Source organism: Oncorhynchus tshawytscha, linkage group LG05, assembly GCF_018296145.1.
Source record: "Oncorhynchus tshawytscha isolate Ot180627B linkage group LG05, Otsh_v2.0, whole genome shotgun sequence".
Taxonomy (NCBI): Eukaryota; Metazoa; Chordata; class Actinopteri; order Salmoniformes; family Salmonidae; genus Oncorhynchus; species Oncorhynchus tshawytscha.
In genome coordinates, this window is record NC_056433.1 from 65,555,465 (window position 1) to 65,694,749 (window position 139,285).

The following is a 139,285-nucleotide window of genomic DNA, read 5'->3' on the forward strand; positions in this document are numbered from 1 at the left end:
CACAGAGAAAAGAGTCAGCCCAAGAATTGAACTCTGTGGCACCCCCATAGAGACTGCCAGAGGTCTGGACAACAGGCCCTCCGATTTGACACACTGAACTCTGTCTGAGAAGTAGTTGGTGAACCAGACGAGGCAGTCACTAGACAAACCAAGGCCGTTGAGTCAACCTATAAGAATGCGGTGATTGACAGAGTTGAAAGCCTTGGCCAGGCCGATGAAGACGGCTGCACAGTACTGTCTTTTATCGATGGCGGTTATGATATCGTTTAGGACCTTGAGCGTGGCTGAGGTGCACCCGTGACCAGCTCAGAAACTGGATTGCATAGCGGAAAAGGTATGGTGGGAATCGAAATAGTGTGTGATCTGTTTGTTAACTTGGCTTTCGAAGACATTAGAAAAGGTAGGGCAGGATGGATATTGGTCTGTAACAGTTTGTGGCTAGAGTGTCTCCCCCTTTGAAGAGGGGGATGACCACGCCAGCTTTCCAATCTTTAGGAATCTCAAATGACACGAAAGAGACGTTGAACAGACTAGTAATAGGGGTTGCAACAATGGTGGCAGATAATTTTAGCAAGAGAGGGACCAGATTGTCTAGCCAAGCTGATTTGTAGGGATCCAGATTTTGCAGCTTTTTCAGAACATCAGCTGTCTGGATTTGGGTAAAGGAGAAGCTGGGGGGCTTGGGCCAGTTGCTGCAGGGGGTGCAGAGCTGTCGGCCAGAGTTGGGGTAGTGTCGTGTTGTGTCTTTGGCTATGCCGGATTAAGTGAAATGACATGCATTCCTATAAAATAATTTATGTAATTAATATTACCTGATTAAGCTAACCAGATAATGTAATTAACTAGAAAGTCGGGGCACCACAAAATAATGTTTATAGAGCTGTTATCTTCTAAATAAACTCTTAAAGACCTGGTAATATTTTACGTCAGTAGCAATCATTATTTAATCCTCACCTGATTTAGTCTCATCTGAAAGTTGTTAAATTCTTCACAAACCCTGGTTAACAAGTTGAATCAGCAATACAACATTTGCTTTAATTATTTATTTACTAAATACCTAACTAATCACACAGAATTACATATACAAGGAATTAAGCATACATGGATTACAAATTATGTCATAAAGAAAACGGCCCTGGTGGATGGAAAAGCTACGATGGCTGGTTACACAAAGAGAGGGGGTTGGGCTTGAATGAAAGAGCAGGAAGACTAAGTAACAAAGGGAGAAGCTATGCTACCGTAAATACAGAATCTTATGCATTCTAAATTACCGGCCATTTGGAAAAGGAAAATGCAATAAATATTTAGTCTGAGCTGCGCTTCAATAGGTTGGTTGTAGATGGAAGGCCTTGTTGCCCAACCGAGATCGTCCTTGTCCTTTGAAGAGTGTCTCTGGTGGTATACTGGATGAGTTGTAGTATCGTTGTTGTGTGGTAGACTGGATACATCTTCCGTCCTTTCCTAGCCCACGTTTACAGAGGCCGCTGCTAACTTAACAGCTAGAAGGTATCACTTCTGGAATGAATAAGAGTGCAAAGTTCATACCAAGTTGCCATACTTTTAAGCTCATGCTATATTCTGGCTGGTATAGTCGAAATTCATCCTTCCGGGGTGTAGGTCGTCACCTTCACATTGAAAATCGATGTGAATTTCGTTAGATTCTTGCTGAGGTTGGCTTAGTTCTGTAGGTGGTCTTTGTCCTTTCAACGTGGGTACCTCAAGTCCACACATCCTTGGAACAGCTTACTATCTGAACCCTTTTAACATAGGACTGTCTCCCTAATGTTCTCGGAACAGAAAGTTACATTTTCGTCAAGGGCTTTATATAGGAGGGGAGAGAAGGGTGTGTTTCATAGCTTATAACCAATGTCTGTTCATTTGAACATCTTGGCCATGTTCTGTTATAATCTCCACCCGGCACAGCCAGAAGAGGACTGGCCACCCCACATAGCCTTGTTCCTCTCTAGGTTTCTTCCTAGGTTTTGGCCTTTCTAGGGAGTTTTTCCTAGCCACCGTGCTTCTACACCTGCATTGCTTGCTGTTTGGGGTTTTAGGCTGGGTTTCTGTACAGCACTTTGAGATATCAGCTGATGTACGAAGGGCTATATAAATCAATTTGATTTGATTTGTTCACATGGGCAGAGCCACTGAGTTGAGCATTGTTTACTCTATGACAAACCGTTCTCTCATTAAGAAGCTAAATTACATTTAATCTTTTCACAAATAGTTTCATATTTAAACATTTAAATTGCACAACAATTCCATGTGAATCTGATAACTACAATGTGTAGACTTTCCAAGATTACAGTTTATGTCATCCTATCATCCGTAATACTGTCTCAGACACCAACTAATCTGGCATCATATTCATTTAGTACCAACGCATATTTTCAGCTGGTGGGATTACCGAAAAGTGGCTCCTTTCCCCCCACCTTTTGTTCCCAGACTCTCTATGTTTAACAAAGGCTTTTCAAGAGTCCTTCTGTAGAGTCAAGAGAGAGGAAAGGGAGAAAGGTATTTATGGGGGTCATAAACTTCCCCCACTCAGGTCAACGTCATGACAGTACCCAGATGGAAAGCATGGCCAGCCGTGGAGAAATGCATGGCCAGCCGTGAAGCAAGGACTATATCTGTTCTTAGTTCTACATCTTTTGAAAAGGGGCATTGTATTTGTATTTATTATGGATCCCCATTAGATGACTCTTCTTGTGGTCCACCAAAATTAAGGCAGTTTATGCAATCTTAACATTACAATACATGCACAGATTTCACAACATACTGTGTGCTCTCAGGCCCCTACTCCACCACATATCTACAATACAAAATCTGTGCGTGCGTGTGTGTATAGTACAAATGTTATTGTACGTGTGTGCATGCATGTGTCTGTGCCTACGTTTATGTTGCTTCACAGTCTTGCTTAGCAGGACAGGAAATGGTCCAATTCACACACTTATCAAGAGAACATCCCTGGTCATTCCTAATGATTCTGATCTGGCAGACTCACTAAACACAAATGCTTTGTTTGTAAATTATATCGGAATGTGCCCCTGGCGATCTGTAAAAAAATATATTAAAAAAATAAAAGGATTGTGCCGTCTGGTTTGCTTAATATAAGGAATCTTTATTATTCATACATTTACTTTTTATACTTAAGTATATTTAAGACCAAATGCTTATACTTTTTCTCTAGTAGTATTTTACTGGATGACTTTCACTTCATTTTCTATTAAGGTATCTTTACTTTTACTCAAGTATGACTATTGGGTACTTTTTAAACCACTGACCAACAAACACATTTGCAGCTTTTCTTTGAGTATTTTACCAAACTATAGACATTACCGGCATTCTGACAATCACAGACCGACAGACAAACACACACACACGGGTTCACAGACATGCATGTACACTATAAAATGCACACCAGTTCCTCACAGGACCAGAGTAAGGCATGTACAGTAGATGTGTGTTCTCCATTAAAACAGCAGAGGTACAGAGGCATCTATAGTCAATGAGTGGAACTGCATACAGTTGCCTTAAACCCATAAAAAGGAACTACTAGATCCTGCAGAATTACGGCTCAGAGTTCCGACTAACGGACGGATGAGAGTTTTGATGCTGTATATTTACTCCACAGTAGTTTGTGTGGAAGTGGAAAACGAGCTCTTAAGCTGCAAAACATTTCCTCCGGTATGCTATAATTAAAACAGAGTGCGGTTGTTGATTGAGGACAAATATTAATTCAAGAACACTTACACCTACACTCCTAGGGAAGCACCTCTATCCTCTTTAAAAGATCCACGGTCACCAGCAGCTCTGACTGCTGTGGTAGTGAGAATGCACTGTTACAGAAGTGTGTGTGCAATTACATGCTCCGAGATGTCCTCAAGGTTATGCAGCGATTCTGTTCTTTGAACTCATCTTAATGGTGGGTTGTAATAAATAGTCAGAACATTTTCGGCTTTACTTCTTGGCACATTGTGGGTCAGAGGTAAAATAAACCTCAGATACTAGTAAAGATGCTCACTCACAACAAATAACTGAACACAAAACAGTTACAAACATGGGCACATTTAGTATCAAGGCTCCAAAGTAGGAACTCCAAAGTAATACAGGTATTATATCTGCATGAATTAAGATGTTCTTTACATTTCCCTCACCATTCTGAGCTGTGCCAGCAGAATACACATGCAGAATAGCCAAGGCTGGGAACGTATTGTCATCTCAGGATAAATTTGACAGACAGTACACGAAAGCACATACTGTCACACCCTGACCATAGTTTGCTTTGTATGTTCTATGTTTTGTTTGGTCAGGGTGTGATCTGAGTGGGCATTCTATGTTGGATGTCTTGTTTGTCTGTTTCTGTGTTTGGGCCTGATATGGTTCTCAATCAGAGGCAGGTGTTAGTCATTGTCTCTGATTGGGAGCCATATTTAGGTAGCCTGTTTTGTGTGTGATTGTCTGTGTTTGTTACACCAGATAGGGCTGTTTTCGGTTTTTCACATGTCTTGTATATTGTTCATTTATCATCTTCATTAAAGATGTATCACAATAACCACGCTGCGTTTTGGTCCGCCTCTCCTTCAACAGAAGAAAGCCGTTACATTTACAAGTTTATTAAAGTTGATATTGGTTTCAATAAAATAAGCTAATAACTATTACAAATGCAAAAATGATTGTAATGAAACTGTACAATTGAGAGGCAAGAACAATCTACAAAAATGGATGAAACCACATGATGTAGACTGGCTTCGTCCAATAAGACACAATTGACAAAAGGAAAGAACATTTGCTCATTCAATTGTCCCAAATTCGAGTTGCCATTTCCTGCAATAGAGGAAGTGGGCGGATTGCTTCTCAGGAAGTGGGTGTGGCCCTGTGGCTAGGTTCCACTGATCTTCTGTTTAAACATGATCGCATTCCAAAGGCTCGCTAAAAACAGTGGTCTTTACAAACATGAATTAGCACATATGAAAAAAAGCACCATGTCTCCGAAAGAGGTGTGAGTTAAATAGCGGTACAATCGTCCCGATGCCTCTATTTGAAGGCGTCGTAATGACCAGTAGAAGATGGACGTACAGAACACACACACACACCAACATAGCAAGATAGTGCAATCCACTTCTACTCGTCCTAACACTAGTGTTTGTCCTCATGCTGCCACTGAAGGTTATGAAAAAGAGGCAGGAATTGGGGATCTGGACCCCAAATGATGACCCCACGGTGTGAAGTGCCAGTTTATGACCTGTGGGTTTAGGCTCCAGCGTGGGTGGAGCGCCTACTTTGTGCGGATAGAAGAGAGAGTTGTCTCTGTGTCCCAGGGCCATAGAGAGGGTTTTCTACAGCCTGTATCATTCCCATTGAATATATTACATTTATCTCTTGTGAAAATACTCCAACAGAATAAACAATTCAATATATAAGGCACTTTCACATGTGATGAGATTGTTCCTGATGGTCATCCGAGGGTCCTGCCTAAGGTGAGGGTAAAGACAGAAAACTGTACAAAATCAGGCTCAAGGAGAGAGGTATATTTTGTGGGCATTCAGGGGAACAGTGCCAGTGATAGAGGCCATTAGGGAATAAAAACAGGGCGGACACTGTGGCGCACCTTAACACTGAACTTGTCTGCAGTTTTGGGCGGCAGTGGCTTCTTCTGGATGCTCCTCTTCATGATCATCTCCACATTAGCATATATGGGGGTGTCAGTGGCATCTGAATGGTAGCCTGACTGGTACCCACTCATCTGATTGGACGACTCAGAGGCCAGGGACTCCTTACTCTTACATTGCCGGATGTAGCTGGGGGAGGACATGAGGAATCTACAACCCAATAAAAAAATATAGTAACCACCAAATATACCAATGCCATAAGAGTCCAGAGTATCACATAACACCATTAGGGTTGGGGGTTATGGTCCTGTGAACTCACCTGAGGTTAGGCGTGCGGTGAGGCTGATGGTCCAGACTATTCATCTCCTCTTGCTCATACAGACGTAGTCGGGATCTTTGTAGACGTCTCTGGCCAGACCAAAGTCACAGATCTTTACAATATTGTTCTCTGAGAGCAGGATGTTCCTAGCTGCCAGGTCCCGATGGTTGCACTTGCGAGAGGAGAGGAATTCCCTGCCCTTGGCTACCTGGAAACTGTAGCTGAGCAGTTCCTCCACGGTCAGGTGCTCCTCCCACTCACAACTTTGCGCATGGGGTTAAATTGAGAATTTTGTAAAATCATACATATCATAACAAATACAGTGGTTAGTTTACATCACACTTTATACATTTTGAAGCGCAGTGGTGGATATACAGTTGAAGTCGGAAGTTTACATACACCTTAGCCATATACATTTAAACTCAGTTTCACAATTTCTGACATTTAATCCCAGTAAAAATGCACTGTTTTAGGATCACCACTTTATTTTAAGAATGTGAAATGTCAGAGTAATAGTAGAGAGAATGACTTATTTCAGCTTTTATTTCTTTCATCACATTCCCAGTGGGTCAGAAGTTTACATAAACAATTAGTATTTGGTAGCATTGCCTTTAAATTGTTTAACTCAGGTCAAATGTTTCTGGTAGCCTTCCACAAGCTTCCCACAATAAGTTGGGTGAATTTTGGCCCCTTCCTCCTGACAGAAGTGGTATTATTAAGCATTGGGTTACCCCCTTACCTGAGCCCTCCACCAATTTTTGGTTGTGTTTGGTCCACGTCACTGTCGGGGTGGGTGTCCCGGTCACCTCACATATTAGCATGGTCGTGGCACTGACATTCACTCTGGTCTGTCAAATTGTTCAGGATCCTCACTGCCTCGAGTGCTACAAAAACAAGTAGAAAATACTAAAGATTCTCCCAAACACTAGACTAGATCTGGATATATGTGGTGCCCATGAAATAACTTTGGTTAAGGACCTGTTAGAGTGGTCCAAGTAATTGTGGAGGATTTGATTGATAAATATGGTCCAGGTACAGATTCGTACCTCTGAGGGTGAGGTGTCGGTGGAGGCAGGTCCTCTCCCCAGTCTTGATGTTCTCCACCTGGCAGGCGTATACCCCCTGATCCCCCCGAGACACGGTTAGGGGCAGCTCAAGTGTGACGTTGGTGCCCTGCAGGCCAGACAGGACAGCCTGGGATAGGGGCCTCTGGGACAGGAACAGTGCCTGACAGCGCTGCATGGCTGGGACCTGCTCTCGGTCAGACACATTCCCCACACGGAACCAGGCTAGCTTTCCATAGATCAGCTGCCTTATACCTCAGAATAACCTGGTCCTGCTCAATGGGCTACTGGGACGGAGACACACTCAGCTAAACACCAACTGTAGAGTCAATAATCACATGCACAAGCGCATACACAATCATGTGTTCTAATGCACGATCAGGCACATGCACAGATAGAGGTCTAAGGGTTCTGAGCACCTGCCCTTTTGCCCTAATTTGAGAAAAGTGCACCTTCAGATTGGAGGTGTTTTTTATTATTACATTTTTAATTCACTTTTAGTATGTTCTCTCTGGTTATTTAAATGAATTGCCCATCAAACTAGCTCATTAAGATTGTTCCAAAAGCAGTGTGATTTTGCAGAAAATAAAGGCCTATGCTAATATATATGCATAAATGTGGGTACAGGGCAATTTGATTATTGGGGGGTCACTTTGAGCACCTGCCCCTCCAAAAGAACAGAAGACACAAAAGGAAGCTTACGTATCAAATGGAAAAGGATGATTCGTGAATCTTGTCCCGCTTTGTTAGAAGTCAGGCATCTGTAGAGGGCGTGGATCTTGGCTTTCTGGATCTTTAGAGAACACAGTCTGCAGATAAACATGAGCTATACTGTTATTTTAATGATTCATTGATATCACAAATGACTGAGATCACTTAGAGGAAGGAATGGTGTTGACCTTGTGAAAGTGATCTGTGTTCACGCTAATTCCATCGATAGGATTCTTCTGCCCTGTGTTATTCCTGATGTCCCTCCATTTGATACAGCCCTCCAGCTTGACCCCAGAGTTGCAGGACAAAACCAAGATGAAAAAAACCACCTGCAGGACAAAACCAAGATCACTCAACTGACACACTGCTATAATCAGACACAGAAGATCCATATAAGCACATCCCTGTACATAAACATTTACACACAAATGTAAAAAGATGACAAGGATCTTTATAAATACATGTACAATATGTAGGTCGCTGGTCTATTGGTCCCTTTTCTCAGATTATTATTTCAGGAGAGTTATGTCGTTTATTTAAAGACTGGAGTGGGTAGGAACGTCAACAAACACATACCACTACAGTAGAGACCAGAACGCAAACAAAGGAGCAGGAGAAAAGAGTAGCATAGAAATTGACAGAGAGAGAGAAAGAGCTGAACATGTAAATGATCTGTAAAACAGGGAGCCAGAGATGATTGTTGTGATGGTGGTAGGGATGATGGAGGAAGAAGCCTTTAGACAGAGTAGTGCACTGGGAACAGGAAACCCTGACCAGGACTGACGAAGTGCTTGGATGTGCAGGCTGAAGATAAGGCCTTACTGATGGTATGTGCTGTGGACTGGACCATACACTGCAACCACTATCAACAATCCTCACGTTACTGCATACCTGAGGGGCCCATTCACTAATCACAACCCATTCTTAAGCTCCAGCTCTACCCAATCACAATCTTCCCAAGATACTCAATCACCAAAGTTCTCTTGAATACAAGGCTAAGCATAAGCCACGCAGAGTACTGGGATCATATGGAAAACACATACATCATACAAACACTCCTGAGTGGTGCAGCGGTCTAAAGCACTGAATCTCAGTGCTAGAGGCACCACTACAGATCCTGGTTCGATTCCAGGCTGTATCACAACCGGCCGTGATTGGGAGTGGGCGTCGCACAATTGGCTCAGCGTCATTTGGCTGGGGTAGGCAGTCATTGTAAATAAGAATTGGTTCTTAACTGACTTTCCTGGTTAAATAAAGGTAAGTCAAATAAAAAACAAAGATAAGCTTGGTCTTCATGTATTTCTCAGTCTAACTCACCCTGGTGTTAAACTATGCATGCAACTTATTGTGAGAAGTATGAATCATATCCACTTATCTGGTGCAGGTCAGAGGGCACATTCATTGTCTCTGTTAAAACTTCTTATGGCTTGAATCCCGCTAACGGGATCGATATAACAGCCAGTGAAAGTGCAGGGCGCCAAATTCAAACAGAAATCTCATATTTACAATTCCTCAAACATAGAAGTATTTTACACCATTTTAAAGATACACTTGTTAATCCCACCACAGTGTGCGATTTCAAAAAGGCTTTACAGCGAAAGCACACCAAACCATTATGTTAGGTCTGCACCTAGTCAGAGAAAAACAGCAATTTTTCCAGCTAAAGAGAGGGGTCACAAAAAGCAGAAAGAGATCAAATTAATCACTAACCTTTGATGATCTTCATCAGATGACACTCATAGGACTTCATGTTACACAATACATGTATGTTTTGTTTGATAAAGTTCATATTTATATACAAAAATCGGAGAAGACATTGGCGCGTTACGTTCAGTAGTTCCAAATCATCCTGTGATTTTGCAGAGAGCCACATCAATTTACAGAAATACTCATAACATTGATAAAAGATACAACTATTATGCATGGAATTATATATACACTTCTCCTTAAAAACCTCTTGAAGCTAGGGGGCACTATTTTTATGTTTGGAAAAATAACGTTCCCAAAGTAAACAGCCTATTTCTCAGGACCAGATGCTAGAATATGCATATAATTGATAGATTAGGATAGAAAACTCTAAAGTTTCCAAAACGGTCAAATATTGTCTGTGAGTATAACAGAACTGATATTGCAGGCGAAACTCTGAGAAAAAAAAAATCTAACCAGCAAGTGGAAACTCCATGTTCATTAGCCTCCCATTGCTCCATTAAAAGGGATATCAACCAGATTCCTTTTCCTATCGCTTCCTCAAAGTGTCAGTCTTCAGACAGTTTGAAGCTTTTATTTTGAAAAATGAGCCAGAACGATAACATCGCGTCAAGTGGACATGAGTTTTGTTCCCGCAACAGAATTTGGACAGCTATTGTTTTTCCCTCTCCTACTGTGAAAGACATTTGCGGTTGATATATTATCGATTATATATTTTAAAAACCTGAGGATTGATTATAAAAAACGTTTGACATGTTTGTGGACATTATGGAAACTATTTGGAATTTGTCTGCCCTTTCCTGTGGATTTCTCAACATAACGCGCCAAACAAATCGAGGTATTTTGGATATAATCTTCATGGAACAAAAGGAACATTTGTTGTGTAACTGGGAGTCTCGTGAGTGAAAACATCCGAAGATCAAAGGTAAACTATTAATTTGATTGCTTTTCTGATTTGTGACCGAGCTACCTGATGCTAAGTGTACTTAATGTTTTGTCGTGCGATCGATAAACTTAAACGCTTGGATTGCTTTCGCTGTAAAGCATAATTTCAAAATCTGAGACAACAGGTGGATTAACAAAGGGCTAAGCTGTGTTTTGCAATATTGCACTTGTGATTTCATGAATATGAATATTTTTTGTAATATTATTTGACTGAGGCGCTATGCTATTCAGCGGTTGCTGATGACAATTATCCCGCTTAAGGGATGGGTAGCATCAAGAAGTTAATCCAACCGCTGTGTCAGATTTAAAATAAGCTTTACCGAAAAAGCACACCATTAAATAATCTGAGTACAGCGCTCAGACAACAAATCAAGCCATACAGATATCTGCCTTGTGGAATCAACAGAAATCAGAAATAGCATTATAAATATTCACTTACCTTTTGATGATCTTCATCAGAATGCACTCCCAGGAATCCCAGTTCCACAATAAATGTTTGATTTGTTCGATAAAGTCTATGTCCAAATACCTCCTTTTTGTTTGCGCGTTTAGCTCAGTAATCCAAATGCTCAATGCGCGATCGCTTAGTTCAGACGAAAAATCCCAAAAGTTATATTACAGTTCGTAGAAACATGTCAAACGATGTATAGAAGCAATCTTTAGGATGTTATCATACATCTTCAATAATGTTCCAACCGGAGAATTCCTTTGTCTTCAGAAATGCAATGGCACTCAAGCAACCTCTCACATGAACTCGGGTGGTCAGCTCATGCCACTCTGCCAGACCTCTGACTCATTCCCTCCTCCTTCACAGTAGAAGCATCAAACAAGGTTCTAAAGACTGTTGACATCTCGTGGAAGCCTTGGAAAGTGCAAGTTGACCCCTTAAAAAACTACAAACCTCAAATTTCCCACTTCCTGGTTGGATTTTTTCTCAGGTTTTTGCCTGCCATATGAGTTCTGTTACACTCACAGACATCATTCAAACAGTTTTAGAAACTTCAGAGTGTTTTCAATCCAATAGTATTATATATAATACTATGCATATATTAGCAACTGGGCCTGAGTAGTAGGCAGTTTACTCTAGGCACCTGATTCATCCAAGCTACTCAATACTGCCCCCAGCCAAAACAAGTTAATGTTCCATGCTCTCTGCGCTTTTAACGGACCTCTGAGACTATCACAGTGCAGGTGCATTTATACGGAGACTTGATTACACACAGGTGGATTGTATTTATCATCATTAGTCATTTAGGTCAACATTGGATCATTCAGAGATACTCACTGAACTTCTGGAGAGAGTTTGCTGTACTGAAAGTAAAGGGGCTGAATAATTTTGCACGCCCAATTTTTCAGTTTTTGATTTGTTAAAAAAGTTTGAAATATCCAATAAATGTCATTCCACTTCATGATTGTGTCCCACTTGTTGTTGATTCTTCACAAAAAAATACAGTTTTATATCTTTATGTTTGAAGCCTGAAATGTGGCAAAAGGTCGCAAAGTTCAAGGGGGCCGAATACTTTCGCAAGGCACTGTATATCCTTATGGAATACATGTATCACTAGCCACTTTAACTATGCCACTTTGTTTACATACTCATCTCATATGTATATACTGTACTCGATACCATCTACTGTATCTTGCCTATGCTGCTCTGTACCATCACTCATTCATATATCCTTATGTACATATTCTTTATCCCCTTACACTGTGTATAAGACAGTAGTTTTGGAATTGTTAGTTAGATTACTTGTTGGTTATTACTGCATTGTCGGAACTAGAAGCACAAGCATTTCGCTACACTCGCATTAACATCTGCTAACCATGTGTATGTGACAAATAAAATTTGATTTGATTTATATATATATATATATATATATATATATTTTTTTTTAAAATTCATAATACAAAATGATCAACAACTTACATCGCTACATCAAACATGTATAATAAAACAAAACACAGGTATAAACAAGAAAATACTAAAAAATATATCAATGTATAAAACTTTTCTTTTAAAGAACGACAATTCTAATGCAATTGTAAACACTCAGATGATTAAATTCAATCAAAAATATTTGTAATTTTGGTATAGAATTCTGGAACTTTTGTTTGTGTATAAAAAACATGGGTAAGTGTTCAAAACGGTAAATATGTATTCTGCAAGGTTTTCCCAAAACTCTATCACAGATTTACATTCATAGAACGAGTGAGTCAGATTTTCACTTTTTTTTGCAGAAAACGCAGATATCATCAATAGCTACAAATTTGGACAACGTAGAATTACATGGATATATCTTATGTAGATTCTTAAAGTGCACTTCCTTAAATTTGTTTGGTATACAATATTTGTAAGGCATCAACCAAGCTTTTTTCCAGACAATGTCAGGAATAAGCATGTTCCAGAAAAATTTTCCTCTAGGCGTTAGTTGGTTCCGTGAATGGAAAATGTGTCTTATGTATTTATTACAACAAGATTTTCAAGTAAGCCCACGCCTTCCAAACTGAGTTCTGGATACGCTTTGTGATCATCACCAAAGCTAAGATGAGTTTATTAGTGTAGTTAGACCACTGGAAATGGCTTCGATCACAGAAATAAACTCTCTGAAAGGTATTGGAAACTCATTCAATGTTATAAATTGTTCATATGAAGGAATATTAACCCTGTTGTCGAAAACATCAAAAACAATGTCAATAATCCTCACATGCCAGCTAGGGTAGAACAATGACTTCTTTCTTAAAGTTATGTCTGAAATAATGTGCAGGAAACATATTTTCCAGGACATTAAAGCTTGTTGGTGAAACCTAGACAATTTAGTGGGTAATCTTTCAGGAATATAATTACATTTCAGTAAAAATGGAAGACCTCCCAATTTATTAAACACATTGTTTGGAATGAAATGCCAAATTGATTCTGTATCGACCAAACATCTTTTCAACCGATTGATCTTGAAAGTGTTACTTATGTAAACAAAATCCAACACTTCCAGACCTCCTTCAGCTGATATATTTGAGAGGACTGACTTTTTTCCGTTTGTAAGATGTATTTTTCCAGATGAAGTCAAGAAAGTTCTTGATGATCTCTATACAGGTAGAGGGATTTACAAATACAGATAATGAGAAGTACACAACGCGTGACAGTCCCTCTGCCTTGGACAGAAGCACTATCCCATGCATAAACAGATCCCAATGATTAAATATATGTTTTCTTAATTTCGAATGTTGTCTGACTAACATGGGTTTGCAAGCATCTCTAGTGACGTTTTCCATGACATCTAAAAATTGAACGTTGAAATAGCCAATGACAGTACTGCAGAGTAGGTACGTAGGGACATTACATACACGCCCTCCTTTCAGCGATCCAATCACATAAGTGGTTTGTGTACTTGTCTTTCAGGTAAAAACTTCACATACCGTATGAGTTTGATCAGTCAGTGAGGGACAGATTGCCTTTACTAGCTAGCTATGTAGTTAGGCCGTTTACAGCTAATTATACCGAGTAATTCATGCAGTCAGGGGGCAGTAATTTTTATAATTTAACACATAGCTACGCTACTACAAATTGCCCGTATTGTCAGCATTTTAACACAATCTGCACGCTTCGCTGAAATGCTTCTCCTGGCCGGCGTAAGGGATGGAAGGGCTAACAGAAGTGTGATATGCGTCCTGCTGCCCATGGCTGTCGCGGTGTTGCTGTCGGTCGGAGTTGATGGGATCCAGGAGGAGAACAAACATGTCCAAGAACAAACGCCACAAGAGGTAGTTAGCTAGCAATCATTAATCAAATGCAATACACCGATGTTTCGCATGTATGCTAACGGTAGCATACTAGCTAACTGGTTAGCAACTCGAAAGCGTTCCACATAGATAGCTAATGCTAACTAGCTAGCCAAAGCAACGTCACCGCCACCAGTATATATTCCCCTAGTCACTGACCTCCTTTCGAGGTTCACGTTTTAGGGTCGACATAGCTAACGTTAGCTGGCTGTTCCTTTCTAGCTCGTGTGGTGTTCAGTTCCGCGTTATGTCCATGTCACGAGCCCAAGTCAGGAAGTTGAACTGGCAATGAGTGAAGTAATAGATTGTCATAGCTAACAAGTATTATTGTGCCCCTCCCTCTACGTGACTTGACTACCCGCTTCAATTAGACAGCCTTTACACATTCCAAGATACAGTATGTGGACATACAAATCATAACATGGTTTTCATGGCCAACCTGTTCTGGACCTCAAGTGACATTTGTTTCCCCCTTCAACAGAAAGCACCTACTGCTCATGCCATTGGCCCCGAGGTCAGTGGAAATGACTCCAGCAAATCCGAGAACCTGGGCTTCATCCATGCCTTTGTAGCTGCCATCTCTGTCATCATTGTCTCTGAGCTGGGAGACAAGACGTTCTTCATCGCTGCCATCATGGCAATGCGCTACAACCGCCTCACCGTGCTGTTGGGGGCAATGCTAGCCCTTGGCTTTATGACCTGCATCTCGGGTTAGTGGCTGAGATGGGGGGGTGTTTGGTTCAAAATGGGGTATACAGTTGAAGTCGGGAGTTTACGTACACTTAGGTTGGAGTCATTAAAACTCGTTTTCCAACCACTCCACACATTTCTTGTTAACAAACTATAGTTTTGGCAAGTCGGTTAGGACATCAGCTTTGTGCATGACACAAGTCATTTTTCCAACAATTGTTTACAGACAGATTATTTCACTTATCATTCACTATCACAATTCCAGTGGGTCAGATGTTTACATACACTAAGTTGACTGTGCCTTTAAACAGCTTGGGAAATTCCAGAAAATGATGTCATGGCTTTAGAAGCTTCTGATAGGCTAATTGACATCATTTGAGTCAATTGGAGGTGTACCTGTGGATGTATTTCAAGTCCTACCTTCAAATTCAGTGCCTCTTTGCTTGACATCATGGGAAAATCTAAAGAAATCAGCCAAGACCTCAGAAAAAAATTGAAGACCTCAACAAGTCTGGTTCACCCTTGGGAGCAATTTACAAATGCCTGAAGGTACCACGTTCATCTGTACAAACAATAGTACGCAAGTATAAACACCATGGGACCACGCAGCCGTCATACCGCTCAGGAAGGAGACACGTTCTGTCTCCTAGAGATGAACGGACTTGGTGCGAAAAGTGCAAATCAATCACAGAACAACAGCAAAGGACCGTGTGAAGTTGCTGGAGGACACGGGTACAAAAGTATCTACATCCACAGTAAAACGAGTGCCACATCGACATAACGTGAAAGGCCGCTCAGCAAGGAAGAAGCCACTGCTCCAAAACCACCTTTAAAAAAGCCAGACTACAGTTTGCAACTGCACATGGGGACAAAGATCGTACCTTTTGGAGAAATGTCCTCTGGTCTGATGAAACAAAAATAGAACTGTTTGGCCATAATGACCATTGTTATGTTTGTCGAAGAACACCATCCCAACCGTGACGCACGGAGGTAGCAGCATCATGTTGTGGGGTTGCTTTGCTGCAGGAGGGACTGGTGCACAAAATAGATGGCATCATGAGGGAGGAAAATTATGTGGACATATTGAAGCAACTTCTCAAGACATTAGTCAGGAAGTTAAAGCTTGGTCGCAAATGGGTCTTCCAAATGGACAATGACCCCAAGCATTCTTCAAAAGTTGTGGCAAAATGGCTTAAGGACAACAAAGTCAAGGTATTGGAGTGGCCATCACAAACCCTGACTGCAATCATATAGAACATTTGTGGGCAGAACTGGAAAAGTGTGTAAGAGCAAGGAGACCTACAAACCTGACTCAGTTACACCAGCTCTGTCAGGAGGAATGGGGCAACATTCACCCAACTTATTGTGGGAAGCTTGTGGAAGGCTACCTGAAACATTTGACCCAAGTTAAACAATTTAAAGGCAATGCTACCCAATACTATTTGAGTGTATATAAACTTCTGACCCACTGGGTATGTGATGAAATAAATAAATGCTGAAATAAATAATTCTCTTTCTCCTATGATTCTGACATTTCATATTCTTAAAATAAAGTGGTGATCCTAACTGACCTAAGACAGGGAATTTTTACTAGGATTAAATGTCAGGAATTGTGAAAAACTAAGTATAAATGTGTTAGGCTGTATGTAAAACTTCCGACTTCAACTGTAAGTGGTGGGCATGGCCATGGCCGATGGTGTAGTAGGTGACCAAACATTTTAGAGGCCTTCCTGTTTTCTGCAGTGATCCAATGTTGCTGTTTTAAAGCTAATTTTATGCAATTCTACACATTTTGCCATGTGGCGGAGATACAATGTTGAAGTTTGCTAATTTCCTGTAATTATACATATTTTGCTTTTGAGGCTGAGAGAAAGAAATTCAGTTTTATAGCAAATTTCCTGAAATTCTACACAATTTGCCATGTCTTACTCTATCTGAATGACTCAAACTTAACATCAATGAGGGGCCTCATGCCATGACCAAAATACTCTTGAATGCCTAGCTTTTATTTTGGTGATTGTTAGTTATCAAATATGATCTTTTATTTAAAAATATCTAGGTCCATTATCTTTTCTACATACTTTATTTCGTTTGCAAAGTTTGAGTTGTTTAAGTTTACACGGAAAGCTTTACAATCCCAACAATTATTTTCATTTAAAAAATATTTGTTTTAATGTTTGGACATGGGCGGCCTGAAAAAAACACTTTTCTATGCAGAAAGCCCCCTGTGATTAGAATGGATGTGACATGGCTTCTAAGTTCATTAATGTATCCCAATTAGTGGAGGTACCACTGATGAATCCTGGATTTGTCCGAATGTTTGTCTGAATATTTGGATCTGCACAGACTACAGGGCCGTCACCTTGCCTGTTCTTTGTCTTTGTGTTTTTATCAGTGATGTTTGGTTATGCCACCACCATCATCCCCAGGATCTACACATACTACGTGTCTACGGCTCTGTTCGCCATCTTTGGTGTGCGCATGCTGAGAGAGGGGCTGAAGATGAGTCCAGACGAGGGTCAGGAGGAGCTGGAGGAGGTGCAGGCTGATATTAAAAAGAAGGATGAGGAGGTCTGTACACACACACACGGCCCATACCTACATTTGCATATTGTTATGCATTTTCATATTACCCTGCAGTATCTTGTTCTAGGGATTCAATGTTTGTCTTGTATTCCTATATCCTATAGCTGCAGATGTCTAAGCTGTTAAATGGGGCTGCAGATGTGGAGTCGGGCTCAGGATCAAGCCATCCTCAGAGGAAGTGGCACAGCTTCATCTCGCCTGTGTTCATCCAGGCCTTTACCCTCACCTTCCTGGCAGAGTGGGGAGACCGCTCTCAGCTCACCACCATCATCCTGGGTGCCCAGGAGGTGAGTCCTGACAGAGCCACTGTCGAGTCTGTCTGCTTGCCTAGTCAAAATGGTACACTCTGGCAAATGTTAAACTGACTTCAAACCAAGGCTATAATGCTTAGGTGTGGCAGTGGATACAAAGTCAGTTAATGATTATGGTCAGGATGAAGAGTTACTGTTGCTGTGTATACTCAAAAGGAATTATATTGTTAGGGAATTATTGTTGTGTGTTTTTTCTACTGTACTGTCATGCTTTTTGGTTCTGTGAGAATGTTAAAGATGTCATAAACCAATGCTCTGTCTCAGGATCCTTTTGGAGTGGCGGTGGGTGGTACTCTGGGGCACTGTCTGTGCACAGGACTGGCTGTGGTTGGAGGAAGGATGATTGCACAGAAGATTTCTGTCAGAACTGGTAATGTTTTATTTTCTTCCTTTCAGTGTTCCTGGTCAAGTGGTCATCATAGCCTATACTGTAATACGTGTAGTAGTCATCAGAATTGTGTTATGGACTGTTTTTCTCTCCTCAGTTACAATCATTGGTGGGATCATGTTCCTGGCCTTTGCCTTCTCTGCCCTCTTCATCAAACCGGATGCTGGATTCTAATTGGAGGGAAGACTTTCAGGCAAATTTTGTACATATCTGAAAAGCTCAACTATGTTTATTTAGTGTGTGTGTGGTTGAGAGGGAGAAATATGGAGAATATTCTCTAATGGGACTGAGCGAGTGTGTGTGATTTCTGTTCTCTTGTCTTACTAAGTCTGTGATCCCTCACCGGTCTGAGTCCTGAGTCCTACACTAAGAACAAGACTTACCTCTCCCTCACACTCAGGCCCGTCAGTACTGGGCTTGGGTCTGTTTATTCATTAATTCCCCATCCTTATTATTATATTATGCTTTAAAGTCCTACTCCAATCTAATTTTCACCTCATTTAACACCTGATTTACGTAACGGGGGGCGCTTTCCTCTTTTGTTCTCTAATGCACCAGCATTGTTCCTCAAGCAAGCCGGGAAGTCAATGACATCATAGGGCACCATCAGACCAACTCATCAAAAGCCCCCCGCCCCCCAAAAAAACACCTGTGCAAAAAAAAACGTTTTTTTTTTTTTTACCCTTGTGTGTACTTTAATGTATTTATACTTGGGATATTGCTTTTCAATAGGAAAAGTACAACAACAACAAATATGCCGGCTGAACACTGACTCCAGGTCTGTCCCATGGAGTCCAGTGTTATGGCCACTGTGAAGCGATTCAGTCCCTTTGATCTATGGCCAGGCCTCAGGCCAACTCCCATACGTTTTGTTCCCCTCAGAATATCATCTGAGAACAGTAACATTGGGCTGCCTTTGCTTCATAAACCCTATAATTAGTTGATCTACCATTTCTCCAGCTGTATCAGGGATGTGAATCTTTTCACGGTTGTGAGTATTACTGTTCAGCGATTTCCATCTGCTAGACAGGACATGCCAGTTCTAAGCATCATGGGGATCTTGAAGCAGCAGTAACCCATTCAGTGTCCGTATTCTACATTCCAGCTTCAAGGCAACAAAGGGGGGGGACACACCCCACGGCCAGTGTGTCCCAATGGAGGCTGTGGGGGGAGCTATAGGAGGACGGGCTCAATGTCTGGAATAGAACCGTATCAAACCCAGTTTGACTCCGTTCCATTAATTCCATTCCAGCCATTACAATGAGCGCTTCCTCCTATAGCTCCCCCATCAGCCTCCTCTGGTCTGTCTGCCACTCATATTGCTACTAGGGTTTATTAAGAGGTTGTGTCTGATGTCTACTGGCGACGGAATCATGGAACAAAATATTTCTTTGCTTCCTCCTAAATTTCACTGCCGATAAAAAGGACCTAAGCCACTAAGTCTACTGCACCTGTCCTGAGTGGTTGGTTATGGTAGTTATTTACAACTTTGAGGTACAGATGAGGATTTTGTTCTTGTTAAGGTTTGTATTTTTTTGAAGGTACTGTAGAGAAGAATCTTTTTTTTAAGTGCACAGGGTAATGTGACGCCATTGTCAATATTTGACCAGTTGTACCCTGTGACGACCAAACAGGTGTGTACATGTACGTGGTTTGAGACAGATGAACTTTTGATTGTTGTAAATCCTGATCAATGCTTAAATGCTCAATAAAACCTGTCTTGTCTAGACTCTCTTACCTTAACTACTTTTTCAGCCCCTACATTTTATGTACCAAGTTATTCTGGATATTTACATTTGTTATTTAGCAGACGCTCAGTCTTATCCAGAGAGACTTACAGGTGCAATTAGGGTTAAGTGCCTTGCTCAAGGGCACAGATGGATTTTTCACCTTGTCAGTTCATGGATTTGAACTAGCAACCTTTCAGTTACTTGCCAGATATGAGTGATTGCAGCGAATTGCAAGCAGGTTTCTTACCTGACCATTGACACTCGATTTCTGGTTTGGTTTGTCCATCAAATGATTCTTCAACTGAAAACATCAAGTTGTTTTTATTGAATAAGGGGAGAAAACAGCACTGTTTGCTTTAAAATGTTCCATTATGTTTAGTGTATGTAAGATTAGTCTGGCTCTAGAAACTCATTTATAGCAGTACACTCCTTGCAGAATATGTGTCTTAAGGTTTTCACACAACTTCATTTAGCTATGCTGCAGAGCAGGGTTAGCACCATAGATAGAAATAAAATGGGTAGAACAGACTGCACTCTTAAGTTAAAGTCCACACAGGGTTCTAGGAATGAAACTCCAGAATGTGAAATGTCAGAATAATAGTTAAGAATGATTTCAGCTTTTATTTATTTCATCACATTCCCAGTGGGTCAGAAGTTTACACACAATTAGTATTTGGTAGCATTGCCTTTAAATTGTTTAACTTGGGTCAAACATTTCGGGTAGCCTTCCACAAGCTTCCCACAATAAGTTGGGTTAATTTTGGCCCATTCCTCCTGACAGCTGGTGTAACTGAGTCAGGTTTGTAGGCCTCCTTGCTCTCACACGCTTTTTCAGTTCTGCCCACAAATGTTCTATAGGATTGAGGTCAGTGTTTGTGATGGCCACACTTTGTTGTCCTTAAGCCATTTTGCTACAACTTTGGAAGTATGCTTGGGGTCGTTGTCGATTTGGAAGACCCATTTGCGACCAAGCTTTAACTTCCTGACTAATGTCTTGAGATGTTGCTTCAATATATCCACATAATTTTCCTCCCTCGTGATGCCATCTATTTTGTAAAGTGCACCAGGCCCTCCTGCAGCAAAGCACCCCCACAACATGATGCTGCCACCCCCGTGCTTCACGGTTGGGATGGTGTTCTTTGGCTTGCAAGCCTCCCCCCTTTTCCTCCAAATATAATGGTCATTATGGCCAAACAGTTCTATTTTTGTTTGATCAGACCAGAGGACATTTCTCCAAAAAGTACAATCTTTGTCCCCATGTGCAGTTGCAAACCGTAGTCTGGCTTTTTTATGGTGGTTTTGGAGCAGTGGCTTCTTCCTTGCTGAGCGGCCTTTCAGGTTTTGTCGATATAGGACTCATTTTTACTGTGGATATAGATACTTTTGTACCTGTTTCCTCCAGCATCTTCACAAGTTCCTTTGTTGTTCTGGGATTGATTTGCACTTTTCGCACCAATTTTCGTTCATCTCTAGGAGACAGAACGCGTCTCCATCCTGAGGGGTATGACGGCTGTGTGGTCCCATGGTATTTATACTTGCGAACTATTGTTTGTACAGATGAATGTGGTACCTTCAGGCGTTTTGAAATTGCTCTCAATGATGGACCAGACTTGTGGTCTACAATTTTGTTTCTGAGGATTTTGTTAGATTTTCCCATGATGTCAAGTAAAGAGGCACTGAGTTTGAAGTTAGGCCTTGAAATACATCCACAGGTACACCTCCAATTGACTCAAAATGTTAACTAGCCTATCAGAAGCTTCTAAAGCCATGATGTCATTTTCTGGAATTTTCCAAGCTGTTTAAAGGCATAGTCAACTTAGTGTATGTAAACGTCTGACCCACTGGAATTGTGATACAATGACTTATAAGTGAAATAATCTGTCTATAAACAATTGTTGGAAAAATGACTTGTGTCTTGCACAAAGTAGATGTCCTAACCGACTTGCCAAAACTATAGTTTGTTAACAAGAAATGTGTGGAGTGGTTGAAAAACGAGTTTTAATGACTCCAACCTAAGTGTATGTAAACTTCCGACTTCAACTGTATGTTGGTCCGTTCTACTGATTTCTGGGCACCATCAAGGATTAATGTGTTTGAATTTTGTGGTTCAACTAATATGGTGTCACAGAACTATCCAGAAGTTGTGGAATTCTTTACTTGACTAAAATGCTGAGAAATGCATTGAACTACAAACTGTCCATTCTACTTGTTCTAACTCTATAATTAAAAGTATTATGGGTTAGCCCAAGTCAAGAACAGCTGGTGTAAAAAGTGACACATGGCACAATTGAGTCATAGCCAATGGCTAAGAGATATTGAGTATTAAAACAGCATTTTCCAGTTCCAGGTGCTTTCTGCAAAGTGTACTGCACATATTAATTTCATGAGCCAAACAAGTGTTCTGCAAAGAACATCACACATACAAAGATGAAATGATAGAACTTAGAACACTCACTGATAGACATTCAGAACATCTAGTGCGTACAGTACCAGTCAAAAGTTTGGACACACCTACTCTTTCCAGTGTTTCTTCATTTTTACTATTTTCTACATTGAAGAATAAATGAAGACATCAAAACTATGAAATAACACACATGGAATCATGTAGTAACCAAAAAAAGTGTTTTATAAATAAATAAATATAAAATATTTTCATTTGTTTAAAGATTCTTCAAAGTAGCCACCCTCAGCCTTGACAGCTTTGCACACTCTTGGAATTCTCAACCAGCTTCATGAGGTAGTCACCTAGAATGCATTTCAATTAACAGGTGTGCCTTGTTAAAAGTTTGTTTTATTTCTTTTTAATGTGTTTGAGCCAATCAGTTGTATTGTGACAAGGTAGGGTGGTATACAGAAGATAGCCCTATTTGGTACAAACCAAGTCCATATTATGGCAAGAACAGCTCAAATAAGCAAAGAGAAACAACAGTCCATCATTACTTTAAGACATGCAGGTCAGTCAATCTGGAAAAGTGCAAGAACTTCAAGTGCAGTCGCAAAAACCATGAAGCGCTATGATGAAACTGCCTCTCATGAGGACCGCCACAGGAAAGGAAGACCCAGAGTTACCTCTACTGCAGAGGTGACACTGTCAGTGATTTATTTAGAATTCAAGGCACACTTAATCAGCATGGCTACCACAATATTCTGCAGCGACACGCCATCCCATCTGGTTTGCGCTTAGTGGGACGATATGTTTTTCAGGATTATTACACAACACACCTCCATGCTGTGTAAGGGCATCAGATGACCCACCTCCACAATCACCCGACCCCAACCGAATTGGGATGGGTTGGATTGCAGAGTGAAGGAAAAGCCGCTAACAAGTGCTCAGAATATGTGGCAACTCTTTCAACTGTTGGAAAAGCATTCCAGGTGAATCAGTTTGAGAGAATGCCAAGAATGTGCAAAGCTGTCATCAAAGCAAAGTGTGGCTATTTTGAAAATATATTTTGATTTAACACATTTTTTTGGTTACTTACATGATTCAATGTGTTATTTCATAGTTTTGATGTCTTCATTTATTCTACAATGTAGAAAATAGTAAAAATAAAGAATCACCCATGAGTGAGTAGGTGTGTCCAAACTTTTGACTGGTACTGTACATTAGAACATGATTCACCACCTTTTACATTGGGCTTCCCATTTGGGTATTAAAACCAGGTATAACAATTTATTCCCATCTTTCACTTTGGATACAAAACATCAATACCACTCCCTCCATTTTCCCCACCTCACATAGTCTGGGTTGAATTACCTCATTGTAGCCTTTTGAGAAACAACATAGGGGATCCCTACTTTGATACGTCCAATAAACATGTGGATAAGTCTTATAAGGGTCATTTGTTAAAAGGTACCATGAATGTGGTCATCCTAGAGATGATCCAAAATATTCAAATCTAGCATTCCTAATTGTTAAAACTGAATAAAAACAAAAAAATGTATCTAGTATTCCTCATCACATTTTCAGAGAATTTATAACATTCATTGGGAAAAAGAAACCAATTACATGGGGGGATATATGATGTTAAATAGGTATTTCTTTAAATATTTCTGTACACCTTTGCATAACCATGAGCTCATGATGAGTTCTCTTTTGGGTACATTAGATCAACAGTCCTCACGCATGTCACAGTTTGTTTAATTCCTTTCTCATTTGAGGTAACTCATTGGGTAGATTTTTGTTTTGCTTTCTTTTCTACACAATGAACGCAGTATATTACAGTGTATGACGTTATATATCTATCTACTCGCTCAATTCATCGTTTGAGGTCTAGCTTGGCCATAGAAAAATAATCTTAAAATCTGAGGTTTGTTTTCTGTTAAAATACTTTTAACTAAGCCCTCATCGACTATTCATTTATTTATGCATGACCGTCTTCAGACAGCTATGTTAGCGTTTGATATTGAATTACATTCATTCAAGTATTGCACTGCCTGACCCGGTACTGGTAGCTGTAAGGTTTATCATGCCATTGGTGGCACAGGTTTACTTTGTGTCCCAAAAAATATTATAAAATCACAGTGACCAAACAACTTACGTAAGAGTCACGGACAGTTTCTGTACAACGTGTTGAATAAATCTGTGTCGATATGCATTACTGGCAAGACAATAACTTTGTGGTTATAAGAAGTACCAGCTAAGTTCTGCTGTACATGGCAATGCACCACCAATAACCTAGCAGCAGGGACCACCATTTGCACTAACCGTGAATTTCAAAAAGCAGAGACGAGCAGACTGACTTACTGCACTGTAAACACAAGGGCCTGGGACTGTTTTGCCATGAGGTACATGAACATACGGTGCATTTGGAAAGTATTCAGACCCCTTGACTTAATCCACATTTTATTACATTACAGGCTTTTTCTAAAATGTATTACATATTTTTTTCCTTATCAATCTACACACAATACCCCAAAATGACAAAGCGGAAACAGGTTTTTTGACATTTTTGCAAATGTATTAAAAATACAATTATTCAGACCCTTTGCTATGAGACTCGAAATTGAGATCAGGTGCATCCTGTTTCCATTGATCACCCTTGATGTTTCTACAACTTGATTGAAGCGCACCTGTAGTAAATTCAATTGACTGGACATGATTTAGAAAGGCACATACCTGTCCCACAGTTGACAGTGCATGTCAGAGCAAAAACCAAGCCATGAGGTCAAAGGAATTGTCCATAGAGCTCCGAGACAGCATTGTGTCAAGGCATAGATCTGGGGAAGGGTACCAAAACATTTCTGCATCATTGAAAGTCCCCAAGAACACAGTGGCCTCCATCATTCTTAAATGGAAGAAGTTTGGAACCACCAAGACTCTTAGAGCTGGCCGCCTGGCCAAACTGAGCAATCGTGGGAGAAGGGCTTTGGTCAGGGAAGTGACCAAGAACCCGATATCACTGACAGAGCTCCTGAGTTCCTTTGTGGAGATGGGTGAACCTTCCAGAAGAACAACCATCTCTGCAGCACTCCACCAATCAGGCTTTTATGGTAGAGTGGCCAGACAGAAGTCACTCCTCAGTAAAAGACACATGACAGCCCGCTTGGAGTTTGCCAAAAGGCACCTATAGACTCTCAGACCATGAGAAACAAGCTTCTCTGTTCTGATGAAACCAAGATTGAAGTCTTTGGCCTGAATGCCAAGCGTCACATCTGGAGGAAACCTGGCACCATCCCTTCAGTGAAGCATGGTGGTGGCAGCATCATGATGTGGGGAGTTTTTTCAGTGGCAGGGACTGGGAGACTAGTCAGGATCGAGGTAAAGATGAACGGAGAAAAGTACAGAGAACCTTGATGAAAACCTGCTCCAGGGCGCTCAGGACCTCTGACTGGGGTGAAGGTTCACCTTCCAACAGGACAACGACCTTATGCAGACAGCCAAGACGATGCAGGAGTGGCTTCGGGATAAGTCTCTGAGTGGCCCAGCCAGAGCCCGGACCCAATAGAACTCTCTGGAGAGACCTGAAAATAGCTTTGCAGTAACACTTTCCATCCAACCTGACAGAGCTTAAGAGGATCTGCAGAGAAGAACGGGAGAAACTCCCCAAATACAGGTGTGCCAAGCTTGTAGCATCATACCCAAGAAGACTCGAGGCTGTAATCACTGCCAAAGGTACACACAAAGTACTGAGTAAAGGGTTTGAATACTTATGTAAATGTACTATTTTTTTATTTTATACATTTGCTAAAATAAAAAATAAAACGTTTTTGCTTTGTCATTATGGGGTATTGTGTGTAGATTGTGGAAGAAAAAAACTATTTAATCAATTTTAGAATACGGCTGTAACGTATCAGAATTAGAAAAAACGTCTAGGGGTCTGAATACTTTCCCAATGCACTGTAGATTGGAGCAGCCAGCCATGTTAGAGACCGGAGCAGGAAATGACCCCTAGAGGGCCCAGACATTCTACATAGTGTTGTGCTATGATACCAGAGGTTTGATATGTGATTTTCTTCCACCAATAAAAAGTGAAATAATGTAGGTTTCACACAGTCCTCAATAAAAAAAATTGCCATCTATTAAGAAAAGTCCATTGAAATTGAACAGACCACAAAGATAAATGCTACCAATTAAACAATAACTTCTTTCTGACCACATGATTCAGGATTGTCACACTGAAAATCGAGGAATGAGGGAAATGCCCAAGCAAGCATAACTAAATAGTTTGGCAATAGTTTTTTTCTTGAGATGAACATAACTAATCCTGTCCCTTACCGTGACAAGTTAACATTCAATACGACTACTACTAAAGTGCCATTCTACAGAGGCCCCTGACAGGAAATGAGCAGCTTGGAAAACCAGAGGCTCGACCCCCAAGAGCCCCACTCCACAACATTTACAATAGAAACCTGGAAATCCCCTATAGAAGTTAATATGGCAACATACATTACAACCAGTTCATAGGACCCCACTCAACAAACATCGTTTTAAATTTGCCATGGCAAGCGACACCCCATCAGCACGACAATCAAACCATCACCTTATAACACAGTTACATGGGGATAAGTACTGTCTGACAGAAGCGGCAGAGGAGCAGGAGCAGAAAAACTTCAAACATACCACATCTGTTATCCACATGATGAATTGTTTCAATTCATTCTCTTGGCAGGTCCAACTAACACCAGTTTCACTTATTTCAGAGGTAATTTGTGTTCTAGGCCATGGATCAAATAGCCTTAGCATTCTCTCTATTCTTGTCTGGACTGGGCTTAGCCATAGTACACATTAGGAAACATTTTTGTAGTTTCTCTTCTCCCATTCAAACAACTGAGAAGTGGAGAATACTGTCTGTAAGGGGTACTTAGTGTTAGAGAGGTATAAATAAGTGCTATATGTTTACTTTAATGACCCCAGCAGCTCAGATTTGCATCTCTTGGTTAAAACAGTAACCCTCCCCATCCCACCACACACTATAATGCCTCCAGCACTGTCTGACTGGCTTTAGATAAAACAGACAAGCTCACTTTATTAACATATGAAGATGAACTCAGATCACAACAATTGCTAGCGGCATTCTGCCCAAACACTTATTTGATGAGATCCACCATCATTTAATGTTCTAAAGAGGAGAGATATCACTCATTTGTTTGTTCTGACATTGCCAACCCATAAAAAGCTTAATAGGAGATAAACATGCTGTAGTTGCAAGTGACAGGAGAGAGTAGGAACATAAGGGGATGCATTTCATTCATAGAACAGACACTAGATTTCTAACGGCAGAAATAGGATAATGTGCAGAAATATCACTGCGTGAATTGCATTTCTGAGTTTAAGGTAATTTTTGTGACCATTTAAAACGTAATTGAATATATATTTATATGAGAATACTCATTTTTCTACACAAGCCTTTAGTGCTAAAAAAGTACAGTATTGTAAAGCACTAGTATAGTCTGTACCTAGAGGTACTTTGCATGCATCGCTATGAGCGTTACGAGACCACACTAAAACAGTCATAATGCCTCACTCATATTTAAATCAACTAAAGATAAACACTAAGGACTTTTTAAAAGTAAAAACATGTTTATGAATAGCTATGGCAACTGTTATGAGGCATGATGGCAGAGAAAATAATGAGCTCATAAGCTTTCCATAGGATACATTTAAAGTATTTTTGGTCAACTTTGGGTCTTTGCTTTATTTACAATTTAAAATATTGTTCTGAGTAAAATCATGTATCTATTTAGTCCTCAACATGTCGCGTTGGACCACAATGTATATTCTAAAAAAATATTGTAACTTTAAAACATTTCTGTTTTTAATCTCAATAGAGGAGTTTTATTAAAACTATGAAAGTGAGGAAGAGGATGAAACAAACTGTGACATGACCAGCAGCATCAGCTACACAGACACCCACGGTCCCAAAAAGACACACGGCCCCTGGGAAGAAGAAAATCTGTGAAAAGATCAGCCATTAAGCGTGTTTAGGTTCTTTTTTTCATAGAGTACTAGAAAAAAAGGTATATTCAAAGCTACAAATAACAGACTATGCTTTTAATTTCATGCATCATATAAAATATTAGTTCTTTTTCTTTTTTTCCATATATTTACATATTATTTTTTGTTCTGTACAATAAAAGTTCAATCCACATGACATTCTTAAAAATATTTTCTGACCCATAATTACTTTGACATGAAAAACAATATGAGAAAACCAGAAAACAAACGGGGCGTCTGTCTACTCTCTGTAGGACTTCTTTGAAGCCTTGATTGAAGCTCCAGACTGGATCATCCTGCATAAATAAAATCTGTGAGGGTGACGGGAGCACACACTGAACACACAACAAGAGGACAGGGTAGGGGACAAGCACTGGCCCCTGTCACAGTGGTGAGGGGACCTCGACAGAGTGGAGGTCTCTGTGGGAAAGAGTTCTAAGCATGGCCATGAAGCGGAGCGACTCCGTGCTCACTGTGAGCACAGCATTGTTTTCTATCTGACGCGCCAGTGGCTCATGAGATCAGTGCAGGCAGCCAGAGATCCATCTATTGATCCATCCATCACAAACTCTACAGACCAAGTTGAAGCAGGGTAGTCTTAGAGGCATAGTCTCAATACTGCTTTCTCAACCGATCTCTTCACCCCATCACACAGACAAATAGACTTGGTTCAGTCCACATGTCTGATCGGACGTTGCCAGGTTACTGGGGCTGTGTGCTGGAGCGGCCTGACATGCTATCTGCCCTGTGAGAGGCCAGCTGCTGCTCCTGTTGCTGCTGTTGTTGGAGCTGTTGTTGCTGTTGTTGTTGCTGCTGCTGGAGTTGTTGCTGCTGCTGCTGATGTTGCTGTTGTAGCTGCTGCTGCTGCTGGTGTTGTGTGCTGGCGAAGGCTCCTTGCTGCTGCAGTGGGAACGCCGTTTGCAGGATCAACTGGGTAGACTGGTTTCCATGGAGCAGCCGAGGGCCCTAGATAGGAAGAACAGAGAGGTGAGTGGCTGGTCAGAATAGGGACAAGTACCGGATCTACCTTTAGAAACGTTACTCTCTGGTGGTCACCTCACCTGGAGGAACTGTGTTTGTTGCTGGGCCAGCCCTTGCTGTGTGGCTTCGGCCTGAGACTGAGCCTGCTGCTCCTGCTGCTGAGGCTGCTGCTGGGCAATGCTGATGGTCTGAGTCTGGCCCTGCTGAGGAGTGAATGCTGTCACCACCTGGCCCATGAACATGGTTGTAGGGACCATGACCGCTCCACACGCCATCGGCCCAGTCACCAGCTTAGTCAGCAACTGAGAGCCAGCAGGGAACCTGAGAGAGATGAGGGAGGTAATGAATGAGCAACATATTTTTTTTAAACAGACACATGAAAATGTATGCAAATCCTGTGGATAATCAGCATATTTCTCAGTAACATCAGCCACTGAGTGTGGCGCATACCGAGTGAGAGGAGAACATACCCTGTTGGTGGCATCGTGTACCTGATCTGTCCCGAGCGGTCCTGGGCAAAGTTTGCCATGGCAGCTGTGTTGTTGCTGCTGTTCTGGGCCAGGCTGGTAGCGATCTGGACCACATTGGCCTGGTTGGGCTGAGAGATCATCATGGTGTTGTAGAGGGAAGCCGGCAGGGCACTCTGCTGGGGCGGCAGAGAGTGAGTCGACCGCACTGAAGACTGTGAGAGGACAGAGCTAGTTTCTCGTAACAGGTTCTGTTGTTGGGGCTGGGACTGCTGCTGGGGTTGTTGTTGGACCGTATGCTGCTGTGGAGTGCTGCCCTGCAGACTGCCTGCAGACACCACTTGGCCATGCATGGTGAGAGCACCCCCTGGCTGCATGGTGGTCCCGTGTGCCAGCTGCACAGAGCCCAGGCTCAGCCCACTTGTACCCGGCTGGAGAAACATCTGCACCAGAGCAAATACCACAGAGTAAGACGAATCTCCTTTCATAGACAAACACAGGCATAATGACAGATACATGCATCCACGCAAATGTGCAGACCTTTTGGTTCAAGTACTCACACAGTTCTACATAAGAGGGCAGGTGGTTAGTATATGAGGCCCAATAGCACAATTCCCCAGACAGACAGTAGGGGGCAGTGCTCACCTGTAGGCCATGGCCCTGCACCTTGTTGAGCTCTTCCTGGATCTGCCTGAGCTCCTGCTGCTGCCTCTGGATGTTGGCCTCGATCATCCTGGTCCTCTGCTCCAGCTGATCCTTCAGGTGCTGCATTGCATCCAGCTGGGTGGAAAACTGTACCATGGGCTAACAAAGTTACCTGTCTTTCAAAGATAATTCGTAAAAATCCAAATAACTTCATAGATCTTCATTGTAAAGGGTTTAAACACTGTTTCCCATGCTTGTTCAATGAACCATAAACAATTAACGAACATGCACCTGTGGAACGGTCGTTAAGACACTAACAGCTTACAGACGGTAGGCAATTAAGGTCACAGTTATGAAAACCTAGGACACTAAAAGAGGCCTTTCTACTGACTCTGAAAAACACCAAAAGAAAGATGCCCAGGGTCCCTGCTCATCATGCCTTAGGCATGCTACAAGGAGGCATGAGGACTGCAGATGTAGCCAGAGCAATTAATTGCAATGTCCGTACTGTGAGACACCCTAAGACAGTGCTACCGGGAGGCAGGACGGACAGCTGATCATCCTCGCAGTGGCAGAACCACATATAACAACACCTGCACAGGATCGGTACATCCGAACATCACACCTGCGGGACAGGTACAGAATGGCAACAACAACTGCCCGAGTTACACCAGGAACGCACAATCCCTCCATCAGTGCTCAGACTGTTCGCAATAGGCTGAGAGAGGCTGGACTGAGGGCTTGTAGGCCTGTTGTAAGGCAGGTCCTCACCAGAAATCACCGACAACAATGTCGCCTATGGGCACAAACCCACAGTCACTGGCCCAGATAGGTCTGGCAAAAAGTGCTCTTCACTGTCGAGTCGCGGTTTTGTCTCACCAGGGGTGATGGTCGAATTCGTGTTTTTGTTGAAGGAATGAGTGTAACACCGAGGCCTGTACTCTGGAGCGGGATGGATTTGGAGGTGGAGGGTCCGTTGTGGTCTGGGGCACTGTGTCACAGCATCTTCAGACTGAGCTTGTTGTCATTGCAGACATTCTCAACGCTGTGCGTTACAGGGAAGACATCCTCCTCCCTCATGTTTCCTGCAGGCTCATACTGATATGACCCTCCAGCATGACAATGCCACCAACCACACGGCTCATTCTGTGTGTGATTTCCTGCAAGACAGGAATGTCAGTGTTCTGCCATGGCCAGTGAAGAGCCTGGATCTCAATCGTCTGGGACCACGTCTGGGACCTGTTGGATCGGAGGGCGAGGGCTAGGGCCATTCCCCCCAGAAATGTCCGGGAACTTGCAGTTGCCTTGGTGGAAGAGTGGGGTAACATCTCACAGCGAGACCTGGCAAATCTGGTGCTGTCCATGAGGAGGAGATGCACTGCAGTACTTAATGCAGCTGGTGGCCACACCAGATACTGACTGTTACTTTTGACCCCCCCCTTTGTTCAGGGACACATTATTCCATTTTTGTTAGTGACAGTTTATGTCTCAGTTGTTGAATCTTGTTATGTTCATACAAACATTTACACATGTTAAGTTTGCTGAAAATAAACGCAGTTGACAGTGAAAGGACGTTTTTCATTGTTGTTGAGTTTCTGTGTCACTGACTCTAGCAAAAGAAACTGCCAAATTACAATCATGAGGAAGATTTCTCACCTGGACACTGGGCTGGATCTGAAGCTGCTGCTGTTGAGGTGGGGGTTGCTGCTGTTGCAGTTGTTGTTGTTGCTGCTGCTGCGGTTGTTGTTGTGGAACCATGGATGGGGTCATGTTCTGCCCTGTGTTCTGGGTGTGCTGGGAGCTCATCGATTGCTGTTGGATACAAGCACAGGAACTACATTAGGAACCAAATCACTATCAAATATAGAGAGAGGCTTGACCGCAAGCTGAAAGAAACCCACTCTGACCTGACTGCTGATGGATGATCTTCGCTGTGATGTCATCTCAATAGCAGAGACGGACTGGCATCCCGGTGTACCCCTGTCTGTCTTAAGCTTAGGTGCTGAGAAGGAAAAAACAAACACCTTACTCTTAGGATCAAAGAAGCTCTCAGGACAGATGACATCATATTAGACAAGATGGATGTAGTAACGTCATGTGGTCAGCGCTTACAGGCTGGGTTGGAGATGGCAATGTGGGACGAGGACTTGCGGGAGCTGTGTGAGGAGGCCGAGGGCGTCCGGCTGCGGTCAAAGCCCTCTAGGGCCTCCTTCAGACTGGAGGTGTTGAGCTGGTGTTGAGACTCAGAACCAGAGTCCTGAGACTGCTGTGAGATGAGAGAGCAGAGAGAACAGTCAGTAGAGACTCACTACTAGAACTCCCAAGCCTTGTTAGAACACTTGGGAAATACATCCTTCCTTCCTCCCTTGCATGAGGTAATCACTGATCTAACACAGTTGGATTGGTGAAAAGAAGGATCGTACTACTGGGATTGAAGGACGCATTCAAAACCCATAACCCCACTGTTTGCTCACCAAAGATGTTTTAACATCCTCCTTGTTGTCTGAGCACTTAACCATGTCTTACTCCAGTGAGAGTCACAGACAGTGAGACATCGTATCCCTTAAGCTGAACAAGACCTCATTAACCAAACTCAGCCATCTCTGTATTCCTGCTCAGTGATTACTTTTGTTCAGTGGTCATCAAGTTCTCACATTGGTCTTATAAGTGTCTCACCTTATCTACTGCAGAGATCTCTGGCGGTGACTCCTCAACAATCCCCAGCTCTCTGCGCTGTTCAGCCCTCACCTCAGCATAGCTGCTCCACAAGAGAGAGACAGTGTTGAACATCATGCCCAATGGTGGTGTATGTGATAGTGTTTAGGATGTCAATGCAATACTGCTGGTTATATGTAGTATGACTGACACATTGATACTTGTTGCGAGATATGCCAATGAATATCCTTTTTAGTGAGTAGTCGATCTTCACCTGACGACAATGTGCGTGCAGACGATGAACTCGGGCCTGGAGTTCCACTGGTGGTAGGTGATGTAATAATGGGTCTGGAGCCAGATCCACTGTTGACCTTTGGTGAGAAACCTGTAGTAGCACGATTTCCCCTTCCCATACTGCATTACTGCAGAATGCAGCAAGAGAGAGAGAGGAGAGAGATGATGTCACAGATCTGTACATGGGACAGTAAAACACAAACACACTCATAAAATGTGCACTTACAAAATACACAAATGCGACAAAAAAAATGACTCACAGTGTTCGTGGCATTTGGCCAGTGTCTCCAGGTCATCTACGTGGTAGTAGTCATATCCAGATGTACCCAGAACCTCAAACGGCAGGTAACCTATTATGGGCGGAGCCCTGGGGAGATAAACAAGCAATGTTATTAATGTGACAGCATAACCCATTTAAATACAATGATATACAGTTTCTCAGCCTTTTAAGCAGTAATAACACATTAAAACCCCATACAAAGCATTGTATTAACCTCTGGACATAGTGTCTACAAAGGTCCATATAATAGAGGTTTTCAGTAGCAGTGAAACACTAAGTACTCCATCTAGTGCTGTTGCTCCTAAACGGTTGAGACTCAGAGCTGTCTCCTCTAGAGAGCAAGCCGACTGACTGGCCCAGATATAGAACATAGCAGCCAGCTAACAGAGTTAACCCAAACACACTCTCACTGGGACTGTGTTCTGACTGATGTGTTGAGTCTCACACAGCTAGAGGCTAACTCTCTCTTGCATGACATAGGCAAGGAAGCACACACACAGACATGGATATAGACAGCACACATTACCTGTGGTCCAAGAAGAGGAACTTCCATTCTAAGCTGTGTCTAGAGGTGAATTCTTCATTGGGTTCTTCAACAGTGCACATCTCCTGTGGGGTGAATTAAGAAAAACTAGATGTTTACATCTCATACAAAGAAAATAATTTACAGTGCTCCTACTAAGAACACTTTACAGTACAACATTAGACATATTTGGTTACCTAGCTACCGAAATATGCAGTCTGTGATATATAAGTCTCTAGAATTCCAATTGTCTTACCTTGATAAACTGTGGTTTGGCTAATCTCACAGTTGCTATGAAACAGACTCGGTCCTCAAAAGCGGGCCGGAGTGACCGCTGGATCACCCCTTCCAAGCCATTTCGAGTTGAGTTAGGCACTATAGGAGAAAGGGAAAATTAGTCATTGTTGCCTTTTGGTCGATCTAAGTGCATTTATGGGCACAAACCAAATACAGACCAGCTACTTGTGTACTACATTCAAAGTCTAATTTTTCCTCAATCAATATAATGAAAACGTACCATTATTCAGGGACTTGAAGTTTCCGATGAACTTAACATACTCATACACAGGAGGCTCTTTGGGGTCGATCGTCCCTCGGAGCATGTGGCAACAGAATTCTAACTGGTTTTTCGCTGAAAACAAATTAAATCATACAATAAAGCAGAGTACAATTTGATAGACTTGGTTTAAATAAACTCATCTAGTTCTGAAACAAATCATCTACTCATGGCATGCTGTGGCCAAAACTTGACATAGGCCATTTAGACCATGAACATGATAGAAACTACTAGACAATACTGAAACAGCTCCAGTACTTACTCTTGAGATACTCTGGCGTTAGCGTCTCTCCCTCCAGTATGTGAGATGACAGGGCTTTATACACATCTGAATGTTCCCCCAGGGGCAGGAAGTTCAACAGGTTCTGATCCACCAGGTCAGACTGAAACCAACACACACATGTATGTCATCCTTGGTCATGGATGTCAACCTTACATACTGTAGGCATTAACTCATGTATATGTATGGAGTGAATACTTACAGGAAGATGTTCCAGTAGAGATGTAACACTCTCTGAGACATAGATTATGTTCCCATCTGTCATAATTGCTAGGAAGAAGCCGTCTAATGCCTAGCAGATACAAAACAGTGTGTTAAAACACCATCTACTTGCAAAATAGAATGTGAGAAAGTGAACTATGTAGAAAACAGGTACCATTGCGCTCAACCTTGAACTTGAATAGTCCTTGGTGCGTTAAACCAAAAAGGGTGGGGGGGTTTTCTTGCTTACACAGCAGGCAGGGAAAAAAATTCACAGACGTTTCGTTGTCAACCTTCTTCAGTTAACTACAAAAACAGTACAGAATGTTGCTACTGATATCCTTGGACTGACATCCTTTCTTTCAGGATACTTCTTAGTGAAAGGATGTGCAAACTACTGTACTTTAGTGTGTCAAGTGCCACTGACCTCCAGCATCAGCTGTGTGAACTCTTCATTACTAAGAAAAGGAGGTTTCCAGTCCTGTCGGATCTCACTCGACTCTGACTGCGCAGCTATTTCTGACAGAAACACAGATGGGGGAGTAACTGATGTTAAATACTCAGACAGCTTGGTAAAAACACAGAAATATTCCTATTCTTCCAGACATGTTGATTTCAGAGGGCTAGGAGGAGAGGTCTTTACCTTTATGCTTGCGTAGGAAGTCGATGCTCTTCTGTAAGATGGTGGACTTGTCCATCTTTCGGGTGTTGCCTGGCAGCATGGTACCCAGCTCCTTGATGAGGACATTGAACTGGTCTCTGCGCTTCTTCTCAGACTTGTTACGGGACACTCTGGAGGGTTGGACATGAGAAACAAGAATACACATACTAAGATTCTAACAAAAACAACACAATGATTACATGCAACATTCGCACTGAGCAAAAGGGTAGAGCTGCCACTTTCAAGGAGTGGGAAACTAACCCGGAAGCTTATAAGAAATCCTGCTATGCCCTCCGACGAACCATCAAACAGGCAAAGCATCAATACAGGACTAAGATTGAATCGTACTACACTGGCTCAGACGCTCGTCGGATGTGGCAGGGCTTGCAAACTATTACAGACTACAAAGGGAAGCACAGTCGAGAGCTGCCCAGTGACACGAGCCTACCAAACGAGCTAAATAACTTCTTTGCTCGTGTCGAGGCAAGTAACACTGAAACATGCATGAGAGCATCAGCTGTTCTGGACGACTGTGTGATCATGCTCCCCGCAGCCGATGTGAGTAAGACCTTAAAAAAGGTCAACATTCACAAGGCCGCAGGGCCAGGCGGATTACCAGGACGTGTACTCCGAGGATGCGCAGGCCAACTGGCAAGTGTCTACTGATATTTTCAACCTCTCCCTGTCTGAGTCTATAATACCAACATGTTTCAAGCAGACCACCATAGTCCCTTTGCCCAAGAACACTAAGGTAACCTGCCTAAATGACTACCGACCCGTAGTGCTCATGTCTGTAGCCATGAAATGCTTTGAAAGGCTGGTCATGGCTCACATTAACACCATTATCCCAGAAACCCTAGACCCACTCCAATTTGCATATCGCACCAACAGATCCACAGATGATGCAATCTCTATTGCACTCCACACTGCCCTTTCACACCTGGACAAAAGGAACACCTAAGTGAGAATGCTATTCATTGACTACAGCTCAGCGTTCAACACCATAGTGCCCTCAAAGCTCATCACTAAGCTAAGGACCCTTGGACTAAACACCTCCCTCTGCAACTGGATCCTGGTCTTCTTGACGGGCCGCCCCCACATGGTAAGGGTAGGTAACAACACAGCCACCACGCTGATCATCAACACTTGGGCCCCTCAGGGGGTGTGCTAAGCCCCCTCCTGTACTCCCTGTTCACTCATGACTGCATGGTCAGGCAAGACTCCAACACCATCATTAAGTTTGCTGATGAAACAACAGTGGTAGGCCTGATCACCGACAACAATCAGACAGCCTATAGGGAGGAGGTCAGAGACCTGACCGTGTGGTGCAAGGACCACAACCTCTCCCTCAACGTGATCAAGACAAAGGAGATGATTGTGGACTAACGGGAAAAGAAGGATCGAGCACACCCCCATTCTCATCGACGGGGCAGCAGTGGAACAGGTTGAGTGTGTCAAGTTCCTTGGTGTCCACATCACCAACAAACTATCATGGTCCAAACACACTAAAATAGTCATGAAGAGGGCACGACAAAGCCTATTCCCCCTCAGGAGACTGAAAAAAGTTGGCATGGGTCCTCAGATCCTCAAAAGGTTTTATAGCTGCACCATCGAGAGCATCCTGATGGGTTTCATCACTGCCTGGTATGGCAACTGCTTTGCCTCCGGCCGCAAGGCACTACAGAGGGTAGTGCATACGGCCTAGTACGTCACAGAGGCCAAGCTTCCTGCCATCCTGGACTTCTATACCAGGCGGTGTCAGACGAAGGCCCTAAAAATTGTCAAAGACTCCAGCCACCCGTGTCATAGACTGTTCTCTCTGCTACCACACATCTAGGTCCAAGATGCTCCTAAATAGCATCTACCCCCAAGCCGTAAGACTTCTGAACAGCTAATCTAATGGCTACCCATAAAGCTGCTGCTACTCTGTTATTATCTATGCATAGTCACTTTAATAACTCTACCTACATGTACATATTACCTCAAAAGCAGTGCCACCGCAGATTGACATTGTACCGGTACCCCATGTATACAGCCCCGCTACTGTTATATCCCGCTGCTCTTTAATGATTTGTTATTCTTATCTATTGCTTCTTTCTTTAGGTATTTTCTTAAAACTGCATTGATGGTTCAAGGCTTGTAAGTAAGCATTTCACTGTAAGGTCTGCACCTGTTGTATTCGGCGCATGTGACAAATAAAATGTGATTTGATTTGATCAAACTAAGCCTACGCACAGAGTTGTCTTTAATGTAGCGCTTGAGCTCATAAAGACCTCACCGTTTTGCTTTGTCCTTTTCATCTTCTTCCATTAACCCATCAAAGATACTGCTGGCGTCATCCCTGAAAAACAAACAACCAACCATTTTTATTTCGGGCCAAAACGCTGGTGCAGATAGCATTGGTCAGACTGCTACCCCAGCCCGGTCCGTAGAGGGCAGTGCAAAGCATAGTCTAAATTTAGACAGAGCCCATGCTCAATGACTCAGCTGGTATTGAGGCAGAAGGACCAGGAATGCAACTCATTTGCCTTGGAAGGCAGAACCTTTTGCTTACTCAGCAGACTAGGACTGACGTCACTAACATGTAGGTCAGATGGTCATTATTAGAACCTTGACAAGTGGCATAGCTAATGTTCTGCCTGCAGTTAGAAAATAATCATCCTGAAGTAGTGTCAGCATGGATGTGACCTATTGTAGCCTATGGTGTTGTGTACGTGCCAGTATGCATGTAGCTGTGTGTATATAAGTGTGTACACCCAGTAAATGTCAATACACACCTTCAAGAACAAAATTAAAGTGCTCGTCTGTCTGTTTGCATGCGTGGATATTCAGGTGCACTTTCCTCAGGTCCAGGTGAGCGTTCACTGTGCTCCTCAGTCCTTCCAACCAGTTCTACATAGTTGTTATATACACTACATGACCAAAAGCATATGGACACCTGCTTGTCGACCATCTCATTCCAAAATCATGGGCATTAATATAAAGTTGGTCCCCCCTTTGCTGCTATAACAGCCTCCACTCTTATGGTAAGGCTTTCCACTAGATGTTGAAACATTGCGGCAGGGATTTGCTTCCATTCAGCGACAGTAGCATTAGTGAGGTCGGGCACTGATGTTGGATGATTAGGCCTGGCTCGCAGTTGGCGTTCGAAATTCATCCCAAACGTGTTCGATGGGGTTGAGGTCAGGGCTCTTTGCAGGCCAGTCAAGTTCTTACAAACCAATCTCGACAAACCATTTCTTTATGGACCTCTGTTTGTGCATGGGGGCATTGTCATGCTGAAACAGGAAAGGGTCTTCCCCAAACTGTTGCCACAAAGTTGAAAGGTCATAATTGTCTAGAATGTCATTGTATGCTGTAGGGTTAGGATTTCCCTTCATTGGAACTATTTCTCATCCAAACTTTACAGTTGGCCCTATGCTTTGGGGCAGGTAGCGTTCTCCTGGCATCTGCCAAACCCAGATTCGTCTGATGGACTGCCAGATGGTGAAGCGTGATTCATCTTTCCATAGAACGCGATTCCACTGCTCCAGAGTCCAATGACGGCAAGCTTTACACCACTCCAGCTGACGCTTGGCATTGCGCATGGTGATCTTAGGCTTGTGTGCGGCTGCTCGGCCATGGAAATCCATTTCATGAAGCTCCCGACTAACAGTTCTTGTGTGGACATTGCTTCCAGAGGCAATTCGGAACCCGGTAGTGAGTGAAGCAACAGAGGACAGATGATTTTTACACACTATACGTTTCAGCACTTGTTGGTCTCGTTCTGTGAGCTTATGTGGCCTACCACTTCGCGGCTGAGCCGTTGTTGCTCCTAGCTCTAGCAGGGCAGAAATTTGACGAACTGACTTGTTGGAAAGGTGGCATCGTATGAAGGTGCCACATTGAAAGTCACTGGGGCACTTCAGTAAGGACATTTTATTTCCTATGTTTGTCTATGGAGATTGCATGGCTGTGTGCTTCATTTTATACACCGTCAGCAACGGGTGTGACTGAAATAGCTGAATCCACTAATTTGAAGGGGTGCCCACATACTTTCATGTGTGTGTTTGTCAGTTTTTTCATACACTTCAGATTCAAACCACCCATGCTATCCCAATAATAAATTATTTGATTTTTCCATTGTGTCAATGATGGCAGATTGATTGACTTCCAAGTTTTTTCAAGATGAGAAGATAATTGTCCAGCCCATTGCGTATCTCACTACACCCAGTGCTTGACTTGGGATGGAAGAATTGCAGGAGCTGTCTTTTTCCAAGTCGGTACATTATACTATGTTCACCAAAATTCACAAATTGCATTAGGCTATATAGACCTCTATACTTTGAACCATATTTCCATGACTTATTATAGCCTACATGAAAAAGTAAACATTGTTGACACTGGAAAACTTTTGTCTAATCCCATGTAGATATACCAACTTCTGCCATTGATCAAGGCACTTAGCCCCCACATAGAACTGAACTGTTAGTCACATGTTATCAACATCCTCCATCAGGAGAGCTCCTGGGTGTGCAGGCTTGACTTTTTCAACATCACAACCAAATACTTTTGTCTTTATAAAATTATTTCTTCATTCAATAAAATCAGGGATCAAATAGATAAGGTAGGCTACTTCAAAGCAAGATGTCTAAGTAGACTACGGACAGACGGAACGGACAGACCAAAAGCAAAAGTTTGGACACCTACTCATTCAAGTTTTTTTTAAATTTGTAAAATAATAGTAAAGACATCAAAACTATGAAATAACACATGGAATCATGTAGTAACCAAAAAAAAAGTGTATTTGAGATTCTTCAAAGTAGCCACCCTTAGCCTTGATGACAGCTTTGCATTCTCTCAACCAGCTTCATGAGGTCGTCATCTGGAATGCATTTCAATTAACAGGTGTACCTTTGCATTCTCTCAACCTGCTTCATGAGGTCGTCATTTGGAATGCATTTCAATTAACAGGTGTACCTTGTTAAAAGTGAATGTGCAAAATTTCTTTCCTTCTTAATGCGTTTGAGCCAATCAGTTGTGTTGTGAAAAGGTAGGGGTAGTATAGAGAAGATGGTCTTTTACCAAATAGGGCTAAGTCCATATTATGGCAAGAACAGCTCAAATAAGCAAAGAGAAACGACAATCCATCATTACTTTAAGACATGCAGGGCAGTCAATACGGAACATTTCAATAACTTTTAAAGTTTCTTCAAGTGCAGTTTTAAAAACCATCAAGCGCTATGATGAAACTGGCTTTCATGAGTACCGCCACAGGAAAGGAAGACCCAGAGTTACCTCTGCTGCAGAGGATAAGTTCATTAGAGTTACCAGCCTCAGAAATTGCAGCCCAAACAAATGCTTCACAGAGTTCAAGTAATTTCCTTATATGAACTCTAACTCAGTAAAATCTTTAAAATTGCTGCATGTTGTGTTGATATTTTTGTTCAGTATAGTTAGTCTGCAATTATTTTATACCTGCTACTGAAATGACGCACTCTCTCCCCTCGGGCAACGGCCCACTCACACTGGCACACACGCAGCACCAGACATGCACTGAAGGGCCATTCCGATAATGGCTGATATGTGCTTTCATGAATTATATTAACAACAATTATGAAACTAATTTCTATGACTTTTCCTGACTACACAAACCCTTATTTGACCCTCATCTGGCACATTTTTAATCAGTGCAATCTCGAACAGCCTACTGTCACTCAAGGATTCACAGACTAACGGCAAATAAATTGAACAAACAGTAAATCAGGAAATGAATGCCCACTCTCCATTGCTATTCAATGAAGATCCCGCCTTCATTCCACTTTGATCAACCTTTTTTTTGCCAGAGTGTGTGAATCTGGGCCATCAAAAGGCTACTTTATTTTTATAGAGTTGCAGGTATGCAATTCCCCAAAAATTGAAAGTGCCAGTATGGTGTTCCGGACAGCTTTGGCGCAAGTCAAGCACTGAATACACACCCATAGGCACGTCTTAAAATATGCAGGCAGATAGATTAAAAGGACATTTACGCTGTAATACTTCTGACAGTCAACTTTCTAGCGCTGCCCACAACTTCCAGACTTTATAGCATTCCCAGAAAGCATGGATTATGGAGTCATTATTAGTTTTACACTTAAAGACATGACTCTGCAGTTGTGCTGTAGAATTTGTGAATTCTCTCATGTATAATAAATTCCATACATTAGTTTATATTGGATGAAGCCTATATTTTCATAAACTGCCATTTTGTTAGTTATGCTCCAACTTTCCCTCCATCTTGTGCCAACATCAGTTACTTTGTCTTTTTTCCTAAGAGATTGTCAGTTGGATATGCTCTCTGCAAGGTTTCCTATATCTTCCCTGTCATATGAACATACATTTCTGACTCAAATAAGATTCCCTCAAGGTTTCTCCCTCCAAGGTCTATTTCCACTGCACACTTCTCATTGAACAATAATTAATGGACCACTAACCAAGAGTCCTTGGAGTGGTGGTGGTGGTGGTGGGGGGGGTGCTGATCTGAGCGTATGACATTCTGTGGAATGACATATACTGGCATGCTTTTCTGTATGTGTGCATCTGTGCCTAATTTGCCTTCATGCATTTCTGTGCATGCTGTGAGCATGAGAATAATGTGGTGCCTGTGTTTTTTTACCCCAGGGCTACTTCAAACAAATAAGCTCCAATTACACTCACCAATGCTATTTTTAGACAAGCCCATTAAAAAGTCAACAATGCAGAAACACAATAGTTTAATAGCAAACAACAAATACAGTAATGAAGAGTAAACAAGCATTTTACAACAATGTGCTGGGCGATATGGACCAAAAGTCATATAAAATGTAACAATTTTGCTTGATAGAGATATATATCTCAATCGTTGTATTTATCACTAACGTATTTATTTATAGATAATTTTTTTAAATTGACAATTATGCCTACTTTCCATTAGTGGCAGTTTTTTGTTGTTGTGCCAAGACAAGTAACTGAGATGGTATAGCCTATGATAGAAAACGTAAATTATTTCCAGGGAATGCATGATTGATATTTTGATGTGCAACCTGTCAAAATAGGATCCAGAATGATCAGATTTGTTTTGAGGTCTTCAAGAGATGAATTTGCCCACGCCTATTGGCCTCGGCCACAGGTGTCAAATTGATTCCACGGAGGGCTGAGATGTTTGCAGGTTCACACTCCTCCTTTGTACTTGACTGATGAATTATGGTCACTAATTAGTAAGGAACTCCCCACACCTGGTTGTCTAGAGCTTAATTGAAAGGGAAAAACCCAAACTCTGCAGACACTAGGCCCTCCATGGAATGAGTTTGACACCCCTGTTCTAGGTTATATTGTTCACCACATGTGGAAGTGAGAACTCAAAACACTTAGCCATGTAGAGTTAGCAATCTAGCTATCAGTAAATGTAATGTCCAACAAAACTTTCCAGTACTAGGCCTAGGCTACTTGATGTAAGCATATTCAGCGCAAATGGTGCACTCCGCTCCGTGGGCACATCAAAACCATACTCCGGTTGTAAAGTGGTGGCATAAACTCAATATTAAGAAAAAAACAGTAGTAACTTTGAAAACAGTCTGTCCCGCAATTGCATTTGGAGCAATGGTCATATGCTTGTGCTTATCAGAAAGCATCCCTCCCTCCTCTGTGCGCACAGTGGGGAGAGGGAGCGATCAATGTTGGCCAAATAATCGTCTTAGAACAAAAAAATATGTGCAGGAACGGTGTAGAAAAATGTAAAATTACCGACCTAAGCAAACTGCTCCGGTAAGAGGGCAATAGCACACAATAGCACATAGCACACAATTAAATTAGGCCACGTAAAGCTGCCAGTGTTTTAATATGATGCCATGTAAAGCCTGAGGATTGTGTATTTTAGATGGTGGTAATAGTGTTCGTCAGCTCTAACCTCTGCCTTACAGGAGGCAGAGCCACAGAAGACCGGAGGGCTCTATAGGTGTGGCAACAAAACCCTATTCCCCAAGGGACAATGAGCAACAGGCCCTGCTCACACAACACATACTTACACAACTGCCATCAACATACCTTAGACCACGTGTCAAACTCATGGCCCATTTTAATCTTGTTTTTGTAAATTTTCCCCTGAAAAACCATCTCAAATCGACTATGAAATGACAAAAACCATATCGAAACTGTGTGGAAATAATGGACCTACACTTAGTCTCTTCACTCTGTCCAGCTTGCTATTAGTCATTGAAACGAAAGCTAGACAGTCAGGGAACGTAGAAAATTCCAGAAGCGATTGATAGAGGACAATTTTTTGCACGTTTTGACGGCGAGGAAATATCAATATTATGTGCGGCACTCAACCTCAGTGAAGACCAAATGCAGCCCACAGGGCAAATGAGTTTGACACCCCTGCTAAACTATCAACATACCTTACACAAAACTAATAAAGGACTTTTGACAAAGGGTATTTCTATAGCGGTTGTGCAGTTTGTTTTCAATCATCACAAATCATTACCATTGGTTCCTTTAAGTAGCAGCTAATGTGAATAAATAAATGGATTTAAAAATGTTTTAACCTCTATTCAACCCCGTACACTTGCTGGAGTTGTCCTATATGAATAGGGCTAAATTGAAATGTTTCTTACAGAAGAAATATGGAAAATATATGCATAACCATGGCAGCAATTTAAAAAAGGGGAACATTTTGGAGATTATGGGGAAATTATTAGACTAAAAGGTGAGGACAAAACAGTTCATCTGACAAGACTGAATCCAAACATTACACTGTTGATTATATATGCATTTTACATTTGCTGTACTTTCATTTGCATTTGTTGATAACGAAATCTGACAATACTCTGGATACATTCAGTAACATAACATAATATTCATGGCAAATGTGGGGTAGGTGCAAAATAGGACAACAAAAAATGACACGGTTTTGAGTGAGAGGTCTAACTGGTGTCTCCAGAAATGATTCATAACTCTTTACTTTTTTTCTAAATGTTGTTGTGTTACAGCCTGATTTTCAAATTTATTACATTTTGATTTTGTGTCTCTGATATACACACAATAAGCCCATAATGTCAAGTGGAATTGTCTTCATAGAACCTTATCAAAAATATGATAAATTACAAGCGTAAATGTTCAGGAGTAAAAATGTGCTTAAATTCACATAAGATGCATGGACTCATTCTGTGTTCAATAATAGTGGTTAACATGATTTTTGAATGACTAGCCCATCTCTGTACCCCACACATAAAAATAATTGTAAGGTCCCTCAAATCGAGTAGTGAATTTCAAGCACAGATTCAACCAAAGACCAGGGAGGCTTTTCAATGCCTAACAAAGAAGGGCACCGATTGGTAGATGTCAAAAAATAAAATAAAAAGCAGACACTGAAAATCCCTTTGAGCATGGTAAAGTTATTAATTAGGCTTTGGTTGATGTATAAATACAAAGATGCAGACGTCCTTCCTACCTCAGTTGCCAGAGAGGAAGGAAACTGCTCAGGGATTTCACCATGAGGCCAATGGCAATTTTAAAACGGAGTTTAATGATTGTGATATGGGAAAAAAGGAGGATGGATCAACAACATTATAGTTACTCCACAATACTAACCTAAATGACAGTAACTTTTTGTCCTGAATACAAAGCGTTATGTTTGGGGCAAATCCAACAACACATAACTGAGTATCACTATTCATATTTTCAAGCATTGGTGGTGGCTGCATCATGTTATTGGTATGCTCGTCATCGGAAAGGGAGGTTTTTTAGGAAAGAAAGTAACAATACAGCTATGCACAGTCAAAATCCTAGAGGAAAACCTGGTCCAGTCTTCTTTCCATCAGACACTGGGAGACAAATTCACCTTTCAGCAGGACAATAACCTAAAACACATGGCCAAATCTACACTGGAGTTGCTCACCAAGATGACATTGAATGTTCCTGAGTGGGCTAGTTAGTTTTGACTGAAAATCTATGGCAAGACTTGGAAATAGCAATAACCAACTTGACAGAGCTTGAAGAATTTTATATTGTACAATCCAGGTGTGCAAAGCTCTTAAACTTATCCTAAAAGATTCACAGCTGTAGTCACTGCCAAAAGGTATTTCTAACATGTATTGTCTCAAGATAGTGTTTTATTTGTCAAATTTTTTGTTAGAATTATTCTTCCACATTGACAGAGTATTTTGTGTAGATCGTTAGCAAAAATCACAATTAAATGAATTTTAATCCCACTTTAACATGTGGAAAAAGTTGAGGGGTGTGAATACTTTCTGAAGGCACTGTACCTCTCCAAAGTGTGCACGGTTCCTACATAATTCCAATGCACTTTTATGACTCAAAGAAGAGTCTTCAACTATAAAAGTGCTATTTTTTAGCTCTCAGCTGTGCTGTCGAGGAACTAGAGCAAGCAGACTTATTTGTTTTCTTTTGGAACACAGCCCAGCACCCCCACTGTCACACAATTACTGTTGTTTATGCATTCCAAAAATGTTCCATTATTATTCACAATCCGGTCTGGTGGGCATTATTTGAAAGCATGTTCTATGGCCAACATGGATAAGTAGTAAAATATGATCTTACAGTGTTAGGCTTTCACATGGCAAGTGCACATACAGTGCATTCGGAAAATATTCAGACTCCTTGACTTTTTCCACTTTGTTACATTACAGCCTTATTCTTGTTCTTTTTAAATTTCCCCCTCAAACTCCACACAATAACCCATAATGACAAAGCAAAAAACAGGTGTAGAAATTATTTGCAAGTTCATTAAACATAAAAAAAACTGAAATATACATGTACTTAAGTATTCAGACCCTTTACTCAGTAATTTGTTGAAGCACCTTTGGCAGTGATTACAGCATCGAGTCTTCTTGGGTATGATGCTACAAGTTTGGCACACCTGTATTTGGGGAGATGCTCCCATTCTTCTCTGCAGATCCTCTTAAGCTCTGTCATGTTGGGTGGGGAGCATCGCTGGACAGCTATTTCCAGAGCCCGGACTTGAGGAAACCAATCAAGGAAACCAATCTTGGTTTCATCAGACCAGATAATCTTGTTTCTCATGGTCTGAGAGTCATTTAGGTGCCTTTTACTGAGGAGCGGCTTCCGTCTGGCCCCTACCATAAAGGCCTGATTGGTGCAGTGTTGCAGAGATGGGAGAACCTTCCTGAAGGACAACCATCTCCACAGACGATCCTTGTAGCTCTGTCAGAGTGACCATCAGGTTCTTGGTCACCTCCCTGACTAAGTCACTTCTCCCCCTGATTGCTCAGTTTGGCCTGGTGGCCAGCTCTAGGAAGAGTCTTGGTGGTTCCAAACTTCTTCCATTTAAGAATGGAGGCCACTGTGTTCTTGGGGACCTTCAATGCTGCAGAAATGTTTTGGTACCATTCCCCAGATCTGTGCCTTGACACAATCCTGTCTCGGAGCTCTACGGACAATTCCTTCCACCACATGGCTTGGTTTTTGCGCTGACATGCACTGTCAACTGTGGGACCTTGTATAGACAGGTGTGTGCCTTTCCAAATCATGTCCAAACAATTAAAAATTCACCCCAGGTGGATTCCAATCAAGTTGTAGAAACATCAAGGATGATCAATGGAAACAGGATGAACTTGAGCAAAATTTAGAGTCTCATCGAAAACGGTCTGAATACATGTGAATAAGATTGTTTTTTATTTTTAATACATTTGCACAAAAAAATACCTTTTCACTTTGTCATTATGGGGTATTGTGTGTAGGTAGAGGAGGAAAAAATGTAGTCAATACATTTCAGAATAAGGCTGTAACGTAACAAAATGTGGAAAAAGTCAAGGGGTCTGAATATGCACTGTAGAAAAGAGTGACGAGTGCATTCAAATGCGTGTTCCCCGCCAAACGTCTTCACAATATGACAAACATAGGCTCATTCTGTTCAGGACAACCCAGGGTATGACACCACGTCAACTTGTAACTGTACATCAAGCAGAGTGATCATAAACGTTGACACTATGAAATTTGTTTTATGATATGGAAATGTGAAGTGCAGATTTAGGTGTGTTTGGCTCGCTTGTATAACGGGTGTTTGGCTCGCTTATATGACATCAAAGTGGTATTTATTATAATCCTTAACGACTCAATATATTTATGAAACCTCTATTTAGAGCATTTCCCTTCGACAAAAAAAACTGCGGGAGGTGGGGCAACTTCTTGTCACACGCAGTGTTCAAGTTCAGAACGGCTGTCAGTCAAAACCAATACTGAGCTGTAAAGCGGAGACCTTGAGCTGACATCATATAGCATGTTTTTGTACACCCACTGCATTTCAATTTAGGCATTTATCAGCATCCAAATCTGCTATTTTAACTAGAGGTCGACCGATTATGATTTTTCAACGCCGATACCGATTATTGGAGGACCCAAAAAAAAAACGCCGATACCGATTAAAATCGACCAATTTTTTTATTTATTTGTAATAATGACAATTACAACAATACTGAATGAACACTTTTATTTTAACTTAATATAATACGTCAAAATCAATTCAGCCTCAAATAAATCATGAAACATGTTCAATTTGGTTTAAATAATGCAAATAATGTTGGAGAAGAAAGTAAAAGTGCAATATGTGCCATGTAAAAAAGCTAACGTTCAAGTTCCTTGCTCAGAACATGAGAACATATGAAAGCTGGTGGTTTCTTTTAACAAGAGTCTTCAATATTCCCAGGTAAGAAGTTTTAGGTTGTAGTTATAGGACTATTTCTCTCTATACCATTTGTATTTCATATACCTTTGACTATTGGATGTTCTTATAGGCACTTTAGTAATGCCAGTGTAACAGTATAGCATCCGTCCCTCTCCTCGCCCCTACTTGGGCTCGAACCAGGAACACATCGACAACAGCCACCCTCGAAGCATTGTTACCCATCGCTCTTGCAGAGCAAGGGGAACAACTACTTCAAGGTCTCAGAGCGAGTTACGTCACCGATTGAAACGCTATTAGCGAGCACCCTGCTAACTAGCTAGCCATTTCACATCTGTTACACCAGCCTAATCTCAGAGTTGATAGGCTTGAAATCATAAACAGCTCAATGCTTGAAGCACAGGGAAGAGCTACTGGCAAATGCACAAAAGTGCTGTTTGAATGAATGCTTACGAGCCTGCTGCTGCCTACCACCGCTCAGTCAGACTGCTCTATCAAATCAGACTTAATTATGAACATAATAGCACACAGAAATATGAGCCTTATGTCATTAATATGGTCAAATCCAGAAACGATCATTTCGAAAACAAAAAGTTTATTATTTCAGTGAAATACGCAACTGTTCCATATTTTATCTAACGGGTGGCTTCCATAAGTCCAAATATTCCTGGTACATTGCACAACCTTCAATGTTATGTCATAATTACGTAAAATTCTGGCAAATTAGTTCGCAACGAGTGACACAATTTCCCTAGTTTAATATTGCCTGCTAACCTGGATTTACTAAATATGCAGGTTTTAAAAAATATACCTCTGTGTATTGATTTTAAGAAAGGCATTGATGTTTATGGTTAGGAACATTCGTGCAACGATTGTGATTTTTTCGCAAATGCGCTTTTGTTAAATCATCCCCCGTTTGGCGAAGTTGGTCTTCACACAGTTCGTAACGAGCCAGGCGGCCCAAACTGCTGCATATAGCCTGACTGTTGAACAGAACGCAAGAGAAGTGACACAATTTCCCTAGCTAAAAGAAATTCATGTTAGCAGGCAATATTAACTAAATATGCAGGTTTAAAAAATATATACTTGTGTATTGATTTTAAGAAAGGAGTTGATATTCATGGTTAGGTACACATTGGTGCAACGACAGAGCTTTTTTCACAAATGCACTTGTTAAAAAAACGTTTGGTGAAGTAGGCTATGATCCAATGATAAATTAACAGGCACTGCATTGATTATAAGCAACGCAGGACAAGCTAGATAAACTAGTAATATCATCAACCATGTGTAGTTAACTAGTGATTATGTTAAGATTGATTGTTTTTTATAAGATGTGTTTAATGCTAGCTAGCACCTTACCTCCTTGCTGCACTCACATAACAGGCAGTCAGCCTGCCACGCAGTCTCCTCGTGGAGTGCAATATAATCGGCCATGATCGGTGTCAAAAAATGCCAATTGTTATGAAAACTTGAAATCGGCCCTAATTAAAATCGCCCATTCCGATTAATCGGTCGACCTCTAATTTTATGAGTGGGTATGAGTGTAAAGAGTTAACCAGGCAAGTCCATTAAGAACAACTTATTATTTACAATGTCGACCTGGCAAGGTATAGTATATCCCTGCCAGGGGAATGAGTGTACTCTCCATAGTCCATAGGAACCCAACTTCTCCTTCTAGGAAACTATTTGCCTTTGATTGGCCAAATTAAGCCCCTCCTTCAGCATGAGGTCATGTTCCATACTATTTACTGACCACCCACCGCACCCGCCTCCCCTGCTCTAATGACAGTAAAGGGGGAGTTCAGTGGTGCCGACAGAAGCCCCAGGCCCTGGCTGGCCCACCTCTGTTACATGAGACGGCACACACACATCAGGGGAAGAGTAAAAACACCAACCATGGCCTCCCGAGTGGAGCAGTGGTCTAAAGAACTGCATCGCAGTGCTAGCTGTGCCACTAGAGATTCGGGGTTCAAGTCCATGCTCTGTCGCAGCCGGCCGTGACCGGGAGACCCATGGGGCGGTGCACAATTGTCCCAGCGTCGTCCGAGTTGGGGGAGGGTTTGGCCGGCAGGGATGACCTTGTCCCATCCCACACTAGCGTCTCCTGTGGCGGGCTGGGTGCAGTGCATGCTGACACGGTCACCAGATGTACAGTGTTTCCTCCGACACATTGGTGTGGCTGGCTTCCGGGTTAAGTGGCCATTGTGTCAAGAAGCAGTGTACAGCTTGGTTGGGTTGTGTTTCGGAAGATGCACGGCTCTCAACCTTTGCCTCTCCCGAGTCCGTACGGAAGTTGCAGCGATGAGACAATTGGATACCACGAAAAAGGGGTAAATTATTATTTTTTAAATCATAAATATAGATATTTAAATAGATATTTAATAATAAACACCAACCACTCAAAACGGAGCAGGGCTGAGCGGCATGCTAATCCTGGGATGAAGGCGGGAGATCCCGTGCTGGTGGGACATTCCTGCTGTCACTCAGCTACCCCAGCCAGTTAAAACAGGTCCAGAACCACCCATACACACAGGTCAGTCACACACACACCTAAAGATCCACCAAATGTTGCTTGAAATCACCATAACAACTAAATCCAGGCAAAGTAAAGCACAGATTGAGAACATTTAAAAAACGTTTTATTTTATAGATTGTTAGTCACAGATGATTTGACAGACATCTACCAGTTAGATGAGCAGGTAGGGTAGGATATCCATTTCTCTCAAGTGTAGGAGGAGATTGGTAGACTAACTCACCCGCCTATACTGGAAGTCATTTTGTAGCCTGTTCAGGGTCGCAGTTATGGAGAGGGGCCTTTTAATCGTGAGGTAGACATTTGTGAATGAACCTGTCAGAAAAAGCGAGATTAACAGTGAAATTACAATTACAGCCTGAAACTAAAAATAATGTACAGTACCAGTCAAAAGTTTGGACACACCTACTCATTCAAGGGTTTTCCTTTATTTTTACTATTTTCTACATTATAGAATAATAAAGACATCAAAACTATTAAATAACATATGGGATCATGAAGAAACCAATTAAAAGTTCATTTGTGGAATTTCTTTCCTTCTTAAAGCATTTGAGCCAATCAGTTGTGTTGTGACTCCTTCAAGACTGTTGGAAAAGCATTCCTCATGAAATAAAATGTTGGACTCATCAGACCTGGGTCTGCCTTTCCTGTGGCGGTCCACATGACAGCCAGATTCATCATAGCACTTGATGGTTATTGCGACTGCACTTGAAGAAACTTTCAAAGTTGTTGAAATGTTTCGAATTGACTGACCTTCGTGTCTTAAAGTAATGATGGACTGTCATTTCTTCTTGCCATTATATGGTCTTTTACCAAATAGAGCTCACTCTGTATACCACCTCTACCATGTCACAACACAACTGATTGGCTCAAACGCATTAAGGATAGAAATTCAACACATTAACTTTTAACAAGGCACACCTGTTAATTGAAATGCATTCCAGGTGATTACCTCATGCATCTGGTTGAGAGAATGCCAAGAGTGTGCAAAGCTGTCAAGGCTGAGGGTGGCTACTTTGAAGAATCTCAAATATAAAAAATATTTTGGTTTGTTTAACACTTTTGGTTTCGAAATGATTCTATATTTGTTACTTCATAGTTTTGATGTCTTCATTATTATTCTACAATGTAGAAAATAGTAAAAATAAAGAATAACCATGGAATGAGTAGGTATGTCCAAACCTTTGACTGTGTGTGCGTGTGTGATATATACAGTGGGGAGAACAAGTATTTGATACACTGCCGAGTTTGCAGGTTTTCCTACTTACCAAGCATGTAGAGGTCTGTAATTTTTATCATAGGTACACTTCAACTGTGAGAGATGGAATCTAAAACAAAAATCCAGAAAATCACATTGTATGATTTTTAAGTAATTCATTTGCATTTTATTGCATGACATAAGTATTTGATACATCAGAAAAGCAGAACTTAATATTTGGTACAGAAACCTTTGTTTGCAATTACAGAGATCATACGTTTCATGTAGGTTTGCACACACTGCAGCAGGGATTGTGGCCCACTCCCCCATACAGACATTCTCCAGATCCTTCAGGTTTCGGGCTGTCGCTGGGCAATACGGACTTTCAGCTCCCTCCAAAGATTTTCTATTGGGTTCAGGTCTGGAGACTGGCTAGGCCACTCCAGGACCTTGAGATGCTTCTTACGGAGCCACTCCTTAGTCGCCCTGGCTGTGTGTTTCAGGTCATTGTCATGCTGGAAGACCCAGCCACGACCCATCTTCAATGCTCTTACTGAGGGAAGGAGGTTGTTGGCCAAGATCTGGCGATACATGGCCCCATACATCCTCCCCTCAATACGGTGCAGTCGTCTTGTCCCCTTTGCAGAAAAGCATCCCCAAAGAATGATGTTTCCACCTCCATGCTTCATGGTTGGGATGGTGTTTTTGGGGTTGTAGTCATCCTTGTTCTTCCTCCAAACACGGCGAGTGGAGTTTAGACCAAAAAGCTCTATTTTTGTCTCATCAGACCACATGACCTTCTCCCATTCCTCCTCTGGATCATCCAGATGGTCATTGGCAAACTTCAGACGGGCCTGGACATGCGCTGGCTTGAGCAGGGCGACCTTGCGTGCGCTGCAGGATTTTAATCCATGACGGCGTAGTGTGTTACTAATGGTTTTCTTTGAGATTGTGGCCCCAGCTCTCTTCAGGTCATTGACCAGGTCCTGCCGTGTAGTTCTGGGCTGATCCCTCATGATCATTGATGCCCCACTAGGTGAGATCTTGCATGGAGCCCCAGAACGAGGGTGATTGACCGTCATCTTGACCGTCATCATGAATTTTCTAATAATTGCGCCAACAGTTGTTGCCTTCTCACCAAGCTGTTTGCCTATTGTCCTGTAGCCCATCCCAACCTTGTCCAGGTCTACAATTTTATCCCTGATGTCCTTACACAGCTCTCTAGTCTTGGCCATTGTGGAGAGGTTGGAGTCTGTTTGATTGAGTGTGTGGACAGGTGTCTTTTATTCAGGTAACGAGTTCAAATAGGTGCAGTTAATACAGGTAATGAGTGGAGAACAGGGGGGCTTCTTAAAGAAAAACTAACAGATCTGTGAGAACCGGAATTCTTACTGGTTGGTAGGTGATCAAATACTTATGTCATGCAATAAAATGCTAATTAATTACTTAAAAATCATACAATGTGATTTTCTGGATTTTTGCATCTCTCACAGTTGAAGTGTACCTATGATAAAAATGACAGACCTCTACATGCTTTGTAAGTAGGAAAACCTGCAAAATCGGCAGTGTATCAAATACTTGTTCTCCCCACTGTGTGTGTGTGTGTGTGTGTGTGTGTGTGTGTGTGTGTGTGTGTGTGTGTGTGTGTGTGTGTGTGTGTGTGTGTGTATATATATATATATATATATATATGACTCCACAAATTTCTTGTTAACAAAGTCGGTTAAGACAGCTACTGCGTGCATGACAAGTCATTTTTCCAACAATTGTTTACAGGCATATTATTTCACTTATAATTCACTGCATCACAATTCCAGTGGGTCAGAAGATTACATACACTAAGTTGACTGTGCCTTTAAACAGCTTGGAAAATTCCAGAAAAGGACATCACGGCTTTAGAAGCTTCTGATATGCTAATTGACGTCATCTGTGTACCTGTGGATGTATTTCAAGGCCTACCTTCAAACTCAGTTCCTCTTTGCGTGACATCATGGGAAAATCAAAAGAAATCAACCAAGACCTCAGAAAAAACATTGTATACCTCCACAAGTCTGGTCCATCCTTGGGAGCAATTTCCAAACACCTGAAGGTACCACTTTCATCTGTACAAACAATAGTACACAAGTATAAACACCATGGAACCACGCAGCCGTCATACCGCTCTGGAAGGAGATGCATTCTGTCTCCTAGAGATGAACGTACTTTGGTGCGAAAAGTGAAAATCAATCCCAGAACAACAGCAAAGGACCTTGTGAAGATGCTGGACGAAACAGGTACAAAATGATCTATAGCCACAGTAAAACAAGTTCTACATCGACATAACCTGAAAGGCCACTCAGCAAGGAAGAAGCCACTGCTCTAAAACCACCATAAAAAAAGCCAGACTACGGTTTAAAACTGCACATGGAGACAAAGATCATACTTTTTGGAGAAATGCCCTCTGGTCTGATGAAACAAAAATAGAACTGTTTGGCCATAATGAACATCGTTATGTTTGGAGGAAAAGGGGGAGACTTGCAAGCCGAAGAACACCATCCCAACCATGAAGCACAGGGGTGGCAGCAGCATGTTGTGGGGGTTCTTTGCTGCAGGAGGGAGTGTTGCACTTAGCAAAATAGATTGCATCATGAGGGAGGAAAATTGTGTGGATATATTGAAGCAACATCTCAAGACATCAGTCAGGAAGTTAAAGCTTGGTCGCAAATGGGTCTTCCAAAAGGACCATGACCCCAAGCATACTTCCAAAGTTGTGGCAAAATGGGTTAAGGACAACAAAGTCAAGGTATTGGAGTGGCCATCACAAATCCCTGACCTCAATCCTATTGAAAATTTGCGGGCAGAACTGAAAAAGCGTGTACGAGCAATGAGGCCTACAAAGCTGTCTCAGTTACTCCAGCACTGTCAGGAGGAATGGGCCAAAATTCACCCAACTTATTGTGGGAAGCTTGTGGAAGGCTACCTGAAACGTTTGACCCAAGTTAAACAATTTAAAGGCAATGCTACCAAATACTAATTGAGTGTATGTAAACTTCTGATCCACTGGGAATGTGATGAAAGAAATAAAAGCTGAAATAAATCGCTATCTACTATGATTCTGATATTTCACATTCTTAAAATTAAGTGGTGATCCTAACTGACCTAAGACATGGGAATTTTTACTAAGATTAAATGTCAGGAATTGTGAAAAACTGAGTTTAAATGTATTTGGCTGAAGTGTATGTAAACTTCCGACTTCACCTGTGTGTGTGAGAGTGATTTACGTATATCTATCTATCTCACACAGAATAACGAAAACAGCCTCTATTCCTGAAGGGCAGCACCACCCGGCCCAACCTTACCTCCTGTCTAGCAGACTCTGTGGGAGGATGAGGAGTGTGGTGTAGGATGAAGGTCCACCCAATGTGGAGGCACTGTGGGGATGGCAGAGGTCTGTGTCCCCCCCTAGGGGAGGGGGGTAGTTACAAGAGTCACTGGGAGGATCCTTTGTCAAAGGCCAGCCGTTGTCAACGGCTCCTTGCTGAGCTGAGCATTCCGCCGTGCTGGACTGTGGATGTACCACATGACAGCTACATCGGATGCTCTAACTGGTTACAAAACAGAAGACGTTACATGAATTAACCTGTAAAGTGGTCTATTTACTCAATCCCAATTCAACCATAGCCTCTGTACCGTAGGTTCTTGTCTATCTAGAATTAATTTATTCAATAAATGTTATATGGCAGAAATTCCACTTAGCATATCAGTGGTCTAAATAGAGCTATATGTTTAGTACAGAGCAGAGGTGAGAACTTACCAATCACATGGTTCGTCTGGAGCCGCTATGGTACTGGACTAGAAAAGAGATGTTTTCCTTCGGGGATCTAAAATAAGAAAAAAAACACACGACATATACCCTGAAAACGCACACATCCTTAAACCCTGCAACAGACACACAAATAACCTTACATATAGACGTAAACAGAACCTTATATCCTTAGTGATGACATGATGATGGAAAAGATGATTCAACCGATCGCTGCAGCTGTACATAGCCCATCTGTAAATAGCCCACCCAATCTACCTATCTCATCCCCATATTGTTTTTATTTAATTTTCTGCTCTTTTGCACACCAGTATATCTACTTGAGCAGATGATGTGCATCTATCACTCCAGTGTTAATTTGCTAAACTGTAATTACTTCGCTACTATGGCCTATTTATTGCCTTACCTCCTCACATCATTTGCACACACTGTATATAGACTTTCTTTTTTATATATTGTGTTATTGACTGTATGCTTGTTTATTCCATGTGTAACTCTGTTGTTGTTTGTGTCGCACTTCTTTGCTTTATCTTGGCCAGGTCGCAGTTGTAAATGAGAACTTGTTCTCAACTAGCTTACCTAGTTAAATAAAGGTGAAATAAAAAAATAAAGAGCCAGAAAGGTCATGACAGCCACAGCCACAAATACGCAACCAAAAACACAAACTGACATGATGAAATCCTGGTTTAGACACATGCCCTAGTCTCTAAACTAGTTAGGGATCCTAATAATGCCTAATTGTGGCAATGCGAGGCCGTCAACAGTGGAGCTCGACTGACCAATATGTCTCTAATAGTGAGCTTTCCTAAAATGACCAGCATCATGATTAATCCCATTCTGACCCAACAGACTGCAATGCTTTCACACAAACTGGACTAATGCCTGGATAGAACAGACCATTAAAGTGAATGTTTTCCAACATGTTAAACTATGAACATATTTTTGGGAGAGAAAGAGAGTGACCGAGAGAGACAGACACAGAGACAGACATAGGGGTGTGGTGGCTGTGGCGGGGAGTGTCTAGGTGAATGAGGGGAGTGCTGGGAAATCTATAGAGCATCTACAGATGGACTACCCAAATAAAGTGTGACCCCAAGTGCCTGAAAGGAAGGGGGAGGGGCATTGTCACAGCCCATTGACTTTCAGCTATGCCCATTTCTCTGCTCTCTGGACGTGACTTAAATGCAAGTAAAACTAAATGCATGCTATTCAATCGATCACTGCCCGCCCGTCCAGCATCACTACTCTGGACGGCTCTGATTTAGAATACGTGGACAACAACAACAAATACCTAGGTGTCTGGCTAGACTGTAAACTCTCTCAGACTAACATTAAGCATCTCCAATCCAAAATTAAATCTAGAATCGGCTTCCTATATCGCAACAAAGCATCCTTCACTCATGCTGCCAAACATACCCTCGTAAAACTGGCCATCCTACCAATCCTCGACTTCGGCGATGTCATCTATAAAATATCCTCAAACACTCTACTCAACAAACTGGAAAAAGTCTATCACAGTGCCATCTGTTTTGTCACCAAAGCCCCATACACTACCCACCACTGCGAGCTGTATGCTCTCGTTGGCTGGCCCTCCGCTTCATACTCGTCGCCAAACCCACTGGCTACAGGTTATCTACAAGTCTCTGCTAGGTTGTTTTTTTATTTAATTTTTAATTTTACCTTTATTTAACCAGGCAAGTCAGTTAAGAACAAATTCTTATTTTCAATGACGGCCTAGGAACAGTGGGTTAACTGCCTGTTCAGGAGCAGAACGACAGATTTGTACCTTGTCAGCTCGGGGGTTTGAACTTGCAACCTTCCGGTTACTAGTCCAATGCTCTAACCACTAGGCTACCCTAAAGCCCCGCCTTAACTCAGCTTACTGGTCACCATAGCAGCACCCACTCGTAGCACGCGCTCTAGCAGGTATATCTCACTGGTCACTAGAGGTCGACCGATTAATCAGAATGACCGATTAATTAGGGCCGATTTCAAGTTTTCATAACATTCGGAAATCGGTATTTTTGGGTGCCGATTTCCAATTTGATACCTTTATTTAATTAACTAGGCAAGTCAGTTAAGAAAACATTCTTATTTTCAATGACTGCCTAGGAACGGTGGGCCTTTTTCAGGGGCAGAACGACAGATTTTCACCTTGTCAGCTCAGGGGATCCAATTTGCAACCGTACAGTTAACTAGTCCAACGCTCTAACCATTGCACTCCACGAGTAGCCTGCCTGTTACATGAATGCAGTAGAAGCCAAGGTAAATTGCTAGCTAGCATTAAACTTATCTTATAAAAAACAATCATAATCACTAGTTATAACTACTAATCCAGTTTAGCAGGCAATATTAAAACAGGTGAAATTGTGTCATTTCTCTTGTGTTCATTGCACGCAGAGTCAGGGTATATGCAACAGTTTTGGCTGCCTGGCTCATTGCGAACTAATTTGACAGAATTTTACATAATTACGACATAACATTGAAGGTTGTGCAATGTAACAAGAATATTTAGACTTAGGGATGCCACCCGTTAGATAAATTATCGAACAGTTCCGTATTTCACTGAAATAATAAACGTTTTGTTTTCGAAATGATAGTTTCCGGATTCTATCATATTAATGACCAAAGGCTCGTATTTCTGTGTGTTATTATGTTATTATTAAGTCGGATTTGATAGAGCAGTCTGACTGAGCAGCAGCAGGCCCGTAATCATTCATTCAAACAGCACTTTCGTGCGTTTGCCAGCAGCTCTTCGCAAGCACAGCGCTGTTTATGACTTCAAGCCTATCAGCCTAATGGCTGGTGTAACCAATGTGAAATGGCTAGCTAGTTAGCTGGGTGTGCGGTAATACTGTTTCAAACGTCACTCGCTTTTAGATTAGGAGTAGTTATTCCCCTTGCACTGCAAGGGCCGTGGCTTTTGTGGCGCGATGGGTAACGCTGCTTCGAGTGTGGCTGTTGTCGATGTGTTCCTGGTTCGAGCCCAGGTAGGGGCGAGGAGAGGGACGGAAGCTATACTGTTACACTGGCAATACTATAGTGCCTATAAAGACATTCAATAGTCAAAGGTATATGAAATACAAAATGGTAGAGAGAGAAATAGTCCTATAAATACTATATTAACTACAACCTAAAACCTCTTACCTTGTAATATTCTCCTTTTAACCAGTTGGATTTAGGGGGCGCTATTTTAATTTTTGGATGAAAAACATTCCCGTTTTAAACAAGATATTTTGTCACGAAAAGATGCTCGACTATGCATATAATTGACAGCTTTGGAAAGAAGACACTGACGTTTCCAAAACTGCAAAGATATTGTCTGTGAGTGCCACAGAACTGATGTTACAGGCGAAACCCAGATAAAAATCCGCATTTTTTAAAACCGCCTCATGCCAATGACTCCTTATATGGCTGTGAATGAGCTACGAATGAGCTTACGTTTTCCCCAAGGTGTCTCCAGCATTGTGACGTCTTTTTAGGCATTTCCCTTGAAGAATGGCTGTAAGGGACCATATATGGCATGTGGTCACATGGTGTCTCCCGCAGAAAACCTTGCGTAAAATACTGAGGTAGCCATTTTTCCAATCGCTTCTTATGAGAAACCAACTGCCTCGACGGATATATTATCGAATATATTTGTTAAAAACACCTTGAGGATGGATCCTAAACAACGTTTGCCATGTTTCTGTCGATATTATGTAGCTAATTTTGAAAAAAGTTTGGCGTTATAGTTGTAGCATTTTTCGTTCGATTTCTCAGCCAAGCATGGTGAAGAAACGGGAGCTTTTTCGCCTACAAAAATAATCTTTTTGGAAAAAAGGAACATTTGCTATCTAACTGGGAGTCTCCTGAGTGAAAGCTTCCGAAGTTCTTCAAATGTAAATGATTTAATTTGGTTGCTAACTCTTATTTTTGTGAAAATGTTGCCTTCTGCCAGCAGAGCCTAGCATAGCATTATGCCATGATAAACTTACACAAATACTTGTCGTTGGCTGTAACGCATATTTTGAAAATCTGAGATGACAGTGTTGTTAACAAAAGGCTAAGCTTGTGTTTGAATATATTTATTTCATTTCATTTGTGATTTTCATGAATAGGAAAAGTTTCTAGGGGTATTTATGTCCGTTGCGTTATGCTAATGCGTTTGAGGCTATGATTACGCTCCCAGATACGGGTTTGCTCGTCGCAACTGTTTAACATAGTCTCATGTTAAAAGGAACCACCAACTTTCATATATTCTCATGTTCTGAGCAAGGAACTTAAACATTAGCTCTTTTACATGGCACATATTGCATATTGGCACGTTACTTTCTTCTCCAACGCTATGATTTTGCATTATTTAAACCAAATTGAACATGTTTCATGATTTATTTGAGGCTAAATTAATTTTATTGATGTATTATATTAAGTTAAATTAAGTGTTCATTCAGTATTGTTGTAATTGTCATTATTACACATTTTTAAATAATTATTTAAAAAAAATAAAAAATAAAAAAAAAAAAAAATAGGCCGATTAATCGGTATCGGCTTTTTTGGTCCTAAATTTTTTTTTAAAAACAGATATATTTGACCTGCACAAGCAGCACCACACACAGGGTCTCACACCACAAACACATCACACAGAAAATGTGAGGGTCTCTGTCGAAAACATAAGGTTATAGGTTTAATAAATTCTCAACATGACCATGTATGTAACAGTAGCAGCAGAGTTTCTATCCACCTTATGTAACCTGGCAACAAGGGCGCCATTTGATTGGTCCAGAAACCGATGGGTTGGGCCAGAGCCAGAACACGTGGACAAGCAGCGATTTGAAAATTGGTCATTGGCTTTGATACTCATTGGTTAGAGATGCTCAAAAATAGCTGTTGACGCCTCTCTTCACCACAAACGACTTCAATGATGTCCGTCTCACACTCAAGCATGTGGCAAATAGAGCAGCGGATTAAATTAGTGTGAGTCATCAGGCTATAAATAAAGTGCACAGAATTTAAAGATATGGTCATTTCATGGTGGGGAAAAACATAGAAAAATGTGTTGTTTTCATAGTATAAGCACTCGGAAGCCGACATTAGCATAATTAGCATTCCAATAGAGTTAACATGGCAGGTTAGCTAGTTAGCTTTGAGGCACAACAGATAAAATATCCTAATGTTATTTACATAAAACATTTCGGGCACAGTGTGTCTTTTGTCATTGATATTCTGCGTTAACGACATTGTCCATTCAAGCATTGATTGAAAAAAATGTGGCTAACATTAAAATGTTTTCATACATTTTCATCAACAGATAACATATTTCAAATTCTGTGCACATTATTTAATAGTTTTGACAAATGTAATTCATATTTTACAATGATTTTACTTGTGTCAATGCGCAGGAAGTTGAAAGACAAACACGTTCAAAATAGCTCAGGTCAAGTGGGCAGGGCTACATAAGGTGAATATGGGTCACAGCAAGTGAGTGGTGTCTCATCTCACCTACAGCTTTTGGAGGGGTAATCAGACCAAAGCATAGAGCACTGTTTCATTCATACACTGTTGTTTTAAAAGCTGCCAATCACTAAAACTTTGTCAACACTGAAAAGAGTTAGTGTTGACAGTGGGAAAAGACATGCAGACAAAGCATGATGTGAGAGCAAAGGAATGATAGGAAGTAGGTTTAATAGCAACATTTCTGTTTCCTTTAAAGCAGCAATAGTTGCAGTAGCAGCAGGAACACAAGCGGTAGCTGCAGCAAAAAGCTGTGCTTGTATAACTGCACTCAGTGCTTCACTGACCTGCTGACACAATGACCTACTTTCTTCCTCCTTCCCCTTTAAACTTCATCACAGCTCCACATGCAGCCAATAACAGAGCACTTTCAGTCACCGTAAAACCCTGAGCAGCCAACCAGTGAGCAGAGTATGTCACCATGAGCCCTGAACAGCCAATCAAGTCCCTAACCGGCATTTTACAACATTTGGAAGCTAATCACACAGTAACCAAATGCATCCTGGCTTCCCCGGGGCAGTAGTGAGACAAAGGAACTACGAAGAGAAGAGAGGGAGGGAAATGGAAAATGAAGTGGTGGAAGGGAAAGAGAAATGTTTAAAGCAGCCACTCAAATCACTGATGCTGCAAATGATCTTTCTCCCTCATATACACCCGAACAGACAATTACACCTCCCACACAGAAGCCCCTTCATTTCTCAGTAGCCTCAAATACATCGCTTCTCGCAAAATCTCACTCACCAACACTTTCTCACCATTTCTACACACACAAATTGTGCTGATGTGCTGTGCGTGAAGTGGATCCTCGGTGCCACTTGTCATCACGCACTCATAGCGACGGTGCCCATCGGCAACGCCATAGCAACCACCCGCGCCATGCAGGGTAAAAATAGCATAGCTGAATTCCTCTACAGTTGAGACTCCATCACGGAGTGAGCCTCCCCTATTCTATAATAGAGCAAAGAGAGAATCCCTTTATATCTGGTTGAGGCTGCCCTATGATGGTCTAACTACCACAGAGAGGACCTACCTCCATCACTGGATGCTGCTTGCAAGCAGTCTAAACCATCCATTACCGTTTGAGTGTTCTGTAATGCTATTGAGAAGAGACTGTCCTCATACGTGTGCTTTCTATGTTATACAGTAGAACCCCCCTGTTTTTAATATATAAGAGAGAGAGACTCAATCACCAAGCATGCCCACCCCCCTGCCATTATACAACAGAAACTCTTTCCATCAAGGAAAGTGCTTCCCCCATTCTGGTCTAGAAGCATTGTAAAAATAAAACAGGGTTAAAATGAATATAGCAGGGTAAACAGAGCAGAACAAAGAAGGAATACAGAAAATTAAGGTAAGGAAAACAGAAAAGAAAAAAAAACATACCTAGATTAAACAAAACAAAATCTGATCCGGATCATTTGGACCTTGGCATACAGAATGGGTCCTCTCTAAAATGAGCCTAAGCCTGTATGTACCATTCCTGACACCTGAAACCAATGAGGATTTGTGAGTGGGTAGGATAGCCCGAGTGTCGACGTTTGAAAAGTAGCAGCAGGGAGCTTACAGTAGGGATGGGAAAAATGAGTCTGCCATAGCCATTGAAACAGGGCCATCGGCTCGCATCGCCAACATTAAAACCTTCAGAGAATAAACTGGATTAGAGGTTCTGCTCTATGGCTGCGTTGACACAGGCAGCCCAATTCTGATATTTTTCTTTCACTAATTGTTTTTTTGACCAATCAGATCAGCTCTGATATGATGTGAAATGATCTGATGTGATTGGTCAAAAGACCAATTAGTGGAAAAAAAGATCAGAATTGGGCTGCCTGTGTAAACACAGCAGAGTGTGTGGCAGAGAATCCCTCATTGATCTAATGCAGTCAGAAACCACCAACGTGCATCAACACATTCACTCCTGGGAACTGCAACCAAATACACATTTACACACACTTTGCATATACACCTTCTTTCTCTCCCGCTATCAGATCAGAGGCTGCACCTCTCCCTGTTAAATCACGTTCAGACAATAAGAGAGGGTGTGCCTGCACATTGCACACTGTGGTTAATGGCTTCTAATTAGTAGGCTGACATTTCCAAGAAAACAGAGAATAGTGGATTTCTGGGTAAGTGAAGTTACTGACAAACAGCAGCAGGCTTGATTCTTCTGATGGTCATTGACCCATACTGTAGCTGGGCTTAGGCTAAAGCCTAGGTCTGGAGCTATTCCTATATCCATGCTGCTGCCCAGTGCCCTGCCCACCCCAGTCAGTCTCTCCACCACTGGGCAGCTGAAGCCTCCCAGAGCTGGGCAGCTGAAGCCTCCCAGAGCTGGGCAGCCAGCTGTGTTCCACCCAAGAACATGCACCCGCAGCCCCGGGCAGCACAAAAGGAGTCTTTGCTTGCATGTGTCCCACAGGCCACAGACAGGAATGTCTTAGAGAAGAGCAGCAGTTTCCACTAGCAGCGGGAGAAGGGAGAGGCTGGCAGGGGTCCCGCCACTGTCCCACAGGGGCCTGAACCATACCAAGGGCCCCGCACTGCAGCCAACTGGGTCAGTGGGGTTAAAAAAAAGAGAGAGAGAAAGAGGGAGGGGGAATGAGCACTGCCAGGCCAGCACATGAGAGGAGGAAATTAAAAGATACCATGCCAACTGCCCACTGGTCACCACCTACCCCCATATGCATCATGAGTGTTGGCCTACATGAGTGTTTTTCTCTGCATGTGAAAAAGTCCTGCTGACACACCTGGTCCAAAGGTTGTCTTTATTGGCTGGGGTCAAACAGACTAACAAAAACATTTCCGATTTCACAGTCACCTGCTACACTATCATGACTCATCAGACAACAGAGTCAACAAACACCTCACCTACTGCACACACATATGGCAACAATATCTCAGACACTGATTCTCAACACGGGGGCCCCACATGGGGTGTGTCCTCAGTACCCTCCTGTACTCCTTGTGTACCTGGGCATGCCCCCCATCCTCAAATTTAATTTTATTGGTCACATACACATATTTACCAGAAGTTATTGCGGGTGTAGCAAAATGCTTATGTTCCTAGCTCCAACAGTGCAGTTGTATCTAACAATTAACTCATCTAAAAGTAAAAGAATAGAATAAAGAAATATATAAATATTAGGACAAGCCATGTCAGAGTGGCATTGACTGAAACACAGTAGAATAGCATTCAGTATACATATGAGTAAAGCAGTATGTAAATATTGTCAAAGTGACTAGTGTTTTATTATTAAAGTGACCACTGATTCCATGTCTATGTTTATAGTGCAGTAGCCTCTAAGGTGCAGGGTTGAGTAGCCGGGTGGTGGCCGGCTAGTGAGGTCTATTTAACAGTCTGATGGCCTTGAGATAGAAGCTGTTTAACAGTCTTTTCCCCAGCTTTTTTTACACCTGTACCATCCTCGCCTTCTGGATGATAGCTGGGTGAACAGGCAGTGACGTAGGTGGTTGACATTCTTGATGATCTTTTTGGCCTTCCTGTGACATCGGGTTCTGTAGGTGTCCTGGAGGGCAGACAGTGTGCCCCCAGTGATGCGTTGGGCAGACTGTACCACCCTTTGGTGTAGAGGTCAACCGATTAATCGGAATGGCCGATTAATTAGGTATTTTTGGGCGCCGATTTCTGATTCTTTTGGGGGGTTTTTTTTTTTAAGAATACTTTTTATAATACTTTTTATTTAACTAGGCAAGACAGTTAAGAACACATTCTTATTTTCAATGACTGCCTAGGAACTGTGGGTTAACTGCCTTGTTCAGGGGCAGAACGACAGATTTTCACCTTGTCAGCTCAGGGGTTTCAATCTTACAACCGCAGTTAACTAGTCCAATGCTCTAACCATTGCACTCCACGAGTAGCCTGCCTGTTACGTGAATGCAGTAGAAGCCAAGGTAAATTGCTAGCTAGCATTAAACTTATCTTATAAAAAACAATGAATCATAATCACTAGTTATAACTACTAATCCAGTTTAGCAGGCAATATTAACCAGGTGAAATTGTGTCATTTCTCTTGCGTTCATTGCACGCAGAGTCAGGGTATATGCAACAGTTTGGGCTGCCTGGCTCATTGCGAACTAATTTGCCAGAATTTTACGTAATTATGACATAACATTGAAGGTTGTGCAATGTAACAAGAATATTTAGACTTAGGGATGCCACCCATTAGATAAAAATACAGAACGGTTCGTAATTTCACTGAAATAATAAACGTTTTGTTTTCGAAATGATAGTTTCCAGATTCTATCATATTAATGACCAAAGGCTCGTATTTCTGTGTGTTATTATGTTATAATTAAGTCTGATTTGATAGAGCAGTCTGACTGAGCAGCAGCAGGCCCGTAATCATTCATTCAAACAGCACTTTCGTGTGTTTGCCAGCAGCTCTTCGCAAGCACAGCGCTGTTTATGACTTCAAGTTTATCAACTTAATGGCTGGTGTAACCAATGTGAAATGGCTAGCTAGTTAGCTGTGTGTGCGCTAATACTGTTTCAAATGTCACTCGCTTTTAGATTTGGAGTAGTTATTCCCCTTGCACTGCAAGGGCCGTGGCTTTTGTGAAGCGATGGGTAACGATGCTTCGAGTGTGGCTGTTGTCGATGTGTTCCTGGTTCGAGCCCAGGTAGGGGCGAGGAGGGGGACGGAAGCTATACTGTTACACTGGCAATACTATAGTACCTATAAGAACATCCAATAGTCAAAGGTATATGAAATACAAATGGTATAGAGAGAAATAGTCCTATAAATACTATATTAACTACAACCTAAAACCTCTTACCTTGGAATATTGAAGTCTCACGTTAAAAGGAACCACCAAGTTTCATATGTTCTCATGTTCTGAGCAAGGAACTGAAATGTTAGCTTTTTTACATGGCACATATTTTACATGACACATATTACTTTCTTCTCCAACACTTTGTTTTTGCATTATTTAAACCAAATTGAACATGTTTCATTATTTATTTGAGGCTAAATTGATTTTATTGATGTTTTATATTAAGTTAAAATAAGTGTTAATTCAATAGTTGTAATTGTCATTATTACAAATAAAAATACATTTTAAATCAACCGATTAATCGGTATCTGCTTTTTTGGTCCTCCAATAATCGGTATCGGCGTTGAAAAATCATAATCGGTCGACCTCTACTTTGGTGAGCCCTGTGGTTGCAGGCTGTGCAGTTGCCATACCAGGCGGTGATACAGCTTGACAGGATGCTCTCAATTGTACATCTGTAAAAGTTTCAGAGGGCCAAGACAAATTTCTTCAGCCTCCTGAGGTTGAAGAGACGAGTACAGAAGGGGGCTGAGCACACACCCTTGTGGGGCCCCTGTGTTGAGGATCACAAAGTGGAGGTGTTGTTTCCTACTATCACCATCTGGGGCAGCCCGTCAGGAAATCCAGGACCTAGTTGCACAGGGCGGAGTTCGGACCCAGGGCCCCGAGCTTAATGATGAGCTTGAAGGGTACTATGGTGTTGAATGAACAGCGTTCCTACATAGCTATTCCTCTTGTCCAGATGGGATAGGGCAGTGTGCATTACAATGGTGATTGTATCGTCTGTGAATCTATTGAGTCGGTAAGGGAAATTAAGTGTGTCCAGGGTGTCAGGTAAAGTGGAGTTAATATGATCTGTCATGACGTTGGCCCGTTGGGGGAGGTTTATGACCCCCATAAATACCTTTCCCCTTTTCTCTCTCTCTAATTTATAGAGTTGACTCTTGTAAAGCCTTTGTAAAGAAGAGAGTCTGGTAACATCAAAAGGTGGGAAACGGAACCATATTTCGGTAATTCAACCAGTTGAAAATATGCTTAATGAATATGATCTCAGATCAGTTGTTGTCTGAGACATTACTACTAATGGACAGGATGACAAGCTATCGTGGAAAGTCGACACATTCTAGTTATCAGATTCACATGGAATTGTTGTGCAATTTAAAATGTTTAAATATTAAACTATTTGTGAAAAGATTAAATGTAATTTTAGCTTCTTAAATGAGAGAAAGGTTTGTCATAGAGAAACTCTGCTCACTTAGAGGCCCCACCCAAGTGAACAGACATTGGTTGTAAACTATGAAACACGCCCTTCTTTCACCATAATATAAACCCGTTGATGAAAATTAAACTTTCTGTTCCAAGGACGTGAGGACTTGCGTTCCGCACGTTGACAGGATAAAGATCACCTAAAGAACTAAGCCAACCTCAGCGTGAGCTCTGTTTGAACGTCAAGAACCTAACAAAATTAGCATCGAATTTCAACGTGAAGATGACAATCAACCTGAAGATGACGATTCAATAGGATGAATTTCGACTATACCAGCCAGAATATAACACGAGCTTAAAAGTATGGCAACCTGGTATTAACTTTGAACTCTCACTCCAGATGTGATACCTCCTAGCCGTTGAGTTAGCAGCAGCCGCTGTAAATGTGGGCTAGGAAAGGACAGACGACATATCCAGTCTAACACACACACACAACGATACTACAACGTATCTAGATTACCACCAGAGACATTCTTCAAAGGACAAGAGATCCATGCTGGACAACGCGGCCTTCTATCTACGACCAATCTACCGAAGCGCAGCTCAGAGTAAATATTTATTGCATTTTCCTTTTTCAAGTGGGCGGTTATTTAGAATGCATAAGATACTGTATTTACAATAGCATCGCTGCCTACGGCCCGATAGAGACTAAATCTTTTTGTTCCTCAGTCTTCCCGCTCTTTCATTCAAAACCCAACCCCCTTTCTTTGCGTAACCAGCTGTCATATCTGTTCCGTCCGCTCGGGACGTTTTCCTTTATGACATAATTTGTAATCAATGTATGATCCATTCTGTGTAGATGTAATTCTGTGTGATTAGTTAGCTATTTAACATAGCTAGTTAACATGCCTTGCGAGGGTTAACACGCTTAAATGTCTTACTCACGTCGGCCACGGAGAATGAGAGCCCACAATACTTGGGAGGGCGCCGCATCGGTGGCACTGTGTGATCCTCAAAACGGGCGAAGGCATTTAGCTTGTCTAGGAGCAAGACGTTGATGTCTGCAACATGGCTGGTTTTCCCTTTGTAATCTTGCCACATATGTCTTGTGTCTGAGCTGTTGAACTGCAACACTTCGTCTCTGTACTGACGTTTTGCTTGTTTGATTGCCTCACGGAGGGAATAACTACACGGTTTGTATTCGACCATATTGTCAGTCACCTTGCCATGGTTAAATGCGGTAGTTCGCACTTTCAGTTTTGCGAGAATGCTGCCATCCATCCACGGTTGGGTAGGTTTTAATAGACACCGTGGGAACAACATCCCTATACACTTCCTGATGAACTCAGTCACAGTGTCCAGGTAAAGGTCAATGTTATTCTCTGAAGCTACCCGGAACATATCCCAGTCCGCATGATGAAAACAATCTTGAAGCATGTATTCCGATTGGTCAGACCAGACTTGAATAGTCCTTAGCACGGGTACGTCCTGTTCAAGTTTCTGCCTATAGGAAGGAAGGAGCAAAATGGTGTCATGATCTGATTTGCCAAAGGGATGGCGGGGGGGAGGGCCTTGTAGGAGTCTTGAAAAGGCGAGTAGCAGTGATCTGTTTTTTTCTTTCTCAAAATGTGCTTTGTTAAAATCCCCAGCACCAGTAAATGCAGCCTCAAGATGTAGTTTCCAGTTTGCATAAAGTAAAGTGTAGTTCCTTGAGGGCCATCGTGGTGTCGGCTTGAGGGGGAATATACACGGCTGTGACTATAACTGAAGAGTATTCTCTTGGAAGGTAATACGGTCGGCATTTGATTGTGAGGTATTCTAGGTTGGGTGAACAAAAGGACTTGAGTTTCTATATGTTATCACAATCAAACCATGAGTAGTTAATCATGAAACATACACCCCCTCCTTTCTTCCCAGAGAGTTCTTTATTCCTGTCTGCGCGATGAACTGAGAACTCAGGTGGCTGTATGGACAGGGACAGTATAACCCGAGGGAGCCATGATTCTGTATGTTACAGTCCCTGATATCTCTCTGGAAGGAGATCCTCGACCTGAGCTTGTCTACTTTATTGTCCAGAGACTGAACATTAGCGAGTAATCTAATCGGAAGCGGTGGATGGTGTGCCAGCCTCCTGAGTCGGACTAGAAGTCCACCCCGAATACCCCTTCTCTGCCGGCGGCGTCTTGGAGCAGCCTCTGGGATAAGTTCAATTGCCATGGGGGGTACAAACAAAGGATCCAATTCGGGAAAGTCGTATTCCTGGTCATCAACGGGATCACAGCGGAGACGGTCAAAAACGTTAAGTTCCTCAGCATACACATCTCCGAGGAGCTGAGATGGTCAAACCACACCAACACCATGGTGAACTAGTCACAACAGAGTCTTCAACCTCAGGATGCTGAAGAAATGTAGACTGTCTCCGAGGGCACTCCGTGTTCTACAGGGGCACCATCGAGAGCATACTGTCGGGCTGCATCACAGCCTGGTACGGCAACTCCACAGCCAGGGACCGCAAAGCGCTACAGAGGGTGGTACGCTCTGTCAAACACTGCCTGCATACGACAATTAAACTTCTAATTTAATCATCATAAAAACACGAGTGCACAGCAGCATATAGTCTAGCATCACAACCAATGGTGATGATGATCAGGGATGTCAATTTATCAAAAGGCACACTTTTCTTCAGTTTGGCGCCTTTAATCCCAATACTTGTTGCAGAGTTTTCTTCCAAAATCAGTTTGCCACATACATCCCAAAAGGTTGGAATTTACCCTACAGATGACCAACTACAGCCCAGCAACAATGTATTCCTGCTGTGATCAACTCCATTAGGCCTAATGTTCATATCATCAAACTCAGTCATGGGGCTGAATGGAGGGAAGGTGGAAGGAGACATCAGTTCAGTGGTTGTCTGTCTGCTGTAGCCCAGACAGTGAGATCATTGGCTATAGGGGAAATTCCCACAGTTACAGACTGCTGAATGAGGAAGAGTGTGCTCTCTGGAGATACAAGATACAGACAGACTGCTCTGGCAAAGTCATCAAGGAGCCCTCAGTATGTTCAAGCTTTCTAAGACTAGCCTACATCATAGCAATAGACCAACAACACAAACAAAAACAAGTACTAGTACAACAGTAGACAATCACATCAACATCAGAAACCGTATTCAATACATCTTTTACCTATTTATTCCATGATAGTCAAGCGATCATTATTTTTGTACATATTTCTGTTGTTTTAAAAATCAGGCCATGATCCCAAAACACTTACGTAACACAATTTTTACTTATTACCTGGACACATTTTACCAACGACTTTACTTCGGCAAACCCAAAGACCAGCATTGAGAAACCCATCCCCCAATAGGCTGCCACATACCTAGATCATTCCATCTAAATTACATATACACATAACCTAAATTGGTCACAGCGTTTATGCAGAAATTATTCAGACCGTCACACCAATGGTGCCAGTCTAAATGGAATCCTTGCATACAGACTGTACATTCCTCAAAATCCACATTTTCCTCATCTCCTTACTTCCTTCACTTTAAGAGATGTCTTGTAAGGCAACAAACCCTCTGCAGGCTGTGGTCTCTGCACATCCGCCTTGTTCAAAATGTCCACATGGAAAATAGAAAAACAAAGGCCAATGATAATCATGCTCAAATGATATCAAGATTGCCCTGTGGTTTGGGATAGTCTACATGGTAGGAATATGAAACAGTTGTTACCTGACATTCTTGTGACGTGACCCTCCTGAAGCTTCTCAAATGTCCTTGTGACCAGCCAAAGAAACAAACAATGTATCGTGCCAGAATGCAGTCTTTAGCAGGCAGGGACCCAGAGGGAATTGGATACTACCCATCACATTCTTTCTTGCTCTTAAGTCCGCAGTTTTGGTTTATATTAATCCAATAAGCTGTTGGACCGAGGATGGTGTTATGGTGTAGATTTGGGTTTCATTGGGGTTGGCTGTGGTGGACTGTGTATATTTTCAGAGGACAAGGTGGTGCCATGTGAGAGAAGTGTGAGTGCTGATGGTCATGTTCTAGAACCGTCAGCCCAGAGAGCCGTCCTGCCTGCTCTGCTACTCCCAGAGGTTTTGATTAGAGATGAATCACAACTAAAACATCTGGGTCATCCTGAAGCTCCCACAGAAGTCACACACCAGTCAGAAACACACATAAAGCAAGGAAATTAGGCTTACATTCTGATGAAAGCAAACCAATCCCTGTTTCCATCCTCTTTGCACAAAGACAGAGCCAGTCTGACCGCCATTACCACTGTAGAGGAGGGCACCACTTGAGTGGAGATCACATTCTACACAGAATGTCCACCGTCTGGTCTGAGTCACCACTGACATTTATGTCTGACCTAGGTAGTGCTAGACTAAAGTTTACCTACCCTGAAACTTCTAGCAATATACAAGGAATATATATAAGAGAAAAATACATTAAACCCGACAATTTGAAGATGAAGTCAATGCTATATAAGAGCAATGAACTTCGACACCAAAAGATTAAATGGATGTGTTGTGCGTTAAAACAAAAGACCAATTTATACTTTCCAATAAGATGCTCATTAAATAAAAAATGTGGCTAAAGGTTTGCTATTTCAGACGATGGTCAAAGACGTGACATATTGTTGTCGGTGATGAAAGCTTTGGTGCTCTGCTATAACAAAGACTGTAATTTCTGGCAGCACCACAATAGCGTACAAATGCCAGAGACAAGCTTATGTTAGAATAAAAAGCCATCTGCGTCCATTTCTTTCTGAACATCATGTCACAGAGTGGTCAGTTCGCATCAAACGGTTGACATACATCCCAAGAAGAGAGGTGGTGTCCTACACCGAGTTAGACCTAGATACATTACTGTACCTTACTGGAAAAGACCACCTCTATACCTAAAAAGGGAACAGAAGTGTCAAGTAGGCTTATTGGAACGAGCTGGATTTGCATATTAGCCTCCATTCTACTGGAAGATCAAAATGAAAATGAGGGTAAGTTCAGAGTAGCTACACAAGGGATGTGGTCTTACAGCCGTTCTACCACATGCCTGTTTCGATCTCTCCTCACTCTGCCACCTTAAAAAAGGGCATTCTGTTTGTGTTTCCTCATGAATTATTTCCAACAGAGAATTCATCACAACCCCACATCATGGATCGATTCCTGAACTCCACAGCTTATTTTGTACACATTTCACAAAAGGTTTGGATCGATTCTTTAACACTGCAATTGATTTCAAGACTGTCAAAGGTATTTTGCAGTGAAGAACTAATAACACGCTCCAAGATCAAAAGCCCTAAGGACATAATACTATCAGGCTGTAATGCAACTGTAGTCGGTGGGCATACGATCTGAGCTGCCATTCCCTGCTGCAGTGCTGTCAGGTTCAGCTTAGAGATCCCTAGGCTGTTGTGCTGTGCTTCTGTAAAAGCAAACGACTGGCAATCAACTAGCCAGCTAATTCACCCCACCTTCAAATCAATGGGACTGGTTGTGTCACTGCCTAGTATGGCAACTGCTCGGCCTCCGACCGCAAGGCACTACAGAGGGTAGTGCGTACGGCCCAGTACATCACTGGGGCTAAGCTGCCTGCCATCCAGGACATCTACACCAGGCGGTGTCAGAGGAAGGCCCTAACAATTATCAAAGACCCCATAGACTGTTCTCTCTACTACCGCATGTCAAGCGGTACCGGAGTGCCAAGTCTAGGACCAAAAGACTTCTCAACAGCTTTTACCCCCAAACCATAAGACTCCTGAACAGGTAATCAAATGGCTACCCGGACTATTTGCATTGTGTGCCCCCCCCAAACCCCTATTTTACGCTGCTGCTACTCTGTTTATCATATATGCCTAGTCACTTTAACAATACATTCATGTACATACTACCTCAATTAGCCCCGACCAACAAGTGCCCCCGCACATTAGCTAACCGGGCTTTCTGCATTGTGTCCCGCCACCCACCACCCCCTCTTTCACGCTACTGCTACTATCTGTTTATCATATATGCAGTCACTTTAACCATATCTACATGTACATACTACCTCAATCAGCCCGACTAACCAGTGCCTGTATGTAGCCTCACTACTGTATATAGCCTCGCTACTGTTATTTTTCACTGTCTTTTTACTGTTTTTATTTTTTTACTTACCCATTGTTCACCTAATACCTTTAAAAAAATGTTTTATTGCACTGTTGGTTAGAGCCTGTAAGCAAGCATTTCACTGTAAGGTCTACTACACCTGCTATATTCGGCACACGTGACAAATAGACTTTGATTTGATTTTATCTTAGCATCAAATGAACAACACCATACGTCACTCCATCTGAGGGCAGCTAATATTGTATGCCGGAGTCTAGGTGTCAAATACACATCGCCTGAAACATATTTCCTTACTGTGCAGTTTCTAAGAATACAAGGTTTAGGCTAAGAAATAAACCGACACACCTAACTTGGCCACAGTCAAACCAAAAGTCACTGTGCAGTTTCTAGAATTCAGACAACAGGCTACTGTGCAGCAGGTTATGGCTTCCTGCCCAATATTGTGTGAGAGCTGTGACGTGGCACCCAATGATGGTTTGAGGGAAGAGAGCTGCCAAGGGCCATAAAGGCCATGCTCTGTGCAGTACTCAAAGACAACTTCGCCACAAACTCCTAAACACAAACAACACTAAGGTCACTCAGACAAGTCACACAGACGCAGCACTAAAGATATCACTAGATGCAGGGCAAACTAGGTATCTCTAGTACTGTCAACAAAACAGATACAGCTCAGAGTGGATAACTATTAAGAATGATAAGAATGTATATGCTCTGATGAAGGTCTTGCGACTGAAAGCTTAGCATACTTAAATGAAATTTGTGCATTGATCCTGAGTGTGCAGAATCTTTATTCCATTACAGAATAGGAATTACTAACCATGGCCTGCCCTCAACTTGTTCAACCATTGAGCCACTGAACAACTTGTTATTCCATTTGCATGGTTAAATGGATGTTTCAGCATTGGTTACACTCTGCATCCGTCAGTGCAGATATTGGATCGGCATAAGTCAGAGGGCAACTTATCAATAACAGATGACGTATCCATCCTGGACTAGGCAAACATTGGCCATTGTTAGGTGATACTGGGCAATTCCACAGTAACAGAGTGCAGATGCAAAGTTTAGTAACAATGACTGCACAAACAGTACATCACTCTGTTACTAAAATTGTGTATAGAGTTGCATGGTTTGTTTAACTTTGCAATCATTGGTTTTTGTTTAACATACATTTTAAAGTGAAAAATCTTGTATTACTGTTGCCTACCATGGAATTGCTTGTTTTACAGCTGATTAAGAAACATATCGATATTTTTTCAAGGCTGTCCAACACTACTGAGCATCACAGGAGCCAGTGAACCCAAATTGCATTTGTCAGGCATTCCGTGCATAAATAAACAACAATTGTAGCCTACATCAAGGCAGTACAATAACAGAATGAAGATGGTCAGATAGGTTACTCAACTGATTTGGTTACTAGAACTAAAGCCATTTAGACTTTTACCAGTGGAATACATTGTAGCCGAGTCAAAAGCCATATACACTGAACAAAAATATAAACTCAACACATAGTGTTGGTTTCATGAGCTGAATTTTTTTTTTTTAATACCAGAAATGTTCCAAATTTCTCTCAAAATCTCCACCAATTTGAGCATTGCTACTTTGCCAAGATAATCCATCCACCTGACAGGTGTGGCATATCAAGAAGCTGATTAACCAGCATGATCATTACACAAGTGCACCTTGTGCTGGGGACCATAAAAGGCAACTCTAAAATGTGCAGTTTTGTCACACAACACAATGCCACAGATATCTCAAGTTGAGGTCAGTGTGCAATTGGCATGCTTGACTGCAGGAATGTCCACCAGAGTTGTTGCCAAAGAATTGAGAGTTAATTTCTCTACCATACGCTGAGGAGTATTTCTGTCTGTAAATAAAGCCATTTTGTGGTGGAAACGCATTCTGATTTGCTGGGCCTGGCTCCCCAGTGGGTGGGCTGCACCCCTGCCCAGTCATGTGAAATCCATAGATTAGGGCCTGGTTAATTTATTTCAATTGACTGATTTCATTATATGATGTGTAACTCAGTAAAATATTTGAAATTGTTGCATGTTGCATTTATATGTGTTCAGTATATATGCTAAAAATGTTGCTTACAAGAGCCACTGTATCTGCGTACAACTATAAGTGGTCTGCATTTTTTTACCCATAGCCTACACTGTGTATTTTTCTCAAAATGTAGCTATTTAGTTTACTGGTGCACAATGCTCTCCCTCATTCTATGAGCCAAAATCCGAGGTTCGAATTGTAACTGTAGCTCATTCTTGATTACAGTGCCCATTGGCAGTATATCTGATCACTGACAAACCCATTCAAGCTCATGCTAAATGTTCATCCCGTTATAGCCAACGGATTTCCTCAGCATAATATTGATTTGAATTTCTCACTGGATCAACCCGCTCGCTACGTTTACAGGTTGCGTCCGCGGAACCTAGGTGAAAATGTTCTGGATAACTTGGACTTGTTTCACACGGGAGAGCCCAAATCCATGAGAAAGCATCCGATTGCACAGTAAAAACCTAACAATCGCATCCACAGCTAATCGCACCTTCGCTGCACAACCGCAGCGTTCAACCCCAAAAATGAACATCGCTAGAAATTACTGTGAAACAGACGCAACTGTGCTGTCATTCCAAACGCGCACCCGAAACCAACTGCGCGTTTCATCACTCTAAAACAGGGGTCACTGCGAGCAACCAGGTTAAATATAGAAACAAAGTTAACACATTATGCGATAGATATAGCAACAATATTACAGAAAATTGTAAACATACGAAACCCGGGGAATATTTAAAACCTCAAAAACATCTGCGGCGTTCTGCTGCTCACTCTCCGGTATTTGTAGCCTAGATTATGAATGTGGGTCACCAGGCCTTCTGAATCAAGCAAACATAGCAACAACAAGAAAACATCTCCGTTGACTCCTCTTCAATATTACTGAGTCCGCACTATAACAGGCGCGTTTCCAAATTATTGTAGATTTTGTCGTTAAAATGTAATTCTTACCTTCTCTGTTCATCGGGATTTTCCTGCTCCTTGTTTTTCTGCGCTGGGTTGAACTGGAGTTGGATAAACAGCAGGGCCTACCGCGGTCTCCTGACGCGCATGCGCATTTTTACTGAGCATTCAATTTGGCACAATAAACTCATCCATATCTTGCAAATATTGTAAGACGTTTGAGTGAATTATGTTTCGCTTAGATAATAACACAAAGCATCTATCCTAGCACAACAACCATAACCATAATAGTTTTGTTGTTGAATTATTATATTTTTGGAAAGAAGTAGCCTATACATTTTCGAGGCACTTAAAAAAAGTGTTCTGCGTGTAGGCATATATTCGGAATTGTAAACTTTAAAGTCAACATGGATAAATGGCTCATTTAGTATTTTATAGGAATATTACATACAAAACCAGATGTTTTATATAAATCATATATATTCAATGATTTATTATGTTTCATAGTTTATATTAGTGGTTCATTATCTGTAAACTAAAAGGGTTACCATCACACAGCCAAACACATTTTTGTTTCTTCCATGCAATAATGTAAAGTACTATTTTTTTATTTTTTTATCTTCCTCATATTTCCTTTAATTGTATTATAGTTGTGTATCTAGAACGGGTCTATTGCTGTGTGTATGTATTATCCGAGATATTGGAAGTTCCTAGTTCCTATTCGTAAGTTCACTTGAAAGACCCTTCAAGTCTGAATAAGTTTACAAGTGGGGAATAAAAGATTATAACAAATCCGTTTTAAACAACTACAGATATTGTCATTGTTAAGAAAGCTAGATAGGCTCGCTAACGTTGCTTATAATTAACTTATCAACCTTATCAAGATAGCTAAAGTCTTATTATAGGTTGAAGAATTGTTCTGACCAAAAAGTACATGAATGAAACGAAGTCGTATTTCCGACATCACAGGTAGGAAATAGGAAGCTACGACAAGCATTTGAACGCAGCGCATAGCCTATCATTTGTTGCTACTGAACACTTTTTCTCATAATAGCCTACCCTACAAACATTTTCTTCATGTAGGCCTATGTATACTGAACAAAAATATAAACACAACATGTAAAGTGTTGGTCCCATGTTTCATGAGCTGAAATAAAAGATTACAGAAATTTTCCACACACACAAAAAGCTTATTTCTCTAAAATGTTTGTTTGTTTGTTTCCATGCCTGTTAGTGAGCATTTCTCATTTTCCAATATAATCCATCCACCTGACAGGTGTGGTATATCAAGAAGCTGATTAAGCAGCATGATCATTACACCGGTGCACCTTGTGCTGGGGACAATAAAAGGCAACTCTAAAACGTGCTGTTTTGTCACACAACACAATGCCACAGTCTCAAGTTTTGATGGATAATACAATTGGCATGATGACTACAGGAATGTCCAATATAGCTGTTGCCAGAAAATTGAATGTCAATTTATCTACTATAAACCGCCTCCAATGTAATTTTCGATAATTTGGCTGTATATCCAACCAGCCTCACAACCGCAGACCACATGTACCCACGCCAGGCCCAGGAACTCCACATCCAGCTTCTTCACCTGCTGGATCATCTGAGTAAAATCTTTGAAATTGTTGCATTTTGCATTTATATTTTTGTTCATTATGGAAATGTGCTTTTAGTTGTATATATTCTTATCATAAAACAGAATGACAGCAAACACAATCCTTATTTTGCTATTAGATGGTGTAAACAACATGTTGGCTACTATGTTTGTTTCATGTGAATCTTTTTAAGAATGATTTGTGGCTACGCACGCGCTCTCTGAATTCCTGTTATACAAACGTTCCAAATTTTTGGCCTCCATGAGCTCTCACTGAGTTGGCAGAGTGCCAATTAGGTCAAACTCACGAGTCAACCAACCTTTACTGTGCGCGGGAAAATAGATGCTTGGCAGCTGATGTGTCGTATCACTGGATTGTGCGTTTTCACAACAGGATTTACGTTAAACAGAACGTCCCTTTAAAAGTTGGACACGAGCTTTCAATATTTCTGGACTATCCGTTTGTTACATTCTGAACAATTAAGGGTGGAACAAGGAGAGACATACTGTATAATCGAAATGGACCAGGACTATTGTTCAGCTCCGCTGTAAACCCACACAATCCACAGAAATAACAAAGCCAGTAAGACAATATTAGCCTACAGAACTTCATATTTATTTTGGGTCTTCAGACATGACCTGACCTGGTTGCAGGTTTGCAAGCTGACAAATAAACTGTATTTAGGCTACTGTTTTACTAAAGATTTTGCAGCATGCTTGATGTGGGAGATTTACTGTATAGGCCTACATAGTCATTGTAAATAAGAATGTGCTCTCAACTGACTTGTCTGGTTAAATAAATAAATAATAATAATGAACATAGGTCCAGTAGTCTTACGCTATTATTACTAACTACCATCATGACACAAAGTTCTGTCTGCTTTAGGATATTCTGTGGCCCCTGCTCAAATGTGCTGTTTCCCTGAAGGAATTGAGAGAAAAAACAAACAAGCACTCAGAACCTGACCCAATAGCTGAGAACACACAAACACTTTTATTTTGTATGGTTTTCAACACTATGATAATAATCTTAAACAAATGTACACAACTTCTAAATGAGGGAACTGTACAATTTCCTTGGAATGGACTTGGTGCTGAAGAGATGTTTTCTGAGATGTTCTTTTGACAACCACCAGATAGCGCCATTATCAAATATTTAAACATGAACATTTGTTTTTTTCAATCATTTTGGTACATTCTTCAGATGTAAGTGGTATATTTTCAAAGCTCTAAGTACAAAACTCTATAAACGTATAACACGTGTAATGCCTCTTCTCTTATGTTCAGAACCTTTGAGCATTTATTGGGGTTTCAAACATCTTTCACCCAAGTATTTTCATGCAAAATCAGTTTTGCTGAGAAATATTTGTCACCAATTCATCAGATAAGGAATGATAGGCTCAATCTAATAGCTAAAAATACAAGGTAGACATTTCAAAACTGTTATTTTTAAAGTGATGAATAGAAATAGATGGTAAATATAATTTTCTATACAGTATTTACTATAACTTGACATGCACAATTTCTTTATAATTTGTATCCAATGGCAGGTTGTGAGCATGTTGTATCTTTATATAGTACGTACAGTTGAAGTCGGAAGTTTGCATACACCTTAGCCAAATACATTTAAACTCCGTTTTTCACAATTCCTGGCATTTAATCCTGTCTTAGGTCAGTTAGGGTCACTACCTTCTTTTAAGAATGTGAAATGTCAGAATAATAGTAGATAATTATTTATTTCAGCTTTTATTTATTTCATCACATTCCCAGTGGGTCAGAAGTTTACAAACACTCAATTAGTATTTGGTAGCATTGCCTTTAAATTGTTTAACTTGGGTCAAACATTTAGGGTAGCCTTCCACAAGATTCCCACAATAAATTGGGTGAATTTTGGCCCATTCCTCCTGACAGTGCTGGAGTAACTGAGTCAGCATTGTAGGCCACCTTGCTCGTACACGCTTTTTCAGTTCTACCCACAAATGTTCTATAGGATTGAGGTCAGTGCTTTGTGATGGCCACACCAATACCTTGACTTAGTTGTCCTTAAGCCAACTTTGGAAGTATGCTTGGGGTCATTGTCCATTTGAAAGACCCATTTGTGACCAAGCTTTAACTTCCTGACTAATGTCTTGAGATGTTGCTTCAATATATCCACATAATTTTCCTCCCTCACGATGCCATCTATTTTGTGAAGTGCACCAGTCCCTCCTGCAGCAAAGTACCCCCACAACATGATGCTGCCACCCCTGTGCTTCACGGTTGGGATGGTGTTCTTCGGCTTGCAAGCCTCCCCCTTTTTCCTCCAAACGATGGTCATTATGGCCAAACAGTTTTATTTTTGTTTCATCAGACCAGAGGACATTTCTCCAAAAAGTACGATCTTCGTCCCCATGTGCAAACCGTAGTCTGGCTTTTTTATGGCGTTTTTTGAGCAGTGGCTTCTTCCTTGCTGAGTGGCATTTCAGGATATGTCGATATAGGACTCGTTTTTACTGTGGATATAGATACTTTTGTACCTCTTTCCTCTGGCATCTTCACAAGGTCCTTTGCTCTTTGTTCTGGGATTGATTTGCACTTTTCGCACCAAAATACGTTAATCTCTAAGAGACAGAACATGTCTCCTTCCTGACCAGTATGATGGCTGCATGGTCCCATGATGTTTATACTTGCGTACTATTGTTTGTTCAGATGAATGTGGTACCTTCAGGCATTTGTAAATTGCTCCCAAGGATGAACCAGACTTGTGGAGGTCTACAATTTTTTTTCTGAGGTCTTGGCTGATTTATTTTAATTTTCCCATGATGTCACGCAAAGAGGCACTGAGATTGGATGTATTTCAAGGCCTACCTTCAAAGGTCCACTTTCAATTGACTCAAATGATGTCAATTAGCCTATCAGAAGCTTCTAAAGCCATGGCATAATTTTCTGGAATTTTCCAAGCTGTTTAAAGGCACAGTCAACTTAGTGTATGTACAGTTCTGACCCACTGGAATTGTCTGTAAACAATTGTTGGAAAAATGGCGTGTGTCATGCACAAAGTAGATTTCCTAACCGACTGGCCAAAACTAGTTTGTTAAACAAGAAATTTGTGGAGTGGTTGAAAAATGAGTTTTCAACCTAAATGTATGTAAAATTCCGACTTCAACTGTACGTTAGACAAATCATCAGAAATAAAGGTATTGTAAAGCAGTTGGCTACGTAGCACGGTGTTGTATGCCATTTCTGCCCCATGCAACATTATACAAGATCACCTTTTCTCCGTGACTTGTAATCTGATACAGTATCGCCTGTCTCTCTGCTTGAAATTCATCAGTTTAGAGTGTATCAATGAAATTCAGATGAGCGGAATATATTGTTACTGTATATACAACCTAGGTATTTCTGCAGTGCATTGAACAGAACAATATAATTCCAAATGTTAGCACATTGTGACTCATTTCACTTTGTCCTATTGAAGCCACCTGACTGATGGAGAATGATGATTTAATATTTATAGCCACATCCATGTGATTTGTTTTTTTAAATGTTTGTCAAATGTATACATTAATGAGGTGAACATATGCATTTACAGTGTTCAGCAATCAGCTGTTATCAAACTATATTCGTTAGTTTTTATTAAATCACTGGTGCAATTTTCACAAGTATGTGGTACATTTTTACAACTCTTAGTACAAATTTCCAAACAGATAATCAAAAAGGCAGTTGTTTCAAAACTGTAAGCTCATTTTCAATTGACTAAAAGTACAACACAAAAAATCATACAGTCACTAATCAGTGTTTCATCTAGAAATACACATTGCAACATATGTTCATATAAAGTAATTGCCTTTCACAATACAAAATACACATTACTTTTTATATGATTATCTTCTCAATTAAGAAAAAAAAACATTTTACTACTACAAAATCTTTAATTGATGATCACTAAGGGAGGAAGTACCAGTGACTCGCTCAATACGGAAATGGTCAGACAATGCTACAGGGCTGTTTTGCTAGCACAGACTGGAATGTTTCGGGATTCATCCAATGGCATTGAGGAGTATATCACCTCAGTCTCAGGCTTTATCAATATGTGCATCGACAACGTCATCCCCCAGTGACCGTACATACATATCCCAACCAGAAGCCATGGATTCCAGGCAACATTCACACCGAGTTAAAAGCCTAGATCTGCCGCTTTCAAGAAGTGACACTAATCCAGACGCTTATTAGAAATCCTGCTATGCCCTCCGACGAACCGTCAAACAGGCAAAGCGTCCATACAGAATTAAGACTGAATCCTACTACACTGGCTCTGACACTCATCGGATGTGGCAGGGCTTGCAAACTATTACGGACTACAAAAGGAAAAGCAGCCGCGAGCTGCCCAGTGATGCAAGCCTACCAGATGGGCTAAATGTCTTTTGTGCTCGCTTCGAGGCAAGCAACACTGAAGCATGCATGAGAGCACCAGCTATTCTGGACGATTGTGTGATCACGAGCTCCATAGCCGATGTGAGCAAGACCTTTAAACAGGTCAACATTCACAAAGCCGAGGGGCCAGACAGATTACCAGGACGTGTACTCAGAGCATGTGCAGACCAACTGGAAAGTGTCTTCACTGACATTTTCAACCTCTCCCTGACAGTCTGTAATACCTACATGTTTCAAGCAGACCACCATAGTCCCTGTGCCTAAGAAAGCGAAGGTAACCTGCCTAAATGACTACCGCCCCGTAGCACTCACGTCGGTAGCCAAGAAGTGGCCAAGCATGATTCCAACACCATCATTACGTTTGCTGACGACACCTCAGTAGTACGCCTGATCACCGACAACGATGACACAGCCTATAGGTAGGAGGTCAGAGACCTGCCAGTGTGGTGCCAGGATAACAACCTCTCCCTCAACATGAGCAAGACTAAGGAGATGATCATGGACGACAGGGAAAGGGAGGGCCGAACATGCCCCCATTCACATCGATCACCAACAAACTGTCATGGTCCAAGTCAGGAGACTTGGCATGGGTGCCCCAGATCCTCAATAAGTTCTACAGCTGCTCCATCGAGAGCATCTGGTTGCATCACCGCCTGGTATGGAAACTGCTCGGCATCCGACCGTAAGGCGTTACAGAGGGTAGTGCTTACAGCCCAGTACATCACTGGGGCCAAGCTTCCTGCCATCCAGGACCTTTATACTAGGTGGTGTCAGAGGAAGGCCCAAAATATTGTCAATGACTCCAGGCATAGTCATAGACCGTTCCCTCTGCTACCGCACAGCAAAGCGGTACCGGAGCTCCAAGTCTTGGTCAAAAGGCTCCTTAACAGCTTCTACCCCCAAGCCATAAAATTGCTGAACAATTAATCAAATGGCCACCAGGATTTGATTGATTTGCCCCCCCTTTTGTTTTTACACTGCTGCTACTCGCAGTTCACTGTCTATGCATAGTCGCTTTACTCCTACCTACATGTACAAATTACCTCGACTAACCTTTACCCCCGCACATTGACTCGGTACCTGCCACCCCAGTCATAGACTGTTCTCTCGACTACCGCATGGCAAGCGGTACCGGAGTGCCAAGTCTCAACAGTTTTTACCCCCAAGCCATAAGATTCCTAAACAGGTAACCAGATGGTTACCCAGACTATTTGCATTGTGTGCCATCCCCCAACCCCTCTTTTACGCTGCTGCTACTCTCTGTTCATCATATATATGTATAGTCACTTTAACTATACATTCATGTACATACTACCTCAATTGGCCTGACCAACCAGTGCTCCCACACATTTGCTAACCGGGCTATCTGCATTGTGTCCCATCACCCACCAACCCCTCTTTTTACGCTACTGCTACTCTCTGTTCATCATATATATGTATAGTCACTTTAACCATACCCACATGTACATACTACCTCAATAAGCCTGACTAACCGGTGTCTGTATATAGCCTTGCTACTCTTTTTTTCAAATGTCTTTTTACTGTTTTATTTCTTTACTTACCTTCACACACACACTTTTTTTTTCTCCGCACTATTGGCTAGAGCCTGCATTTCACTGTAAGGTGACAAATACACTTTAATTTGATATAGAATAAAAATGTATACTTTGTTTTCTTTTACCTAAACTATTCATATCAGTGTCTCTCTTTTTCCTTTCATGTTTCTCACTGTGGGAGTATTTATTTGAAAGAAGTATCTGAAGACAGCGGACTGACAGTGACACATTAGTCCATGAGCAGGCTGCGGTGCCCTGGCAAGCCAGAGCTGGGTGGGGGGTTGAGGTGGGTGGGGGTGTGAAACGACAAGCATCCCCAAGACAACTCTCTGAGTGTGAGATCTCAGCCAAGCGGAAAGCCTATGTTCTGTCACCAGCCAGAATGCTCTGTCAAAGGGTGAGAGAAAGGCTGGTAAAATACAATACCTGCCAGCTAGACATAATATTGCACCAGATAAAACAGAAGACTGACGCACATCTGTATCGTAGGACCCATGCCAAATCTTTTTAGTTTCATGAGGGGGAATAGGCTTTGTTGTGCCCTCTTCACGACTGTCTTGGTGTGTTTGGACCATTCTAGTTTGTTGTTGATGTGGACACCAAGGAATTTGAAGCTCTCAACCTGCTCCACTACAGCCCCGTCGATGAGAATGGGGACGTGCTCAGTGCTCCTTTTCCTGTAGTCCACAATCATCTCCTTAGTCTTGGTTTTGTATATTCTAGACCAGACAAAAACATTAATTATGCTTCAATGCTGTAAGGTAAATACAATTAGTAAGTCATCAGAATGAGTTTAGTTCTTCACCTGAATGTAATAGTTGGTAGCTGAAACAATTTGATAATATATAACAATACATGCCATTTAGCAGAAGCTTTTATCCAGAGCAACTTAGTCATGCGTGCATATATTTTACATATGGGTGGCCAGGGGAATCAAACCCATAATCTTGGCATTGTAAATTCCAATGCTCTACCAACTGAGCCATACAGAACCATACAGGACTATGGCTGGGAGGCTGAAGGAGTTGGGAGTGTGAAACGACAAGCCACCCTCAAGACAACTCTCTGAGTGTGAGAACTCATCCAAGTGCAAAGCACGTGTTCTGTCACCAGCCAGAATGCTCTGTCAAAGGATGAGAAGGGCTGGTAAAATACAACTTATTTAACCTTTATTTAACTAGGCAAGTCCATTAAGAACAAATTCCTATTTACGATGACGGCCTACACAATACCTGCCAGCTGTACATAATATTGCACTAGATAAAACAGAAGACGTACACACATCTGTATCATGATGCAGGATCAATTACAGTTTTTTTCAATCACTTCAGTGCAATTTTCAGAAGTAATGTAATGTGGCACAAAAACTAAACAGATAATCAAAATGGCTCATGTTTCAAAACTCTACAACCAAATTCTCAGTCACTTGTTCACTGCACCAAATCACTCTTTCAATTTGAACAGATATTCAATCTGCTTTTTAAAATGCAATATTGACTTTACTTTTGAAATTATTTTCTTGAAATTTGTTAACAATACAATTAAAGATGCACTATGCAGATATAGCTCCGCCATTTCATAGTTGCTAAAATTCGAATAGTTCACCTAATTTCAGTTTGTGACAAAACAAGCAAGTATAGTGTAGAGAGAATCATTGTACCATCTAAACCACCATAAAATATATATTTACCTAACTAAAAATATTGTATTTTCAAAACCGAAAGTAAAATATGCAAAAATAAATGTAAGAACGGGAAGCATAAAAATAGCGCACATAGAACAGATCTAACACTTCTTAGACTGTGAATTTGGTTGGGTCGCCCAAACTTAACTATCACTTAATTAATCCTCTCAAAACCGAAAACTACTGAACCAAAATGATATAGTGCCTAGTCAACAGTTTTTTTTTCAATTGTTCTTGTGCTAGTTTCACAAGTATGTGGGGAATTTTCTAAATTCTCAGTACAAAACTCCAAACGGGAACACTTGTTATGCAGCCAGTCTTAAAGTCATTGGTATATTCCCACCAGGCACAGACGTCAGTTCAAAGTCTAGTTGATTTACATTTGCTTGAGTTGTCAACTAACGTGAATTCAATGTGAAATCAACAAAATAATATCAGCTTGTCATATGATTTAGGTTCAAACTTGGATTAAAAAAATATGAAATCCAATCAGTTTTCCGTGTTGATTCAATGTCATAAAATGTATTTTGGGGGGTTTAAATGACGTGGAAACAACGTTGATTTAACCAGTTTTTGTACAGTGCATTGGGACAATAAGCAATCTTTCTGGTCTAGTCTGTTTAGAAAGGTGGATTTGAATCATAACAGAATGTGGTGCAGCACAATAGTGTTGGGTGAGATCTCGATCTTGTGTTGTTATAGGAGATGTTTCAGAGAAAGACAACATTTGTGTGTGTCGTTTTTTTGAGCACACTAAGTAGGCTATGGTAACGAATATTTCAGCTAACACACATACACACTCCGCTTTTGTGTTCACTGACAATTTTACAGTTGAGCCAGGACCTCTTTGTGCAAGTTTATTTTGCAGTATCTGTCTTTCTGCAAAATCATGCCACCACAAAAATAACCATATAACAATGCTTTTAATTCAAGACACCTCGTAACACAAATAAGACTTTTGGACCAACAAAGACTATTTTATTTGGATTCTTTCATTTCATTGTGTACATTCAACATCACTGTACAATGATCATTAAGGGGTTGTGGCAGAGGTCTGGACCACTCTATGAAGGTTGTGGCTGTTCAGTTCAATACCCCATACCTTACATTTAATCAAATTCTAGGGATCTTCTTCCATTTCTTGGCTGTAAGTAAGATAAGGAAATGTTACGGATGAATAAAATCAAAAAAACATTTTAAGAGTTTATTCCTGTCCTCTGAATGTGTGTATTCATACCCGATATAAGAAGTATCCTCTGCTCTGAATTCCCTCAGGTCCCTGGAGATCATCCTAAACAGAAGGCACAGCAGGACAGAATATATCAATGAACAGGTGCTCTACATTCAGGTATGGTCTCATTTGAGTATGGCAGTATTTATTCAGCCGACAACTGCTTCCAGACGAAAAGAAAGTCTTACAATTTCAGTTGGAACAGAAAGCAGTGTGCTAGATGTTGAAGCTTATTTCCACTTATTTCATTATTTCGTAGGCAAAACCATTAGAGTAGAGATCACTCCCATTGACTTTCCACCGTAAACAGACGCACACTAAGCTGAGCACTTTGCCTCTCACAGTTCTGCTGTAGCTACTATGTCAACGCCAATCCCATGTAGGATGAAGGATTAATTATGTTGAGTTTAAGCACAGCAATGTGGAAGTTCACCTGTCAGATGCACTAATTTTAGACCGTAATTACCTGCATCATGGAAAAGAACAGCTAATGTAGACAGAGCGAGTACAGAGTGACAGTATGCGTGTAAAAAAGGTAGCCTCGATACGCACAATGAATCACATGCATATACTGTACACACAGACATCACATACACAACAGTCTCATAATAGGGTAAAACACTGAAAAAATGACAAATCCTGTACACATTGACAAAGTGAAAAGAGCATATCCTCCAGATGCCTATATTGACTCCTGAGTGGTGCAGCGGCACTGCATCTCAGTGCTACAGACCCTGGTTCGATCCCGGGCTGTATTACAGCCAGCCGTTTTCGGGAGTCCCATAGGGCGGCGCACAATTGGCCCAGCGTCGTCCGGGTTAGGGGAGGGTTTAGCCGGGGTCGGCCGTCATTGCAAGATCTTACAAGATCTTTCATTTGATCATTACTATAACAAAGTATTGTAAATTGTGGTGGCTTTGTTGTAAACTCAGCAACAACAAAAAAACGGACCTTTTCAGGACCCTGTCTTTCAAAAATAATTAGTAAAAATCCAAATAACTTCACAGATCTTCATTGGAAAGTGTTTAAAAACTGTTTCCCATGCTTGTTCAATGAACCATAAACAATTAATGAACATGTACCTGTGGAACAGTCGTTAAGACACTAACAGCTTACAGACGGTAGGCAATTAAGGTCACAGTTATGAAAACTTAGGTTTGGGCGACCCAACCTAAAGAGGCCTTTCTACTGACTCTGGAAAAACACCAAAAGAAAGATGCCCAGGGTCCCTGCTCACCTGCGTGAACGTGCCTTAGGCATGCTACAAGGAGGCATGAGGACTGCAGATGTGGCCAGGGCAATAAATTGCTATGTCCGTACTGTGAGACACCTAAGACAGCACTACAGGGAGACAGGACGGACAGCTGATCATCCTCGCAGTGGCAGACCACATGTAACAACACCTGCACAGGATCGGTACATCCGAACATCACACCTGCGGGACAGGTACAGAATGGCAACAACAACTGCCCGAGTTATACCAGGAACACACAATCCCTCCATCAGTGCTCAGACTGTCCTCAATAGGCTGAGAGAGGCTGGACTGAGGGCTTGTAGGCCTGTTGTAAGGCAGGTCCTCACCAGACATCACCGGCAACAACGTCGCCTATGGGCACAAACCCACCGTCGCTGGACCAGACAGGACTGGCAAAAAGTGCTCTTCACTGACGAGTCACGGTTTTGTCTCACCAGGGGTATTGGTCAGATTCATGTTTATCGTCGAAGGAATGTGCATTCCCCCGAGACCTGTACTCTGGAGCGGGATCGATTTGGAGGTGGAGGGTTTGTCGTGGTCTGGGGCGGTGTGTCACAGCATGAGCTTGTTGTCATCACAGACAATCTCAACGCTGTGCAAGACATCCTCCTCCCTCATGTGGTACCCTTCCTGCAGGCTCATCCTGACATGACCCTCCGGCATGACAATGCCACCAACAACACTGCTCGTTCTGTGCGTGATTTGCTGCAAGACATGAATGTCAGTGTTCTGCCATGGCCAGTGAAGAGCCCGGATCTCAATCCCATTGAGCACATCTGGGACCTGTTGGATCGGAGGGTGAGGGCTAGGGTCATTCCCCCCAGAAATGTCTGGGAACTTGCAGTTGCCTCGGTGGAAGAGTGGGGTAACATCTCACAGCAAGAACTGGCAAATCTGGTGCAGTCCATGAGGAGGAGATGCACTGCAGTATTTAATGCAGCTGGTTGGCCACACCAGATACTGACTGTTACTTTTGATTTTGACCCCCCCTTTGTTCAGGGATACATGATTCCATTTCTGTTAGTCACATGTCTGTGGAACTTCTTGATATGTACAAATATTTACACATGTTAAGTTTGCTGAAAATAAACGCAAACCATTGGCTCTTTTTGAACGCCTCTTTTTGGTGAACATTGGCTCCCATATTTGCATACTTTTATCACTGCTTTTTGACCTCCAGGCGTCGATTATCTGCAGATAAATTATAAAAACATTATCTGAAGATGGTAATTCCTCAGTGCAGGAATAATATAGTGAGGAGAGAGCCTCATCCTAGTCCAAGCAAATATTTTCAGTGTGTAACTGTCTTAATTTATTTTGTTGGCAATCTAATAATTTGGTCAGGAAATGTTTTATTTGAACTCACATTTCACGATCTGACTTAATGTTAGGTAATGTTTTCGGCTTTAAAATGGTTTTAGGTCCATTTCTAAGCATTACCTAACAAAGAGCCACTTGGGAGCCAAAGGTCTCTTTTAGGTGAACTGAACCAAATGATCCGGCTCAGAGAAAAGACTCGGAATGCCCATCACAGTTGATGTAATAACCATCTTGTGGGATGACAGACAGTTTTCCCAAAACCTTCTCAATTAAATGTTAACTGCAAAGTAGGCTTACCTGGCAGAAATATATCATGAGTAGGTACAGTATATAATTTGTATCTATTGTTATTTTCAAACTTTGCAATGGAATGAGCAGCAACAGTACAGAACCATTAGTAGCTTGTGACATGTTTAATTTTTTTAAAGTAGCTCTCATGCTAGAAAAGGTTGGAGACCCCTGGATTAGTGTGATATTTCCTCTCCAAAGAATCCATTTGTTTTATTTGTCACATGCGCCGAATACAACAGCTGTAGACCTTATAGTGAAATGTTTACTTACAGGCCCTTAACCAACAATGCATTTAATAAAAATAAAAATAAATCATTAAAGAGCAGCAGTAAAATAACAATAGCGAGGCTATATACGGGGGGTACCGATACAGAGTCAATGTGCAGGGGCACCGGTTAGTCAAGGTAATATGTACATGTAGGTAGAGTAATTCAAGTTATGGCGCAGATATGTAAAAAGGAACATGCAGATGGTACATACGCGGACCACAAACTCCTCTCCTCTCTCTCGTCTGGTATTGAGTTGAGGAACTAGCTGCAGGAGAGGATGCATCACAGGGGACTGACACATCCACAAAACATACGGACAGACATGAAGAAACATGAGAACCATGAACAACTGCTCTGAGACAGAGACAAAGGGGTGGGAGCTGTAGAGAGGACTCCATATACACACACATTACCACTAGACACCCCATCCACACACACACACCTCAGTACAACCCTGTGTTCATTTGCAGACTCTGCATTCATGTTTAGATCAACAAAGCACATAGTGACAACACGCTCTCTCCATGCAGGCCATGCACAATGTCTAGGAAATACGTCATATTTTCATTGTTATCTGGTTGACATATTTTACATTTTGTCAACTCAGCTTGATTTTCCTGTGCTAATATCCTCCGAGGATAAACTATAACAAACCTTTGCAAAGCCAATCTCTGCCCAGTGACTGTAAACAAAGCTATATCCTAAATGAATAAATGAAGCCTTCACTAGAAATGGAGGATGGCATTTTGGTTCCATTACAATAACTTGGAGACTTGAGAAGAAAATGGTTGGCACTTAAAAATACAGTCTGCCATGAATTATTCAGATGGGGCAGAAAATGTGTCCGTTCCTTGTCATTTCTGTTTATCTAATTTACACTGATGGTGTTCCCCACGTCAGTCAAACTGATGACACAGCGGAAGGGAGGGAGGCATGAGGAATTCAAAGTAACTTGTGCAAACAAGACAAGATATATGGATGTGGACACATGCCGCACCTAAAATTGTTTCCAATAAAGTGTGCATCTTGCATGTAGAGCAAGAGACAAGGAGAAGGGAAGCACTGTGACAGGTGGAGCAGTGTTTTTCCAACTTTCTTTATACCACAGAAAAATATGGTATTCTCTATACCAAGAACCAGAAATGTAGGGGACTATCTCCTTGGAGGACAGCTATTGAGAACGGACTATGTTAACAATCTGAGGGACTGGGCAGCAATAGGGTCTGTGTTTGTCTGCGTGCATGCATTTTGAGAAGGTAAGAGCTGGGTAATGTAATACGCAGAAGAGTGGGCAATTCATGCCTCATAATATTTTGGTTACTCTGGAAATAAAAACTAAGCTAAAACGTAACACTTTTTAAGGATATAAATTCATGTTCTAGAGTAAATAAGTCATACAATACTAAAAGCGCAGTACAAGTAACAAAGAATAAAAAAATTCAGTGTGCCTTGTCAAGCAGTGCAAAGTGAACTTTTAACCCAACTTACCGCCCCCTCTGTTAGGCCAGCACCTTGTTGCTTAGCATAATGAAATAAAAACTATACACAAGCAAACACACACAAAAACACACACAAACAAATAAAATTGTTGATTGCATTGATAGGCGTTCACTAAAGAGAACATATTTCAATAGACAGATGAAAGACTTGATGAAGCAGACATGATAAAACCGACAATGTCACACTTACCCTTTTACTAGGATTGTCCCGCACTTTCATGTCCTGCAATGACAAGAAAACAAAACTAAATTTACGATTGAAAATGATTAAAGGAGTAATTCACTATTTTACAACTTGATGTTAGATGGTTCCTCACCCTGAAAGTTTCTTTAAACAGCCATTACAAACTTCAGCTAACTTTAACCACTGCTATTTAAAATCTATGGAAATGATAGTGGCATGTGTGCATGTTTAAAAAATATATGTCCAAATCACCTGAAATCAACTAGATTTGGTTTGATGTTACTTAAAGGTGATTTGGCCATTTAAAAAGAAAACATGCTCACGTACCGCCATCACTACCATAGATTTTTCACTAGAGGTGGACAAAGGTAGCTGAAGTTTGTAATGGCTGTTTGAAGAACACTGAAACATGGATTCATGAACTACTCCTTTAAACACTGCATATACACTGAGTGTACAAAACTCTTTCCATGACAGACTGACCAGGTGAAAGCTACGATCCCTTACTGATGTCCCTTGTTAAATCCACTTCAATCAGAGTAGATGAAGGGGAGGAGACAGCTAAAAAAATGATGATTTAGCCTTGAGAGAATTGAGACATGGATTGTGTATGTGCCATTCAAAAGGTGAACATACAGCCAACTTGACACAACTGTGGGAAGCATTGGAGCAACATGGGCCTGCATCCCTGTGGAACGCTTTCGACAACTTTTAGAGTCCATGCTCCGACAAATTGAGGCTGTTTTGAGGGAATCTCAATAGTAGGAGGTGTTCTTAATGTGTTGTACACTCAGTGTATGTGCAACTGTGCAGTGCTCACAGAACAGAATAAACCACTATGTGTGTACATGTGATATGATTATTGTTTGAGCTACTATGCTGGAACATGAAGGGTGGAATACCTTAGACTTCTGTACAAGGATTAACACACAGAGTTCTCCCAAAACATCAGGTGTCTAGAGTAGCAACCAGAGAGCAAGGGGGAGGAGGTGAGAGAAAGAATCTGATACAGTTGTACAGATACAGTTCATTTCAAGCCTGTAAGTGACTACCGTAGTTCAATTTGATCATAATTGGAATTGATCCTGAACTTGAAAATATACGAAAGTGTGAAAACATTGAACATTCATCTTTCCCTTCAGTGCTTTTTTTGTACCTTTATTTAACTTCCTTTGATCATTTCATTATTCTCGTCTTACTCACCCGAAATGGCAGGTCTGCAGAAAAGTAGGATGAGCACACATCTTCAAGCTATGGGAGACAAGACAGGTGAGTGCTGTTATGAGAGGGGAGTGAAAAATACACATCTCTTTGTTTCAAAGGAAAGCAACAACTCACAGTCTTAGTATGGGAAAATGTATTAACACAGAGAGTGAGAGAGAGAGAGAGAGAGAGAGAGAGAGAAAGAGATGTGCTGTGGTTCTGTGGCCTACCTGGTTGAGAAGCTGGTCCTGGTATATATTTGCTCTCTGCTGTTGTATTGGAACACCTTCCATTGAAACAGACAGACACAAGAATCATTACATCTCTATCATCATATTGATGCTGTAGCAGTAAGGTGGTGGGAGTGTGCAGATTGTGATTACACAGCCATAACAATCCACTTCCAGTGCATCACAGACATCAATTAATGCATTTGAACAACATAACATAAGGATGGGGACTTGGAGAGTGCATTGAAGCTTTCCTACACTCTTAGAAAAAAAGGGTTCCAAAAGGATTCTTTGGTCATCCCCATAGAACCCTTTTTGGTTCCAGATAGAACCCTTTTTGGTTTCAGGTAGAACCCTCTGTAAAAAGGTTACTTAAAAGGGTTCCCCTACGGGGACAGCCAAAGAACCCTTTTAGGTTTTAGATACCTTTTTTTTTCTAAGAGTATGTTATGCTGTAATCATATCTGTTCATATTCAAAAATTCCTAGTGACCAATAAATTGAGGCTGTGCTTCTACATCTGCATTGCTTGCTGTTTGGGGTTTTAGACTGGGTTTCTGTATAGCACTTTGTAACATCGGCAGATGTAAAAGGGGCTTTATAAATAAATACATTTGATTGATTGATCAGTCAAAGCCGCATCAAATCGCTCAATGTCACAGAAAATAACCCTTAACAAATATCCTTTCTCACGTCACTGAAGCGGGATTGACACAGTTGCCATTGTAAATCTATTTATGTTTCAATTATTTGTGATATTATTGCTGTTTGGAGCCAAATCCAAGCCACTGTTAGGAGTCATTAAGATTTTGTCTGTTTGTCAATGCCACGGTTTGCCTGCATCAGATTAGGCTGACATGCCTCTGCCCCATGCATGGCTGGGGGGTAATTGTAGTAGATTCAAGCTGTCAGTCATAGAACAAAGAAAGGAGTTCGAGAGGGAGAAGAGAGCCATGCATGAGAGAGAATATAGAGAGAGTGAAATTACCAATGCAGTAAGTACTGTTACAGGTTTAGGTTTTTCCATTTATGTTTTGAGGTTGGACATTAGCACGTAGGGCTCACCGATTGGTGTCACCTCATTAGTCAGTATGTGTTACACCTGTACTGGTTACCATCTTGTTAGTGGGAAGGTGTTTCACCTGTGCTAGCCCATGTACTATTTAAGAGTGGCTGGCCCAGTGCTCCAGTTGTTTTGATGGATGCGGAGGGTTAACACCTTTAGTTGGCACACCCTTTTTTGTGTTCTAACAATCCTTTATTTGATTTTGTTTGCTTCCTGTCTTTATTAAGTTTAGTGTGGGTTTTTCTTTTGTTTGCAAATTTAGTGGGCGCTGATGGTGGATGTCTTTAAGGTTTCAGTTGTTGTTGCTTGTCAACTTTCAGTGGACAACCCCATGAGTGTGTTTCAGAATCCCTCCTAAAACCCCACATGTTTCATTTTGGTTGTTGGTCAGTGACTCTTTGTTAGTTCCCCTTCTGTTTGAGTGAAATGTTTTGCTTTAGAATTTAACAGTACACTCAAATCCAAATTTTACAGAATATTACCAAAACATTAGGAGTTCCTCTCCAACTGATGTATGTTATGTTTCTGGTAATGTGGAGGCATTTGAGTAAAAGTATAATTACGTACTAGAACAACAGGCTGAAGTCGCATTAGGCCTACTGGTGGGTGCAGCTTCTACATGCTTAGGCTACACCAGTTCTCTATGCTGCACAGATTAGAATAAATAAAATTCCAGTCAGAGAAAATCCCATAACGAAAATAGTCTTGGATAATAGGTTATAAACCAACAAGACACCAGGGCCTCTTCATAACAAAATAAACTTACAAATTGAAAGTGCTGAAGTATGTCAAATATTTCTCAAACCTTCTCTCCGTTGTGCAAGTTCACAAGAATGCGTACTTACGCACAATATGATTGACGTGTAAGAATCTTGAGTTTAAACATTTGGGTAAATTCATATTGTAAACAATTCAAATATACTGTACCTTTGGTCTACAGTTTTATTTAAGGAGAAGTAAACTCATTGCACTTTAAACCTATAACGTTTTATTTTGTAAGGTAAACAAGTTCCTTTCAATCTTTTCAACATGTTTTTTTGCAAAAAATGTAAATGCAAATAGACTTGAACTGAAGGATTTAAATTAGCTTGTTGATTACCAATTTATGTTGAATGGTTTTTAACTATCTTTTTCCTAAACTATTCAATTAGGCTACATCAGATCCGCAAACATGTTCCATGGCCCAAAGTTTTACGTTTTTACATCTTGAATTGGACCTACAGCAATGCATACGTCTGTCCATATTCTATACCCAAAGCATGGTCAAAATATGTATATTTACTTACTTTTGCAGACTGGGATCGCTGAGATGAGGAGAACAAGAAGCGTGAGGCTCGTGCTGCTGAGCGTGTTCATTGCGCTGGTGCTGAGAACGCTCACGTAGCTCGCGCTGCCGCTCTGAGAGACTCTGGTTTGGCACTGAGAGGTCTTCATCATTACCGTTCTCTGGTTGCTCTTGGTTTATGTTCTAACCGATCTGTGATTTCTAATCTTTCACGGGAACAATTTTAAAGCACGAGGTCACCCCCTCTCTACATCAATGACACTACACTGCGTCATTAATTCCACGCGTGCATACACTAGGGCCTATCTAATTGATGAGTAAGGCTAGGAGGGAACGTGATGCTATAACAGAAATAACATTCTGCCTGAAAAAATAAACTAATAAGATATAAAACACCATATGTTTGACATATCTGAAAATATTATTCGTTTTACAATTATTTTATCGTATTGTCTAAATCCAGGCCTTTATAACACCAAACCGTCAGTAAAAGGAAATAGATATTGTAGCTTAATGAATTTATATCCTCATTGTCAATCAAATGGGTTCAGACATGACAAGAAAGTGACAAGAAGTAATGAAAACACGATATTTTGTCTGCAGGAACTCACTCTTTTTCACTCGGTCCACTCCTCCAAGTGCCTATGTATTTGTGGCATGATGTGAACAGTACAAATTTGTGTCACTACCAAAGTCTAATGGTTTTAAATGACTGTTTTGTATTGTCTGGAAACTCACTTGTAGAATTCGCTTGCAGTAGGTCACTTAAAAAAGAGAAGAAGTGCAAGGTTATTAAACAGAGGTGCCTAGTTATTATTATTTTGTTGATATCAGGTAACGTGCAACCTAACCCTGGCCCTGATATGCAATGTTTCCAAACCCCCTTTGATTTTAAATCAAGATCTGGTTTTGGTATTTTTCATTTAAATGTACGCAGCCTGTTCTCAAAAATGGATGGGGTTGGGATTGGGGCTAAATCAACTGATGCTGATGTAATTGTGTTTTCTGAAACCTGGCTCAGCAAGTCTGTTTTTGATAAGGATATTTGTATAAGTGGTTACAATGTTTATCGCACTGATCAGGTTATTAAGGAAGGTGGGGGTGTGGCTATATATGTCAAATCTAAATTCCCTGTAAGTGTGGCAAAGTCTGAAACTATTTGTAAACAGTTGGAATTTCTTGCTTTGAATATTGAGGTTTCAAAGGGCCTCTCTATAACTGTGATTGGCTGTTATAGATCCCCCTCTGCTCTCTATAACTGTGATTGGCTGTTATAGACCCCCCTCTGCTCTCAGTGATGCATTTTCTTCTTTGACGCACCTTATGTCTAAACTTCTTTACAGTGAAATGATCTTGATTGGTGATCTCAACTGGTGTTGGTAAAAGCCGGTGTCTGATGATTTAAAAAAAAAATGTAATTCTATGAATCTTACCCAGTTGATTAACTCACCCACTCGCCCAATTCTTAAATGCCCAGATAAATCTACCCTGATTGATTTGATACTGACAAATGTAATAAATATTCTGCGGTTGGTGTTTTTTGTAATGATTTAAGTGACCATTGTGCTGTTGTGCTGTTGTTGCTGTTAGAAACACTATGGTTCCAAAGACAAACCCACATTTCATTCGTAAGATAAATTTGAAGTGTTTTAATGAGCAGGCTTTCTTTCATGATTTGTTTTATTTTGACTGGAGCAAGATTGAGCTTATCCCTGATGTGGAAACTGCCTGGAAATTCTTTCATGATGGTTTTTCCCAAATAGTAAACAAACATGCCCCATTCCGCAGGTTCAGGGTTAAAGGGCGGGATAATCCATGGTTTTCTTCTGAGCTGTCTTGTATTATTCACGACTGTAATCTAGCCTGGGCTAAAGCAAGGAAATCATGTTCTGATGCTGATTGGCTTATTTTTAGGCAGTTACGAAACAAGTGTTCTTTTCTTCTCAGGAAGGCCAAGTCTGAATATTTTATGTCTGTTACCACTGATAACCTGAATGACCCTAGAAAGTTTTGGAAGGCTATTAAGTCTATGTCTGGTAACAGTAATGTTAATGAATTACTGTCATGTGTTTTGAAGGACTCTGTTGTTATATATGACAACTGAAATGCTGAATTGTTTCAATGAGCACTTTGTATCATCTGGTAGGCTGTTTGAGTCAGTGTCCTCTGTCTCTGTACAACCCTGTGTGGATGAACCAGTGAGAGCTGGTCAACCTTTTAGCTTTTTGCCATTCTCAGTGCAGGTGGTACAGTACATAAAGCCCTGAAATCCTTAGATCAGAGAAAGCCTGCAGGTCCTGATCTTTTGGATCCCTGCTTTTTAAATCTGGCAGCTGATTTCATAGCTGAACCACTTACATCTCTGTTCAATCTAACCCAGGAATGTAATGAAATTCCAAAGATCTGGAAATTAGCATTTGTCCTAACACTTTTAAAAGAGGGAGATCCAACTCTTTTAAATAATTATAGGCCAATCTCAAAGCTGTCACCCCTGGTGAAAATACTTGAAACCCTTGTAAGTGAACCGCTAAAAGAGTTTTTATTTACTAACTCTATTTTATCAATGTACCAATTGAGCTTCGGGAAGAAGCATAGCACAATTACAACAGCCATGAAGGTTTTAAATGATATCACTGAAGCCATTGACAAAAAGAGCACTGTGTCTCACTTTTTATTGATCCCTCTAAGGCTTTTGATACAGTTGATCATGCTATACTAAGGCAGAGATTGTCGAGTGTAGGTCTTTCGGAGCATGCAGTTGCATGGTTTGCTAACTATCTGTCTGATAGAACTCAGTGCACTCAATTTGATGGGCTTATGTCTGTTAAATTGTCTGTCTTGAATGGTGTGCCCCAAGGCTCTGTACTTGGTCCTCTCTTATTCACTATTTATAGAAATGATTTAGACAAAAATGTCCAAAATGCACAACTTCATTTTTATGCTGATGACACTGTTATTTACTGTTGTGCCTCGTCTCTTACAAAAGCTTTCCAGAACATGCAAACTGCTTTTCATACTGTTCAACATACCTTGTGTCAATTGAAGCTTATCCTCAATACTGACAACTAAACTAATGGTGTTTTCTAATGCAAGAAATAGACCTCTGAACGTTTCACCTATTACTACCTGTCAGGGCAAGGAGATTGAGGTTGTAACCTCATATAAATATCTTGGAATTTTAATTGATGACGGCCTCTCTTTTGAATTGCATATTCAACAACTTACAAAAAAATTGAAGCTGAAATTGGGATTTTATTTTAGGAATAAGGCCGTCTTTTCTTTTGAAGCCAGAAAGAGGCTAGTATCAGCTACATTTATGCCTTTACTAGACTATGGGGATATTTTATATATGAATGCTTCCGCTCAGTGTTTGAGATCAATTGACACTGTTTACCATGGCACTTTGAGATTTATTTTAAACTGCGAAACCCTTACGCACCACTGCAGTTTGTATACCAGGGTTGGCTGGCCTTCTCTAGTCACTCATAGGCTCAGTCACTGGTATACTTTTATTTACAAAGCCATTTTGGGTTTACTACCTTTTTATTTGTGCATTTTTATTGTTCAGAAATGTGGTGGGTACTCTCTTCGTTCGCTGGACTATCCTGCTAACTGTTCCAAATGTCTGAACTGAATTTGGTAAAAGGGCTTTTTGTACTCTGCGCCATCGTCTTGGAACACCTTACAAAATACTTTTAAACTGGAAGAACTTGTCCGATTTGTGTTTTTAAATCACTGTTGAAGGATTTTGAGGCTGATTCCCTGACCTGTCAATGTTTTTATTTAGCTGTTTTATACTCTTGTGAATTCAATGGTTTTTACTAGATTACGTAGTTTTTCATGTTGTCTGTCTGTCATTTTTTTGTAATGACTTGGTGCTGCCTATCTTGGCCAGGGCACTCTTGAAAAAGAGATTTTAATCTCAATGAGCCCTTCCTGGTTAAATTAAATAAATAAATAAAATATCAAAGATCAAAACTTTACTATTTTAGACCGTGGGAATTGAACAGTAGGCTATTCAGACCTACTGTTAAAATAAATATTCAGCTTATATGTTTTAAAAAACAACTTAAAGTTTGCAAATTTGATAGTGATTCATTGGAATTCATCAACTCTGTTGGAGAAGAGAAAAAGTATCTTTCTGGTATGTGGAAGATCCTCCAGTGAGGCAGCACTCATCCATTAAGGGTATTATGGAGGCAGGAAATTGCATAATCAGGCGAGTGCCTTTATGTCAAGAGGTCCTATGAAACACCACGACTGCCTTGTATGTGACTGCTGTTTTTCCACCCCACTCATATAAGAAATGGAAGGGCCATTTTACAGTCTTTCAAACAATGTAGTCTGGAATAGAAGATTTGAGGCCCCCAGCCTGCACAGCGGGTCAGCGAATCGAACTTCACCCCAAAATAGAACAATAAGAAGGCAGGCAGAAGAATATCAAACTTGATGTGGATAAACTAATACACATTAGCTCTCACGCACCACCACCCAAGGGTCACCAGGACAGACAGAGCCATGTATTGTAGACTACTGTGAGAAGTTATGGTTGACCTATATATAACAACTTTATACAAACAAAAGCCTTATGAGAGAGCCTTATGAGAGAGCCTTATGACATAATCAGACAATGACTTGTATACAAACAAAAGCCTTATGAGAGAGCCTTATGAGAGAGCCTTATGAGAGAGCCTTATGACATAATCAGACAATGAATTGTATAGAAACAAAGCACACATTACTTCATACCAAGCTCAGGTTGACATTGTCATCTAAGACTTTTTAATTTATGTCCAGAGCAATTGTAACTGTTATGTGTACCCTGTTTCAGAATAAAAAATACTGTTGCACAGTAAACCCATTAGAACGATTAAACATCTGTTAAACTTCACTATTTATCAAAGTTGTACATAACAAATTAACACCATCACAGATTGGTTCAGCAACCACATAGATGCTGAGCCAGTCAACCATTTTATTCAACCCGGCAGTTCTCTGTTTCCATCTTCTCAAATTTACTATTTAAGTAGCAGTAGTGTGACCCCAGTTCTCTCAAAGCCAGCCTTTTCTCAGTAAGTTCACACAATTAGACCACGGCAATGTGCATCTGTATTCTTCAATTGATATCTATAAAACTGTAATCAAGTTTGTCATTACTATCTGTACTAAATGGCCAACGGTCCATCATGTCAACATCAGTTAACCCATATTCTATGCCTGCTGTGTTGAATATGGCTTCAACTGAATAGTATACTACAATGTTAAAATTAAGTGCTTTGTAACACTAAATCTAGTAGCAACTGAGCTGCCATCACCTTAAAGGAGCCAAAACCTTAACTTGGCTGGAGTATTGAAACATGGTTGTGAGGGTATTGGGACAGATTTAAGGTGTACTGAAACATTCATCCGGAGGTGTTCTGAAACATGACATGGTGTGTTGTAACATCACATAATCAAGAGTTGTGCAACTCTTGAAAACACTATTATGGTGTTAGAGCCCTGTGTAGAGCAGAATTAGATCCCTTCTCTTTTGGTGTCGTTTCCTCTCTAAAGCTCCTAAACACTATGATGGCGTCTCAAATCGTGTCTAGTGCAGAATTAGATCCCTTCTTCGGGAGTTTTCAAATACTGTAAATGGGAGTCCCTTCTCTTGTATAATATTCCCTGCTCTTATTTGGTGTGTTAATAAACTAGCCTCTCTACACTGGCTTCCTGTTAAGGCAAGGGATGATTTCAAGGTTTTACTGCTAACCTACAAAGCATTACATGGGCCTACTCCTACCTATCTTTCCGATTTGGTCCTGCCGTACATACCTACACGTACGCTACGGTCACAAGACGCAGGCCTCCTAATTGTCACTAGAATTTCTAAGCAAACAGCTGGAGGCAGGGCTTTCTCCTATAGAGCTCCATTTTTATGGAATGGTCTGCCTATCCATGTGAGAGACGCAGACTCGGTCTCAACCTTTAAGTCTTCATTGAAGACTCATCTCTTCAGTAGGTCCTATGATTGAGTGTAGTCTGGCCCAGGCGTGTGAAGGTGAACAGAAAGGCACTGGAACAACGAACCGCCCTTGCTGTCTCTGCCTGGCCGGTTCCCCTCTCTCCACTGGTATTCTCTGCCTCAAACCCTATTACAGGGGCTGAGTCACTGGCTTACTGGTGCTCTTCCGTGCCATCCCAAGGAGGGGTGCGTCACTTGAGTGGGTTGAGTCACTGATGTGATCTTCCTGTCCGGGTTTACTCTGGCACATTGGTGCTTCCGGGTGTTAAGAAGCAGCACAGCTTGGCGGGTCATGTTTCTGAGGACACATGTCTTGACCTTCGCCTCACCTGAGCCCGTTGAGGAGTTGCAGGATGAGAAAATATCATAACTAGCAATTGGATATGATGAAAATGAGGAGAAAATGTGGGGGAAAAAATAGTGTTTCCACTGACATTTCTCACGTAATTTATTTTACAGACACAAAAAGATCCCACCTTGTCTTGCGTATTTTGTTTTGTGCTGACATTTGGAAAGTTTACCAATAAATGTTCTGTTTCCATCAGGCCTGTCATGACATTTCTTATCTGACATGTACTTTACTGGAAACCTGGTTATTGAGTGAATTCCTTTTCTGTTTCCTTCTTCAACCTGGTCTCAGAGCATTCCGTATTCTATATGCAAATCCAAGACACTCCATTCGGTATATGTTACATTTCATATGGTATGTATTCATTTGTGGATGTCCATCACCCATTTCATATGATATGTTACGAATTACAATTTGTATTTTATGTTATACATCTTCTAAATGTACAATATGTTACGAATTTGCAAAACATATGACATGTTACGAGTTACAGTAGTAGGATCTCTTCTGGATGTTGGGGTCATAGTAGGCTAGAGAAACCCAATGCATATGCGTGTCATATGTAAAGCTAAACCACAACTCATCAATGCTATCCACATTAGCTCTATTTCATAAGCATCTCAGGTGACTAATACAAAAATGTGTTGGATGATTCTCTAACCTTTATGTGTGTGTTTTCACTGTTTCACTCCAGTTATACAGTAACTGATGCACATGTGGGAACAATATCTGATACACACAATATGTTCAACGCCATTGGGAAATATACCGCAAATATCAGATGAATGAATAAATATGAGAAGATCCCTTACAAGAGGGTTATTGCTTGAGCTGTAATTGGTCACATTGATGATATAGTTGTTCAAATTGAATACAGATTTGCATTTATAACTGATGAGGAAGAGGATGGAGATATTGAGGAAGTTGAATAAGAGGCAGTTAAAGAAAATCAAGGACAAATATGATTAGGATTTATTTATTTATTTTCAACCAATGACTCCTAAAGATCTACCTTTCCCACTGGCACGTAGAAGCACTCAAAACAAAATATAATTCTGCAATCATTCAGCGCTCAAGCCCAGAAGTCATATCTATAGAACGTGAATCAAAATTAGAGCAACGGCCCTCCTGAGTCTATTACACTCTAATACTTGGATGTGCCATTAGATTATTAGAGCATCCATCCAAAAATGTCTCCTCTTTTTGGGTCCAGCTGTTACATTATCTTTTACCATATTAACCTGAGACCGACCCTTAGCTCAAAGGCGTGGAGGAGTGCAGTAATGAACCAGTACTATTTCCTGTCAGTGTTTACACTTGACTCATCCACACCCATCTGCACTTCCTACGCTAATCTATAACTGTCTCTCTCTAACGCAAACTCCCTCCTTCTTGCTTGATTACTGTAAGATGGGTTCATCTGTGGAGGTCATTGTGATTGTCATTTTCCTGATTTGTATTACTACCAAATAGTAGCTCATGAAATGCGAAACACAATGGCTGTATCTGAAGACCATACTAGTTCCAGGGGAGGAGCCTTTGATCCTCTTGTCCAATGCGCTTTGAAAGGGGTGAGGAATTGGAGGAAACAAGTTTGGAGGAAGCAAGGATTTGAGAACAAGATGCAACTTTTGGGACTCATTAGTACTCAGGGAGATCTCACTTCTCAAGAGTCTTAACTACATTCCCCAATAAACATACAGTACCACACAGCGGCACAAATTGGGTACGATGAGCATAGCCTTCTTTACACTGTATGTGGTCGTGATATGTAAATCAAATCAAATCAAATCAAATTTATTTATATAGCCCTTCGTACATCAGCTGATATCTCAAAGTGCCGTACAGAAACCCAGCCTAAAACCCCAAACAGCAAGCAATGCAGGCGTAGAAGCACGGTGGCTAGGAAAAACTCCCTAGAAAGGCCAAAACCTAGGAAGAAACCTAGAGAGGAACCAGGCTATGTGGGGTGGCCAGTCCTCTTCTGGCTGTGCCGGGTGGAGATTATAACAGAACATGGCCAAGATGTTCAAATGTTCATAAATGACCAGCATGGTCGAATAATAATAAGGCAGAACAGTTGAAACTGGAGCAGCAGCACAGTCAGGTGGAAGTTGAAACTAGAGCAGCAGCATGGCCAGGTGGACTGGGGACAGCAAGGAGTCATCATGTCAGGTAGTCCTGGGGCATGGTCCTAGGGCTCAGGTCAGTTGAAACTGGAACAGCAGCATGGCCAGGTGGACTGGGGACAGCAAGGAGTCATCATGTCAGGTAGTCCTGGAGCTCAGGTCCTAGGGCTCAGGTCCTCCGAGAGAGAGAAAGAAAGAGAGAAGGAGAGAATTAGAGAACGCACACTTAGATTCACACAGGACACCGAATAGGACAGGAGAAGTACTCCAGATATAACAAACTGACCCCAGCCCCCCGACACATAAACTACTGCAACATGAATACTGGAGGCTGAGACAGGAGGGGTCAGGAGACACTGTGGCCCCATCCGAGGGCCCATCCCATGTACAGTTTTTGTTTCCTTCCAAACCTGACTGCTAAATCCTCTTGTTCCTCAATGAAACAGATGCCTTTGGCTGAAATGTGGTGAAATGTCACAACCTTTTGCGAGTTCTAGATCACGCTGCAGTCTGAGTTTAGAGATGGTATGAGGTCTAGATTGGCATTTGTATGCCCAGCTCTAATTGGCTTGTTTGAGACGGGACCAGAGGTATTGTGGGAAGGTTACTTTCTCTGTGACATATCACTGGAGAAATTACATTTAGCCATGCTCACCTCAACTTCTTTGATCATAGCACTGTTTTCCTCAGTACTGTTTTCCTCAGTACTGCCTGTAGAGAAAGTGTTGCTTATATAAGCCTAGCATACATCATGTCCATAAAGGTGATTTTCAATTCAAAGAACAAACATCCTCTTATTCAGTCTATCATTTTATTCATTTAGGATGATTTTGGATGGAGATTATTCCATTCTCAAATAATTTTTCCTGTCCTATTGTTTACAAACTGCCCAGAAAAATCACTCACAGACAGGTGTTGTCTTCCTATAAATAAATAAGATTAACCTTATCCATATGGCAAGTCACTGACAATATTGCATTTCTTGGGGAAATGTATGATTAGAAAACAGCTGTACGCAACTCATATACCAGTGTCCTGTGAGTGTCTACAATTATCCTGTGTTTTTCCATCTTTAGTGAGCTGTGGAAAAGCCCCTCTGGAAGCAGTAAATACTGATGTGCAACAATGATAATATAGCACTCATTGTGTCTCTGAGAAGAGCAGGCAGTTATCAAGATCCATTTGTCTGGTGAGGAGTCTCAATAGAGCGAAGTGAAGACCGGTGGACACTATCATAGAATATGATTGAATATTGTCACTCTAATAAGATATCCACACTAGTTCATGTCATATAAATGAAATCACACATTCTAGTTCTGTGGTTCATACTTTACCCACTGATCACAATTTGCTAGTTCATCCTACTAACAAGAGTGTATACTATACCCTAAATATTATTTTAAGGTTTTCCATCTAGGTCATTCGTGACTCCATGATAGAGAAATCCATGCTCTTGAAATCATGGTCAAACTAATATCCTTTACCTTGGTCTCACTTTACATAATGAGTAATTATATTATTATAACAATAATGGTCAGCAGAGCAGCAAAAGTAGCATGCATGTTTTTCAACCCTCACTCAGGTCAAAAACTGACCACACGAATGTAATTTTGAACATTGAACAGAAGGTTTTGGACCACAAACAAACCCTTACAGAACATTTTGTTTGAGAAGCAACAGTTTCTATATAAACGAGGAGAGGAGTTAAAAGTCCTCTATTATATCTGCCAGAGCACACTACAGAATGTGAAGTGGAGATTAATATAATCAACAAAATCTTAAATCACCTGCTAAGGCCACAGGCACCAATGGTAATTACACTTGCTTTCATATTGTGTAATTATTTTTAAAATCAGATTCTATGCTCAACTAATTGCTTATCATCATCTTTTTGTATTAATTTTAAAAATGTCACACAGATACACACCCTACCCCCTCCCTATCACCACCACCATCTCAAACTGTCTCTGCTTTGTACCATTTCTCCAAATATTTAAATAATGATTTATTATTATTTCTATTTCTATGGGCAGGTGGGACGGTAGCATTGCAGAGCGTGAAATTCAAAAATACCAAATTCAAATATTTAACATTCTTGAAAATATATGTGTTATACATCAAAATAACGCTTAACTTCTTGTTAATCCAGCCGCTGTGTCAGATTTCAAAAAGGCTTCATGGCGAAAGCAAACCATGCGATTATCTGAGGACAGCGCCCCGCATACGAACACATGAAAATCATATTTCAACCAGGCAGGTGCGCCACAAAAGTCAGAAATAGTGATATAATTCATGCCTTACCTTTGAAGATCTTCTGTTGGCACACCAAAATGTCCCAGAAACATCACAAATGGTCCTTTTGTTCGATAATGTCCTTCTTTATGTCCCAATTTTTTTTAGTTGATTCAGAAATACACCGGTTTCAACTCGCCCAACTTGCCTAAAAAGGATCTAATAAGTTACCTGTAAACTTGGTCCAAACATTTCAAACAACGTTCCTAATCCAACCTCAGGTACCCTAAAATGTAAATAATACAATTTAAGATGGAATAAACTGTTTCCAATATCGGATAAAAAAAACATGAAGCATGCTCCAGTTCACGCGTATCAAAACAATAGAGTACCCCTGGAGTGACACTTATCATGAATAGCACTACTTATTAATTTCTCAAAAGAAAAACATAGAACAATTTCTAAAGACTGTTGACATCTAGTGGAAGCCATAGAACTGCAACCAGGTTTCTAATAATAAGGGTATCCCATAGAAAACAAATGGAAAATCCTGTGACCTCAACATTTTTTCCCTCCCTGGATGGTTTGTCCTCGGGGTTTCGCCTGCCATATCAATTCTGTTATACTCACAGACATTATTTAAACAGTTTTAGAAACTTTAGAGTGTTTTCTATCCAAATCTACCAATCTATATGCATATCCTAGCTTCTGTGCCTGAGTAACAGGCAGTATACTTTGGGAACGCTTTTCATCCGGAGGTGAAAGTACTGCCCCGTACCCATCCTTGTACAAGATGCCGAGTTACATGGTTAAATATAACACAATCTCACACACCACCTATCATGACAACCATTGAGCTCTACTCATCCAGGAATGACTGGGAGTGTGTGAAGAAGCAGTGCGGCTTGACAGAGTCGTGTTTCGGAGGACGCATGGCTCTCGACTTTCACCTCTCCTGAGTCCATACGGGAGTTGCAGCCATAAACTGTTCTCTCTGCTTTCACACTGCAAGCGGTACCGGTGCATCAAGTATGGCACCAACAGGCTCCTGAACAGCTTCTCTCCGCAAGCCATAAGACTGCTAAATAGCTAACAAAATGGCTACAAGGAGTATCTGAGTTGATCCATGTATTTTATTTTATAAAAAAATGTTGCACTGTCTCTATGCACACTCACAGGGCCCTACACACTCACGCACAATGGCACTCCTTAACACACACACAAACACTCCATCATTTGCACACACTCACATAATATGCACATACATTTATACTGACTCTACACACACGCACCGACTCACATACGAATCATCATATACACTGCTACTACTCTATTTATATCCTAATGCCTAGTAACCTTACCCCTATCATTCCAGTATCCCTGCACATTGTAAATATGGTACCAGAAATGACTGACTCTGTATACAGTGAGGGAAAAAAGTATTTCATCCCCTGCTGATTTTGTACATTTGCCCACTGACAAAGAAATGATCAGTTTTTAATGGTAGGTTTATTTGAACAGTGAGAGACAGAATAACAACAACAAAATCCAGAAAAATGCATGTCAAAAATGTTATAAATGGATTTGAATTTAATGAGAGCAATTAGTATTTGACCCCTCTGCAAAACATGACTTAGTACTTGGTGGCAAAACCCTTGTTGGCAATCACAGAGGTCAGACGTTTCTTGTAGTTGGCCACCAGATTTGCACACACCTCAGGAGGGATTTTGTCCCACTCCTTTTTGCAGATTTTCTCCAAGTCATTAAGGTTTCGAGGCTGACGTTTGGCAACTCGAACCTTCAGCTCCCTCCACAGATTTTCTATTGGATTAAGGTCTGGAGACTTGCTATGCCACTCCAGGACCTTAATGTGCTTCTTCTTGAGCCACTCCTTTGTTGCCTTGGCAGTGTGTTTTGGGTCATTGTCATGCTGGAATACCCATCCACGACCCATTTTCAATGCCCTGGCTAAGGGAAAGAGGTTCTCACCCAAGATTTGACGGTACATGGCCCTGTCCATCGTCCCTTTGATGCGGTGAAGTTGTCCTGTCCCCTTAGCAGAAAACCACCCCCAAAGCATCTTTGAGAGACTAGTCAAGGACCATATCACCTCCACCCTACCTGACACCCTAGACCCACTCCAATTTGCTTACCGCCCAAATAGGTCCACAGACGATGCAATCTCAACCACACTGCACACTGCCCTAACCCATCTGGACAAGAGGAATACCTATGTGAGAATGCTGTTCATCGACTACAGCTCGGCATTCAACACCATAGTACCCTCCAAGCTCGTCATTAAGCTCGAGACCCTGGGTCTCGACCCCGCCCTGTGCAACTGGGTACTGGACTTCCTGACGGGCCGCCCCCAGGTGGTGAGGGTAGGCAACAACATCTCCTCCCCGCTGATCCTCAACACTGGGGCCCCACAAGGGTGCGTTCTGAGCCCTCTCCTGTACTCCCTGTTCACCCACGACTGCGTGGCCACGCACGCCTCCAACTCAATCATCAAGTTTGCGGACGACACAACAGTGGTAGGCTTGATTACCAACAACGACGAGACGGCCTACAGGGAGGAGGTGAGGGCCCTCGGAGTGTGGTGTCAGGAAAATAACCTCACACTCAACGTCAACAAAACTAAGGAGATGATTGTGGACTTCAGGAAACAGCAGAGGGAACACCCCCCATCCACATCGATGGAACAGTAGTGGAGAGGGTAGCAAGTTTTAAGTTCCTCGGCATACACATCACAGACAAACTGAATTGGTCCACTCACACAGACAGCATCGTGAGGAAGGCGCAGCAGCGCCTCTTCAACCTCAGGAGGCTGAAGAAATTCGGCTTGTCACCAAAAGCACTCACAAACTTCTAGAGATGCACAATCGAGAGCATCCTGGCGGGCTGTATCACCGCCTGGTATGGCAACTGCACCGCCCTCAACCGTAAGGCTCTCCAGAGGGTAGTGAGGTCTGCACAACGCATCACCGGGGGCAAACTACCTGCCCTCCAGGACACCTACACCACCCGATGCTACAGGAAGGCCATAAAGATCATCAAGGACATCAACCACCCGAGCCACTGCCTGTTCACCCCGCTGTCATCCAGAAGGCGAGGTCAGTACAGGTGCATCAAAGCTGGGACCGAGAGACTGAAAAACAGCTTCTATCTCAAGGCCATCAGACTGTTAAACAGCCACCACTAACATTGAGTGGCTACTGCCAACACACTGTCAATGACACTGACTCTACTCCAGCCACTTTAATAATGGGAATTGATGGGAAATGATGTAAATATATCACTAGCCACTTTAAACAATGCTACCTTATATAATGTTACTTACCCTACATTATTCATCTCATATGCATACGTAGATACTGTACTCTATATCATCGACTGCATCCTTATGTAATACACGTATCACTAGCCACTAGCCTAACTATGCCACTTGGTTTACATACTCATCTCATATGTATATACTGTACTCGATATCATCTACTGTATCTTGCCTATGCTGCTCTGTACCATCACTCATTCATATATCCTTATGTACATATTCTTTATCCCCTTACACTGTGTATAAGACAGTAGTTTTTTTGGAATTGTTAGTTAGATTACTTGTTCGTTATTACTGCATTGTCGGAACTAGAAGCACAAGCATTTCGCTACACTCGCATTACCATCTGCTAACCATGTGTATGTGACAAATAAAATTTGATTTGATTTGATTTAATGTTTTCACCTCCATGTTTGACGGTGGGGATGGTGTTCTTGGGGTCATAGGCAGCATTCCTCCTCCTTCAAACACAGCAAGTTGAGTTGAAGCCAAAGAGCTCCATTTTGGTCTCATCTGACCACAACACTTTCACCCAGTTGTCCTCTGAATCATTCAGATGTTCATTGGCAAACTTCAGACGGGCATGTATATGTGCTTTCTTGAGCAGGGGGACTTTGCGGGCGCTGCAGGATTTCAGTCCTTCACGGTGTAGTGTGTTACCAATTGTTTTCTTGGTGACTATGGTCGCAGATGCCTTGAGATCATTGACAAGATCCTCCCATGTAGTTCTGGGCTGATTCCTCACAGTTCTCATGATCATTGCAACTCCACGAGGTGAGATCTTGCATGGAGCCCCGGGCCGAGGGAGATTGACAGTTCTTTTGTGTTTCTTCCATTTGCGAATAATCGCATCAACTGTTGTCACCTTCTCACCAAGCTGCTTGGCGATGATCTTGTAGCCCATTCCAGCCTTGTGTAGGTCTACAATCTTGTCCCTGACATCCTTGGAGAGCTCTTTGGTCTTGGCCATGGTGGAGAGTTTGGAATCTGATTGATTTATTGCTTCTGTGGACAGGTGTCTTTTATACAGGTAACAAATTGAGATTAGGAGCACTCCCTTTAAGAGTGTGCTCCTAATCTCAGCTCGTTACTTGTATAAAAGACACCTGGAAGCCAGAAAACTTTCTGATTGAGAGGGGGTCAAATACTTATTTCCCTCATTAAAATGCAAATCAATTTATAACATTTTTAACATGGGTTTTTCTTGATTTTGTTGTTGTTATTCTGTCTCTCACTGTTCAAATAAACCTACTATTAAAATTATAGACTGATAATTTCTTTGTCATTGTGCAAATGTACAAAATCAGCAGGGGATCAAATACGTTTTTCCCTCACTGTATATAGTGAACAAAAATATAAACACAACATACAACAATTTCAATGATTTTACTGAGTTACAGTCATATAAAGAAATCAGTCAATTGAAATAAATTTATTAGGCCCTGATCTTTGGATTTTACATGACTAGGAGGGCATAGGCCCACCCACTTGGAAGCCAGGCCCACCCACTGGGAAGCCAGGCGCAGCCAATCAGAATGAGTTTTTCACCACAAAATGGCTTTATTACAGACAGAAATACTCCTCAGTTTCATCAGCTGTCCGGGTGGCTGGTCTCAGACAATCCTGCAGGTGAAGAAGCTGGATGTGGAGGACCTGGGATGGTGTGGTTACACGTGGTCTGCGGTTGTGAGGCCGGTTGGATGTACTGTCATATTCTCTAAAATGTCATTGCCTTTTATTGTCCCCAGCACAAGGTGCACCATGTAATCAAATCAAATCAAATTTATATATCAGCTGATATCTGAAAGTGCTGTACAGAAACCCAGCCTAAAACCCCAAACAGCAAGCAATGCAGGTGTATAATCATTAGAAGTTTAATGTCATGCTGTTTAATCAGCTTCTTGATATGTCACACCTGTCAGGTGAATGGATTATCTTGGCAAAGTAGCAATGCTCACGAACAGGGATGTAAACAAATTTGTACACAAAATTTGAGAAAAATATGCTTTTTGTGTGTATGGAACATTTCTGGGATCTTTTATTTCAGCTCATGAAACATGCTGTGTTTATATTTTGGTTTCAAAATATATTTTATTTCTCTTGTGTTTTTGTTCTACCTTATGTTATTTTTAGTATTACGTTGTTATTGATTACTTCATTGTTGGGTTCAGAGCTTGCAAGAAAGACACAGTTGTGCATGTAACATTCAAACTTAACTTGAAACTTGAAAGAGACTACTGCTTAGTAAAATTGCCACAGCTTTTGAGCATACTGTACTTCAGTTGGGAAGACCACCAGTATCTTTATGTTTAAGTGCAATTTGCTAATGACGACGAGGACTATCCACATAAGATGAGGTTACGAAGTTGGGTATGCAGTCAACAAACCTGTTTCCTGTTGATGAGTGCTTGGACATAGGGCTCAGTATTACAGGGGAGGCAGATGACACTACTCTGCCACATTTGTTTAGATGACATGTGGAGAGGAAGGTCACAACAACAACACAGCAGTAATACACACTTCAATGGTGCAGCAGATACCAACACAAGGTCAATAATATTGGAGGACCCTTGAAAGAAAATAGGGTGCAGGATACTCATACTCATTTCCTACACAAAAAAGTACATGTTTTCAACAGCTTTCAAAAACCAAATTAATATTTTGCTGATCGCCTTGAACAATTGTATACAATTTTATTTGAGGTTTGCAGTATAGTAGCCAAGAGTACTCGTATTATTAATTATAATCATTCATATAATTTGCGTAACTACCCTCTATGTTATTCCTGGCAATAGAACAAGACATGGATGAAACACAGACATGACCATTTGAACATGCTAATACAGGGCCACACAAAATGTTCACCTGATATCAACTCATCATAAAATGCTTATTTAGATACCTTTCTGATTATTAATCAAAGATAGAAAGGCTGTCAATGTTTTCATCACCATGAATGTACACACAGATTCCATCAGTCTCCCTCCATGCTGCAGTTCCGATGTGAAAAAAAACTTTTTTTTGCAGGTCACATTTGCATGTTATTTGCTGTAAGGGGTTCCCACAGCACCGTAGTAGGCTACACTCCTGCCAGGTTCATTTACAAGAGACACCTCTTGCCTCTGGAGGCCTGGCGGTCGAGCTTACAAGATGGGAAAAGTGGAGTGACCGGGCAGGTTTTAACACTTGTCCTAAATTGCATTCACACTTTGCCAAAGAGCTTGCTGGTCATATGCAGTGATTGCAATCATAGTCGCTAAAGGTTATTGTTTTGTGTCAACACTTCTATCGACAGAATGTCTACGTGGGCACTGACATCTTACTTTGACATTTTCAAAATATATAAATATGTGGACAGTGAGATCAAGCACAAAAATAGCAGGACCAGCGTGTGAATCACGACCACGGCAAGCAGAGCTTGTCGCATAAAATAAATGTGTGTTGGTAAAAGCTAATGGCTGTGTATGTGTGTGGGCTGTCAGAACCAGAGGATATACATTAAACATGTTGGGCTAAAACAGGCTCTTTTCCCTCGAACGCACTGAACCAAACACACGCATCAGCATGTCACATTAAACCTCTCAGGACTATTGTGAGAAGTTTTCTGACAGAAGTCAATGTAAAGTGTCACCACCAAATTAAGAGTTTATTCCTAAATGCTATATATCCTTTTACTGAAATGTTGGTAAATTTGAATTTCATTGTTTAAAGAACTTATGAAAGATATTGGTGTGCTTTGTCACCATCTAATCATGGAATGGGATTCAGTGACAGACATGTATTTGTTTGAAATCTATCAGTTAATGATTTCATTTCAGAGAGACAACTAATCATGTTTTGTTGTAAAACGCTATATATCCTCCTCACTCTCAGAGAAATAAGTAGTACTGCTAGGTTTTACACAGTCAAATGTAACAAATAACACTTTTTTTAATGAAGAACTGTACGAATGATGCATTTGTGACATCAATATAAAACTGTTTTATTTTTAAATGAATCTCTACAGTTATATGAGTTAAAATATTTACATTTTACATTTTAGTCATCTAGCAGATTCTCTTGACTAAAGAGCATGATCATTGCACCTTGTGATGGGGACAATAAAAGGCCACTCTAAAATGTGCAGTTTTGTCACACAACAAACACAATGTCACAGATGTCTCAAGTTTTGAGGGAGCGTGCAATTAGCATGCTGACTGCAGGAATATCCACCAGAGCTGTTGCCAGATAATTGAATGTTAATTTCTCTACCATAAGCCACCTCCAATATTGTTTTTGAGAATTTGGCAGTACGTCCAAACGACCTCACAATCACAGACCACGTGTATGGCGTCGTGTGGGCGAGCGGTTTGCTGATGTCAACGTTGTGTACAGAGTGGGGTTATGGAATGGGCAGGCATAAACTGCGGACAACAAACACAATTGCATTGTATCAATTGCAATTTTAATGCACAGAGGTAACGTGACAAGATCCTGAAACCCATTGTGAGGCCCATTTTTTTAAGGTATCTGTGACCAACAGATGCATATCTGTATTCCAAGCACAGGTTGGTGACACATTAATTGGGGAGAACGGGCTAGCGGTAATGGCTGGAGTGGAATGGTATCAAATACATGTGTTTGATGCCATTTCATTTGCTCTGTTTCAGCCATTATTATGAGCCGTCCTCCCCTCAGCAGCCTCCACTGATTCCCAGTCATGGGAAATTCATAGATTAGGGCCTAATGCATTTATTTAAATTGACTGATTTCCTTATATGAACTGTAATCTTTGAAATGGTTGCATTTCTATTTTTGTTCAGTATAGCTTCAATGACTGTAATTTTCATCCATATTAAAGGGATCGTTCAAGATTTTTGACAATTTTTTGACAATTGTATTGTGTTGTAGCCAGCAATATTCATTAAATAATTTGAAAAAAATCCCAATTTTTATTTTTTCAGATAATATATATTTCTTATCGCAGACCCTTGCAGTACCTCTGAGAACCCCTAGGGAGCCACGGAACCCAGTTTGAAAACCCCTGATTTAAGACGCTCCTATTCAGCTGCTCATTTGACGCATGCACAATTCCTTTATGGAATTATTGCCATCTCTTTGACCTTATTAGGAGATTAATTTGGACAATACGTGATTGTGTACCAGTATTTTATTGAATGTGTCAAATGATAATGCATATAGGCTACTGTATAAACACTGCTCTACTTCACTTCTCTAAAAACAAAATGTAATATCACACTAAACATTTATTTTCATATTAAAGCAATAACTGTGTTCAAAGTCTTATTGTGGGATGTGAGAAGCTCAGTACGTCTTAGTGCACTCCTATAATCAGATATCCAACACCGCCAACTCCAACATCCAGTTATCTCGAAGAGCCATGCTTGGCCAGTAGTTCCCCATCATTCTTAAGACTCCAGGAGAGCCATGGGTACCCTTGGGCCCAAACCATGCCAGAGAGCTGAAAATAACTTGGCGAGAAACACACAGGCACTAACAACTGCTGCTTAAAGTGGTGGTTGTACCCTTTAAAACCCCTTACCCCAGAGTCTTGACCTCTTTCACACACTTCTGAGTTACTCACCTCATTGAATCTGCTTCAGACCTCTGGGACTATAATCTTGTTATCTCCTATTTCATATTAGTCTCCTATTAATTCCTATTTCATATTAGTCTCCTATTATCTCCTATTTCATATTAGTCATATTAAACATATCCTTCTGGGTCAACATGTGAGAACTGCAAATAACTAGATCACAGTCAGGGGACTATAAGGACACACATGTATGTTTTGGTTAGGACATGTTCAATTAACCTTTAAACCAATTACTGTGGAAGATCAAAAAGACACACTAATATCAGCATTACAGCAAATTTCAAAATGACCCCCCCCCCAAAAAAACTAAATGAACACATTAAACCACCTTGGTTATTGTGAATATTGATAATGGGAACCGATGATACAATTGTAACGATGTGCACTGCGAGTTTGGACGCAAGGTCAGGGAGTGAGTGTTATAATAAATAAACACAACATAAGTCAAACTAAGAAACACGGACAACGCACAGCCATGACATAGAAACAGAAACAATAATGCCTGGGGAAGGAACCAAAGGGGTGACATATATAGGGAAGGTAATCAGGGAAGTGATGGAGTCCAGGTGAGTGATGACTCACAGGTGTGCGTAACGATGGTGACAGGTGTGCGCCATCATGAACAGCCTGGTGACCTAGAGACAGGAAAAGGAGCACATGTGACAACAATGACAGAGACAAGACACAAAAATGTATTTGTTGAAAACAAAACATAATTGTGGAACCCAACCTCTTTCGACTGCCTCACTATATTACACTATCTCTATTATCTGACCAACCCACACAGTTGATTGAATCACGAGATGTCTCTGAGGGACCTGTACAGTATGTGGATGGGTTTTACAGATCCTCCCAAAAGTAAAGATGATCTAGAGCACCCACTTAATTTGGTATAATGATGCTCATCTAGTGTATCCAGGACACTGAGACAAAATAATGTGTTTTTGAGACATTTCAGTATTCTTATCCAGCTATTTGAAATTATAGATAATTAATATGACAATTGTTTTCATAAATAGTTATCTATATGTTACATAAAGCTGTGAGTAAGGAAACAGATGAATGTTGCCATCTGATGTTCTTTGATTGAAATTGGGTCCTGGTGTGAGTCTCACCAGAGGTGTAGGCAAAGAGGAGAGAGCGATGTGTTGTGTCATGTCCACAGGGACTAGCTAGGCTGTAAAAGTGAGAAGTGGTGTCCATTTGGTCCTGAAAAGGTCATTCTAACACTTTCATCAGAAATCAAACAAGCTAGCACATTGTCCATGCCAGTCACCAAAATAGAGTCAGGAACAGTCACACACAACCATACTCAGTAAAGACACACACATTTTGTGCTTTCACTGAGTGACATCAGGGCTACATGTTTGAGTTTGTGCCAATTTAATGTGATTCTTCACTAATAACTTGGAAAAGTAGACAATTCCCACTTATTTAGATAAATTGATTACAGTAGGCCTCAATTCGCAATCGGATTAGATATTCTGGGGATTGAGTCTCACCTTGGTGTCTGAAAACTACATAAGCCTGTGTGTTCAACCTACAGAAAACGTACTGCCTATACACAACAAAAACATGTTTACATTTATTTAAAAACTAGCTACGTTTCTTCATGAATGATGGAAAAGTCTTCACCAAGGACCAGACTGAAAGAGGCAGGTTGTGATGTGACTCGTCATCAGTAGTGCGTCAAGTGACTGGCCAAGCCCATCCCGGAAACAGAAAACAGCAGGGCAGTGGCCGAAGACTTTTTACCATTTTCCTTTATTAGCGATTGGAAAAATAACACAATTAAATAGGTAGGTCGTCATAACTGCCTTGTTCAGGGGCAGAACGACAGATTTTTACCTTGTCAGCTCGGGGATTTGAGCTTGCAACCTTTCGGTTACTAGTCCAACACTCTAACCACTAAGCTACCAGCCGCCCCGAGTTAGCCTAGTGGTTGGAGTATTAGGTCAGTAACTGACATGTTGCTGACAACGTAAAAATCTGTTGTTCTGCCCCTGAACAAGGCAGTTAACCCTTATTATTTAACCCCGGTAGGCCGTCATTGAAAATAAGAATTAGTTCTTAACTGACTGGCCTAGTTAAATAATAAGATAAGACATAAAGCTAGCGTGGTGTTCATACGTTTCTAGACAGCTAACGTTATATACCTGAAGAAGGGCACTGTCTTCACTACAGAACGACATATGTAGCTAACGTAATTGCACTTGTGTACAAAAGCTGTCTGGCCTCGCATCGTGATGTGACGCATGTTTAGTAGCTAGACACGCCCAGAACCATGTTAGTTCGCTTAATAGCTACATGCTAGCCAATCTTTGTTGCTTTAGTTGACTGCACCATTGATCAGCAATAATGTGATGTCAATGGTGCAGACGTTCTTGGTAATATATATTTTAGGAAGGTCGGAAAATGTTATGGTACAAATCTTGAATATGGTACTTAACTAGTTGTACTTGTAAATTATAGTGTCATAGGTTGTGCCCCCCTGGGAGGAGTACAATGTTGTTTTCCTGCAGCAAAAATTAAATATGTTTAACGTTAGTTGCTTTCACATAAAGGTTATGATTGCAGTAATGATGCAACAATTGGGAACTCAAGGGTAAAAAACGAGGTCAAATCATGACGTCAGTGATCTTCAGGTCAGAAAGTCAGAACTCTAAAAAGAGGCCCGATTTCCTGACTTGATATTCCATTTTTTACCAAGTTCCCAGTTGCCTTGAACACACTGAAGTCGGAAGTCTGAGATTTCCCAGTTCCCAGCTGTTTTGAAAGCAGCATAAGTCTGTCAGATTTATATTTTACAGTCACCACAATGACAGCCATCAAGCACGCCCTCCAGAGGGACATCTTTACGCCCAACGATGAGCGTCTCCTCAGCATTGTCAACGTCTGCAAGGCGGGGAAGAAGAAGAAGAACTGCTTCCTGTGTGCCACAGGTAGAGCATAAATGCCTTTAAAGTCTGACATAAATCAGCTAATTTCACCATATCAGTGTGAAATAATGTACACATTCAAAACATGAAAACCACTGTCAGAGATTTAACATCAGAATCAAATGTCTCTGAACAGTGATTTCACTGAAAATACTAGTTATCAATGGATCCACAGCTCACTCACACCCCAGTATTCTAACTGTTTGATGTTTCTACCCCAGTCACCACAGAGAGGCCTGTGCAGGTGAGGGTGGTGAAGGTGAAGAAGTCAGACAAAGGGGATTTCTACAAGCGACAGATGGCCTGGGAACTGAGGGATCTGGCTGAAGTGGATGCAAAAGATGCCAGCAAGGTCAGAGAAAGACTGCTTTTTCTCATCTTCCTCTCACTGCCTGAATGTAATTTCTCATAACTTTGTCTTTCTCTCCTCCTCTTCCACTCCCTATGGCCATTCTTATTTGTCTTCCTTTCCTCTTATGCTTTGTCCTCCTGCTAATTTATTTGATGTTGACATTTGGCATCTCTGCTGTTCTTGTCATTCAGGAGAACCCAGAGTTTGACCTCCATTTTGAGAAGGTGTATCGATGGGTGGCCAGCAGCACAGCTGAGAAGAATTCCTTCATCTCCTGCATCTGGAAGCTGAATCAGCGTTACCTGCGGAAGAAGGTGGAGTTTGTGAATGTCAGTTCCCAGCTGCTGGAAGGTATGACGGCTCTCTAACTATGGGGGAGGATCACAAGCTTGTGTGTTTTCTAGTGACTCTCGCTGTCCCCTGTGCCTTGCATCTATGAGACTCTTCTTTCTTGCCTGTTCCCAATCTCCTGAACTCAACCTGAAGTGTCTATGTAAGATGTGAGTTGACCTTGGTGTGGCTTAACACGTCTTTATTCTTACTCTTCTCTCTTAAACTCTCACTGGCCAGAGCTTCCTAAAGCGGAAGGTTGGTAGCACTTAATTTCTTTTCCCATTTCCTCTCCATTGGGATTTCACTGTGATGAGTAACCATTCTCATAGTGGACTCACACATCTTTGAAAGCTGCTGCTATTGTTTGCCGCCTTTGGCTATTAAGTGAGTGGCTGTTGAATGGGTGCTACTGTATGAATAATAATTGTCTGTTCTGCTTTTTGTTTAGTTTGTTGTATTATGTAGTGTATATGTGTTTTTTGATGATATAGTTGAACGAATAGCAGGGTGATGTTTGTTTGTTTGTGTTCATTTGTGTGAACTGTGCTGTATGCGCATAGCACAATGTTAAACCATCCTGTCCATCCCTGGTTTAGAGTCAGTCCCCAGTGGTGAGAGTCAAAGTGTTGCCGGGGGTGACGAGGATGCTCTGGATGACTACCAGGAGCTGAATGCCCGTGAGGAGCAAGACATCGAGGGCATGATGGAGGTGTGCGAGTATGCCATCTCTAATGCTGAGGCCTTTGCTGAGAAACTCTCCAAAGAGCTACAGGTTCTGGATGGGGTGAGTAGACAGCCATGGAGCCTTGGGTCTTCTTGATACAGAGCTACAACATAGACTTGAGTTGGCTGACATATACAGACTACACTGACCATTGTACTATGGTTTATCTGTGGTTGAGCACATTAGTGTGGTTTAGAGAATGATAGATAGAGAATGATAGAGGCCATAGAGAATGATAGAGGCCTCTAGTGGCCAAAAGGCCATCTTAGCATGGTCAGCGCCATTGAGGGCTTCCACTAAGCGTCCGCCATTTTAAAGTAGTTAACTGGGTGGGGATTCCTATTGGTTGTAGCCACAGTGGCGCCGCCCATGCTGTCACAGATGCTAAAATGGCACAGATGTAAAGATGAGTCCTATTTATTTTCCATAATCCCCCTAATCCCAGGCCAACATCCACTCCATCATGGCATCTGAGAAGCAGGTGAACATCCTGATGCAGCTGCTGGACGAGGCTCTGTCAGAGGTGGACACCATCGAGGGCAAGATGAGCAGCTATGAGGAGATGTTGCAGAGCGTCAAGGAGCAAATGGACCAGATCTCCCAGAGCAACCGCCTCATCCAGATCAGCAACACCAACAACGGCAAGCTCCTGGACGAGATCCAGTTCCTGGTGGTGAGGATAGGGTTTCATGTTTCAGTTGGTTTGGTTTTTTGAGATGGCGTTGAATGATGAATGCCTGTCTCTCAGAACTACATGGACCTGTCGAAGGGACACATCAGGGCCCTGCAGGAAGGAGACCTCTCCTCCTCCAAAGGCATTGAGGCCTGTATCAATGCCTCTGAGGCTCTACTGCAGTGCATGAATGTGGCACTCAGACCAGGTCATGAGAAACTGATGTCTGTGAAGCAGCAGCAGCACCTGTTCACTGAGCTCAGAGATACCTTTTCCCGGCGCCTCACCAACCACCTCAACAACGTGTTCGTCCACCAGGTAATCTACACACCACGGTAACACTTTGCTAGTCCACAATGGTCTCAAGATTTTTATTCTGATTTAAATTAAAAACAAAGACACCTGAACAGCATTCATGACTAGATACCAGGCATAACAGTGCACCATATTTGTGTTTCTTGTTACAGTATTTTAGTCTTTCCTCATTTTGGCTGGCAGCTCTTTCTGTCCTCCTCATCCACTTCTTGGTTAAGTTCTAACTCCTCTGATCCTGTCTTTTCCTGTCTCTGTCCTGTTTTCTTCCAGTACTGCTCTGGTCATCCTATTCTTCACTCTAAACCACCCCACTTTGATCTCTCTGCTCTCTGTCCCTGTACTTGTCAGTTCAACCACTTCAGTCACTTCAAAATGACCATCCATCAGTTCTATAGGTCCTCCTGTATGTCACTTCCAGTGAGTAGTACCCTCACAGCACCCCCCCTTGACCATCCACTCTAAACTACAGCCTTTCTTACTTATCTACACACCCGTGTTTTTTTGTTGCAATAACGCATTAATGACCGTATGGGTTGTGCTGCTCGTGACTACATTGCTAACCTTCCTCTTTCATCTCAATGGGTCTAAAAGCCTCGGAAGTGCCTCAGGCTTTCCTCCTTCATTGAAGGCCTTGGTTCTTCTTGTCCTGACTGTCAGTGTGCTGTGCTGGGGTGCCAAGTCATTATACCTCTGCCTGTCTGCTCTGCCTGCATGCTTGGTTGCAGCACCAATGGCAAGTAAATAGACTGAGAATGGTAGAATATGAGGAAACCTACTGATATGGGAATTTTAGCAGCAAATGAAACACATGTTATTGGCAATGAAGTTATTTGATTTTGAATGCTAAGGTCTGGGATATGGACTTAAAAGTAAACTCAGCAAAAAAAAGAAATAACTTCACTAATCTTCATTGTAAAGGGTTTAAACACTGTTCCAATGCTTGTTCAATGAACCATAAATAATGAATGAGCATGCACCTGTGGAACGGTCGTTAAGACACTAACAGCTTACAGACAGTAGGCAATTAAGGTCACAGTTATGAAAACTTAGGACACTAAAAAGGCCTTTCTACTGACTCGGAAAAACCCCAACAGAAAGATGCCCAGGGTTCCTGCTCATCTGCGTGGACGTGCCTCGGGCATGCTGCAAGGAGGCATGAGAATTGCAGATGTGGCCAGGGCAATAAATTGCAAAGTCCGTACTGTGAGACGCCTAAGACGGCACTACAGGGAGACAGGACGGAAAGCTGATCGTCCTCGCAGTGGCAGACCACATGTAACAACACCTGCAAAGGATTGGTACATCTGAACATCACATCTGCGGGACAGGTACAGGATGGCAACAACAACTGCCCGTCCGCAATAGGCTGAGAGAGGCTGGACTGAGGGCTTGTAGGCCTGTTGTAGTAAGGCATGTCTTCACCAGACATCACCAGCAACAAGGTCGCCTATGGGCACAAACCCACCGTCGCTGGACCAGACAGGACTGGCAAAAAGTGCTCTTCACAGACGATTCGCGGTTTTGTCTCACCAGGGGTGATGGTCGGATTCGTGTTTATCTTCGAAGGAATGCGCGTTACTCTGAGACCTGCCCGTCATGGTCTGGGGCGGTGTGTCACAACATCATCGGACTGAGCTTGTTGTCATTGCAGGCAATCTCAACGCTGTGCGTTACAGGGAAGACATCCTCCTCCCTCATGTGGTACCCTTCCTGCAGGCTCATCCTGACATGACCCTCCAGCATGATAATGCCACCAGCCATACTGCTCGTTCTGTGTGTGACTTCCTGCGGAAAAGGAATGTCAGTGTTCTGCCATGGCCAGCAACGAGCCCGTATCTCAATCCCATTGAGCACGTCTGGGACCTGTTGGATCGGAGGGTGAGGGCTAGGGCCATTCCCCCCAGAAATGATCTGGAACTTGTTGTTGGAAGAGTGGGGTAATATCTAACAGCAAGAACTGGCAAATCTGGTACTTAATGCAGCTGGTGGCCACACCATATACACCATATACTGACTGTTACTTTTGATTTTGACCCCCCCTTTGTTTAAGGACATATTATTCCATTTCTGTTAGTCACATGTCTGTGGAACTTGTTCAGTTTGTCTCAGTTGTTGAATCTTGATATGTTCATACAAATATTTACACATGTTAAGTTTGCTGAAAATGAACGCAGTTGACAGTGAAAGGATGTTTATTTTTTTGCTGAGTTTTTATTGAATGGTTAATCTACTAACACCAGTTTTAATGGTGTATTAGGCCATAAATTTGTCCCCAATCCCCATGAATGCAGGGGATGTCCCTAAATGGTCCAAGAGAGTCAATGTCAGTCTCTCTCTGCCTGTGTGTGAAACTGAGAGTTTGTGTTTCTCTATTTGTCGAGCCTTTGTTTAATTCCCTGTGCTGCCTACGTCCAGGGCCATGACCAAAGTTCCGTGCTCTCCCAGCACATGGCAGAGCTGACCCTGCCTAAACACAGCCCCCTACACAGGGACCTGCTACATTACGCCAAGCTCATGGAGTGGCTCAAGAACACCCAGAGAGAGAAGTACGAAGGCCTGTCCAGGGTGAGTGGCTTTGTCATCATCATTACCACTATCTGGTATCATCAGTGCCTCTATCAGGTATAATCAGTACCACTATCGGGTATCATCATTATTATGATCAGCACCACCATTACATCTCTATTTATATCATCATCACAACGATAACGTCTTATTGCATTTCATGACAATTAAACAATATATTAGAATTTTTTTCTCAATTTTCAGACTTATGTTGATTACATGACCAGATTATATGAACGAGAAATCAAAGATTTCTTTGAGGTGGCGAAGATCAAAATGGCGGGCACAGCCAAGGAGGGGAAGGGAAATAAGTTTGGTAAGACCTTGAGCGTTTTTTAAAAATGTGGGATTTGTGATTGTTTCTTTTCTCTGTGTAGCCTTGTAGTTTGCTGTGTTGTTTGTTTGAGGTGTTTAGCCAATTAGTTGTTGTTTTTCCCTTGGGTTGTTGCGTATGGTTTGTATTTGTGGTGTGTGTGTACTGTATGTGGTTTGATTTTCAGTTAAGTGTGTTTGTGTGTGTATATTTGTTGAATATTTGACCAGCTTTTTCTGCATGGTTCAATTCAGCAAACATGTACTTACCTGGTCATACTGCCTCCTGTTTTGTAGCCTTTCACTCCCTAGGAAATGCCCCTGTGTCATGTCATTGTCCTGCTCAGTGTTGCTAGCTGGTGTTTTGCTCAATGTTATTTCCCTATTTGGCTGCTTACTGTATGAAGCCATGACATAAACCAAAGCCTGATATTATTCCTACTACTCATTCTGACTTCAGAGTATGACTTCACTATTTGAGTGTTTTAAGACCAACTGGAGATCCTAAACATTACAAGAAGAATGAAAACACTAATTTACATTTTCCTGTAAAGTAAACTGATATATTAAAGTAAGGGCTCGAGTCAATCCCTAGCGCGGAAGATCTCGATGTAGCACGGTTGAAATTTCAATGTAAGTTCTGTTTTAGCCGACATGCAGCATTTACCATGAATGCAGTCTCCACGAACGCGGAAACATTGCCTTTAAATGTCAATCACGCTATAACGCTGATGTTTTGCAATACGAATTGAATCAGCACTCAATCAATTTACAGTGCTTTGCAAAAGTATTCATCTCCCTTGGCGTTTAGTAGTAGTCCAAATTGGTGAAGTTAAATGAAAAACAATACTTGTTTAAAAAATGCTATAAAAAAAAAAAAATGGAAAAGTGTTGCGTGCATATGTATTCACCCCCTTTGCTATGAAGCCCCTAAATAAGATCTGGTACAACCAATTACCTTCAGAAGTCACATAATTAGTTAAATAAAGTCCACCTGCGTGCAATCTGTGTCACATGATCTTTCTCGTGTATGTGTATGTGTATGTGTATGTGTATGTGTATGTGTATGTGTGTGTGTGTGTGTGTGTGTGTGTGATATACAGTGCCTTGCGAAAGTATTCGGCCCCCTTGAACTTTGCGACCTTTTGCCACATTTCAGGCTTCAAACAAAGATATAAAACTGTATTTTTTTGTGAAGAATCAACAACAAGTGGGACACAATCATGAACTGGAACGACATTTGTTGGATATTTCAAACTTTTTTAACAAATCAAAAACTGAAAAATTGGGCGTGCAAAATTATTCAGCCCCCTTAAGTTAATACTTTGTAGCGTCACCTTTTGCTGCGATTACAGCTGTAAGTCGCTTGGGGTATGTCTCTATCAGTTTTGTACATCGAGAGACTGACATTTTTTCCCATTCCTCCTTGCAAAACAGCTCGAGCTCAGTGAGGTTGGATGGAGAGCATTTGTGAACAGCAGTTTTCAGTTCTTTCCACAGATTCTCGATTGGATTCAGGTCTGGACTTTGACTTGGCCATTCTAACACCTGGATATGTTTATTTTTGAACCATTCCATTGTAGATTTTGCTTTATGTTTTGGATCATTGTCTTGTTGGAAGACAAATCTCCATCCCAGTCTCAGGTCTTTTGCAGACTCCATCAGGTTTTCTTCCAGAATGGTCCTGTATTTGGCTCCATCCATCTTCCCATCAATTTTAACCATCTTCCCTGTCCCTGCTGAAGAAAAGCAGGCCCAAACCATGATGCTGCCACCACCATGTTTGACAGTGGGGATGGTGTGTTCAGGGTGATGAGCTGTGTTGCTTTTACGCCAAACATAACGTTTTGCATTGTTGCCAAAAAGTTCAATTTTGGTTTCATCTGACCAGAGCACCTTCTTCCACATGTTTGGTGTGTCTCCCAGGTGGCTTGTGGCAAACTTTAAACGACACTTTTTATGGATATCTTTAAGAAATGGCTTTCTTCTTGCCACTCTTCCATAAAGGCCAGATTTGTGCAATATACGACTGATTGTTGTCCTATGGACAGAGTCTCCCACCTCAGCTGTAGATCTCTGCAGTTCATCCAGAGTGATCATGGGCCTCTTGGCTGCATCTCTGATCAGTCTTCTCCTTGTATGAGCTGAAAGTTTAGAGGGACGGCCAGGTCTTGGTAGATTTGCAGTGGTCTGATACTCCTTCCATTTCAATATTATCGCTTGCACAGTGCTCCTTGGGATGTTTAAAGCTTGGGAAATCTTTTTGTATCCAAATCCGGCTTTAAACTTCTTCACAACAGTATCTCGGACCTGCCTGGTGTGTTCCTTGTTCTTCATGATGCTCTCTGCGCTTTTAACGGACCTCTGAGACTATCACAGTGCAGGTGCATTTATACGGAGACTTGATTACACACAGGTGGATTGTATTTATCATCATTAGTCATTTAGGGCAACAAAGGATCATTCAGAGATCCTCACTGAACTTCTGGAGAGAGTTTGCTGCACTGAAACTAAAGGGGCTGAATAATTTTGCACGCCCAATTTTTCAGTTTTTGATTTGTTAAAAAGTTTGAAATATCCAATAAATGTCGTTCCACTTCATGATTGTGTCCCACTTGTTGTTGATTCTTCACAAAAAAATACAGTTTTATATCTTTATGTTTGAAGCCTGAAATGTGGCAAAAAGTCGCAAAGTTCAAGGGGGCCGAATACTTTCGCAAGGCACTGTGTGTATATATATATATATATTAGTCGTGGCTAAAAGTTTTGAGAATGACACAAATACTAATTTCCACAAAGTTTGCTGCTTCAGTGTCTTTAGATATTTTGTCAGGTGTTACTATGGAATATTGAAGTATAATTACAAGCATTTCATAAGTGTCAAAGGCTTTGATTGACAATTACATGAAGTTGATGCAAAGAGTCAATATTTGCAGTGTTAACCCTTCTTTTTCAAGACCTTTGCAATCCGCCCTGGCATGCTGTCAATTACCTTCTGGGCCACATCCTGACTGATGGCAGCCCATTCTTGCATAATCAATGCTTGGAGTTTGTCAGAATTTGTGGGTTTTTGTTTGTCCACCTGCCTCTTGAGGATTGACCACAAGTTTTGATCCACAAACCACTTAGTTATCACTTTTGCCTTAAGGCAAGGTGCTCCACAATGCTGGAAAAGTTGTTCGTTACCAAACTGTTCCTGGATGGTTGGGAGAAGTGGCTCTCGGAGGATGTGTTGGTGTCATTCTTTATTCATGGCTGTGTTCGTGAGTGAACCCACTCCCTTGGCTGAGAAGCAACCCCACACATGAATGGTCTCAGGATGCTTTACTGTTGGCATGACACAGGACTGATGGTAGCGCTCACCTTGTCTTCTCCAGAGAAGCTTTTTTTCTGGATGCCCCAAACAATCGGAAAGGGGATTCATCAGAGAAAATGACTTTACCCCAGTCCTCAGCAGTCCAATCCCTGTTCCTTTTGCGGAATATCAGTCTGTCCCTGATGTTTTTCCTGGAGAGAAGTGGCTACTTTGCTGCCCTTCCAAAAGCAGCTGAATCAACTTTAGGAGACGGTCCTGGCGCTTGCTGGACTTTCTTGGGCACCCTGAAGCCTTCTTCACAACAATTGAACCGCTCTCCTTGAAGTTCTTGATGATCCGATAAATGGTTGATTTAGGTGCAATCTTACTGGCAGCAATATCCTTGCCTGGGAAGCCCTTTTTGTGCAAAGCAATGATGATGGCACGTGTTTCCTTGCATGTAACCATGATTGACAGAGGAAGAACAACGATTCCAAGCACCACCCTCCTTTTTGAAGCTTCCAGTCTGTTCGAACTCAATCAGCATGACAGAGTGATCTCCAGCCTTGTCCTTGTCAACACTCACACCTGTGTCAACGAGAGAATCACTGACACGATGTCAGCTGGTCCTTTTGTGGCAGGGCTGAAATGCAGTGGAATTGTCATTTTTTTGGGATTCAGTTCATTTGCATGGCAAAGAGGGACTTTGCAATTCATCTGATCACTCTTCATAGCATTCTGGAGTAAATGCAAATTGCCATCATACACACTGAGGCAGCAGACTTTGTGAAAATGTTATATTTGTATCATTCACAAAACATTTGGCCACGACTGAACACCTGTTCTGAAAGGCCCCAGATTCTGCAACACCACTAAGCAAGGGGCACCACCAAGTAAGCAGCACCATGAAGATCAAGGAGCTCTCCAAACAGGTCAGGGACAAAGTTGTAGAGAAGTACAGATCAGAGTTGGTTATAAAAAATATCTGAAACTTTCAACATCCCACAGAGCACCATTATATCCATTATTAAAAAATGGAAAGAATATGGCACCACAACAAACCTGCCAAGAGAGTGCTGCCCACCAAAACTCACAGACCAGGCAAGGAATGCATTAATCAGAGGCAACAAACTAACCAAAGATAACCCTGAAGGAGCTGCAAAGCTCCACAGCGGAGATTGGAGTATCTGTCCATAGGACCACTTTAAGCCGCACACTCAACAGAGCAGGGCTTTATGGAAGAGTGTCCAGAAAAAAAGCTATTGCTTAAAGAAAAAAATAAGCAAACACGTTTGGGGTTCGACAAAGGCATGTGGGCGACTCCCCAAACATATGGAAGAAGGTACTCTGGTCAGATGAGACAAAAATTTTGCTTTTTGGCCATCAAGGAGAAATCTGTCTGGCGCAAACCCTACACCTCTCATCACCCCGAGAATACCATTCCCACAGTGAAGCATGGTGGTGGCAGCATCATGCTGTGGGGATGTTTTTCATCTGCAAGGACTGGGAAACTGGTCAGAATTGAAGGAAGGATGGGTGGCGCTAAATACAGGGAAATTCTTGACCTGTTTCAGTCTTCCAGAGATCTGAGACTGGGACGGAGGTTCACCTTCCAGCAGGACAATGACCCTAAGCATACTGCTAAAGCTACACTCAAGTGATTTAAGGGGAAATGTCTTGGAATGGCCTAGTCAAAGCCCAGACCTCAATCCAATTGAGTATTTGTGGTATGACTTAAAGATTGCTGCACAACAGCGGAACCCATCCAACTTGAAGGAGCTGGAACAGTTTTGCCTTGAAGAAGGGCAAATATCCCAGTGGCTAGATTTGGCAAGGTTATAGAGACATACCCCAAGAGACTTGCAGCTGTATTTGCTGAAAAAGGTGACTCTACAAAGTATTGACTTTTGGGGGGGGGGTGAATAGTTATGCACGCTCAAGTTTTCAGTTTCTTTGTCTTATTTCTTGTTTGTTTCACACACAAAAATATTTTGCATCTTCAAAGTGGTAGAGATGTTGTGTAAATCAAATTATACAAACCCCCAACAAAATCCTTTTTAATCCAGGTTGTAAGGCAACAAAATAGGAAATATGCCAAGGGGGTGAATACTTTCGCAAGCCACTGTATTTATATTTCAATGCTCTGAAAAACAACCTTTTCATTTAGAGAGCTTTGGTTTGGCAGGAATACAAGGCTCTGACTTACAAATTCAGAATTTGAGTTTTTTCTTCTTCAGAACAAAATGAACAAAATGTTTGTTTTCCAAAAGGCTGTCTTCAGGGCAATTACAGACTTTGTAGCGCATGTCAGTCTGTTACCTTTTACCTTTGACCTCTTAATGTGCCCTCATGCTGCATGTCATGAGCCTAACATGTCTTTGTCTCTGATGCCTGCCTTTCTAACCATTCGCCAGCCACGCTTCCGCGGAAAGAGAGTGCTTTCAAACAGGAAACGGAGAGTAAGTATCCCATGTGGTTCACGCAGTCCCACATCTGTAACCTGCCCACACCCCTACCCACCTGCTCCCCACTACTATGTACCTGATACTGCAGCACAGCCAGGACCCCCTTCCCCTTGCTCATAACCCTCCTCCCCTACAGACTTATTCTGCCTAGAGTACACCCAACCTTCCATTTATAGATGACATGGATGTTAATTTATCAGACAAAAACAATAAGCATGTACATTCTGTATTTGTGGCATAGGATACTACTCATTCACAATACAAAAGGATACATTGAGGTCAACATATCCAGCAAGTTTCTCTGATAATGAATGTCCAACATCCATAATAAGATTAATTTGAACTCTTACAAATGGTCTTTATTACCAAGCACACATTTAAATGTTTCATATTTTCTTCTCTCTCAATTGTCTTCAGCTGTTCATGTTATGTGTAATTACTGCTAAACAAACATTTTTTAAAGATGCATATTCACATGTGCTTTGTGGCACACTTTCAGATGCCACAGTTATTTATTTTCAACAGCACAGTTGCTCTGCTTTTAAAATAAGTCCATGTGAATGCAGCTTTGGTCTCAGGGGCTATAGATAGGGCAGTGTTCCAGACTAGTATTTAGCCTGTGGTTTGAACATGTTTTCAACTGTTACCTCTCTCGTGCCCCAGGCCTGCATGGCAGCTCCGGGAAGCTTACAGGCTCCACCTCCAGTCTGAATAAACTGGCAGTGCAGGGCTCCAGCAGCAGGCGCTCCCAGTCCTCCTCACTGCTGGACATGGGCAACATGTCTGCCTCAGACCTGGATGTGGCCGACAGGACCAAGTTTGACAAGGTGATAGTCACTGAGAGGACCATAGCCACCATACTACAGTCTTTATCGTGCAGATACTACCTGTGGGTTTTTGTTAATCTCTTTCTCATTTTAGATGCGTAATTAGTTTTGTGTGTTTTTTATTTATATTGATCAATTGATTTAGGTGTCTCTCTGTAGATCTTTGAGCAGGTTCTTAGTGAGCTGGAGCCTCTCTGTCTAGCAGAACAAGACTTCATCAGCAAGTTCTTCAAGCTACAGCAGCACCCCACCCTGGCTCAGGTAAATTACATGCTAATCTGACTGGCTGAGTGTTTGCAAGTGAGATTGTTCATCATTTTCAATTAACCACAGTTTTTTTCTATCAGGGAGAAGTGGAGGAATCGGATGGGGTGGTGCCCTCCAGACAGCCAACTCCAGGGGAGTACAGACACTTCATATCATCGACTGAGTGAGTTGCTAGCTTCTCATTTCTTACTGACATTTACTGTATGCTCTTAATGTCCATCAGTAGTACTAGGGGCACTAAACATGCAACAAATATGACAAGTCCATATGTCATCTTTCATGGTCCACCTCTCTGCTATCCTCTTCACTCTTCCCATATTCTCTTTCCTTCTGTCTTATCACCTGTCTGGGCCTCCTCAGGAAGGACATGGTGCGGTTGATGATGAACAAGGTCTTCCAGAGCATTGAGACAGAACTTAACAGCCTCATCACTCTGGGAGACAAGATTGACACCTTCCACTCGCTGTACATGTTGGTGAAGATGAGTCATCACGTGTGGACGGCAGAGAATGTGGACCCTACCTCCTACCTCAGCACCACCCTCGGCAACGTGCTGGTCACCGTCAAAAGGAACTTTGACAAGTGCATTGTGAGTAGTGCTCACGTCAATTTTTTTAAAGGAATCTCTGTATCTAGTGCTGTTAGACTCTTAGCTGTGTGTGAACCAGTTCTTTTTCCGTGTCAGTCGGGTCAGATCAGACAGATGGAGGAGGTTAAGATCTCTAAGAAGAGCAAGGTGGGCATCCTGCCCTTTGTCGCTGGGTTTGAGGAGTTTGCTGAGCTGGCTGAAACCATCTTCCGTAATGCAGAGCGCAGAGGAGATCTGGACAAGGCATATGTCAAACTCATCAGAGCTGTCTTCATGAATGGTGGGTCTAATATTTGCTTATGATTTAGTGGACAAGTTAAATAGAGTCATGTGGTTGGGAAGCAGTGCTCTGATTGGTGTTGGTCTTGCCGTGGGGTGTTTCCAGTGGAGAAAGTGGCCAATGAGAGTCAGAAGACGCCCCGTGACGTGGTGATGATGGAGAACTTCCACCACATCTTCTCCACACTGTCCCACCTTAAGATCTCCTGCCTGGAGACAGAGAGGCGAGAGGCCAAACACAAGTACACAGACCACCTGCAGTCCTATGTCATCAACTCCCTGGGACAGCCCCTAGAGAAACTCAATGTGAGAGAGAGAGTTTATACTTGGCAATGTTAAAGTGTTGTGAGGGAGTGCGCCATGGGTGTAGAAACTGAATTGAATTTGTTTCATGGTTGTATTTAATCTATACATTGTATGATAAATATAACTCATTAGAACTATCAGATATTTCAGACATACTCAAAATGTAATAAGTTATGCCCCTCTATTCTTTGCAGCACTTCTTTGAGGGAGTGGAGGCACGTGTGGCCCAGGGCGTACGTGAGGATGAGGTGAGCTACCAGCTGGCGTTCAACAAACAGGAGCTGCGTAAAGTGATAAAGGAATACCCCGGCAAGGAGGTAAAGAAGGGACTGGACAACCTGTACAAGAAGGTGGACAAGCATCTGTGTGAGGAAGAGAGCCTGTTACAGGTGACAGACAATCTAGCAGTTTATAATACATATATTCTGTTCAGTTTAACAGCTGGTTATGTAAATGTGTTGTAATGGTTGATCCAAGTTCTTTGTACAACAGTTGAATGAATTCCCCATTTTCTCCACTAGGTGGTGTGGCATTCCATGCAGGATGAGTTCATCCGTCAGTACAAGCACTTTGAAGGCTTGATTGGCCGTTGCTACCCTGGGTCTGGAATTACCATGGAGTTTACCATTGGAGACATGTTGGAGTACTTCTCAAGCATTGCTCAATCACATTAATTGTGTGTGTGTGTGTGTGTGTGTGTGTGTACTGAACAAAAATATAAATGCAACAATTTCAAAGACTTTACTGAGTTCCAGTTCATATTAGGAAATCAGTTTTATCATTTATCATTTAAATAAATGAATTAGGCCCTAATCTATGGATTCCATATGACTGGGAATACAAATATGCATCTGTTGGTTAGATACCTTTAAAAAATAAAATAAAAAGTAGGGGCGTGGATCAGAAAACCAGTCAGTATCTGGTGTGACAACCATGTGTCTCATGCAGCGCGACATACCTCCTGTGCATAGAGTTGATCAGGCTGTTGATTGTGGCCTGTGGAAGGTTGTCCAACTCCTCTTCAATTGCTGTGTGAAGTTGCTGGAACACGCTGTCGTAGACGTTGATCCAGAGCATCCCAAACATGCTCAATGGGTGACATGTCTGGTGAGTATGCAGGCCATGGAAGAACTGGGACATTTTCAGCTTCCAGGAATTCTGTACAGAGGGGCGACATGGGGCTGTGCATGACGCTGTGCATCACGCTGAAACATGAGGTGATGGCAACGAATGAACGGCACGACCATGCTCCACAGGATCTTGTCACGATATCTCTGCATGGATATTGCCATCGATAAAATGCAATTGTGTTCGTTGTACGTAGCTTATGCCTACCCATACCATAACCCCACTGCCACCATGGGGCACTCTATTCACATTGACATCAGCAAACCGCTCGTCCACACCGCTGTCATCTGCCCGGTACAGTTGAAACTGGGATAAATCTGGGGAGCACACTTCTCTCACTTGGCCATCAAAGGTGAGCATTTGCACACTGAAGTTGGTTACGACACCTAACTATAGTCAGGTTAAGACCCTGGTGAGGACAATGAGCATGCAGATGGTCCCGCAGGTGAAGAAGCCAGATGTGGAGGTCCTGGGCTGGTGTGGTTACACGTGGTCTGCATTTGGGAAGCCAGTTGGACGTACTGCAAAATTCTTTAAAACAATGTTGGAGGTGGCTTATGGTAGAGAAATTAACATTCAATTTCTTGCAACAGCTCTAGTGGAGTCAGCATGCCAATTGCACACTCCCTCAACTTGAGACATCTGTGGCATTGTGTGACAAAACTGCACATTTAAAAGGAGCCTTATTGTCCTCAAGCACAAGGTGCACCTATGTAATGAGCATGCTGTATAAACAGCTTCTTGATATGCTACACCTGTCAGCTGGATGGATTATCTTGGCAAAGGAGAAATGCTCACTAATGAGGATGTAAACAAATGTGTGCACTTTAGAGAAGTAAGCTTTTTGTGCATATAGAACATTTCTGGGATCTTTTATTTCAGCTCACGAAACATAGGAACAGGACTTTACATGTTGCATTTATAAGTTTGTTCAGTATAACATTACACATGCTCTTTGTTGCGTCATAGTGCTTCACACAAAATAAACGTTATTTACTGGAATCAATCCGGCGTTGCTGTGTGTGTGTGTGTGTGGCCAATATAAAGTAGATTGAATGAAACTGATTGAACTGCACTTGAAATTGTCTGGAAGGGAATGAATGAACAGTTGTCAAAAGGTAGTGTGTGTGCGTCTGTCAGGTAGCCTAGTGGCTAAGAGCATTGGGCTAGTAACCAAAAGTTTGCTGGTTCAAATCCCAGAGCCAACTAGGATAAAAATCTGCTGATGTCCCTTGAGCAAGGCACTTTAATTAAGCCTGTAAGTTGCTCTGGGTAAGTGTTTGCTAAATGACTTCTGTGTGTATGTTCATATTTGCACATGTTACTGATTTCTCATTAAATTGTAATTCTGTGTTTTTTCTTCCTTTGTTATAACACTAATCACCTATACACAACAAACTCTTCAAAATTAAGAGGTTAAAATGTTGGCTTGTATGTCACTGCTCAAAAAATCTTAAACCCTCTGTGATCACTGATGTCTTTAACTTTGTAGAGTCACAGAATATCAGTCATCTACTGGAATCTTCATCCCAAATGTGACTTTCAACAGAATGCCATATTGCCAAATACAATTCTTTTTTGTCTGTCCATTTTTTAAACTTTTATTTTATACTTGATGATAGTACTACAGCCTATGAATGATATAGACAGTGTTGATGAATCGATACAGGAGACCAAGTTGAAACACTGGACAGGGTGGATCAGGTATAGTGAAGGCAGTTTATTTTAACAGTGTAGAGATATCTGGCAAAGCGTGCACGGACTCTCGTTCGTCTGGCTCATAGGGAACCTTCAGAAAAAAGCCCCGATACATTGTGTACAGTCATTTTATTCATGGGTATGATGTAGGTAGATTCTGGTAGATCAGGCCTCTGGTAGGTTGCTGGTAGTTGATTGGCAGTTCCCTCCAGACTGGTGTCGGCGTCCCATTGGCAGTTGGAAGAGTTCTTTGTCTTTGGAACCCATCCCCAGGAGAGGGAATGAGTGTGTGTATGTGTGTGCGTTCCTGTCTTGGCAAGTCAAGTCTGTGTGTCCTCGCAGTGAGTGTGTGTAATGTGTGTGCGTTCTTATTTTGGTGTCCTCACAATGAGTGTGTGTATGTGTGTGCGTTCTTGTCTTGGCAAGATGTTGTGGCCGAACTGACGGCTAGCACCTGTGGCTAGGATGTATCCTGTTTTGACAGTGTTGTGGATGATTTAAGTGAGTGTGTGTGTGAGAGATATTCTGTGTGTGCCCTAACATGTTTTACTGTGAAAATACGTTGCTATGTGTTGTCAATACGTTGCTATGTGTTGTCAATACGTTGCTATGTGTTGTCTCCGTTATAGCAATGCAATAGCAGTAAGCTGGTCATTTGCATAGGAAATAGCACTTCATTACAACAGTCACAGTTGTCCTCTTTCGTAAAAGGGGATGAGGACCGATTAGATTTGGCATTAGCCCTGAGCTCATTCACGTTCTAAAATAAGAACTAGAACTGCAAGACAGTGCATTTTCTCACGAGTTTACCATTTGTTGGAGCTTTTCACTGGCGCAGGTTCATGGGGTCCGTGCTATCCGGGATCCTGTCCTTGGGACAAAGATTTGCATAACTAAACCATCATTGTACGATCTGTACTTGGGACGTCCCTAACACATTGAAGTTGACATAATGTTACAATTTCGTGTTAGTGTTAAGGTAGGGACGTCCCAAGGATACTAGATAGTACTGACCAAGGTTCACGTGTCTCGTTTCCATGGATAAAGTAAAGAGACTTGGGCTGTGTGCTTCGGCGCCATTTTCAAACTACTTTACCGCGGACAAAGTCAAACAAAAAGCTAGTTCAGGTCAGGACGAGTCGAATGAGATCTTTGCATTCATGAAAAATCCATGCACTGACCACAAAAGAGACCACCATCGCAAAACCCCTTAGAGGCATTCCACATACGCGAAAGAGCCTCAGTCTTGTGCAATCTATTCAGCCTTGTTGGTTCGACAACTTTCTATAGCTACAGAAGTCATGTCAAGAATCACAGGCTAACGCTAGCTGTCTAACAGTAGCTAACCGTGCCGTGGATTTCTGAGTACAGTAAAACTTACTAGTTAAAGTTTACTGACAAGAATATATAGCTATTAGGATGTTATATAGCTAGACTGTGTCAGTGAAATCCTGTTTTCCCTGTTGCCTCAACTTTACCTGGCCTGAACAAGCTAACTTATCTAGCCATGCTACTGTAGCTAGCTCCAGCTTGACAGGTTGTAACTACTTGCTCTGGTCCAATAGCAGGCCATTTCATTGACTGTCAGTGCATTAACAGCCCATATTTGGCTAAACCAATAGTATTGGGTGTTTTATTGCAGGCTAGCTATGTAGTCAATAAACAATAGTCAGCTAACAAACTAGTTATAACCACATACCACTGTATATATACAGTACCAGTCAAAAGTTTGGACACACCTGCTCATTCATTGTAGAATAATAGTGAAGACATCAAAACTATGAAATAACACATGGAATCATGTAGCAATCATGTAGCAACAAAAAAGTGTTAAACAAATGCAAATAGATTTTATATTGAGATTCTTCAAAGTAGCCACCCTTTGCCTTGATGACAGCTTTGCAAATAAATTGTTGAATGATTATGAACATGGTCTTTTGCCTGCTAATGCCTGCAATGCAGTGAAGAAAACTATATACAATAGCGTCTAATGTAACTGACCCCTCTAACAGTACAACTGGCCCCAGCTTTGCCCCCCCAGTTGAAATGCTCTAGAACCGCCACTGCATGTAAGGTAAAGGATTTCTTTTTTTGTGTGCTGTTTAGGGGGCTGTGTAGATTTAGGGGGGGCTAGAGAGCGTGCTATGGAGTGGACAAAATCTCCCTATATGCAGACGATGTTCTTTTGTTTTTATCCCAGCCTAAAACTTCTATTCCCCCCTTACTTAACTTGATATATACATTCGGCGCCTTCTCTGGCTCCAAGATAAACTGTCAAAAAAGCGAATTGATGCCGATATCACTTCCTGTGGATATGCAATTTCTGCAATCTACCCCATTTAGATCAGTGATGGACAAGTTCACAAGCCTTGGCATTGTAGTGACAAGAGACCTTGATCAGCTATTGAAAGCTAATTGGGACATGAACATTTATCAGCTTAAACAAAATATAGATTTTTGGAAAATCAAATCAAATCAAATTTATTTATATAGCCCTTCGTACATCAGCTGATATCTCAAAGTGCTGTACAGAAACCCAGCCTAAAACCCCAAACAGCAAGCAATGCAGGTGTAGAAGCACGGTGGCTAGGAAAAACTCCCTAGAAAGGCCAAAACCTAGGAAGAAACCTAGAGAGGAACCAGGCTATGTGGGGTGGCCAGTCCTCTTCTGGCTGTGCCGGGTGGAGATTATAACAGAACATGGCCAAGATGTTCAAATGTTCATAAATGACCAGCATGGTCGTATAATAATAAGGCAGAACAGTTGAAACTGGAGCAGCAGCATGGCCAGGTGAACTGGGGACAGCAAGGAGTCATCATGTCAGGTAGTCCTGGGGCATGGTCCTAGGGCTCAGGTCCTCCGAGAGAGAGAGAGAGAGAGAGAGAAAGAGAGAATTAGAGAACGCACACTTAGATTCACACAGGACACCGAATAGGACAGGAGAGGTACTCCAGATATAACAAACTGACCCTAGCCCCCGACACATTAACTACTGCAGCATAAATACTGGAGGCTGAGACAGGAGGGGTCAGGAGACACTGTGGCCCCATCCGAGGAAAAACTCTGCCTATCTTCTTGGTTGGTCGTATAAACGCTGTTAAAATGGTTGTCCAACCAAGGTTTCTTTACCTCTTCCAATGTATACCCAATTTCATACCACAAAGCTATTTTAAGAAACTGGATTCAATAGTAATTCCATTTTTATGGGATAACAAGGCAGTCAGAATTTCAAAGATGCATTTATGCAAGTACAATATAGAGGGGGGCTTTGGCCTTCCTCACTTTAAACTGTATTATTGGGCTGCTAATCTGAACATTGTGTCTTTCTGGAGGGAAAGTTGACCTGGGATGCGACATGATATGTCTTCATGGCTTTTGATTGAGCAGGCCTCCTGTCAACGTTACTCACTAGCTGCACTTGTTAATAGTCCAGCATATGTGAAAAAAGCCACTTATGACTCTAATCCAGTCATTTGTCATAATCTTAGGATCTGGAAACAGATTAGTTATTTTCTTAACATACTCACTGTATACACTGACAGCCCGATTTGCCTGAATCATGCTTTCCACCCTGCATTGGATGATATGGTGTTTTCACAGTGGAGGGAGAAGGGGCTCACAACGATTGGTAACTTATACATAGATGGTCAGTTAGCTTCATTTCAACAATTACAGGGTAAGTTTAACATGCCAACAACACATTTTTCCAGATACCTCCAAATCAGGAATTTCTTCAGGACACAAGTTTTTTTCACCTTTATTTAACATTTTCCGACAAGATAGAACACTACTCTGGACGGCTCTGACTTAGAATACGTGGATAACTACAAATACCTAGGTGTCTGGCTAGACTGTAAACTCTCCTTCCAGACTCACATTAAGCATCTCCAATCAAAAATGTAATCTAGAATCGGCTTCCTATTTCGCAACAAAGCTTCCTTCACTCATGCTGCCAAACATTACCCTCGTAAAACTGACCATCCTACCGATCCTTGACTTCGGCAATGTCATCTATAAAATAGCCTCCAACACTCTACTCAGCAAACTGGATGTAGTCTATCACAGTGCCATCTGTTTTGTCACCAAAGCCCGATACACTACCCACCACTGCGACCTGTACGCTCTCGTTAGCTGGCCCTCGCTTCATACTCGTCGCCAAACCCACTGGCTACAGGTTATCTACAAGTCTCTGCTAGGTAAAGCCCCGCCCTATCTCAGCTCGCTGGTCACCATCGCAGCACCCACTCGTAGCACACGCTCCAGCAAGTATATCTCACTGGTCACCCCCAAAGCCAACTCCTCCTTTGGTCGCTGCCACTGACTAGAACGAACTACAAAAATCACTGAAGCTGGAGATTCTCATCTCCCTCACTAGCTTTAAGGACCAGCTGTCAGAGCAGCTCACAGATCACTGCACCTGTTTTTTTATTTTTTATTATTTTTTATTTTATTTCACCTTTATTTAACCAGGTAGGCCAGTTGAGAACAAGTTCTCATTTGCAACTGCGACCTGGCCAAGATAAAGCATAGCAGTGTGAGCAGACAACACAGAGTTACACATGGAATAAACAATTAACAAGTCAATAACACAGTAGAAAACAAAGGGGGGAGTCTATATACAATGTGTGCAAAAGGCATGAGGAGGTAGGCGAATAATTACAATTTTGCAGATTAACACTGGAGTGATAAATGATCAGATGGTCATGTACAGGTAGAGATATTGGTGTGCAAAAGAGCAAGTAAATAAATAAAAACAGTATGGGGATGAGGTAGGTGAAAATGGGTGGGCTATTTACCAATAGACTATGTACAGCAGCAGCGATCGGTTAGCTGCTCAGATAGCTGATGTTTGAAGTTGGTGAGGGAGATAAAAGTCTCCAACTTCAGCGATTTTTGCAATTCGTTCCAGTCACAGGCA

The 139,285-nt window shown here is 41.6% G+C and overlaps 4 protein-coding genes and 1 long non-coding RNA gene across 22 annotated transcripts; 2 read left to right on the forward strand and 3 right to left on the reverse strand.

Annotated features, from left to right (window-relative positions):
• Positions 1 to 4,542: 4,542 nt before the first annotated feature.
• LOC112251139 lies at positions 4,543 to 14,421 on the reverse strand. Of its 8 annotated transcripts, none has more exons than XR_006083471.1 (7): positions 13,773 to 13,859; positions 7,895 to 8,035; positions 6,978 to 7,804; positions 6,671 to 6,815; positions 5,932 to 6,194; positions 5,612 to 5,822; positions 4,543 to 5,475 (listed from the first exon to the last, which is right to left on the reverse strand). It is a non-coding gene; the product is annotated as an uncharacterized LOC112251139 (long non-coding RNA). The 8 variants fall into 8 exon arrangements; XR_006083470.1 differs by having other exon boundaries at positions 4,545 to 5,822; positions 6,978 to 7,303; positions 7,698 to 7,804; XR_006083468.1 differs by having other exon boundaries at positions 4,545 to 5,822; positions 6,978 to 7,314; positions 7,698 to 7,804.
• LOC112251137 (transmembrane protein 165-like) lies at positions 13,880 to 18,748 on the forward strand. Its single transcript, XM_024421904.2, has 6 exons — positions 13,880 to 14,117; positions 14,617 to 14,845; positions 17,221 to 17,396; positions 17,516 to 17,698; positions 17,987 to 18,092; positions 18,208 to 18,748. The coding sequence occupies exons 1-6, from the start codon at positions 13,968 to 13,970 to the stop codon at positions 18,282 to 18,284; spliced, it is 921 nt and encodes a 306-aa protein (XP_024277672.1). The 5' UTR covers positions 13,880 to 13,967; the 3' UTR covers positions 18,285 to 18,748.
• A 7,338-nt stretch (positions 18,749 to 26,086) lies between these two features.
• On the reverse strand, positions 26,087 to 76,733 carry LOC112251141 (circadian locomoter output cycles protein kaput-like). 3 transcript variants are annotated; one of them, XM_024421906.2, is made up of 22 exons: positions 76,613 to 76,733; positions 56,000 to 56,066; positions 55,545 to 55,790; positions 51,232 to 51,323; positions 38,099 to 38,161; positions 35,803 to 35,951; positions 35,587 to 35,678; positions 35,161 to 35,250; positions 34,941 to 35,061; positions 34,640 to 34,753; positions 34,379 to 34,497; positions 34,126 to 34,208; positions 33,580 to 33,686; positions 33,300 to 33,447; positions 33,047 to 33,128; positions 32,483 to 32,636; positions 32,278 to 32,372; positions 32,027 to 32,182; positions 30,371 to 30,517; positions 29,750 to 30,168; positions 29,339 to 29,579; positions 26,087 to 29,243 (listed from the first exon to the last, which is right to left on the reverse strand). In XM_024421906.2, exons 4-22 carry the CDS (start codon positions 51,249 to 51,251, stop codon positions 28,980 to 28,982), a joined length of 2,664 nt encoding a protein of 887 aa, XP_024277674.1. In that variant the 5' UTR covers positions 51,252 to 51,323; positions 55,545 to 55,790; positions 56,000 to 56,066; positions 76,613 to 76,733; the 3' UTR covers positions 26,087 to 28,979. The 3 variants fall into 3 exon arrangements, with proteins under 3 accessions (XP_024277674.1, XP_024277673.1, XP_024277675.1); XM_024421905.2 differs by having other exon boundaries at positions 29,729 to 30,168; XM_024421907.2 differs by lacking the exons at positions 35,587 to 35,678; positions 35,803 to 35,951; positions 38,099 to 38,161; ... (2 more) ...; positions 56,000 to 56,066; positions 76,613 to 76,733 and adding an exon at positions 35,335 to 35,562 and having other exon boundaries at positions 29,729 to 30,168.
• A 10,052-nt stretch (positions 76,734 to 86,785) lies between these two features.
• LOC112251822 (neuromedin-U-like) lies at positions 86,786 to 95,922 on the reverse strand. 3 transcript variants are annotated; one of them, XM_024422760.2, is made up of 9 exons: positions 95,657 to 95,922; positions 93,306 to 93,361; positions 93,076 to 93,123; positions 92,775 to 92,828; positions 91,879 to 91,911; positions 91,678 to 91,728; positions 90,401 to 90,481; positions 87,061 to 87,114; positions 86,786 to 86,968 (listed from the first exon to the last, which is right to left on the reverse strand). In XM_024422760.2, the coding sequence occupies exons 1-9, from the start codon at positions 95,805 to 95,807 to the stop codon at positions 86,933 to 86,935; spliced, it is 564 nt and encodes a 187-aa protein (XP_024278528.1). In that variant the 5' UTR covers positions 95,808 to 95,922; the 3' UTR covers positions 86,786 to 86,932. The 3 variants fall into 3 exon arrangements, with proteins under 3 accessions (XP_024278528.1, XP_024278529.1, XP_024278530.1); XM_024422761.2 differs by lacking the exon at positions 91,678 to 91,728; XM_024422762.2 differs by lacking the exons at positions 90,401 to 90,481; positions 91,678 to 91,728.
• A 21,070-nt stretch (positions 95,923 to 116,992) lies between these two features.
• LOC112251142 (exocyst complex component 1-like) lies at positions 116,993 to 132,307 on the forward strand. 7 transcript variants are annotated; one of them, XM_024421908.2, is made up of 20 exons: positions 116,993 to 117,098; positions 118,110 to 118,241; positions 118,460 to 118,590; positions 118,782 to 118,941; positions 119,161 to 119,178; positions 119,520 to 119,707; positions 120,093 to 120,320; positions 120,396 to 120,638; positions 120,984 to 121,052; positions 123,051 to 123,200; positions 123,405 to 123,516; positions 129,222 to 129,266; positions 129,936 to 130,099; positions 130,259 to 130,360; positions 130,447 to 130,529; positions 130,727 to 130,955; positions 131,052 to 131,235; positions 131,341 to 131,540; positions 131,735 to 131,929; positions 132,062 to 132,307. In XM_024421908.2, the coding sequence occupies exons 2-20, from the start codon at positions 118,118 to 118,120 to the stop codon at positions 132,212 to 132,214; spliced, it is 2,778 nt and encodes a 925-aa protein (XP_024277676.1). In that variant the 5' UTR covers positions 116,993 to 117,098; positions 118,110 to 118,117; the 3' UTR covers positions 132,215 to 132,307. The 7 variants fall into 7 exon arrangements, with proteins under 7 accessions (XP_024277676.1, XP_042178192.1, XP_042178188.1 ...); XM_042322254.1 differs by lacking the exons at positions 116,993 to 117,098; positions 129,222 to 129,266 and having other exon boundaries at positions 117,227 to 118,241; XM_042322253.1 differs by lacking the exons at positions 116,993 to 117,098; positions 119,161 to 119,178 and having other exon boundaries at positions 117,227 to 118,241; positions 132,062 to 132,306.
• Positions 132,308 to 139,285: the final 6,978 nt, after the last annotated feature.

What these genes read in the sequence shown, in the direction of transcription:
- LOC112251137 (XM_024421904.2), top strand. Translation starts at nt 13,968, where the DNA reads ATGCTTCTCCTGGCCGGCGTAAGGGATGGAAGGGCTAACAGAAGTGTG. An exon ending in AAGAACAAACGCCACAAGAG is followed by an intron (nt 14,118 to 14,616) that starts GTAGTTAGCTAG and finishes CCCCTTCAACAG; the next exon opens with AAAGCACCTACTGCTCATGC. An exon ending in GAAGATTTCTGTCAGAACTG is followed by an intron (nt 18,093 to 18,207) that starts GTAATGTTTTAT and finishes TTCTCTCCTCAG; the next exon opens with TTACAATCATTGGTGGGATC.
- LOC112251141 (XM_024421905.2), bottom strand. Translation starts at nt 51,251, where the DNA reads ATGACTTCCAGTATAGGCGG. An exon ending in ATGACTTCCAGTATAGGCGG is followed by an intron (nt 38,162 to 51,231) that starts GTGAGTTAGTCT and finishes TTTGTTTTTCAG; the next exon opens with GGATGACGCCAGCAGTATCT. An exon ending in TACACGATGCCACCAACAGG is followed by an intron (nt 29,580 to 29,728) that starts GTATGTTCTCCT and finishes CATCTCTCTCAG; the next exon opens with GTTCCCTGCTGGCTCTCAGT.
- LOC112251822 (XM_024422760.2), bottom strand. Translation starts at nt 95,807, where the DNA reads ATGATGAAGACCTCTCAGTGCCAAACCAGAGTCTCTCAGAGCGGCAGC. An exon ending in AGGACCAGCTTCTCAACCAG is followed by an intron (nt 93,124 to 93,305) that starts GTAGGCCACAGA and finishes TGTCTCCCATAG; the next exon opens with CTTGAAGATGTGTGCTCATC. An exon ending in CTGCAGACCTGCCATTTCGG is followed by an intron (nt 92,829 to 93,075) that starts GTGAGTAAGACG and finishes TTGCTACTCTAG; the next exon opens with ACACCTGATGTTTTGGGAGA.
- LOC112251142 (XM_024421908.2), top strand. Translation starts at nt 118,118, where the DNA reads ATGACAGCCATCAAGCACGCCCTCCAGAGGGACATCTTTACGCCCAAC. An exon ending in ACAACGTGTTCGTCCACCAG is followed by an intron (nt 120,639 to 120,983) that starts GTAATCTACACA and finishes TGTACTTGTCAG; the next exon opens with TTCAACCACTTCAGTCACTT. An exon ending in AGCCCCTAGAGAAACTCAAT is followed by an intron (nt 131,541 to 131,734) that starts GTGAGAGAGAGA and finishes TATTCTTTGCAG; the next exon opens with CACTTCTTTGAGGGAGTGGA.